Source organism: Taudactylus pleione, unplaced genomic scaffold (genome assembly GCF_031769625.1).
Source record: "Taudactylus pleione unplaced genomic scaffold, aTauple2 ptg000108l, whole genome shotgun sequence".
Taxonomy (NCBI): Eukaryota; Metazoa; Chordata; class Amphibia; order Anura; family Myobatrachidae; genus Taudactylus; species Taudactylus pleione.
The window spans coordinates 3,715,148-3,848,853 of NW_028284510.1; the positions used below are offsets into that span (position 1 = coordinate 3,715,148).

General features: G+C 41.7%; 2 pseudogenes across 1 annotated transcript; both read right to left on the reverse strand.

The window, feature by feature from the left end:
- Positions 1-5,717: 5,717 nt before the first annotated feature.
- Positions 5,718-87,951, reverse strand: LOC148525461 (C3a anaphylatoxin chemotactic receptor-like; annotated as a pseudogene). Its single transcript, XR_015878278.1, has 4 exons — positions 87,875-87,951; positions 65,274-65,345; positions 6,191-6,712; positions 5,718-6,145 (listed from the first exon to the last, which is right to left on the reverse strand). The product of XR_015878278.1 is annotated as a C3a anaphylatoxin chemotactic receptor-like (transcript).
- Positions 87,952-117,422: 29,471 nt separating this feature from the next.
- On the reverse strand, positions 117,423-118,416 carry LOC148525462 (chemerin-like receptor 1; annotated as a pseudogene).
- Positions 118,417-133,706: the final 15,290 nt, after the last annotated feature.

Below are 133,706 nucleotides of genomic sequence, written 5' to 3' on the forward strand. Positions count from 1 at the left end.
CCAATCTTGTTAATCCATTACTGTGCAACGTTTCAGATGCATTGACGAAAGATGTAATAAATGCATCTGGAACGTTGCACAGTAATGGATTAACAAGATTGGATTATCGAGTACCCGAGGAGCGCTGCCTGTATGTGGTTAGATTTTTTTGTCATTGGTTTAGTAACCAAGTATTGGAACCCCCCTTTTAAAATTCTGCGTTTGCCACTGGAGACAATGATGTTAGCAGGGCAACAATTATCAGACATATATTATTAGCAGCGGTGATACTGAACTGGTTTTGAGACTCTTACTCCCCGTCACTAATGTGTGTATACTGTACACCCCATGATTGAAGGCTGTGATCTAGCTGACTGAATACTCTATATGTATGCAAACATTTATTGGACAGAATACGCGATATGTCCATAAGGAAACTATAACTATTACTGTCTTAGACGCTACTGGTAACTATGGTGATAGACTGGAACTGATGCTACAATACTTGGACTTGACAGACACAGTCAGTGTTTGGATTTCCAGGGGGACGGTCACCAAAGTGATAGACCAGATACATGACGCTATGCTAATTGTATTCGGCAAGTACAGCTGACACCTCTATTACCAGATTGACAAGTGGAGGAGAGGAAACACGTGTTTTAGTAGTTTGTTAGGGTTGGCATAGTACAGCAAAGGGTCATGGAACTTGTAGTTGATTGATGTATAGGGGCCAGCTGTGCTAGTGCGGTACCAATAGGTTGGATTGAGTATTTATTGGTCTGTAAATGACCAGAGAGACCATTCTGATTTTATTGCACCTTGATAAAGACCCTAGCAAAGGGTTGAAACTAGAGATGTGCATCGACCCTCGTGTTTTGGTTTTGGACCTGGATCTCACCTGCTTTTTGATCTGGATTGGTTTTGCCAAAACCTCACCTCCGTGCTTTGTTTTTGGTTTTAGATCTGGATTTTTTCATAAAATTTCATAAAAACAGCTAAAATCACATAAAATGGGCCTGATTTTGTTCCTACAGTATTATTAACCTCAATAACATTTATTTCCAATCAATTTTGACCACCTCACAATATTATTTTTTTCACCTAGTTAAGGCCAAAAGGTTGCATCCAGCTAGCTGGCTGACTAAGCTAAGTGACACAGTGGGTGGACCTAACATGTGGAAGTTCAGCTTCCAACACGGAAACAGTGTGTTATACAGTGTGGGTTGGATACACCAATAGTGCACTTACTGTGAAAGCAGTGTCAGCAGTGCGGGGTGCTGGTTGTGTCCTTAATGTGAGAGTGCCAGTGATGTCCTCAATGCGGAAGTGCCATCAGTGTTGGCAGTGTGGTGGTGTTGGCAGAGTGGGGGCTCTGGCAATGTCCTGAGTGTATAGTGCTGGCAGTGTTGGCAGAGCAGGGGTGCCAGCGGTGTCCTCAGTGCAGGAGTGCTGACAGTTTTGGCTGTGCAGGGATGCCCTCGGTGTGGGAGTAGCAGCAGTGCGGTGTTGCTGACGGAGTCCTCAATGTGTGGGGCAGTAGTATGGGGGTGCTGGCAGTGTCCTTATTGCAGGGTGCCAGTGGTGTCGACAAAGCAGGGGTAGCAGTGCTGTCCTCAGTGCATGTGTGCTGACTGTGTTGGCAGTGCATTGGTGCTGGTGCTGTCCTCAGTGTGGAAGTGCCAGCAGTGTTGGCAGTGTGGGGTCACTGATGGTGTTCTTAGTATGTGGGACAGTACTGCGGGGGTGCTGGCAGTGTCCTCAGTGCAGGGTGCCGGTGGTTGTCGGCAAAGCAGGGGTACCAGCGCTGTCCTCAGTGCATGTGTGTTGACAGTGTCAGCAGTGCAGGGGTGCCGGTGGTGTCCTCATTGTGGGAGTGCCGGCAGTGTTGGCAGTGTGGGGTCGCTGACAGTGTCCTCAGTACATGGGGCAGCATTGCAGGGGTACTAGGAGTGTCCATAGTGCAGGGTGCTTGCGGTGTCAGAAGAGCGGGGGTGCCAGCGATGTCCTCAGTGTGGGGGTCATGATGGTGTTGGCAGTGCATGGCTGCTGGTGGTGTCCTCAATGCAAGGTTGAGGGCTGAGAGCTGTGAAAGATGACTCTCTCAGCCAATCAGTGTTAAGCCCACTAGATACAAAACCTTGCAATCCGACAGCGGTATCACAAGGGTTTGCCTCGGGAGAGGGAGCTGGGGCAGGCAGGGGGATCCAAGCTTGGCTAGGATTGCCCCGGATCCCCGAAATTTTAGTGGGTTTGGTTCACTGAGAACCGAACCGACTCATCTCTATTTGAAAAACATTTGTGATTTGGACGTGGGGCTGTATGCTGGGATCACTTACCATGGTGGATGGCCGGCTAAGGACCCCGGACTAACGCTGGTGATTGTAACCCATACATGCTTATAAAGAACTGATCGTTGTTAGCTCTTTTGTTAGATCTGGTAATTGTTGCAATTTCAGCTACGTGGGGATTCCTAGGTCAAGGAATAAATCTGCTTGTTTGAATATTCATGTTTTATATATTAAAACTGTGTATTACACTATACTGTATATATATTTCTTCATTTTTTTATGGCTACGTGATGGTATGCTAATAAGGAGAACTGACCCAGGAATTGTTAGCACATCATTGGATGACTGCTGATCTACTCTAATTCCTAACCAAGAACAAACAAATGTATAAAATTGTGGTATGATATGTCATTTTATTGATTTATGTGGAAGCGCTGGTGAGCTGTGCTCATTGTGTTACTCATTGTATCAGTGGAGGAAAAGATGAACCTCTTGTGACACTTACTGTTCTAGCTGCTGTATTAATGTTTGCGTAAATTAGTCCGACACAAATGTTTTTATTAGACATGCCATATTACATTTGTGTATGTCTGTCCTATTCTGATTCAGATAGAACTTTGCCGGATCTGTCTTTTTTTGAAATAGGGCATTCAGGGTGAGAACTGGGTGGTGACAATGCGATCGCATGTAACTGCCTTGATTATTGGGAGATTATTGAGTAGGTAAGTTTGCTCCTGATGGCTCTCTTGTACCTAGCACAGAGGTGGTGTAAATGCAAACACTAATGATGATGATTGTGCCGGTTTACGTAATTTAAATGAGCAACACAGGTTTCCGCTTGCAGACACATGAACCCCTGCATTTGTCCTATGGATTTTCACATTGGATTAGGTAGTACAGTAAATCTGGGTTGGGTATGGGATCACAGCAGTCAGGATGCCGCCGTTCAGTATACTGAAAGTGTCATCCCGACAGTCAGAATCCTGAAACCGTTAGGTAATTACCCTCACGCTAACCAATACCCCTAACCCTAACCCTCCCTCCCTGGTGTCTGAATCTAACCCCCCCTCTGTGCCTAAATCTAACTTATCATCCCCAAACCCTAAATTTAACCCTCTCCCTAACCCCTGATACTAACATTCGGAATGTCTGTGGTTGGGATTCTTGAGCCGGGATCCTGAAGCTGTCAGCTGTCACCGATATTTTGACCATTGACATACTGCACACCACGATGCTGACTACAGCCAAGTAAATCAGGCTTTCACGGCGGCTGCAGCTACATGAGTCTTCAGATTAGCCCCAATACCTGCTGCATGGAAGCTATGCTGATCTGTGATATTTACACTTGTTTATGGATCCAACATTTTGCATTTACAGTAGTTTAAAAGCTTATAAAATGTATTGTTTATATTTACTAACAATCTCATATACTCTAATTTATAAAATATGCAGGAATAATTTGATTACACAGACAGACTTTAGAAACTGTTTTTTTTTAAAATACATATTTAAAAACATTTTTTATATTGTTTTTAAACTGAACATAATCTAAAAAATTACTATGAGGCTATATAAAACTTTTGCACCCATCGCCAATGTTTGAGGTGTTACTCTACACCAGGCTGTGAGTGACCCAAGCAGTGGGGGTACAGCAGCTAAGGCAGATGTTGAGGGCTCTGCTAATGGGGCTCAGGCGAGGAGTAAACAGATAATTTAACATGTGGTTAAATAATTAAATGAAACAAAATACTAAACCAACTACTTTATTACTCTGACAGAGCATCCAAGCAAACAGGAGGGAGCCCAGGAGGTCAGACCTGGGGAGCCCAAAGCTGTGGAGGAGGCCAGCCCACTGAGGCTCAATATGATGGAAGGAAATAAATATAAAGTCTTGTACTAGCTGAAAAACATGACACTCTAGGAATACGTACAAAGTGTGTGCACCTTCCCAATGGTCACTGTATTTTATGCACATGTTGCCCATTAGCAGCAACATTGTGTTTTAATAAATATCCTGTATGACAGTAGGTGAGGTATAGAGCATACATGCCTACCCTCGCTGGAGGCTCCCAATTTTTTGGGTAACCCCCCGCACCATTGGAAGGGTAGGCATATCTCCTGAATTCTGCCCACATCCTAGTGAAGTGGGCAGAATGGTGAGAATTTCCGAGGTGATCGCGGGTTACTGAGTAGGGAGCAGGGCTTAGTGACGTGATACTCCATGAATTGTGTCATTTAGTCCCGCCCTCTATTTAAATTTAGGCCAATCACAAAAATTTGCTGCAAAGGGGGCAGGGCTTATTTATGTGCCCCGTCAGACCCCGCCCCCATCACAGCCCATCTGCTTCTCCTTCCCAGGTTTCTCCTGGGGAGGACAATCAAAAGGTAGGCAATTATGGTATAGAGTCAGGGACTGATGGTGAGTAAGGGAAGTGTCAATATCTGAGGGATGGTCTATGTGAGTAGAAGTGGGTAAGTGGTACTATGTAGGGCTTTGATTATTGGACAAGTGGCATATCAGTGTATGGGTGGAGTTTTTGGAGTGGAGTCTGTTGGTTAGGGGGAGAGTAGTACAGGTAGCAATACCTACACCTTAGCATGCACTGACAGTGTCTAGGTCTCTGCTGTCCTCACTAGTGCTCCATGTAACAGGGTAGACATTATGGACATTACAGCACTATAGGAAGCAGCTGTATCATACAACAGAACAGATACTGTAGAATACCCACATTACTAACTGAGAACACTGTCATAGCTAAGGTGTGCAATACATGTCTCATCAACAGGGGTGACTACAAGATGGCAAGAGGTGGTGGTGGGAAGGGATGTCTGTGTTCTCTATTGCCCAGGGTGATAATATGTCTAGTTATGTCTCTGATATGAGCTACACAAACTTGTCTACATCAAAGTTACAGTAATTTAAGATATTTTAATAAACTTTTCAAGTACAGAATGATAACAAGTGAAACATGACAATTATAAGTCTGTATACAGTGTACTGTACTTTATGTGAATCCTGACAATTATAATCACGCTGACAAGTAAAGTCTGACAATTATACACTTATATATAGTATACATTACATCATATTAAATATTGAAACATAATAATTATAATCATGCTAACAAGAGAAGTGTAACAGTTATAAGCTTATATATAGGTAAACTTAAATCCTGTAAACTGAAGAAACCTAACAATTATATGATCAGATATCCAGGGTAGAAGCTTCTCATTTGTATTCTCTCTTTATAGTTTAAAGAAGTTTTCACCTTCAGGTCCTGTAACTATAGTTATACATTTCCTCATACATTATATCCTAAATTATTTGCTTAGTTTTATATTTTTTTCTTTATTCATCTTCTGTACAATATAACAAGATATATTTGGGGATTTATTTCCACACTAATTTGTACATGTGAATGTGGAACATAGAAGTGAGATCAATGTCTGTTAAACATCCCTATTGGATACCACTGTATTCAAATTATCTCTTTCTTTTGAAGACTGATTAGAAATCTCATTTAGAGCACGTTCCAGCCTGGATGGTATGGAATGTATTAAACTCACTTTAAAGTCTTGTCCTATGAAGACATAGAGGATTAATGCAACTGTTAAAGTAAGCCAGGCAGACAAAAAATACATATACTGTTTCATCTATATAAAGATATCTGATAGACACTGGTATTAATGGCCAAGTGTAATACGGAAACCAGCAGATAAAGAAACACGTCACAACTGCAGTGATAATCCTGTACGGTCGCTGAGACTTATTTGATCTTCTAACTTTTACAAGTTTAAAACAAATTAGACAATAACACACTAGAATGATAGTGAAAGGGATCACAAACATGGTAACACACCTGATGATTATCATAGTCCTCAAGCGAGTGGAATAACGAAAAATTATTTTTCTTAGCCTACACTCTGAAATATCCAAATATTTGTTGTTAAAAATCACATGAGGAACACTTAAGATCAGACTCAGACTCCAAATTATTACTGAAATGCTGCGGGCACATTTTGGGTTTCTATGAATCTTACACCAAATTGGCCACATTATAGATATACAGCGATCAGTACTCATGGCGGCTAAAAAATTGACACTAGCGCACATGGTTATATACAGTATACCAGTACTGACTTGACATAATTTATAGGCAACATCTCTTCGTAATAGCAAAGTCCAGTCTGCAATTTTCAAAGGGAGAATTACACAGCAGAGGAAATCAGCTATGGCCAGATTGAGGAACCACACAGCACTGACTGTCTTCATCTTGAATCCAGCGATCCAGATAACTAAGCCATTCCCTGGAATTCCCAAAATACAAGTGATGCTGTAGAAAATGATTGATAGTATTTGTCTGATTGTAACCATTTCCATATATTTAGGGCCATAACGGAATGTCAATTCACCACCTGTCCCATTGCCCACACTGGATGTTATCCTGAAAGCAGATTAGAGCACAGAGAGTGATATAATTAGTTAGTACATTCTCAGTTTAATATAAAGTGAAAAAGTACCATGCAAAAAAAAATTCAGAAATCCCTTGTTCCCATCACTTACATGTTAAATATTATTTATCTAACACGCTACATATTAGTGCTCCCAATTTTTAACATTAACATTCTTCAAATTACATGTTGCAGAAATGTGTAAGAAATGAATCATAGAAACTAGATTTTCTCAAACTTTTAAACAGAAAAGGACATTGTAGAATCATAATAAAGAGCAAATTAATCCCATAATGACTAATGATAGGATTGGTTACATTGAATCTACTGTTACTACAATGTAGATCTAACTGAGCTGCTGATACATAGATGTTATATTCTTGGCTGTAACTAGGAATGGGTGCCGCCGCTCAGTGTGCAGGGCTTTGTGGGTGGCACCATCCCTACATCACGGTTTTGCCTCTGGCTAGGAGGGTTCCTTGCAATGGCACAGTGCAGTCAGGTTCATTGATGCATTGCTGTCCACAGCTGCCCTCCTTTGTATTAGGGGTGAGCGGGTTCGGATTTCTGAAATCCGAACCCCCCCGAGCCCCCCCGATCCGAGTCCGATCCGAATCAGGCTCGACTTTTCCCGCCTGACTCGGATCTGAAATCGAGGCAAAACGTCATCATCCCGCCTTCCGAGTCTCGCGGGTTTTGGATCCTATATAAGGTACCCACGTCGGCGCCATTTTCTCACTCGGCTGTGGACAGTGAAGAGGGAGGGTGGGAGTTAGGGCTGTGTAGTGTAGTGTAGTACTGCTGTTGTCCACTACTTCAAAGTCCATAGGGGCTGGCTGTGTTGTGCTGTGCTGCTGTTGTTAATAGGGGCTGTGTCCACTACTTCAAAGTCCATAGGGGCTGGCTGGACTGTGTTGTGCAGTCAGTTCTCCATAGGGGCTGTGTCCACTTCAAAGTCCTGTGCAGTGTCCCAGTCCTAAAGGAGTGCTGCAGTGTTGTCCAGGGGGTGCTCTGTCCATCAGGGGTGCTCCCCCCAAGTGCTAAAAAAATAATATATTTTCTGTGTTTGTGAATTGTGTGCGCAGTAGCCGCACGTGCATCAACAAAGTAGTGCCAAGCGTGCGCCTGTGTCATAAGTAAAGGGCCGGCTGGCTTGACCGTTAAGGGTGCTGTAACCCCCGAAAGTACACTCCAGTCCAAACCAAAAAAAAAATTATTTTCTGTGTTTGTGAATTGTGTGCGCAGTAGCCGCACGTGCATCAACAAAGTAGTGCCAAGCGTGCGCCTGTGTCATAAGTAAAGGGCCGGCTGGCTTGACCGTTAAGGGTGCTGTAACCCCCGAAAGTACACTCCAGTCCAAACCAAAAAAAAAATTATTTTCTGTGTTTGTGAATTGTGTGCGCAGTAGCCGCACGTGCATCAACAAAGTAGTGCCAAGCGTGCGCCTGTGTCATAAGTAAAGGGCCGGCTGGCTTGACCGTTAAGGGTGCTGTAACCCCCGAAAGTACACTCCAGTCCAAACCAAAAAAAAAATTATTTTCTGTGTTTGTGAATTGTGTGCGCAGTAGCCGCACGTGCATCAACAAAGTAGTGCCAAGCGTGCGCCTGTGTCATAAGTAAAGGGCCGGCTGGCTTGACCGTTAAGGGTGCTGTAACCCCCGAAAGTACACTCCAGTCCAAACCAAAAAAAAAATTATTTTCTGTGTTTGTGAATTGTGTGCGCAGTAGCCGCACGTGCATCAACAAAGTAGTGCCAAGCGTGCGCCTGTGTCATAAGTAAAGGGCCGGCTGGCTTGACCGTTAAGGGTGCTGTAACCCCCGAAAATACACTCCAGTCCAAACCAAAAAAAAAATTATTTTCTGTGTTTGTGAATTGTGTGCGCAGTAGCCGCACGTGCATCAACAAAGTAGTGCCAAGCGTGCGCCTGTGTCATAAGTAAAGGGCCGGCTGGCTTGACCGTTAAGGGTGCTGTAACCCCTGAAAGTACACTCCAGTCCAAACCCAAAAAAAAATTATTTTCTGTGTTTGTGAATTGTGTGCGCAGTAGCCGCACGTGCATCAACAAAGTAGTGCCAAGCGTGCGCCTGTGTCATAAGTAAAGGGTTGGCTGGATTGAACGTTAAGGGTGCTGTAACCCCCGAAAGTACACTCCAGTCCAAACCAAAAAAAAAATTATTTTCTGTGTTTGTGAATTGTGTGCGCAGTAGCCGCACGTGCATCAACAAAGTAGTGCCAAGCGTGCGCCTGTGTCATAAGTAAAGGGCCGGCTGGCTTGACCGTTAAGGGTGCTGTAACCCCCGAAAGTACACTCCAGTCCAAACCAAAAAAAAAATTATTTTCTGTGTTTGTGAATTGTGTGCGCAGTAGCCGCACGTGCATCAACAAAGTAGTGCCAAGCGTGCGCCTGTGTCATAAGTAAAGGGCCGGCTGGCTTGACCGTTAAGGGTGCTGTAACCCCCGAAAGTACACTCCAGTCCAAACCAAAAAAAAAATTATTTTCTGTGTTTGTGAATTGTGTGCGCAGTAGCCGCACGTGCATCAACAAAGTAGTGCCAAGCGTGCGCCTGTGTCATAAGTAAAGGGCCGGCTGGCTTGACCGTTAAAGGGTGCTGTAACCCCCGAAAGTACACTCCAGTCCAAACCAAAAAAAAATTATTTTCTGTGTTTGTGAATTGTGTGCGCAGTAGCCGCACGTGCATCAACAAAGTAGTGCCAAGCGTGCACCTGTGTCATAAGTAAAGGGCCGGCTGGCTTGACCGTTAAGGGTGCTGTAACCCCCGAAAGTACACTCCAGTCCAAACCAAAAAAAAAATTATTTTCTGTGTTTGTGAATTGTGTGCACTGTGGCTGCACGTGCATCAACAAAGGAGCAGCGCCAAGCGTGCGCCTGTGTCCCATAAGTAAAGAGCCGGCTGGCTCATTTCTTAAAGGGTGGTGTAACCCACAAAGTGCACTACTCTCCAGCAAAAATAAAATAATATTTTCTGTGTTTGTGTGCGCTTTAGCCGCACGTATATATATCAATATAACATAAATGGAGGACCAAACTTTCTCCGATAAAAATAAAATAGGGAAAGATCAAGAACCACTTCCTCCAAGTGCTGTTGCTGCTGCTGGGAGTTGTTCATCATCCCAGAGAGGAAGTAGGAACATCACTACTTTTACTAAACAATTGACCCTCCAACAGTCCCTAGCGATGAGGATGAAGTACGACAGCAGTCATCCTGAAGCAAAACGTATAACTGAGGCCTTGACTGCTATGTTGGTGTTAGACGTGCGTCCGGTATCCGACATTAGTGCAGTGGGATTTAGACAATTGATGGAGGTAGTGTGTCCTCGGTTCCAAATCCCGTCTAGATTCCACCTGCAGCCTCAAAGCAGCAGCGACAAGCGTGCGTCTGTCTGTTAAAGGGTGGTGACACCCTCAAAGTGTGCTACACAAACAATTAAAATATTGTTCTTTTTTTTTCTGTCTTTGTGAATTGTGTGGGCTGTAGCCGCACCTGCATCCTTAAAGCAGCAGCGACAAGCGTGCGTCTGTCTGTTAAAGGGTGGTGACACCCTCAAAGTGTGCTACACAAACAATTAAAATATTGTTCTTTTTTTTTCGGTCTTTGTGAAATGTGTGGGCTGTAGCCGCACCTGCATCCTTAAAGCAGCAGCGACAAGCGTGCGTCTGTCTGTTAAAGGGTGGTGACACCCTCAAAGTGTTCTACACAAACAATTAAAATATTGTTCTTTTTTTTTCGGTCTTTGTGAAATGTGTGGGCTGTAGCCGCACCTGCATCCTTAAAGCAGCAGCGACAAGCGTGCGTCTGTCTGTTAAAGGGTGGTGTAACTCTCAAAGTGCTCCAAAAAATAAAAAACTATTTTTTTAATGTGTTTGTGACTTGTGTGCGATGTAGCCGCACCTGCATCCTTAAAGCAGCAGCGACAAGCGTGCGTCTGTCTGTTAAAGGGTGGTGACACCCTCAAAGTGTGCTACACAAACAATAAAAATATTCTTCTTTTTTCTGTCTATGTGAATTGTGTGGGCTGTAGCCGCACCTGCATCCTTAAAGCAGCAGCGACAAGCGTGCGTCTGTCTGTTAAAGGGTGGTGACACCCTCAAAGTGTTCTACACAAACAATTAAAATATTGTTCTTTTTTTTTCGGTCTTTGTGAAATGTGTGGGCTGTAGCCGCACCTGCATCCTTAAAGCAGCAGCGACAAGCGTGCGTCTGTCTGTTAAAGGGTGGTGTAACTCTCAAAGTGTTCCAAAAAATAAAAAACTATTTTTTTAATGTGTTTGTGACTTGTGTGCGATGTAGCCACACTTGCATCCTCAAAGCAGCAGCGACTAGCGTGCGTCTGTCTGTTAAAGGGTGGTGACACCCTCAAAGTGTGCTACACAAACAATTAAAATATTGTTCTTTTTTTTTTGGTCTTTGTGAAATGTGTGGGCTGTAGCCGCACCTGCATCCTTAAAGCAGCAGCGACAAGCGTGCGTCTGTCTGTTAAAGGGTGGTGACACCTCAAAGTGTTCTACACAAACAATTAAAATATTCTTCTTCTTTTTTCTGTCTTTGTGAATTGTGTGGGCTGTAGCCGCACTTGCATCCTCAAAGCAGCAGCGACAAGCGTGCGTCTGTCTGTTAAAGGGTGGTGTAACCCTCAAAGTGTGCTCCACAAACAATAAAAATATTCTTTTTTTTTTCTGTCTTTGTGAATTGTGTGGGCTGTAGCCGCACTTGAATCCTCAAAGCAGCAGCGACAAGCGTGCATCTGTCTGTTAAAGGATTACATCGGTGACAGCATCCAAGTAGGCATGTCAGACAGTCCGTACCTGTACTGGCAGGAAAAAGAAGCAATTTGGAGGTCCCTGTACAAACTGGCTCTATTTTACCTGAGTTGCCCCCCCTCCAGTGTGTACTCAGAAAGAGTGTTTAGTGCAGCCGGGAACCTTGTCAGCGAAAGGCGTAGGAGGTTGCTTCCACAAAATGTGGAGAAGATGATGTTCATAAAATGAATTATCAACTCTTCCAGGGAGACCAGCCTCCAGAACGTACAGAGGGACCTGTGGTTCCAGCAGGGACGAATTAATACTCTGTGAGGATGAGGATGTACACACTGAAGAGGGTGAGGAATCGGTGGATGAGGAGGATGAGGATGACATCTTGCCTCTGTAGAGCCAGTTTGTGCAGGGACAGATAAATTGCCAGCTTGTTTTGTGGGGGCCCAAACGAACCAATCATTTCAGCCACAGTTGTGTGGCAGACCCTGGCGCTGAAATGATTGGTTTGTTAAAGTGTGCATGTCCTGTTTATACAACATAAGGGTGGGTGGGAGGGCCCAAGGACAATTCCATCTTGCACCTCTTTTTTTTCTTTGCATTATGTACAGTTTGGGGCCTAGTTTTTCAATGCCATCCTGTCTGCCACTGCAGTTTCACGCCTAGATGGGTCACGTGTTTGTGCCGCCCACTTGTGTCGCTTAGCATAGTCATCCAGCTACCTCGGTGCAACCTTTTGGACATAAAAACACTATTGTGAGGTGTGAGGTATTCAGAATAGACTGGAAATGAGTGGAAATTAAGGTTATTGAGGTTAATAATAGCATAGGAGCAGAAAAACCTACAAATTCTGTGATTTTAGCTGTTTTTATGCTTTTTTTCAAAAAAATACAGATCCAAAACACAAAACCCAGAACCCAAAACACGCAAGGGTGGTTTTGGCAAAACCAATCCAGATCCAAAACACGAAGAAAGATCCAGATCCAAAACCAAAACACAAAACACGAAAAGTGGCCGGTGCACACCCCTACTTTGTATGCCTCCAAACAATCACCCTGCAGACTGTGCAGCTGCTCAGAGTGTCCTCAGGACTCATTGGTCAGTGCTTCACTTTCTAGTGCTGGTGGCCCTGCCCCCTCTGCATGATGTCATCACATTATTACAAGGCAGGCAGTACAGGATGCTCCGGGGTCCTGCTACATCATTGGTCATATTATTACCCAGTTGTATTCTGCAAATCTGTTGGTTACTTCCTAACATTACTTGAAAATCCAGAGTGTTTAAAGGGAAACCGGTAATTGGGTCTGTATAGGTAATGTCAAGGTAAAACCAAAGCCAGACTGTCCTTTTTGCACTTCTGGAAATGCTAAGAGGGCTGATGGCCTGATGGGCCTGTCCAACCACCTGAAGTCCTGGCCACAGCTTCACCTTCAGGTGCTCTGCTCAGCCAGCATACTAAGGCTGGGGGTGCCATGAGGCCAATCCTCCCATTATTTGCAGCATTTCCCCATTCAGTGTGGCCACTCCCTGTGATATTTGGCCGTTTTCCATGTGCACAGACACAAAGAATGCTGCGAGCAATTCTTGGCCCCATTCTGAATCTGATTCAGAGTTGAACACAACTGCAAATCGCACGCAGATCGAGCGATTGCTTGCCATTGTGCATGCATTGCAGTGCCCATGCGCAAAGGCAGCTGTGTAATCGCCCTGCATTCATGCAGACCACAGAGGCCCATTGCAGATTAATTGACAGGCAGTGACCATTTGGGGGTGTTGACAGGGGGTGGTTAGTGAAACGCAGGCGTGCCTGGCTGTAGCCACTACAGTTGCATACGCAGCTCCCTGGCCTGCAGCAGGTCTAATGGCCACCTATGTACTTCAGTGGTACCGATGTTTATGTACAGTAGGTATGCGTAGTCGCACGCAGGTGAGAAGGCAGCAGTGGGGGTCTTTATGCTCAGTTGATATTTGCTAAAATTTGCATATTTTTGCAATTGTGTTGCGTACGGAAACGCAGTTGCGATCACATTAGCGTCCATCTCTGAGTCAGGCCCTCTGTCACTGGGTGAAACATTCAATGTAATGATTATGCAGACAATTCTAAAAATAAAAAAAAAGAATCAATGAAAGTAAGAAATACTTTCTGGATGCATCAGATATAGATTACGGATGCACGCACCTGGCCGATGTGAGAATATGCTAACCAATGCATATGCACAGCAACCGCAGCACAGAATGCAGATGGCCAGCTCTACATAATGCTGCCCACTTCAAATGCTGGGTGGTCTGCAAGACAGTAGAAACATCGGTAACATCAAGAACTATTGAACCATAGTGGCTTCTCTGACCTCGCGCAGGATCTTGGCCGATTCCCATGTGCACCAAGGCATCTGACTGTGTATGCCGCCACACTACCTTAATTATGCATGCCCCTGTAACGGCGTTCAGATACACAGACACACTTGCATTCACCCGTTACCACCCACAACTGCACCCCCCATTACAACCCACAAATGGCACTTGTTGTCAATGAACATCGGAGGGGTCTCCGTGCACATTCCGTGTACCATGCAAACCCTTACCCGGCTGCAGTGACTGGTTCGCGCATGCGCACTGCATCTTATAAGCTTGCGCGGTATAAAAAAAAATCTACCAAGTGCGTGCGTTCTCTCACTTGCATTCCTTACTTAAACAGGCCCAGAGTCCCATATCAGATCTCTTTTAAGGTTCCAAGAACAAAGTCCTGACTCGAGAATGCTCTAAATTCGGAACTCAGATTTAAAAACCGGATCTCAGGTTTTGGATTGTATGTAAAAAGGTCCAAATTACCTGATTTGAACTGTTTTTATCAATCTTAAAGAAATCTAAAAACCAAAACAGTAAATAACCAAAACACTTGAGGGTGGTTTTGCCAAAACCAAAACACAGGTGCCTGCATTGAGGTTTTATTGGGGTATTTAATGCTTCGGTGATGCACTGTGTGACATTAAGGGGTAGCTCTTTTGGCACTGCTTTATTTATGTATAGCACCTGGGATCTGATTTTTATCTCCTTTGAATCATTGTTTTTAGTCAATAGAGGAGATTGTATTATATATTCTGATCATTTTATTTAAATTGACAAAATAATTGTGCAATAGTATAATTCCACAGGGTGCACAGCTTATTACTGCAATTACTGCCCCAAGCAGCTATCACTGGAGTGGGAACACCTATGGGAAGCTCCCTTCTCAGCTATGCTCCTACTTCACAAATATACATTGTACCTATATTAATGTGAGTACTACTAATCATGTCTTGTTCTGTCTACCACCATTATTATTATTATTTCAGGTCTCCTAATATTTTTTAAAGACCTTGCAAATAACACTGTGTGGTCATGTCTGGGAACACCTCATTACTTTATATAGCAAAGTAGTGGATTTTTTATCTCATACTCTGTAATTGAAGTTTTCATATAGTTTAGAACTTAACCTCAGATGTGTCACTTCTAAGTCCATTGAAGCACAATGAATGAATGAGGAGAGAAGGAGGGAGGGGATCAAAGAGGGGAGAGGTGACAGAAGCCAATAAGAAAGGAGAGGGGAGGGGCAAAGAGCTGATCAGAGAGGGGGGTGACAAAAACCAATAAGAAAAGAGAGGAGAGGGTGGTGAAATAAGCCAATAAGAAAGTAGAGGGGAGGGGCAAATAGCCGATCACAGGGTAGAGAGAGAATGGGATCAAAGAGGTGAATATAATCAATCTGACAGTAAAGAGGAGGTGACTGAAACTGGTCACAGAGGGGAGGTAATCTGGGCATCTTGAGGGAGCATGAAATGCAGAAACGGATCTTAGATCTGTTACTTATGTAGGATATAGAGCAAACAAACTGAGATAAAACTAACAGGCGGCCGTCATACTGTGCAGCACCCAATGAATTCCAATACTCTGAATGGGGCCCGGAGCTCATGCTCCCCTGGAACAACCCTCATGACACCCCTGGTCAATATGCCACTGGTCAGAATACCAACAGCGGCATCCCGACAGTCAGAATCCTGGCACCATTTGGTAAGTACCGCAATGCTAACCCCTACCCCTAACTCTCCCTACCCAGTGCATGTACCTAACCTCCCCCCTAGTGTCTAAAACTACTGTAACTTCACCTTCCTTGCATCCTGAACCTAACCCTCTCACCATAGACCCTATCCCTAACCCTTACCCCTAACCCCTGATACTTACCTGCAGAATGCCAGCGGTTGGGATTCTGGGACCAGAATCCCAATACTGTCAGGATTCTTGCACTGATATTTTGACTGTCAGAATGCCGCATGCTGGGAAGCTTTAAAGACAAAATGTATTGATTGATTAAGTATATGTATAATTAATCAATATAAAAATTGCAATGAATCATTCTTATTTGCCAAAAGCAAGTTATTTAATTACTCCAAGAATATATTAGGCATGTCTCTAAATACTATAATGAAATTATTGTTTTCAAATTCAAATGTAATTAAATAGAAATAAAATTTAATTAAATCTTTATTACATTGGAAGATAAACTATATTTTAGGTTTCTGTAAGATTTTTTAGTATAAATATAATTCATCAGGTTTGGTGTTTTATAAAGAGTTTGGTTGTGCCCTTCATTAAAGTTCACAAACTTGGAAACAATTTTGGAATGTCAAACACAGACATGTGGGGGGAATGTATTGCATTTATCGTGCCGCTATAATGCTTCCTGCTTCGCCTCTTTACTTATCATTCACACATTGTCAAGCTTATCTGAGCTGATATCTTATAGCTAGCAATGCCGATAATGACAGGGGTGCATAGCATGCCAATCATTTACCGCCCAGCCCCCCAATAGTACATGGGGAAGCAGTATCAGCACACATAGCGTGCACTGATACCACTTTGGCGGTTCATACATCTCCCCCCTTGTGAATGTTTTTTTGTGTGAGATAAACTCAGAACTTCTTGCATATTTAAAGGTCCGAGTTTGTCTCATAACTCTCCAAAAGTAATAGCCTGCAAAATTGCGAGTTCAAGGCTATTACATTATGCCAGTCCAGGTGAGCTTTCTCCTATGAGAACTTGGACTTTTTAATGTGACTAGCAGTGAAAGGTCAGAGTTATGCAGAAGCCTTTACAGATCAGTAAAAAAAAAGGACAGTAAAAAAAATTCCCCTGTCCGCTGTATTTTCACAATCAGGACTGGCTCAGCAATGCCCAGTTCCAGTTCTTAAAATATAGGGGTCCCCCTACGTATATATTTTTCCCTGTATTATAAGAACCGGTACAGGCTTTACAGAGCCTACACACATATACGTGCATGGATCTCACAGATCTGTGCATGTTTCTGTGTAACTCTGACCTGACGAGGCTACACTCGCTGTCCTGAAGCAGGTGTTTTATTTTATGTGTTTTCACACAGTAATAGTGTGTGAGCAAAACACTTGCACTCTATTACATTGCCTGAGTTCTATGCTCACAATGGCAAAACATCTGGATGCGTGTTTTACCATTGCGAGTTGTGGAGGTGTGAGAAACGCAATCGGTATGATTTACATGTGTCCGGCAGTTGGAATCCTGACACCAACATCCCGGGAGCAGTGGAAATCCCGATTGTTCTCAGGTAAGTATTAGCTAACGTATTCTACACCCTAACCCTAACCCTCCCTTAGGGTTGCCTAACCCTAACCTCCACCCCAGTACTTAACCCTAATTCCCCCTCTAAGTGCCTAAACCTAACCACACCTTCCCCGCTACCTAAACCTAAGTCCCCTGGGGGGGTTCTTAACCCCAACCTCCCCCCGGGGGTACCTAACCCTAACTTCTCGGGGGGGTGGCTAACCCTAAGTCCCCCCGGGAACCCTAAATCTAACCCCCCCATGGCTATCCACGCCCGGTGCCCTGCGTCCCTTCGATCAGGATGCTGGGTATATGTCTAATGACAGGTGTGAGCATATTGACACCTATCTTTAGACCCTTGCTGGGATATGACAGTCGGGAAGCCGGCTCTTGTGATTATGTCCGCTGGCTTCCTGACTACATACCGTGAGAAACATGTGACTTTGCCCGTTCTCACATCCAAGTACATAGGGAGAGTTCTGAAAATGCCAGGGGCATCATTCAGGATGGTCCTAGATCCTGAATAGGATCAATTGAAGCACAAGGTGATTATTTCTAATGTATAGTTGTTTTGATGTGTACAGTGTTTAGTTAGTAGGTTACAATTCATGTTTTGCTAAATAAAAAAATTGAAAATTAATAGAGCCAAAGTTTAACTGATCCAATTGAGATTTATGAATTTATTTCCCCACAATTAAGGCAGATGTGATTTGTCTCTAAAACAATGCAATATACATTTTACTAGAGATGTGTGCCGGACTATTTTTGCTGGATTTGGATTTAGCTGATTCGTCGTCTAGCTTTGGATTTGGATTTGCCAAACTGTCATGACTGGTTATGGATTTGGATTTTTTACAAAAATTTACAAAAAAACCCTAACATAATTTGGACTTTTTTTGTTCCTACAGTATTGGTAACCTCAATAACATCAATTTGCAGTAATTTATAGTCAATTTAGACCACCTCACAGCTCACAATATTGTTATCACAATTATTGGCCAAAGACTGCAGTGAGCTGGCTGGTTACTAACCAACAGAGCATCGGCACAGATACAGCAGTTTAAAGCACATCTATGAAACAAAAGAGGCGTCACTTACCTCCATGGCACTCGGTGTGGCAGGAGTAGCTGCATTGCTCGTTGTAAGCCTGCTTGCCCGAAATGGGGCACGACCTCATCTTGCAAAGCTATGCCCGCTTATGTGTGTCAATCTTGGGGGCGTTACTGCCTCCAATTCTCAGCACACAGTGGCCTTCCTCAGCACTCCTGCAGCTGCTGGGGCAGCCCACATCTCTTCCTGCCTCTCTCCATGTCACAGTGACACCTTGCCACGGGGTTGACCCCAAAATAGCAGAGCAGCACCCACTCAGATGATGTCACCCAGTGCGGCCCGCACCCCCTTAGTGATGCCAGTGCATTGCCACACAGCAGTAGCAGAAATGAAAGGTAGTTCATGATGGAATTGTCCTTGTTTTTTGGGGGCACAAACAAACCAAGCACTTCAGCCAGTGTCATGGCTTGCTGTATAGCTATGGATGGCTTTTTGCTGTTCCTCCTTCCGCTGAAGCATATATAGGGTGGAGTTCCACCTTGTTACCATCTATTTCTTCAGTTGAAGGCAGGGCAGATTAAACTGTTCTTGCAGCTGCTGCAATCTCCTGCATGCTGTTACTGAAAGCCAAAAATGTCCCAAAATTTTATGGACCACAGACAGCATCTCCTATACGCCCCTGTCATCTTTTAAAAAAGCCTGCACCACTAAGTTGATCATGTGAGCAAAACAGGGGATATGTTGAAATTCACCCAGCTGTAACGCTTTCACAATATTTGTGACATCATCAGAAATCACAAATCCTGAGTCCAAGTGGAGTAAGCAATGATTCTATGACATTTTTTAGTATTTCTAAGAGGTGATTATTTCTAATGTATAGTTGTTTTGATGTGTACAGTGTTTAGTTAGTAGGTTACAATTCATGTTTTGCTAAATAAAAAAATTGAAAATTAATAGAGCCAAAGTTTAACTGATCCAATTGAGATTTATGAATTTATTTCCCCACAATTAAGGCAGATGTGATTTGTCTCTAAAACAATGCAATATACATTTTACTAGAGATGTGTGCCGGACTATTTTTGCTGGATTTGGATTTAGCTGATTCGTCGTCTAGCTTTGGATTTGGTTTTGCCAAACTGTCATGACTGGTTATGGATTTGGATTTTTTACAAAAATTTACAAAAAAACCCTAACATAATTTGGACTTTTTTTGTTCCTACAGTATTGGTAACCTCAATAACATCAATTTGCAGTAATTTATAGTCAATTTAGACCACCTCACAGCTCACAACATTGTTTTCACAATTATTGGCCAAAGACTGCAGTGAGCTGGCTGGTTAATAACCAACAGAGCATCGGCACAGATACAGCAGTTTAAAGCACATCTATGAAACAAAAGAGGCGTCACTTACCTCCATGGCACCCGGTGTGGCAGGAGTAGCTTCATTGCTCGTTGTAAGCCTGCTTGCCCGAAATGGGGCGCGATCTCATCTTGCAAAGCTACGCCCGCTTATGTGTGTCAATCTTGGGGGCGTTACTGCCTCCAATTCTCAGCACACAGTGGCCTTCCTCAGCACTCCTGCAGCTGCTGGGGCAGCCCACATCTCTTCCTGCCTCTCTCCATGTCACAGTGACACCATGCCATGGGGTGACACCAAAATAGCAGAGCAGCACCCACTCAGATGATGTCACCCAGTGCGGCCCGCACCCCCTTAGTGATGCCAGTGCATTGCCACACAGCAGTAGCAGAAATGAAAGGTAGTTCATGATGGAATTGTCCTTGTGTTTTTGGGGCACAAACAAACCAAGCACTTCAGCCAGTGTCATGGCTTGCTGTATAGCTATGGATGGCTTTTTGCTGTTCCTCCATCCACTAAAGCATATATAGGGTGGAGTTCCACCTTGTTACCATCTATTTCTTCAGTTGAAGGCAGGGCAGATTAAACTGTTCTAACAGCTGCTGCAATCTCCTGCATGCTGTTACTGAATGCTAAAAATGTCCCAAAATTTTTTGGACAACAGACAGCATCTCCTATACGCCCCTATCATCTTTTAAAAAAGCCTGCACCACTAAGTTGATCATGTGAGCAAAACAGGGGATATGTTGAAATTCACCCAGCTGTAATGCTTTCACAATATTTGTGACATCTTCAGAAATCACAAATCATGAGTCCAAGTGGAGTAAGCAAAGATTCTATGACATTTTTCAGTATTTCTAAGAGGTGATTATTTCTAATGTATAGTTGTTTTGATGTGTACAGTGTTTAGTTAGTAGGTTACAATTCATGTTTTGCTAAATAAAAAAATTGAAAATTAATAGAGCCAAAGTTTAACTGATCCAATTGAGATTTATGAATTTATTTCCCCACAATTAAGGCAGATGTGATTTGTCTCTAAAACAATGCAATATACATTTTACTAGAGATGTGTGCCGGACTATTTTTGCTGGATTTGGATTTAGCTGATTCGTCGTCTAGCTTTGGATTTGGATTTGCCAAACTGTCATGACTGGTTATGGATTTGGATTTTTTACAAAAATTTACAAAAAAACCCTAACATAATTTGGACTTTTTTTGTTCCTACAGTATTGGGAACCTCAATAACATCAATTTGCAGTAATTTATAGTCAATTTAGACCACCTCACAGCTCACAATATTGTTTTCACAATTATTGGCCAAAGACTGCAGTGAGCTGGCTGGTTACTAACCAACAGAGCATCGGCACAGATACAGCAGTTTAAAGCACATCTATGAAACAAAAGAGGGGTCACTTACCTCCATGGCACCCGGTGTGGCAGGAGTAGCTGCATTGCTCGTTGTAAGCCTGCTTGCCCGAAATGGGGCGCGATCTCATCTTGCAAAGCTACGCCCGCTTATGTGTGTCAATCTTGGGGGCGTTACTGCCTCCAATTCTCAGCACATAGTGGCCTTCCTCAGCACTCCTGCAGCTGCTGGGGCTGCCCACATCTCTTCCTACCTCTCTCCATGTCACAGTGACACCATGCCACGGGGTGACCCCAAAATAGCAGAGCAGCACCCACTCAGATGATGTCACCCAGTGCGGCCCGCACCCCCTTAGTGATGCCAGTGCATTGCCACACAGCAGTAGCAGAAATGAAAGGTAGTTCATGATGGAATTGTCCTTGTTTTTTGGGGGCACAAACAAACCAAGCACTTCAGCCAGTGTCATGGCTTGCTGTATAGCTATGGATGGCTTTTTGCTGTTCCTCCATCCACTGAAGCATATATAGGGTGGAGTTCCACCTTGTTACCATCTATTTCTTCAGTTGAAGGCAGGGCAGATTAAACTGTTCTTGCAGCTGCTGCAATCTCCTGCATGCTGTTACTGAATGCCAAAAATGTCCCAAAATTTTTTGGACCACAGACAGCATCTCCTATACGCCCCTATCATCTTTTAAAAAAGCCTGCACCACTAAGTTGATCATGTGAGCAAAACAGGGGATATGTTGAAATTCACCCAGCTGTAATGCTTTCACAATATTTGTGACATCATCAGAAATCACAAATCCTGAGTCCAAGTGGAGTAAGCAATGATTCTATGACATTTTTTAGTATTTCAAAGAGGTGATTATTTCTAATGTATAGTTGTTTTGATGTGTACAGTGTTTAGTTAGTAGGTTACAATTCATGTTTTGCTAAATAAAAAAATTGAAAATGAATAGAGCCAAAGTTTAACTGATCCAATTGAGATTTATGAATTTATTTCCCCACAATTAAGGCAGATGTGATTTGTCTCTAAAACAATGCAATATACATTTTACTAGAGATGTGTGCCGGACTATTTTTGCTGGATTTGGATTTAGCTGATTCGTCGTCTAGCTTTGGATTTGGATTTGCCAAACTGTCATGACTGGTTATGGATTTGGATTTTTTACAAAAATTTACAAAAAAACCCTAACATAATTTGGACTTTTTTTGTTCCTACAGTATTGGTAACCTCAACAACATCAATTTGCAGTAATTTATAGTCAATTTAGACCACCTCATAGCTCACAACATTGTTTTCACAATTATTGGCCAAAGACTGCAGTGAGCTGGCTGGTTACTAACCAACAGAGCATCGGCACAGATACAGCAGTTTAAAGCACATCTATGAAACAAAAGAGGCGTCACTTACCTCCATGGCACCCGGTGTGGCAGGAGTAGCTGCATTGCTCGTTGTAAGCCTGCTTGCCCGAAATGGGGCGCGACCTCATCTTGCAAAGCTACGCCCGCTTATGTGTGTCAATCTTGGGGACGTTACTGCCTCCAATTCTCAGCACACAGTGGCCTTCCTCAGCACTCCTGAAGCTGCTGGGGCAGCCCACATCTCTTCCTGCCTCTCTCCATGTCACAGTGACACCATGCCACGGGGTGACCCCAAAATAGCAGAGCAGCACCCACTCAGATGATGTCACCCAGTGCGGCCCGCACCCCCTTAGTGATGCCAGTGCATTGCCACACAGCAGTAGCAGAAATGAAAGGTAGTTCATGATGGAATTGTCCTTGTGTTTTTGGGGCACAAACAAACCAAGCACTTCAGCCAGTGTCATGGCTTGCTGTATAGCTATGGATGGCTTTTTGCTATTCCTCCATCCACTGAAGCATATATAGGGTGGAGTTCCACCTTGTTACCATCTATTTCTTCAGTTGAAGGCAGGGCAGATTAAACTGTTCTTGCAGCTGCTGCAATCTCCTGCATGCTGTTACTGAATGCCAAAAATGTCCCAAAATTTTTTCGACCACAGACATCATCTCCTATACGCCCCTATCATCTTTTAAAAAAGCCTGCACCACTAAGTTGATCATGTGAGCAAAACAGGGGATACTGTATGTTGAAATTCACCCAGCTGTAATGCTTTCACAATATTTGTGACATCATCAGAAATCACAAATCCTGAATCCAAGTGGAGTAAGCAATGATTCTATGACATTTTTTAGTATTTCTAAGAGGTGATTATTTCTAATGTATAGTTGTTTTGATGTGTACAGTGTTTAGTTAGTAGGTTACAATTCATGTTTTGCTAAATAAAAAAATTGAAAATTAATAGAGCCAAAGTTTAACTGATCCAATTGAGATTTATGAATTTATTTCCCCACAATTAAGGCAGATGTGATTTGTCTCTAAAACAATGCAATATACATTTTACTAGAGATGTGTGCCGGACTATTTTTGCTGGATTTGGATTTAGCTGATTCGTCGTCTAGCTTTGGATTTGGATTTGCCAAACTGTCATGACTGGTTATGGATTTGGATTTTTTACAAAAATTTTCAAAAAAAACCTAACATAATTTGGACTTTTTTTGTTCCTACAGTATTGGTAACCTCAATAACATCAATTTGCAGTAATTTATAGTCAATTTAGACCACCTCACAGCTCACAATATTGTTTTCACAATTATTGGCCAAAGACTGCAGTGAGCTGGCTGGTTACTAACCAACAGAGCATCGGCACAGATACAGCAGTTTAAAGCACATCTATGAAACAAAAGAGGCGTCACTTACCTCCATGGCACCCGGTGTGGCAGGAGTAGCTGCATTGCTCGTTGTAAGCCTGCTTGCCCGAAATGGGGCGCGACCTCATCTTGCAAAGCTACGCCCGCTTATGTGTGTCAATCTTGGGGGCGTTACTGCCTCCAATTCTCAGCACACAGTGGCCTTCCTCAGCACTCCTGCAGCTGCTGGGGCAGCCCACATCTCTTCCTGCCTCTCTCCATGTCACAGTGACACCATGCCATGGGGTGACACCAAAATAGCAGAGCAGCACCCACTCAGATGATGTCACCCAGTGCGGCCCGCACCCCCTTAGTGATGCCAGTGCATTGCCACACAGCAGTAGCTGAAATGAAAGGTAGTTCATGATGGAATTGTCCTTTTTTTGGGGGGGCACAAACAAACCAAGCACTTCAGCCAGTGTCATGGCTTGCTGTATAGCTATGGATGGCTTTTTGCTGTTCCTCCATCCACTGAAGCATATATAGGGTGGAGATCCACCTTTTTACCATCTATTTCTTCAGTTGAAGGCAGGGCAGATTAAACTGTTCTTGCAGCTGCTGCAATCTCCGGCATGCTGTTACTGAATGCCAAAAATGTCCCAAAATTTTTTGGACCACAGACAGCATCTCCTATACGCCCCTATCATCTTTTAAAAAAGCCTGCACCACTAAGTTGATCATGTGAGCAAAACAGGGGATATGTTGAAATTCACCCAGCTGTAATGCTTTCACAATATTTGTGACATCTTCAGAAATCACAAATCCTGAGTACAAGTGGAGTAAGCAATGATTCTATGACATTTCTTAGTATTTCTAAGAGGTGATTATTTCTAATTTATAGTTGTTTTGATGTGTACAGTGTTTAGTTAGTAGGTTACAATTCATGTTTTGCTAAATGAAAAAATTGAAAATTAATAGAGCCAAAGTTTAACTGATCCAATTGAGATTTATGAATTTATTTCCCCACAATTAAGGCAGATGTGATTTGTCTCTAAAACAATGCAATATACATTTTACTAGAGATGTGTGCCGGACTATTTTTGCTGGATTTGGATTTAGCTGATTCGTCGTCTAGCTTTGGATTTGGTTTTGCCAAACTGTCATGACTGGTTATGGATTTGGATTTTTTACAAAAATTTACAAAAAAACCCTAACATAATTTGGACTTTTTTTGTTCCTACAGTATTGGGAACCTCAATAACATCAATTTGCAGTAATTTATAGTCAATTTAGACCACCTCACAGCTCACAATATTGTTTTCACAATTATTGGCCAAAGACTGCAGTGAGCTGGCTGGTTACTAACCAACAGAGCATCGGCACAGATACAGCAGTTTAAAGCACATCTATGAAACAAAAGAGGCGTCACTTACCTCCATGGCACCCGGTGTGGCAGGAGTAGCTGCATTGCTCGTTGTAAGCCTGCTTGCCCGAAATGGGGCGCGACCTCATCTTGCAAAGCTACGCCCGCTTATGTGTGTCAATCTTGGGGGCATTACTGCCTCCAATTCTCAGCACACAGTGGCCTTCCTCAGCACTCCTGCAGCTGCTGGGGCAGCCCACATCTCTTCCTGCCTCTCTCCATGTCACAGTGACACCATGCCATGGGGTGACACCAAAATAGCAGAGCAGCATCCACACAGATGATGTCACCCAGTGCGGCCCGCACCCCCTTAGTGATGCCAGTGCATTGCCACACAGCAGTAGCTGAAATGAAAGGTAGTTCATGATGGAATTGTCCTTTTTTGGGGGGGGCACAAACAAACCAAGCACTTCAGCCAGTGTCATGGCTTGCTGTATAGCTATGGATGGCTTTTTGCTGTTCCTCCATCCACTGAAGCATATATAGGGTGGAGATCCACCTTTTTACCATCTATTTCTTCAGTTGAAGGCAGGGCAGATTAAACTGTTCTTGCAGCTGCTGCAATCTCCTGCATGCTGTTACTGAATGCCAAAAATGTCCCAAAATGTTTTGGACCACAGACAGCATCTCCTATACGCCCCTATCATCTTTTAAAAAAGCCTGCACCACTAAGTTGATCATGTGAGCAAAACATGGGATACTGTATGTTGAAATTCACCCAGCTGTAATGCTTTCACAATATTTGTGACATCATCAGAAATCACAAATCCTGAGTCCAAGTGGAGTAAGCAATGATTCTATGACATTTTTTAGTATTTCTAAGAGGTGATTATTTCTAATGTATAGTTGTTTTGATGTGTACAGTGTTTAGTTAGTAGGTTACAATTCATGTTTTGCTAAATAAAAAAATAGAAAATTAATAGAGCCAAAGTTTAACTGATCCAATTGAGATTTATGAATTTATTTCCCCACAATTAAGGCAGATGTGATTTGTCTCTAAAACAATGCAATATACATTTTACTAGAGATGTGTGCCGGACTATTTTTGCTGGATTTGGATTTAGCTGATTCGTCGTCTAGCTTTGGATTTGGATTTGCCAAACTGTCATGACTGGTTATGGATTTGGATTTTTTACAAAAATTTACAAAAAAACCCTAACATAATTTGGACTTTTTTTGTTCCTACAGTATTGGTAACCTCAATAACATCAATTTGCAGTAATTTATAGTCAATTTAGACCACCTCACAGCTCACAATATTGTTTTCACAATTATTGGCCAAAGACTGCAGTGAGCTGGCTGGTTACTAACCAACAGAGCATCGGCACAGATACAGCAGTTTAAAGCACATCTATAAAACAAAAGAGGCGTCACTTACCTCCATGCCACCCGGTGTTGCAGGAGTAGCTTCATTGCTCGTTGTAAGCCTGCTTGCCCGAAATGGGGTGAGACCTCATCTTGCAAAGCTACGCCCGCTTATGTGTGTCAATCTTGGGGGCGTTACTGCCTCCAATTCTCAGCACACAGTGGCCTTCCTCAGCACTCCTGCAGCTGCTGGGGCAGCCCACATCTCTTCCTGCCTCTCTCCATGTCACAGTGACACCATGCCACGGGGTTGACCCCAAAATAGAAGAGCAGCACCCACTCAGATGATGTCACCCAGTGCGGCCCGCACCCCCTTAGTGATGCCAGTGCATTGCCACACAGCAGTAGCAGAAATGAAAGGTAGTTCATGATGGAATTGTCCTTGTTTTTTGGGGGGGCACAAACAAACCAAGCACTTCAGCCAGTGTCATGGCTTGCTGTATAGCTATGGATGGCTTTTTGCTGTTCCACCATCCGCTGAAGCATATATAGGGTGGAGTTCCACCTTGTTACCATCTATTTCTTCAGTTGAAGGCAGGGCAGATTAAACTGTTCTTGCAACTGCTGCAATCTCCTGCATGCTGTTACTGAATGCCAAAAATGTCCCAAAATTTTTTGGACCACAGACCGCATCTCCTATACGCCCCTGTCATCTTTTAAAAAAGCCTTCACCACTAAGTTGATCATGTGAGCAAAACAGGGGATATGTTGAAATTCACCCAGCTGTAATGCTTTCACAATATTTGTGACATCATCAGAAATTACAAATCCTGAGTACAAGTGGAGTAAGCAATGATTCTATGACATTTCTTAGTATTTCTAAGAGGTGATTATTTCTAATGTATAGTTGTTTTGATGTGTACAGTGTTTAGTTAGTAGGTTACAATTCATGTTTTGCTAAATAAAAAAATTGAAAATTAATAGAGCCAAAGTTTAACTGATCCAATTGAGATTTATGAATTTATTTCCCCACAATTAAGGCAGATGTGATTTGTCTCTAAAACAATGCAATATACATTTTACTAGAGATGTGTGCCGGACTATTTTTGCTGGATTTGGATTTAGCTGATTCGTCGTCTAGCTTTGGATTTGGATTTGCCAAACTGTCATGACTGGTTATGGATTTGGATTTTTTACAAAAATTTACAAAAAAACCCTAACATAATTTCGACTTTTTTTGTTCCTACAGTATTGGTAACCTCAATAACATCAATTTGCAGTAATTTATAGTCAATTTAGACCACCTCACAGTTCACAATATTGTTATCACAATTATTGGCCAAAGACTGCAGTGAGCTGGCTGGTTACTAACCAACAGAGCATCGGCACAGATACAGCAGTTTAAAGCACATCTATGAAACAAAAGAGGCGTCACTTACCTCCATGGCACCCGGTGTGGCAGGAGTAGCTGCATTGCTCGTTGTAATTAGCACAGAGAAGAAGCAGTCAGCGCTCACATGCAAGGGACAGTTATTACCACTAGCTGCTTCTCCGGAAGGTGTCCTAAACTCTCCCAATAGCAGAAAATGCAAGAAAGGAAAAAAGCGCTCTGTGGTAAGGAGATATGTAGATGTAAGGATGTGCAAAGGATTTGGGGTCTGGGTATTGTGAATGGCTAATGGCTATAGTGAATGGAGAATTTGAGTATTATAGTGAATATATGTAAATATATACATACACACACATGTGTATACACATTTATATGTACATATGACTATGACTATATCAAGACAAATATATGATGTCAGGTGGGCAATAACTTGAGGCTGGTAGTTGATGAATAATTCAAAATTTTTGTCCAATAGTTATTGTGAATGATGTTTTAATAATTAATGCAAACAGTCTCTCTGCTTCTGACAGGTGGGCAACAACTGTGGGCTGGATGTTGTAAATTGGAAGGTGATACGATGTAATATAGTCCTTATAGAATGCCATAGAATAGGATCAAATGTCCTTATGTAATTGGTATGTACAACACTGTCAATCTGTCTGGCTATGCAGGTAGACAAATACTGTAGGCTGGGTGTTGGAATACGAACTCTGTTTTATGGTGAAAACTGTATGCTGTGGATACCACCTCCTCTGTAGTCAACGCCACCTCAAAGATAGGAAACGCAGTATCAGGATGTCTTGTGACACTATATTGCAGTTTTTAGGTAAGTTAGACCTACTTACCCTGGGTGGATGTATGCTGGTCTGACTCCTCCTTGCGTCCAGGTGGGCTAGGTGTATGTAATCGAGGGATCCATTTTGGTAGCATACAGATAAGCCAGTATTTATCTAAAACTAATTTATTGAAAAGTAGTTGAACAAATTAACCATACACTGTATGGTATTACAATCTTAAAAAGTCAATAAATGTCAGATAATGTCCCAACGCATTTCATCCCTAATTTGGGACTTCTTCAAGGGCAAAAGGTCTTTGGTGTAACCCTACCTTCTATTTATAGATCAATAATTAAGTAAAAAGTGCCAGAATGCGGTGGTGAGCCGCACTTCCGGGTTCTGTGATCTGCGCATGCGCACATCGCGCATGTCCGCACATAGAGCTACTGCTTCAGTAGTAAGATTGTGTCTCCTAGTGTGTAGATAGGCGGAGTCCTCCCATAACATAACCTGGCCCTGTGGTTACACTATTGCAGATTGTCTGCATTTATGACGGCGGCCATCTTTGGTGTGTTCTAAACAAATGGAGCCTGATCATATTTATCAGTTGCTGTGTCACTGACCGCGATGATTGGTAAACAAGGAGCGGGGGCATAGGGGAAGGAGGGGGGGAAGAGAAGGGAGGATGCCTATATGTATATTTAATACATTAATGGTAAACATAGCAAAAATTGGATCCAAATCTGATTAATAAATAAATAAATGGGATTATGAATAAATGAATGCATTAACAGAGCCCTACTTTGAACAGGGAATACAGGGTGTCCGTAAATAATTCTATCAATTACACACCGATAATTATGGGTTAAATATAATAAAAATATATAGTGATGAAATCAATTCTGTATGTGCTCTTAGCTATCATAAGATTTTATAGTCAGTTTAATGATCAATGAACATATTACATCTAAATAGGTGTACTTGGGGATAAGATAGCATGACTGGGGTTCAATAGGTAGAGATAGATGAGACTAGAAGCCGTCACACAGTTGATATAAATAGCTTAATAAAATCATAGTAATATGGTAATATTGATGATGTATGGGTGTGTGTATCAATTAAGTTGATGATTTGATTAATCATCACTAGAAACCACAGGTTCAATGATACTACACAGGACATTAATACAAAATGTACAATTATCTATGTGTCTTGATCAAGAGATGTATATATGCCGGTGGAACACACATCTGGTTTTATCGGTTTAAGGGTCTATATTTAAACCTTCAGGATGTAATGTTTGCAGATCATAAATCCACCTACTTTCTAATTTGTCTATTTGTGTTATTTTATTCCCTCCCCTCCAGTTGTAGTTCATCCTGTCGATCCCCCAAAATTTGAGACCTTTGGGGTCGCAATTGTGATTGTTCTTAAAGTGTTCAGAGACACTATGATTATCAAAACCCCTTAAAATATTTCTCACATGTTCATAAATACGGACTTTCAAAGTTCTTGTAGTGCGTCCTATGTATTGTAGTCCGCATGGACATTCAAAAAGATATATTAAGTTGTCGCTGTCACATGATAAGGTTCCTCTGATTTTAAATTCCTTATTATTCTGGTGGGATGTTAGCTTGCAAGTGGGTTTTGTGCTCTTGTAACCCAATCTGGTGCAATTGCCACATCTCCCACAGTGGTAAAAACCCTCTTTGATGTTATCCCCTGCTAGGGTGACCTGTCTACCTCCTTTTTCTACCTTAAGATGATTTCGGACTAGTTTGCTCTTAATATCAGTGGCTTTACAAAAGACTACATCTGGTTTAGCTTGTAGAAAGGTTTTAAGGCTGCTGTCCATGCCCAAAATGTGCCAGTGTCTATTAAGTATCTGCTTGACTTTTTGTGATGCCCCGGTATATTGTGTCACAAAATAGACTTTATCTTGCTTGTTTTTGTTTGACAGAACCTTTTTGGAAGGATCGATCAGTTCTTCTCTTGGTGTAGCTTCCAATTGTTTAAAAGCTCCTTCTACTACCTCCATGTTGTATTTTTTCTCCATGAATTTTTGTTTCAGCTCTAAACCCTGTTCTCTATAGTCAGATATGTTGGTACAATTTCTTCGTAGGCGAGTAAACTGCCCCTTTGGAATCCCCTTTATCCAATTCGGATGGTGGTTTCTGTGTGCAAAAATATAGCTATTGACATCCACTTGTTTATAATGTGTCTTAGTATGTAGTTTAGAATCTTGGACAAAAATCTCGAGATCTAGAAATTCCACCTTCGTTCTACTGTAATTGGTGGTAAATTTAATGTTCCTATCGTTGTCATTGATATAATCAAGGAACTGTGTTAGAGATGTTTCATCCCCTCTCCAAATACACAACACATCGTCTATGTACCTCTTCCATAGGACCAAGTTTGCCCCAAGTCCCGCATAGGACCAGATCTTATTGTCCTCCCATTGGCTCATGAAGAGATTTGTTTAACTTGGGGCAAACTTGGTCCCCATAGCTGTCCCTTTCCGCTGCAAGTAAAAATTCCCATCGAACCACATGTAGTTGTGGGTCAAAATAAATTCTATTCCACGTAGTAGGAAGTTACATTGTTCTAGATCCAGGTCTCCATCTTTACGTATATAATGACTAACACTATTGAGTCCCTGTTGATGGTCAATAATCGTGTAGAGTGAGGTCACGTCGCTGGTGACCAACCAGAGATCTCCACCCCACTCTACATTCTTCAACAATTGAAGTACCTCTGTAGTGTCTTTTAAATACGCCCTCTGGCACTGTACATATTCTTGTAAAAAATTGTCAATGTATTGGGATAAGGGAGAAGTGATGGAGTCAATCCCTGAAGTAATAGGTCTACCGGGAGGGGTGGTGGTGTTCTTATGAATCTTGGGAAGATAGTAAAAAAACGGAATTACTGGATTGGGGGTTGCTAAAAAGTTGTGCTCATGTTTATTAATGATGCCAATGGACCTCCCTTCGTCTAATAAGGCTTTAAGTTCGAGTTGAAATCTGTTAGTGGGGTCACTATTTAGTTTCTGATAGGTGTTAATGTCATTCAAGATGTTGTATGACTCCTTTTCATAATCTAGCCTATTTAGGATGACAATTCCACCACCCTTATCTGCAGGTTTGATCACTATTCCCTTATCTCGCTCCAATTCTCTTAATGCCTCCCATTCTCTCTTGGAAATATTGGATCTTTGATGGACCGATTGTGGTGGTAATTTCTTGATGTCCTCCAAGACTGCCTTTTCGAAGGTTTGAATGTAACAACCCTTCATATAACTTGGGTTGAATGTCGACTTGGGTCTTAAGTTAGTGTGCTTGAATTTGTCTGTAATAGCATTGGTCTCTATATATTTGCCTTTGTCTAAAAAATATTTTTTAAGGCATAACTTCCTAGTAAAATTCTTGACATCTAAATAAGTCTTAAACTTATCTAGTTTATTGGTTGGGGCAAATTTAAGTCCTTTGTTAAGTAAAGTGATCTGTGGTGTAGTTAGTTGATGGTCACTTAAATTGAAGATGCCTACTGGATGTTGATTGGAGGACATTCTTGTTCGTCTACTCTGCTTTTTTTGACATCCCCGACAACCTTGTCTGGTAGGTCTAATTTCCTTTTTATTCTGAGCTCCATTCTCTGTTGGTGGTGGCTGGTGTCCAAGTCTAAAAAACTGTCTCCCCATTTTGGTTCTACGGTTGTTGGAATAATTGGTTGTGTGGCAGTCTGTGTGGGCACTAAAATGTCCTGATGGTCAGGTTCTAAATTGGTCTTACTGATGGTGTCCTCGACCAGGTCCTGCCATCCTCATTCAAAAGATTGCCGTGCTAGTTGTGATAAGTGTTCAGATTCTATATCTTCTATAGAGTTAACTGAAAAACTATCATCAGTGGACACGCTATCATCTTCAGATGATTGACTATGTACTGATAAGTCTAGCAAATTGATTGTGTTCTGTTGTATTACAGGAACTGTGTGTAGTCTCTTCATATATTCCTGATATGTAAGATTTAATTTTTTGTATATTGGAGTATTAGCACCAAATGTCCATTTTATATTAGCTAGTTTTTGTTTATCATTAGATTGGTCCCTAACAATTTGTGATGGAATATTAAGTTTGTGTGAGGGGTTATTACCCTTGGTCGTCTTAATCTGAATGGTCTTTTTGTCAGTTTTGCATTTGTTCGTGATCCCAAATTTGTCTCACAATACTTTGGATCGTTTGGTATCTATCACCAGAGATTCTTCCCTATCTAAACGTTTTTTAATCAGGTTTTCTAGAGTGATGTATTCAATCTCCTGTTTAAATGGTTCCAAAATAGCGTCTAATTGTGTAATACGTTCATTAATCTTGATCAATTCTACATTCCTCTCCTGTACAATCAATCCCATCAATTTCAGTGAACAGTCTAACAAAATGTCTTCCCATTGTTTCATAAAGGGTACATTAGTGGTATTGTGTGTTGGTGTTTTATGGATTCGTAAACCCTTTGGTACTAATTGCTCTTTCAAGTACCAATTTAGAGTATGTACATCCCACCATACCTTTGTTTCTTTGGCCAATGTTTTCTCTAATTCTGTAAATGCATCACAAAAAACATGATTAGTGGATTTATGTGGTATACCTGTATTTATGTCACCAAATAAGATGTTGGCCCTATCTAATCTGGATGATCTAGATTCAAAGAGACCCATATATTATGTATTATGTATCCCTTCTGGTGCAGCTGACTTTTGGACAAAACAAATGATAATTAGCACAGAGAAGAAGCAGTCAGCGCTCACATGCAAGTTACAGTTATTACCACTAGCTGCTTCTCCGGAAGGTGTCCTAAACTCTCCCAATAGCAGAAAATACAAGAAAGGAAAAAAGCGCTCTGTGGTAAGGAGATATGTAGATGTAAGGATGTGCAAAGGATTTGGGGTCTGGGTATAGTGAATGGCTAATGGCTATAGTGAATGGAGAATTTGAGTATTATAGTGAATATATGTAAATATATACATACACACACATGTGTATACACATATATATGTACATATGATTATGACTCTATATCAAGACAAATATATGATGTCAGGTGGGCAATAACTTGAGGCTGGTAGTTGATGAATAATTCAAAATTTTTGTCCAATAGTTATTGTGAATGATGTTTTAATATTTAAAGCAATCAGTCTCTCTGCTTCTGACAGGTGGGCAACAACTGTGGGCTGGATGTTGTAAATTGGAAGGTGATACGATGTAATATAGTCCTTATAGAATGCCAGAGAATAGGATCAAATGTCCTTATGTAATTGGTATGTACAACACTGTCAATCTGTCTGGCTATGCAGGTAGACAAAAACTGTAGGCTGGGTGTTGGAATACGAACTCTGTTTTATGGTGAAAACTGTATGCTGTGGATACCACCTCCTCTGTAGTCAACGCCACCTCAAAGATAGGAAATGCAGTATCAGGATGTATTGTGACACTATATTGCAGTTTTTAGGTAAGTTAGACCTACTTACCCTGGGTGGATGTCTGCTGGTCTGACTCCTCCTTGCGTCCAGGTGGGCTAGGTGTATGTAATCGAGGGATCCATTTTGGTAGCATACAGATAAGCCAGTATTTAACTAAAACTAATTTATTGAAATATAGTTGAACAAATTAACCATACACTGTATGGTATTACAATCTTAAAAAGTAAATAAATGTCAGATAATGCCCCAACGCGTTTCATCCCTAATTTGGGACTTCTTCATGGGCAAAAGGTCTTTGGTGTAACCCTACCTTCTATTTATAGATCAATAATTAAGTAAAAAGTGCCAGAATGCGGTGGTGAGCCGCACTTCCGGGTTCTGTGATCTGCGCATGCGCACATCACGCATGTCCGCACATAGAGCTACTGCTTCAGTAGTAAGATTGTGTCTCCTAGTGTGTAGATAGGCAGAGTCCTCCCATAACATAACCTGGCCCTGTGGTTACACTATTGCAGATTGTCTGCATTTATGACGGCGGCCATCTTTGGTGTGTTCTAAACAAATGGAGCCTGATCATATCTATCAGTTGCTGTGTCACTGACCGCGATGATTGGTAAACAAGAAGCGGGGGCGTAGGGGAAGGAGGGGGGGGAAGAGAAGGGAGGATGCCTATATGTATATTTAATACATTAATGGTAAACATAGCAAAAATTGGATCCAAATCTGATTAATAAATAAATAAATGGGATAATGAATAAATGAATGCATTAACAGAGCCCTACTTTGAACAGGGAAAACAGGGTGTCCGTAAATAATTCTATCAATTACACACCGATAATTATGGGTTAAATATAATAAAAATATATAGTGATGAAATCAATTCTGTATGTGCTCGAAGCTATCATAAGATTTTATAGTCAGTTTAATGATCAATGAACATATTACATCTAAATAGGTGTACTTGGGGATATGATAGCATGACTGGGGTTCAATAGGTAGAGATAGATGAGACTAGAAGCCGTCACACAGTTGATATAAATAGCTTAATAAAATCACAGTAATATGGTAATATTGATGATGTATGGGTGTGTGTATCAATTAAGTTGATGATTTGATTAATCATCACTAGAAACCACAGGTTCAATGATACTACACAGGACATTAATACAAAATGTACAATTATCTATGTATCTTGATCAAGAGATGTATATATGCCGGTGGAACACACATCTGGTTTTATCGGTTTAAGGGTCTATATTTAAACCTTCAGGATGTAATGTTTGCAGATCATAAATCCACCTACTTTCTAATTTGTCTATTTGTGTTATTTTATTCCCTCCCCTCCAGTTGTAGTTCATCCTGTCGATCCCCCAAAATTTGAGACCTTTGGGGTCGCAATTGTGATTGTTCTTAAAGTGTTCAGAGACACTATGATTATCAAAACCCCTTAAAATATTTCTCACATGTTCATAAATACGGACTTTCAAAGTTCTTGTAGTGCGTCCTATGTATTGTAGTTCGCATGGACATTCCAAAAGATATATTAAGTTGTCGCTGTCACATGATAAGGTTCCTCTGATTTTAAATTCCTTATTATTCTGGTGGGATGTTAGATTGCAAGTGGGTTTTGTGCTCTTGTAACCCAATCTGGTGCAATTGCCACATCTCCCACAGTGGTAAAAACCCTCTTTGATGTTATCCCCTGCTATGGCTCGTTGTAAGCCTGCTTGCCCGAAATGGGGCGCAACCTCATCTTGCAAAGCTACGCCCGCTTATGTGTGTCAATCTTGGGGGCGTTACTGCCTCCAATTCTCAGCACACAGTGGCCTTCCTCTGCACTCCTGCAGCTGCTGGGGCAGCCCACATCTCTTCCTGCCTCTCTCCATGTCACAGTGACACCATGCCACGGGGTGACCCCAAAATAGCAGAGCAGCACCCACTCAGATGATGTCACCCAGTGCGGCCCGCACCCCCTTAGTGATGCCAGTGCATTGCCACACAGCAGTAGCAGAAATGAAAGGTAGTTCATGATGGAATTGTCCTTGTTTTTTTGGGGCACAAACAAACCAAGCACTTCAGCCAGTGTCATGGTTTGCTGTATAGCTATGGATGGCTTTTTGCTGTTCCTCCATCCGCTGAAGCATATATAGGGTGGAGTTCCACCTTGTTACCTTGTATTTCTTCAGTTGAAGGCAGGGCAGATTAAACTGTTCTTGCAGCTGCTGCAATCTCCTGCATGCTGTTACTGAATGCCAAAAATGTCCCAAAATTTTTTGGACCACAGACAGCATCTCCTATACGCCCCTATCATCTTTTAAAAAAGCCTGCACCACTAAGTTGATCATGTGAGCAAAACAGGGGATATGTTGAAATTCACCCAGCTGTAATGCTTTCACAATATTTGTGACATCATCAGAAATCACAAATCCTGAGTACAAGTGGAGTAAGCAATGATTCTATGACATTTCTTAGTATTTCTAAGAGGTTGTCAGTGGTATGTCTCTTATTGAATCTGGTGATACACAGAGAAACCAGCCTTTGAATGAGCTGGCGTTGTTTGTTAGATACTTCTTCTGCTGGCAATTCACCCACCCAGTGGGCTGTCACAGTCATGTAATCTTTAGTTTGCCCACTACCACTTGTCCACATATCTGTGGTTAAGTGGACAGTTGCTACAATGGCATTTTGTATGCCAATAATTAGTTTTTTTAGTGTCCTGGGAGGAATGGTTTTTCAGGTTTATTTAAACCAAGATGGAATTTGGTACCATGGACACAGGACCTCAATTAACTGTGTAAAACCCACTGCATAAATTGTGCATATTAAACACAGATCTAATACTTTATAAGCCATCATGATGTCAGTGATCTGCTGTGCGACTGGGTGAGAGCTGTCTTACTTGCTATCCCTTGCAAAGGATTGTTTAACAGTCAATTGTTTTGTTAGACTACTACTAGTTGACTTCTTGGTCCACTTCTGGGATGAAGATCAACCCCAGTTGTAGCATCAGCAGACCTAGCATTCAAGGATTCTTCTGAGCAGTCCTGGAGAGGGGTGAAGTCACCTAACAATAACAAATTGGAATCCATACTACCTTTGATCATTACTCAGGATATTGCAGATAAAGGTTTTGGCTGCAGAGACTGCAGGTACTGGGATCTAGTAGAGAAAAGGGAACTAGCTGATGTTGGACTGCTTGTTATTTTTGTTTTAGCACCAGTTTCTCATGTTATCAAATACTTGTCATGAGCTCACTGCAGATAATGTAAGAGCGTAGAGGTTCCTAGATGCTTAACATCCCTACCTCTACTAACTGTGGTTCTATAAAGGCTATAGATGGCTTGACAAATGTTTTTAGGATTTGGGAAAACATAATTCCACACATAAGAGGTGAATTTGTTAGTCCTATGCCCAGACATGACAATGACCTTCTTCTTATCATGACCAATAGCTGCTTCCACTGGTGCCTGACTTATACAAACAATATTCTTATCCTCAACAACGTCATTAGTGCCAACATCAGCTGTACACAAATATCCCCATTTTTTCTTGCAATTTCACATTGGCATGCTCAATTTCTATGTTATCAGCAATTCTTATGCTGTTCATCCACACAAATACAGAAACAACAGAAACTGTGAAAGGCAGCTTCTCTAAAAGGTGAGGCTCACACATTGAACTCATAGACACACTTATGGGTACTTTGACTATAGTGAGAGTTTTTAGAAGTGAGTTTAAAAGTGATGTTGCCCATAGCAACCAATCACATCTAGAAGGTGCAAGTTAAATGTTCAGTAGAATCTGATTGGTTGCTATGCGCAACATCACTTTTAAAACTTACTTCTAAAAGCTCTCACTTTAGTAAATTTACCACTTAGACTGTCCTAAGGGATTTGTGACATTTGTGTTTCTAAAAGCACAGTTGGATCTACTGCCTTAGTGGTGTTAATTTTTTTACACATCTAATGTTCAAGTGAAAAGGTCTTTTATTGTCATGAAAGGCAGAAGATGCCTTTCCGACAGTTGCAGAACCACCACTTAGAAGTAAAGGCCAAGGCCTGACCCCTTCCCTGCCACTTTGTGTGGTGAATGGTATGTTGAAAATTTTCTGTTTTTCTACACTAACTTTTAGAGGTGTTTTTGGCTTTACACCTATATAATCTCAATTTTTTTTATTTCAGATACCCTGATTTTTTAAAACCTCTATGCCCTTGAGTATCAGCTTTAAATGATAGAGAAGGACTAGTATTATCATCATGACTGGTTGCAGCAGCTGTAGTGCTAGCATTTGTTTGATGCTCCTGCTCTGCTCTCAGTTGGTTATCGTGATCCATATTGACGAAAACACTCAAGTTGTACAATAACTACTTACTAGTATTATGTATTTACTAATCACCACTCAAAGTGGAGTCACACTACTTGTGTGTTATGGAAACACAGTGTGGTATGCCCAGCAGAGTCACAGTACTTGTACACACAGTGGGCTATGGCCCAAGGAGTCACAGTGCTTGTATATACAGTGGAGTCTGGCCCTAGGAGTGACAGTGCTTGTATACAAAGTGCAGCATGGCCCAATGAGTCACTGTGCTTGCATACACCATGCAGCCTGGCCCAATGAGTCACTGTGCTTGTATACACAGTGTGGTATGACCAAATGAGTCATAGTGCTTGTGTACACTGTGGGGTATAGCCAACAATGACAGAGTGCTTACTTACAGAGTGGGGTACAGCCAACAGAGTCACAGTACTTGTATACACAGGGGGTACAGCCAACAGAGTTACTGTACTTGTATACACAGTGGGCTACGTCCCAAAGAGTCATAGTGCTTGTATACACAGTGGGCTATCCAGGGAAAGCAACATAAATCTTGGGACAAGGTACACTGATGTCTCTGGGGGTCCCACCTTCTCACCACCACCCCTGATCCCATACATACCTCTCCTGCATGTGAGATATGTGAAGCATGATAATGTTAACTGAAAGATATGCTGACCTTTAAATAAAGTAAAAATAAACTATATCTTACCACACTGTCACTGATGATGCAGGCTGTATTTCTAGTCTGCAGTCTCTTCCATGGTCTTCTTCATGTCAGTGCTGTGGTTGCCCCAGGGGTAGGAGGGATGGTGTCTTTAGCTAGCCATCCTCAGTCCTCCACCCCTTATCACCTTACTCAAATTCAACCTCTCATCACTATCCTCAGCCCAAAAGGTCATCATCACCTTCCTCAGCCTCAGACCCTCATCACCATTCTCAGCCCAAAAGCTACTCATAGCCTTCCTCAGCCTCAGACTCTCATTACCATCCTCAAAACTCAGCACCTTCATCAGACCACCATCACCTTCCTTAGCCACCAACACCCTTCACCTTTCTCCAGACTTAGTTCCATGACTCCTATCACCTTCCCCAGCCCTTAGTTCCATTACTCCTAAGACCATCCCAGCCCTTAGTCACATGACTCCTATCACCTTCGCTAGCCCTTAGTCTCACTCCCATGACTACCATCACCTTCTCCAGCCCTCCTAACCTCCTTCACTTTCTTTAGCCCTCAACCCCTGCCCCTTTCCCCTCTTCACCAAAGCCTATCTGCCAGGCAAGGACAATGTGCGGCAGCATGACCTATGATGTCATGCTGTCGCATTGCTGGAGGTCATGTTCAGCCTGGGCCACATACAGATGTGTCCACATACACCTTTCTGAAAACTGTGTCATGGCTCTCAATTTGGCTTGACATAATTTCTCATATATTGTCGTGCCGAGCTATCTGCAGTGCAGCAAAGGTGCAATTCATACTTTCACCACTGGGTGGCCAGTGTATCATGTAATGTAGCACTTAATAGTGTTCATCCTATGTAGCAAAGATACAGTAGTGGTCTCCTTTGGATTTTAATAGAGGGCAAACAAGGAGTTTTGAGGAGTGTTTATGTTAAGGTGCAATATGCATTTGTATCTAAATCACTGTACTAGCCGCTGAAACACTGTACTAGCACCAAAAAAACTCACTAGGAAACTGTCATCAGTTCCTCAAAAAACTAATTCTGTGCTTCACATCCACCAGTGTTGTGGCGTAGTGGTAAAGTCACTGCACATCACACTTGGCAGTTAGGGTTTGAATCCCAGTGTAAACATTTTTTTTTTGCTCCAAAAATAATTTGATATAATTCAATAATATAATAATATCAATAATATTATTGTAATAACAATAACACTTTTTAGAATAATATCATATTTCATCTAGAGGCTGTGGGGATCTGAGTCAGTGAGGACGGCATGTGTGTGTAGTGATTTCTTAGTGTAGAAATTTCCCCCTGAAAATGTGGCTCGATATTTCATATACAGTACTGGTTCTAGATGTACATTATAATTCAAAAACTGGTCATCAGTAATTTACAGTATGTTAATGTCCTTTTTCAGATTAACCCATTGCTTGTCTCAACACAGAGGGGGTAGCAGGAATTCATTTATAAAGGCTGCACATTTTCCACAGACAACAAATCAAGTTTTCATTAGCCCTCCCCCTGTGTTTTGTTTTGTCACTACTCATTAATGTTGCCCTTTTTGTATTGAGACACTTTTGTACTTTTGTCCCATCCCTTCCTCCCAAAATAGTACTCATTTTCCATGGTTATATTGTACATTATTTGACCAGTAATGTAGCTAGAAGAAGTATACACAGTATGTCAGTAGCACTCTCTCTCATTCTCTCTCTCTCTCATGTGTGCCAACCCTTGTGTTTTGGATTTGGATTTTTTCTTAATATATCATAAAATGGTCATGTTTTTGTTCCTACAGTATTATTAACCTCAATAACATTTATTTCCAGTAATTTCCAATCAATTTTGACCACCTCACAATATTATTTTTTCATCTAGTTAAGGCCAAAAGGTTGCATCCAGCTAGCTGGCTGACTAAGCTAGGTGATACAGTGGACAGCACTAACATGTGGCAGTTCAGTTTCCAATTTCCAACATGGATACAGTGTGTTATACAGTGTGGGTTGTATACACCAATAGTGCACTTACTATGACAGCAGTGTCGGTAGAGCAGGGTTGATGACGGTGTCCTCAGTATATGGAATGGCAGTGCTGTGGTGCTGGCAGTATCCTCAGTGCAGGGTACTGGCATTGCAAGCAGAGCGGGGGTGCTGGCAGGGTCCTCAGTGTAGGGTACTGGAGATGTCGGCAGTGCCAGTGGTGTCTTTAGTGCAGGTTTGCTGGTTGTGTCAGCAGTGCAGCTGATGCTGACTGTGTCCTCAGTACATGGAATGGCAGTGCTGCAGTGCTGGCAGTGTCCTCAGTGAAGGGTACTGGTGATGTCGGCAGTGGTGGGGTGCCAGTGGTATCTTTAGTGCAGGTTTGCTGGCTGTGTCAGCAGTGGGGTTGCTGACGGTGTCCTTAGTATATGGAATGGCAGTGCTTTGATGCTGGCAGTGTCCTCAGTGAAGGGTACTGGCAATGTTGGCAGTGCCAGTGGTGTCTTTAGTGCAGGTTTGCTGGCTGTGTCGGCAGTGCAGGGGTTGCTGATGGTGTCCTCAGTTCATGGAATGGCAGTGCTTCGGTGCTGGCACTGTCCTCAGTGAAGGGTACTGGCGATGTCGGCAGTGCTGGGTTGCCAGTGGTATCTTCAGTGCAGGTTTGCTGGCTGTGTCGGCTTTGCAGGGGTTGCTGACGGTGTCCTCAGTACATGGAATGGCAGTGCTGCATTGCTGGCAGTGTCCTCAGTGTAGGGTACTGGCGATGAAGGCAGTGCCAGTGGTTCTTCGGTGCAGGTTTGCTGGCTGTGTTGGCAGTGCAGGGGTTGCTGATGGTGTCCTCAGTACATGGAATGGCATGGCTGTGGTGCTGGCAGTGTCCTCAGTGAAGGGTACTGGCAATGTCAGCAGTGCTGGGGTGCCAGTGGTATCTTTGGTGCAGGTTTGCTGGCTTTGTCTGCAGTGCAGGGGTTGCTGACGGTGTCCTCAACACATGGAATGGCAGTGCTGTAGTGCTGGCAGTGTCCTCAGTGTTGGGTACTGGTGATGTAGGCAGTGCCAGTGGTGTCTTTAATGCAGGTTTGCTGGCTGTGATGGCAGTGCAGGTGTTGCTGCCAGTGTTCTAAGTACATGGAATGGCAGTGCTGTGGTGCTGGCAGTGTCCTCAGTGAACGGTGCTGGCAATGTCAGCAGAGCAGGGGTGCCAGTGGTGGCCTCAGTGCAGGTTTGCTGACTGAATTTGCAGTGCAGGGGTGTTCTCAATGCATGGTTCTGGTGGTGTTGGCAGAGCAGGGGAGCCAGCACTTTCCTCAGTGCATGTGTGCTGACAGTGTCGGCAGTGCAGGGGTGCTGGTGGTGCCCTCAGTGTGGGAGTGCCAGCAGTGTCGGCAGTGTGGGGGTCATTAACGGTGTCCTCAGTACATGGGGCAGCAGTGCAGGGGTGCCGGCTGTGTCAGCAGCGAGTGTGCAGGCGGTGTCATGCAGCGTGTGATGACGGGCACCATCCTCTCTTGCTTCCTGTGTGCATATTAAATGGGCTTATATGCATTTGCGGCTATATCACTGTACTAGCTGCTGAAACACTTTACTAGCACCAAAAAAACTGTCACTAGGAAATTGTCATCAGTTCCTGAAAAGACAGATTGTGTACTTCGCATTCATCAGTATTGTGGTAAAGTCACTGCACATCACACTTGGCAGTCAGGGTTTGAATCCCAGTGTAAACATTTTTTTTTTTGCTCCAAAAATAAATTTGTATAATTCAATAATATAATAATATCAATAATATAATTGTAATAATAATAACCTTTGTAGAATAATATTGTATTTCATCTAGAGGCTGTGAACACCGTGTACACTATGTGGGGATCTGAGTCAGTGAGGACGGCGCGTGTGTGTGTAGTGATTTCTTAGTGTAGAAATTTCCCCCAAAAAATATGGCTCAATATTTTATATACAGTACTGGTTCTAGATATACATTATAATTCAAAAACTGCCCATCAGTAATTTACAGTGTGTTCAGGTCTTTTTTCAGAATAACCCTGCCCATTGTTTGTCTCAACACAGAGGGGGAGGGAGGAGGAATTCATTTGTAAAGGCTGCACTTTTTACACAGACAACAAATCAAGTTTTCATTAGCCCTCCCCCTGTGTTTTGTTACTACTCATTAATGTTGCCCTTTGTGTCTAAAGACACTTTTGTACTTTCAGTCCCTCCTTTCCTCCCAAAACTGTACTCATTTTCCATGGTTATATTGTACATTCATAGACCAGTAATGTAGCTTTAAGCACAATGTTTTGTTTTCCACTTAGTTATTACAGTAAAGTATACACAGTATGTCAGTTGCTATATATACAGTATATATATATATATATATATATGAGAGAGAGAGAGAGAGAGAGAGAGAGAGAGAGAGAGATATGCGCCCACCGTCATGTTTTGGATCTGTATCTCCCCTAGTTTTGAATCTGAATCTGGGTTTGGATTTTTTTCCTTGGTGTTTTGTGTTTTGGTTTTGGATCTGGATATTTTCTTAAAATATCATAAAAACGGTTAAAATCACAATAGGGGCTTGTTTTTGTTCCTACAGTATTATTAACCTCAATAACATTTATTTACAGTCATTTCCAATCAATTTTGACCACATCACAATATTATATTTTTCGTCTTGTTAAGGCCAAAAGGTTGCATCCAGCTAGCTGGCTGACTAAGCGAAGTGGGCGATACTAACATGTGGCAGTTCATCTTCCAATTTCCAACATGGATACAGTGTGTTATATATACAGTGAGGGTTGGATACACCAATAGTGCACATACTGTGACATCAGTGTTGGCAAAGCAGGGTTGCTGACGGTGTCCTCAGTACATGGAATGGCAGTGCATTGGTGTTGGCAGTGTCCTCAGTGAAGGGTACTGATGATGACAGCAGTGCCAGTGGTGTCTTTAGTTTTGCTGGCTGCATTGGCATTGTAGGGGTGCTGATGGTGTTCTCAGCGTGTGGTTTGACCATGCTGCAGTGCTGACAGTGGGTGTTATTCAGAGCTGAATGCTCTGACCAGAGAGCTCGCTCTGAATCAGGGCCCTCCTCCATGAAAATGGAGCGGCCTCCTGGCCGCTCGCATAGCTGTGGGTGACAACCCACAACATAAGCGAGTGGCCAAAAAGATGGTCGCGATAGTCTTGACCATCACAACCATCGGACTTGTGACGGAGACCCTGCGGTAGTGTCTCCCTGCCACAAGCCCTGGAGTGCCAAAATCACTCCCTGGAGGGCCAAAATCACTCCCACTGACATCACTAGTGATGTCAGTGGGGCCGGCTTCAGATGGTAGGCGTTCCCATGGGAACACCTCCATCTGGCAGGCACACCCCCGGCATGCCCACCAAAGGGGGCGTGCTGTCAATCAACATTGACAGCACGCCCCCTTTGCTGCGAGACCTGGAGCGATGGAGAGCCCGTCACATGCCGGGTCTCGCACATGCGCACGACAAAGCTCCCTCCATCGTGCGCATGTGCAGTGGAGAACATCGACCTGCTTGCGAGCGTACTGCCGCTCGTGAGTGGGTCTGAGTGACCCCCAGTGTCCTCATTGTGGGGTACCAGCGATGTTGGCAGTGCGGGGGTGCCAGCAGTGTCCTCAGTGCAGGTTTGCTGACTATGTTGGCAGTACAGAAGTGTTCTTAATGCAGGGTGCTGGTGATGTCGGCAGAGCGGGGGTGCCAGTAGTGTCCTCAGTGTAGATTTGCTGGCTGTGTCGGCAGTGCGGGAGTTGCTGGTGATGTCCTCAGTACATGGAATGGCAGTGCTGTGGTGCTGGCAGTGTCCTCAGTGAAGGGTACCGGCAATGTCGGCAGTGCAAGGGTGCCAGCAGTGTCCTCAGTGCAGGTTTGCTGACTGTGTTGGCAGTGTAGGGGTGTTCTCAATGCAGGGTGAAGGCAATTTCGGCAGAGCGGGGGTGCCAGTGGTGTCCTCAGTGCATGAGTGCTGACAGTGTCGGCAGTGCAGGGCTGCTGGTGGTGTCCACAGTGTGGGAGTGGCAGCAGTGTCGGCAGTGTGGGGGTCCTTGACTGTGTCCTCAGTACGTGGGGCAGCAGTGCAGGAGTGTCGGCAGTGGAGGTGTCAGCAGCTGGGGATGCTGCCAGTGGGGTGCCGGCAGTGTCGACAGCGGGGGTGCAGGTGGTGTAGGGCAGCGGGGGATGGTGGGTGTCATCTTCTTTTGCTTCCTGTTTGCATATTATATGGGCTTAACGCTGATTGGCCATGACAGAAGGCTCTCTCAGCCAATCAGCATTAAGCCTGCTCAATACAAAACCTCATGACCCCACAACCTCGCGACCCAAGAGTGGGATCATGAGGTTTTGCCTCGGGTTAGGGATCTGGGGCAGGCAGAGAGATCCCAGAACCCTCTATGGGTCAGCGCCCTTGTTCAACCGCACTGATTGAACTTCCCAAGAGTTGGCTCTGATTAGAGGGTCCTTAGCTCCCCAGGGATCCCTGGCCTGGGCTGATTAGCAGTCAGGTTTAATGCTTTGACTGGGGGGCCCAGTGAAAGGGCTCCCCTGGCTGTGGCATTAGCACCCCCACTAGAAAAAGTCTGGTGCTGGTTCTGAATTTTACAGGGGGACCCTACTCATTTTTTTACCCCTGTATTTCCAAAATAAGATCAGTGCCCAGTGCTAGTTGCGCACTGTCTCTATGTCGTTTGTCCCCCATATTTTTGCAACCAGAGGTTGTTCTGACTAGCCCACTGCTTGTTGTACTTAAGTACAGGGGACCCCTATGTCATTTGTCCCCTGTATTTAATTATAACCACCACTGGGTCACTAAAAGCTCAGGGCTCTTTTGTGGAGGGGGTCATGCCATTTTTTATTTATTTGTTTTCACAGGTTTTTTTTTTTTTTTTTTACCACAGCAACACAGAAAGGTCTCTCTGATCCTGTCTATGCTCTGTGTCAATGACCAAGATGCATGTAGCATGGATCTCCTGCAGGGGTGTATCTAGGGAACCAAGCACCCCTGGCAATGTAATGGAATGGCGCCCCCCTACCTCCCCCCCTATGCTGCATTGCCCCCAGTAGTAGTCCCCCCTATACAGTGCCCCCAGTAGTAGACCCCATTAGTAGTCCCCCCTATACAGTGCCCCCAGTAGTAGACACCAGTAGTAGTCATCCCCTGTGTACAGTGCCCCCAGTAGTGGCCAGCCCCCCTAAATTTCCCCCAGTAGTTAGCCACCCCTATGGGGGGTTCCCGCTACTGGGGGGCACCCAGTAGTGGCCACCCCCCATAAATTGCCCCAGTAGTGGCCACCCCTATACAGCGCCCCCCAGTAGCGGGCACCCCACCCATAAAGTGCCCCCAGTAGTGGACAATCCCTATTTCAGTGCCACCCCATAGAGCCAGGCTTACACACACACACACACAAAGATCAAAAAAAAATTTCAACTTACCTGAGTCCCGGCCCGCTCTCCTCCTGCATGGTTAGAGACGTCATGACGTATGACGTCTCTCCCATCACAAGCTGTGGGGGGTGCCAGAACATGGATCTCCAGCTGGCTCCCTTCATTTACGATGCAGCAGCAAATGAGAGTATGTCTGACTCTCATTGGCTGGCTGCTATTTCAAACACACAGCCGCCACAGGCGGCTGTGTGATTGTAAACTGTGTAAGGCAGACCGCTCTCACTGCAGTCTGCCCTACACTTGTGGGGTCGGGGACTTTTCTCTTGGCTGCTGGTGGCACTGCTTGATGTCGCCCCCCTTTTGGTCTGCACCCCTGGCGAGTGCCATCCTTGCTAATGGGTAGATACACCCCTGATCTCCTGGTCCATGCATGCATCTATGTCATTGAAATACATAGCCACACAGAGGGGTCTCACTGATTCCATCCATGCTTCAGTGTCAATAAACAAAGTGTCTCATGAAAATGTGGTTTGTTGTCTGTCTGTGGAAATTGTGCAGCCTTTACAAAATTAATTCCTCCCCACTCCCCTCTGTGTTGAGAAAAGCAAAGGGTTTACCTGGAGAAGGACATAAACATATAGTATATTACTGATTGTCAGTTTTTGAATTCTACTATATATATATTGAATCATAAAAATGTATTTTTGGAGAAAAAAATAGGTTTACACTGAGATTCAAACCCTAATTTCCTGTTGTTATGTGCAGTCACCTTACCACTACGCTATAACACCTACAGGCAAATACTGAAGTCTTTTACCTCTTACAAAGTGAAAATGAACTGAAACTGACAGCTTCTGTTCTAGATCCAGCTAGAAATATAGCAATAGTTTTTTTTTAGTATATGAAATATGGTGCTATATTTCCAAGTGCTATTTTCTATTCTGTAGGACTTTTTTCTGTATATGTAGCCAAAGTATGCAGGAAATTTTGCAAGCCAGTCTGGCACTGCAATGGGAAGCAGCTTACTGTATTGGATCTTCCTCTTCAGCTTTCTACTTAGGCAGCCACAGTATACTTTTCTAAAAATGCCACCTGCTGTCTGAAAAGTGGTACTACACTATATTTCAGCCTCCTTACACATGTCCCGCATTGAATATCTTGGCAGGGCTGGTTATCTGATGCCATGAATGGCAGGCCATGGCTCAATTTTCACAAAGGTGTATGTGGACACATCTGTATGAGCCACTTTGAAGACCCCAGTGCTACTTGGGCCAGACTACAAGGAACCTGGGTGGCAGGTACCAGCGACCATGGTGAGCTGGCTGGAGCTATCTGATGGATAGAGCTTTCTGCCATCTGCTGCCTGCTTTGTGCTTTTTTGGACATTGGTACCCCTATGGATGTCAGGGCCCAGTCTGAGTGTACCCATAGTCCCCCCCTGTCACCGGGCTTGGGGCAGTGGCTAAAGTAATCACAGTGCTTGTATACCAGTGGGGTATGAACAACAAGTTTATTGTACTTATATTCACAGTGGGCTATGGACCAAGGAGTCACAGTGCTTGTATACATAGTGGAGTACAGCCAACAGAGTCACAGAGCTTATATACACAGTGGGGTATGGCCTATGTAGTTACAGTAATTGAATACACAGTAGCTACTGTCAACAGAGTCAAAGTACTTGTATACACAGTGGGGTATGGCCCAAGGAGTCACAGTGCTTGTATATGCAATACATCATTGCCCAAGGAGTCACAGCGCTTGTATAAACAGTGGGGTATGGCCAACAGAGTTACTATACTTGTATGCACAGTGGTATATGTCCCAAGGAGTCACAGTGCTAGTATACACAGTGTGGTATGGCCAAATGAGTCACAATGCTTGTATACACAGTGGGTATGGCCAACAGAGTTACAGTAGTTGTATACACAGTGGGCTATAGCCCAAGGGGACACAGTGCTTGTATATACAGTGGGGTTTGGCCAACAGAATCACAGTAATTGTATGCACAGTGGGCTGCACACAACAGAGTAACAGTACTTGTGTTCACATTGGAGTACAGACCAAGGAGTTACAGTACTTTTATAGACATTGGGGTACAGCCCAAGGAGTCACAGTGTTTGCATACACAGTGGGGTTCGGGCAACAGAGTCACAGTACTTGTATACACAGTGGGCTACTGCAAACAGACTGCATGTAGTGAGGGAAAGGGGAAAAGGGAGAGATCGTCGCACTGGCTGAATAGCAATATGGAAAATGTAGATATAAGAAGAAGATATATATGGATAGAAGAACCGCTGTTCCTTTATTGTCACACCACCAATAGTAAGTTTTCGAGGTCGCAGTGGTGCTCACTAAAGTTGGGGTACAGAGATATCAGTAAATGGACAGAAAGAAAAGAACTCTGCCCCTGATTCAGAGCCGGACGCTCTGACAGAGCGCTCACTCTGAATCAGGGTTGTCCTTCTTGTTTTTCAGAGCTGTGACCACCCACAGCTATAGCGAGCGGCCAGGAAGATGGTCGCGATGGTCAAGACCATCGCAACTATCAGGCTTGCGACAAGACCCTTGTGGTAGGGTCTAGTTGCCTCAAGCCCCAGAGTGCTTTCGACTCTAACTGAGCAGAAAGCACTCCCACTGACATCACTTGTGATGTCAGTGGGGCCAGCCCCAGATGGTAAGCGTTCCCATGGGAACGCCTCCATCTGGGCATCCACGCCCACAGCCTGCCCACCAAAGGGGGCGCGCTGTCACTCAACATAGAAAGCACGCCCCCTTTGGTACGAGACCCGGAGCGGCAGATTGGCCGTCGCTATCCGGGTCACGCACATGCACACGATGGAGCCAGCTCCGTCATGCGCATCTGCACTGGGCCACCATCGACCTGCTTGCGAGCGCATAGTGCTCACGAGCGGGTCTGAATCAGGCCCTCTGTTTGGTGAGCACTCTGAAAAAATTGAATTGGACAATATTAAGAATTAACTTTTAATATGCACATTTTTAAATATTACAGCTGTTCATTTCTGCTGTTGAAGGTCTTACTAATTTAGCATTGGACCCACAATGAGAGAATTATTAAACCTGAGATAAACAGCAGTAAACAGAGCGATAGAAGGAGAAGGTTTTAAGATGTTAACATATATAATATTTAAATGACATTCAATGACCTTCAGTTTGTAATACAAAAAAAGAACATTTAAGCATTTTTGTCAGATTTTTCTGTCTTTGTTTTGATACAAACATAGTAATAAAACTTGCTGTATTTCTATCTTACAGCAGATTTAAAAATATTTGACACTTTCTCAGATTCATGGTAATACATGTAGCTATTATAATCATTGAAACAAATAAGCACACATCTCAGTGATCTCAAAGTTGTCATAAAAGATTGAAAAAAGTCTCACCATTTATATATGGTTACTAAACTGCTAAAGTTTCACATGCATTAGAAAAAGGGGGCAACCAACCTCTTTATTTCAAATTTGTATCAATATAAGAAATGGAGGGATTTATAAACCACCGTCAGTATTCTAGAGCATGAATGCCTCAGTGTCTCATAGGTGAATTAAATCGCTGGATGTTATTTACATATAGTATGATCAACACTAAGTGCAGCATATCAACATAAGTATAACAATCAGTGCAGCACATCAACATACTTATAACAATCAGTGCAGCATATCAACATAGGTATAACAATCAGTGCAGCACATCAACATAGGTATAACAATCAGTGCAGCATATCAACATAGGTATAACAATCAGTGCAGCATATCAACATAGGTACAGTATAACAATCAGTGCAGCACATCAACATAGGCATAACAATCAGTACAGCACATCAACATAGGTATAACAATCAGTGCAGCATATCAACATAGGTATAACAATCAGTACAGCATATCAACATAGGTACAGTATAACAATCAGTGCAGCACATCAACATTGGCATAACAATCAGTACAGCATATCAACATATGTATAACTATCAGTGCAGCATATCAGCATAGGTATAATAATCAGTGCAGCACATCAACATAGGTATAACAATCAGTGCAGCATATCAGCATAGGTATAATAATCAGTGCAGCACATCAACATAGGTATAACAATCAGTGCAGCACATCAACATAGTTATAACAATCAGTGCAGCACATCAACATAGGTATAACAATCAGTGCAGCACATCAACATAGTTATAACAATCAGTGCAGCATATCAACATAGGTATAACACTAAGTGCAGCACATCAACTTAGGTATAACAATGAGTGCAGCACATCATCATAGGTATAACAATCAGTGCTGCACATCAACATAGGTATAACAATCAGTGCAGCATATCAACATAGGTATAACAATCAGTGCAGCATAACAACATTACAATCAGTGCAGCATATCAACATAGGTATAACAATCAGTGAAGCACATCAACATAGGTATAACAATCAGTGCAGCACATCAACATAGGTATAACAATCAGTGCAGCATATCAACATAAGTATAACAATGAGTGCAGCACATCAACATAGGTATAACAATCAGTGCAGCATATCAACATAGGTATAACAATCAGTGCAGCACATCAACATAGGTATAACAATCAGTGAAGCACATCACATAGGTATAACAATCAGTGCAGCATATCAACATAGGTATAACACTAAGTGCAGCACATCAACATAGGTATAACAATCAGTGCAGCATAACAGCATTACAATCAGTGCAGCACATCAACATAGGTATAACAATCAGTGAAGCACATCAACATAGGTATAACAATCAGTGCAGCATATCAACATAGGTATAACAATCAGTGCAGCACATCAACATAGGTATAACAATCAGTGCAGCACATCTTCATAGTTATAACAATGAGTGCAGCACATCAACATAGGTATAACAATCAGTGCAGCATATCAACATAGGTATAACAATCAGTGCAGCACATCAACATAGGTATAACAATCAGTGGAAATCAAAATTATTCAAAGTTATTGATACAAATATTGCAAACAATTGTAATACTTAAATAATTGAGATCTTAGCATGTGTCCAAAATCCTCATCAGACACATGCTGCTGTCCCATCACACCTGAACATACACATTAATGATGTATCAAAATAATCATAATAACAATTAGCATGTTTCAAAATGTTTTAAATGCTAAGTCATATGCGAGCAGCAAAACTGACATCCATATTTATTATAAATAGCGTAATCAACAGAAAGACCCTAATGGGTTCACATAGATAGTGTTGTGTCTAAGAAAAAATTCCGGAGATACAAACTTGAAGTGGAGGTATCTGTGCTGCGCCGCCAAGGGAACCCTTGGTGCTGCTGCTGCCGATGCTGCATTACGTCGATATGGCTTGGTCACGGGGGAATAGTGTGGAATCGAGTCATCAGATGGCCTGTCTAATAAAGGACAGACGCCAATCATCTGCTGTCTGGCCCTGAATGAACATCAACAGCTTCAACAAGGGTCCCGTGGCTGCACAGCACGGGATACCCCCACTTCAAGTTTGTACCTCTGGAATTTTTTCTTAGACACAACACTGTCTATGTGAACCCATTAGTTTCTTTCTGTTGATTACGCTATTTATAATAAATATGGATGTCAGTTTTGCTGCTCGCATATAACTTAACGTGCTTCAAAATGTTTTAAATTCTAACTGTTATTATGAGTATTTTGATACATCATTAATGTGTATGTATGGGAGTGATGGGATAGCAGCGTGTGTCTGATGATCTCTGCGGATGTTGGACACATGCAATTATCTTAATTCTTTGAGTATTACACTTGTTTGCACTATATGTAACAATAACTTTGAGGAACTTTGTTTTACACTGATTGTTATACCTATGTTGATGTGCTGCACTGATTGTTATACCTATGTTGATGTGCTACACTGATTGTAATACCTATGTTGATGTGCTGCACAGATTGTTATACCTATGTTGATGTGCTGCACTTAGCGTTATACCTATGTTGATATGCTGCACTGAATGTTATACCTATGTTGATGTGCTGTACTGATTGTTATACCTATGTTGATGTACTGCACTGATTGTTATACTTATGTTGATGTGCTGTACTGATTGTTATACCTATGTTGATGTGCTGCACTAATTGTTATACCTATGTTGATGTGCTGTACTGATTGTTATACCTATGTTGATGTGCTGTACTGATTGTTATACCTATGTTGATGTGCTGCACTTTGTGTTATACCTATGTTGATGTGCTGCACTGATCGTTATAACTATATTTATGTGCTGTGCTGATTGTTATACCTATGTTGATGTGTTGCACTTAGTGTTATACCTATGTTGATGTGCTGCACTGATTGTTATACATATGTTGATGTGTTGCACTTAGTGTTATACCTATGATGATATGCTGTACTGATTGTTATACCTATGTTGATGTGCTGCACTGATTGTTATACCTATGTTGATGTGCTGCACTGATTGTTATACATATGTAGATGTGCTGCACTGATTGTTATACCTATGTTGATGTGCTGCACAGATTGTTATACCTATGTTGATGTGCTGCACAGATTGTTATACCTATGTTGATGTGCTGCACTAAGTGTTATACCTATGTTGATATGCTGAACTGATTGTTATACCTATGTTGATGTGCTGCACTGATTGCTATACCTATGTTGATGTGCTGCATGATTATTACACCTATGTTGATGTGCTGCACTGATTGTTATACCTATGTTGATGTGCTGCACTGATTGTTATACCTATGTTGATGTGCTGCACTGATTGTTATACCTATGTTGATGTGCTGCACAGATTGTTATACCTATGTTGATGTGCTGCACTGATTGTTATACCTATGTTGATGTGCTGCACAGATTGTTATACCTATGTTGATGTGCTGCACTGATTGTTATACATTTGTTGATATGCAGTACTGATTGTTATACCTATGTTGATGTGCTGCACTGATTGTTATACCTATGTTGATATGCTGCACTTAGTGTTGATCATACTATATGTAAATAAGTTCCAGCAATTTAATCCATCAATGAGACGCTGAGGAATTCATGCTCTAGAATAGTGACGGTGGTTTATAAATCCCTCCATTCCTTATATTGATACAAATTTTACATAAAGTGGTTGGTTGCCCCCTTTTTCTAATGCATGTGAAACTTTCGCAGTTTAGTAACCATATATAAATGGTGACACTTTTTTCAATCTTTTATGACAACTTTGAGATCACTGAGATGTGTGCTTTTTTGTTTCAATGATTATAATAGCTACATGTATTACCATGAATCTGAGAAAGTGTTAAATATTTTTGAAACTAAGATAGAATTACAGCAAGTTTTATTACCATCTTAGTATCAAAAGAAAGGCCCTCATTCAGAGCCGCACGTTACCAACAGTACGCTCGTTGCGTTCCGATGTTGACTAACTGCGCATGCGTCGGTGTTACACTGCGCATGTGCGTACGGCAGATTGCGAGCTTTTTTTCTCTCGTTCCTAAAATAGCATACAGGAAGTGACATGTCAAATGTGATTGACAGAACAGGGCATTTTTGGGTGTTGACGGGGGTGGAGATGGAAAAACGCAGGCGTGGCGAGGCGTTTTTGGGGCGTACATACATTAGCAGATGCGAACGTCAAATGTGTTCGGACCGTCACATACGTCACTGGAACATCCTCTTTCCCTTCAAAATGCTCGCACAGTTTAGGGTCTGGATTACTCGACCACATTTTCGATGGCCTTCTCCTCCGTCCCGGGACTCCATGATGTTGCAGCGATTAATCGCGGGTGGTCACAAAAGCAATTAGTGTTGTATTGAAAACCGGCTTGGTATGTGTTTGGAAAGCAGTTTATTGGGATAGCACAAAACCGTACGCAGGGGGAAATCATACCTGCTAATGTCAGGATTACACAATCAATTTGCGTACATTTTTTGGGGTTTTTTTTGGCCTCAATTTGTTGTTTATGGCCTATTGTGACAATAATGTCATCATGTTTTAATTAGCTCCCCTTTTTTTTATTAATGTGGAATTTGCATCGTTATGTGATTTTTTAAACGTTCCTTCAAGAGGCCTTTTTTTTTAAAAAATGAAATGGTTTTTGGTGTCCTTTTTTGCCTTTAGGGCCAGGATTAAATGTAACCCATTTGTACAATAATGTCACAATACAATGTCAGATTTTTAACATAAATTTATTGTTTAAACACAAACCAATTGGCCTAATATTTTGTTTTGTTTTTTTCTTGCAAAGATACTTTTTATCAAAAATAAATAATCAGTAACTGCTAACATAAACGTACAAAAATAAATTAAAAACATTTCACAAGAAAGGAGAGGGAAGTTTTGACCAGAAAGGAATATGAGCCAAGCACAGAAGGAGTGTGGGAAAAGTCGCCATTGCTGTCACCGTTTTTTCACCCGTTTGGATGTGGAAGGGTGGGCGCTAGACCGGGTCCGGGATGCCATCGGGCTGGCCTGTCCAGAGGCAGATGTTGTGGCCTCTGGACTAGGCACAGGGCTAGGCACATTTGGAGGATTGGCTGATGTTGTGCCAGAGGTGGAGGATCCTGATGTTCCGGCAGGAAGGGAGGTCGGCTCCACAATGTGCTGGCGAATGAGCTGCTCCAGGGCATCGGCGATGCGGATGTTGGCCCTGGTATTTTCCGCCAGGGCCTGACCAATGGTCACATTGGCCGCAGCATTTTGCTCCAGGGCCTCAGCCACCCGTATCAGACTGGCGTCCATCCTCTGCAGAATCTCCGTATGGAAATCCGATTTTAAATTGAGTTCTGTGAGGAGGCCCACTGCCTGCGAGGGGGCACGCCCTGGACTGGCTTCTGCAGGGTCCTCAGCCGGATGTACTGGTTCCTCCCCTGCAGAGCCAGCAGAAATTCTGCGGCCAAGGCTTCCCTCTGGAGCAGACTCATCCGCCTGTGTCTCTGTTGGAAAAATGAGAAAAGAGTCACATTAGAATCTACATATTGGCCCAATAGCATTTCAGAGTTGGTGACATCACAATACTTACCAGGGCCAACATGAGGAGCCGCAAAGTCTAGCATGTCCGTATCCATGTTGGACACGCCAAACACCTCCACAGGCTGCACACACCCCTGTGCCAGCTCTTCTAAATCCGTCAACTCCAATGACACAGGGGTGGGACCCCCACCTGTCCCCCTTGCATGCCTAGCCCTGTCTGCGAGTTTTTGCTTTAGGCGATAATTGAAGTCGCCCCATCTGTGGGGAAAAATGGAAGCCATTATCCTTTGGTTTAAAATGGGCTTTGTTTTTAGGGGGGGCAAGGGTTTACTTACCGCCGTTTGACATCCCGGGCTAGACGGACATAATCACCCACTCTATTGACAGCAATGGCTACCTCTTCCCACATTCTCCACTTCTGGCTTAGACTCATATTCCTGTCTGCCTGTGGCAGGATGTCCACACACTTCTGGATCAAAACCTCCATCCCCTTTCTTGTGAAATGTGGCTGCCTTTTTTTTTTGCCCGCTTTGGCCGGAATACTGGGCCCAGCAGCCTCTTCCATGTCATCCTCCTCACCTATTTGTGTAAATTTACAGAATTCACAAAATCACAACTTGCCTAATCTTATGTTTCAAATTAATCGTTGATAGAAAATGCATGAAAGACTTACCGCCTGACTCTTGGCCATTTTTTCCCTGGTCTGTCGCCATGTCTGAGGTCCAAACAAGAAATACACCAGAATTTGAATGTGTTTTCATGACGTATTTATACATGCGTCCTTATTTTGCGGCCGCATCATTGATTGTGCGGCCCTATGATCCCTCCTTAATTTGTGCGGGAAACAAAACACTATTTATGGCTTGGTGTGTCTCAAGTCGAGGTGGCGTTTTTGGATTGTTGGAGGTTATCTTGGCTGGAGTTTATTGATTGCGTAGAAAGGAGTTGGCGGTTGGAGATTTGTTTGTTTGTTAGATTTGCATTTTTTTTTCCGTTATCTTTGTTGGTTTATATTTTTGGGACCTCGTTTCTTGATTTGGTAACTTTTGTTCAGTTGTTGTTTCATTGTGTTTCGTATATTTTGTAATTTTTGGATCCCTAATTTTTTCTATTTTAGATTTTGTTTATTTTCGACCCCAAAGACCTTTTGATTTTGCATCTTAGATATTTGCTCTTGGTAAGTCCATTTTTTATCTTGTATTAGCGAACTAATTAGCGCATTTTTAGTAGTTACTCTTGTGACTTGTATTAGCGAACTAATTAGCGCATTTTTAGTAGTTACTCTTGTGACTTGTATTAGCAAACTAATTAGCGCATTTTTAGTAGTTACTCTTGTGACTTGTATTAGCGAACTAATTAGCGCATTTTTAGTAGTTACTCTTGTGACTTGTATTAGCGAACTAATTAGCGCATTTTAAACAGCTTAATAATCATTCTAACTTTTTGGTGGTTTATCTTTCACTTTTTGAGCCAACATTTCGAACCGTTTTGATGTACTGTGTTAAATGTCGCTTTGCGGTTTTGCTAAATGGGTGTTTGGCATATTTTAACTTTGGTCTAGCACAAAATTTTTAAACAAAAATGCACAGAGTGAAATGTGTCAAGTAATTTTGGTGTTTATTTTCAGTTTGGACGTATCATGACAATACCCCGGCATGTAAGCAGCAATGGATGGTATCATCAAGCTAAGTTGTTTTAATATAGTTTTGGGGTGGGTCAAAAGCCTTACTTTGAAATCTTTGAATTTCAGGTTGATCTGGGGCGGATTGTTCTGGCCATGCTCCCGGAAGCCGACCAACCTCAATCTCATCCCAGGCGTAGGCATCGTAGGCATGCAAGGCCCCAGATATTTCGAACACGTGTCACCCTTTTTGGAATGCCCGATGATGAGGTTTTAAGACGCTACCGTCTACCTCCCAAAATCATCATAGACACTCTCTCATTAATAGAAAGTGATCTTGAGCAGCAAATTGACAGTCCAACAGCAATACCACCACTGACGCAATTTATGGCGGTGTTACATTTCTGTGCCTCAGGATCGTTTCAAACAACGGTGGGAATAGTGGCGGGCATCTCCCAATCCTCCTTTTCCCGGATCCTGAGGGCAGTGATGGAGGCACTTTTCAAGCACCTCCATCATTTTATTCAAATGCCTTTGGATATGGGTGCCCTTAGTGTGGCCAAGGCCAATTTTTACCAAATAGCTGGCTTCCCACACATCATAGGGGTTGTGGATGGTACTCACATACCACTTCAGCCTCCAGCACGGCTGGAGCCAATATTTAGAAACAGGAAACACTATCACTCCCTGAATGTAATGGTGGTATGTGATGCCTCCCTCCAGATCCTGTCCCTGAATGCTAAATTACCAGGAAGTGCACATGACTCCTTCGTCATCCGGCAATCAGGGATATGGCAGAAATTAAACAACCTACAAGCTGGTGATGTGTGGCTTCTGGGTAAGTGGAGACCTTTAGTACATAACAATGTTAAGCTTGATACACAGTGTTCCTGATGTTGTCTCTTATTTTTCACAGGAGACAGTGGATACCCTTGCATGTCCTGGCTGCTCACTCTGTATTTGGCTCCCACACCAGGCCCACAAAGTGAGTATAATTCCGCACTTACAGCCACCAGGCAAGTGGTGGAGCACTGTATCGGCCTTTTAAAAGGCCGATTCAGATGCCTCCACCGCTCTGGTGGCGAGCTCATGTATTTGCCAGATATGGTGTCGAAAATTGTGGTCCTGTGAGGGATATTTCACATCATCGCCATAAGGAGTGGTGTCCCAATGCAGCCAGAGGATGCCTTACCTGAGGATGGCCCCCCCGAGGTTGGTCGGAGGTCAGTATGTGGGGGGGCCATACGCGATGATGTGGTGGCCAGATTTTTTAGGTAAGTTTGACCAAAACTACAGTGTTTATACCTAATGTGTTTGTGTTTGTTTGCGAACATCTAATTTATTTGTATTTTTTTCACCATCTTCTGTTTGTTCACATAATCTTTGCCACTCCAACGCTCACTACTTCCTGCTACCCTTACCAAACCTGGATCTGGTGATTTTGGGCATATATTCTGGAACCCATATCGCAACGCCATGTTTGTGGAATCATGTTGGCATGGTCCTTCGTCAACCAGTTCTTGATTGTTTTTTTTATTTAAATATTTTATTTGTATGTGTTGTATTTGAGATTATCACTGCTTTTTTTTTTTTGGGAGTGACCACTTTGATTTCTCATTTATGTTGTGAATAAATGTTTGGAGAGTGAAATGGTCTTCCTTTTTTTGGACGTTAACAGCAAGTGTAACCAGGTTAACACACCTTACATTTGACTAAGGGGTAATCCAGTACTGACACCAGTTGATGTAAACTGAAATATGTTTTCGGGTTCCCAACCCACACCAAAAGGAAGCCTGTCCAAACCTTTGGATTTTGAAGATTGGCCTAAGCAGCTTGCACACCAACTAGGAACGTGTAAAATGTCGAAATATCTAATTGACACTACACCCAAAAAGGGAAATGACATTGTTACTGTTATGTGTTTCTTGTGGCTGTTTAACATACAAATACAAAACACAATCTAACTTTTAAAAAAGGGAAATCCTTGCAGGAACAGTCTACTTATGTCAGGGAAAACTATTTTTGTTTTGGAAAAAAAGAATGAGCCAGAACGTATATTAGAACCAAAAAATTTATTTAGAAAACGAAAATAAACAAAAAAAACTACTGGCGAAGGATGCCAGACAGCCGGTCAAGGCCCACAAGAATGCCAATGACATGTTGGCGCATCTGGCCAACACATTCGTCCACCTCTTGTCGACGCCTCTGTTCCTCTGTGGGTGAGAAAAGTGTGTGGATTAATAAAACAATAGGGAATCCACATTAAAAAAACCAAAACACAACGAAATCACTCCTAAACCTAAAAAAAAAAAACCAAAACAAAAAGGGGGTGCTGCCAAAAATACAAGGCCTATGTACAAATTCCCACAGGTGTGATATGTGTATGTTGAAATCAGCAGGAAGAGGTAAAGGCAAACTGCTAAATCACCAAAAGTAAACCAAACAAGCACGCATAAAGGCACGACACATGATTACATACAAACAGTTTGTGGTTCAAAAAAATGTGAAAGAAAAACATACCGGGAGCCAAAACGGGAGCTCCGGAAGTCCCTCCATGTTCTTCCTCGGAGGAGCCTTCATTCCCCAAAGAACGGGGAGGGGTAATGACGGACTCCGGGGAGGGGGTAATTGGAAGAGGGGTGGGTGGAGGAGAGGGGGAAGTGGGACGGAGGGGAAGGAGGCCCGACAGTTCTGGGAGAGGGTCTTGGAAGGCTGGGGAGGAGTGGGGTATAGGGGAAATATTTGGGGTGGAGTGTTGGCTGGGGGTTGGGGATAGTGGCCGGGAACGCCGTCTGGCCGGACGGTGACGGCGTAGTCTTGGCTGTCCTCCTAAAATATGTCAAACAAATTGAGGTTAGTTTCTGGGCAAATCCGGGGCCCAAATAAAAAAAAAAAAACCACCAACAAAAAACATGCAAATAGGAGTAGAATGAAAAAAACAGAAATAGAGGGAAAACATGCACACGCAGATATGAGGACAAATAATAAATAGGACAGATAGGAAAACATGCACACGCAGTTTGCCCCACAAACACAAACATGAAAACCACAATACATAACACTTACTTTCCAGGATCTGCATGCGAAAGCATGCCAGCAAGCGGGGCGTTCGCCGTTGCAGGTCTGACCACCTGCGCTCCAGCTGCCCGATGTTGCGGCGTGAACCGAAGGACCGCAGGCGGGACCGTGCCTCCGCATACGCGGAGCGCTTCTGCCGGTTGGTGATGGGTGGAGGCTGGCTGGTGATACGGCGATCCATCACCTCCGTAAGCACCAGCAGCTCACGCCTGGTGAATGCGGAGGCTCTCATGATGGCAATGGAGTTTTTCATACAAAACATTTTTGATAAAGTGTGCAATAAATTTCTGATTGGCTAATGTATTTTGGAAATTAACAGGAGCAATTTTATTGGTTAGTGTATGAGTCATGTGTTCAACAGGGCCAGAAATCTCTGGAGAGTTATGATAGGCTTGATGCAGTGACATGCGTTTGCAAATTTAAATAAAGAAATGAACCCCGGAAAATATGCGAGGATCCACAGCAATAGAACAATTGTTTAATTGTGGTTCACATGTTTTTTGAACAATAAAAGCGAATGTTCCATCCGTACGTATTCTGCGGGTAAACACAAACACGGACAAGAGTAAAGTTTCTTGCATTGTGTTGAAAAAAAAAAAACAATTAAGCTAATTGATACATTGATTGGCATGATACGATTGAGGGAGGTAGGCAGAATAAAGGAGCAGGTAATCGACATCTGACAAGGCCACTTCCGGTTTCACTTGTGCGTGCGTTCCCTTCAAGCCATTTCGGGGATGTACGCTCGCTATTTCGCACGCTCGTTAGTTAGAGGAGGAGTCGCCTGAGTTTAGGGAGGAATTTTAGATGCGAAAGAAAATACGAGCGAGCCATTGAATTTAAATAATTTTGTATGTACGCCTAACGTACGTGCGCCCGCTTGCGAGTGGGTCTGAATGAGGGCCAAAGACAGAAAAATCTGACAAAAATGCTTAAATGTTGTTTTTTGGATTGCAAACTGAAGGTCATTGAATAATACAAATTAACCAGGTCATTGAATGTCATTTAAATACTTATATATGCTAACATCTTAAAACCTTCTCATTCTATCTCTCTATTAACTGCTGATTATCTCAGGTTTAGTAATTCTCTCATTATGAGTCCAATGCTAAATTAGTAAGACCTTCAACAGAAGAAATGAACAGCTGAGCAACATCACTGTTACAGTGTTGTTTCTAGGGGCAACCTGCTCTTGAATGATCACTCACTCCTCATATATGAACTTAGGCCCAGGTGAGTAGTAGCAGCATCAGAAATAGCAGCTGTTTTTCCCTGACCATCCTTATACTTTCTTTTCTCAATAAGGAGAATATCATGGAGACAAATTGACTTCTAGGGATACTAGCAATTTTATTATGATTTTAATTTTCTATACAACTGTGTGATATTTCACCATTAATATATAGGCAAGGGGAATTTATATCGCCTATATGCACTTTTATGGTTTCTCTATAATATTTAAAATAACCTTTATTTGTGTGAGCAAAATTTTCATTATGATCAACGTCAGATATATAAATATTTGCTTGGTAGCATTATGTATACCATCTCTACCTAGTGTCAGTTGTATGATCACTGACTAGAGTGTATTTATCTACAAGGAATAGTATGCGCATCAACTGCTTAAACTTTATTTTCTTGCTCATTATGACAGAGTAATATTTTAACATTTGCATACTATCAGTTAATTCTTAATATTATCCAATTACATTTTTTCAGAGTGCTCACCAAACAGAGTTGTTTTCTTGCTATCCTTTTACTGATATCTCTACAGCAAATGGAGTCACTGTACTTGTATAAACAGTGGTGTATGGCTAAAGGAGTCACAGTGCTTGTATACATAGTGGGGTATGGCCAAAGGAGTTACAGTGCTTGTATACACATTGGGGTATGGCCCAAGGAGTCATAGCGCTTGTATACACAGTGGGGTATGGCCAACAGAGTTCCAATACTTGTATACACAGTGGGCTATGGCCCAAAGAGACACACTGCTTGTGTATACAGAGGGGTTTTGCCAACAGAATCACAGTAATTGTATACACAGTGAGGAATGCACAACAGAGTAATAGTACATATATACACATTGGAGTACACACCAAGAAGTCACAGTGATTTTATAGACAGTGGGGTACAGGCCAAGGAGTCACTGTGTTTGTATACACAGTGGGGTTTGGCCAACAGAGTCACAGTACTTGTATACACCATAGGGTGTGATCAACAGAGAAACAGTATTTGTATACATAGTGGGGTATGGATGAAGGAGTCACAGTGCTTGTATATGCAGTGGGTATGGCCCAAGAAGTCACAGTAATTGTATACACATTGGGATATGGTCCAAGGATTCACAGTTATTGTATACACAGTGGGCTACTGCAAACAGAGTAACAGTACTTGTATATACAGTGGGCTATGGCCCAATGAATTATGGTGCTTGTATAAACAGTGGGATACTTTTTAAATCTTCAACTTTCTTGAAAGTTGCTTACTTTTTTTTACTTTTTAAACTTTTAAAAAATATATTATTTTAATTTGTATTACATTGGTGCAGATGGGCTTGAGTACAGCACAGCATACATCAGCATGCTATTACACACATCCTGTTGTGAGTCTGGAAAAAGCCACTTTAATAAGCAGGGTATAGCGCAGCATACATCAGTGTGCAGTGTTCCCCTTATACACAGTCACTTTGCTAACACAGCCACTTGTCAGTCTGGATACAACCACTTTAATCAGCAGAGTATAGCACAGGATACATCAGCATGCAGTGTGCTCCCTATACACAGTCACTTTACCAGCGCAGCCACTTGTGAGTTTGGACAGTGTGTATGGCCAACATTGTCACAGTGTTTATATACATAGTGAGTTACAGCCAAAAGTGTCACAGTACTTGTATACACAGAAGGTACAAACAACAGAGTTACTGTTCTTTTATACACAGTGGGCTATGGCCCAAAGAGTCACAGTGCTTGTATACACAGTTGGTTATGGCCTACAGAGTTACAGTAATTGTATACACAGTAGGCTTTGGCCAATAGAGTCACAATACTTGTATACACAGTGGGGTATGGCCAACAGAGTCACAGTTGTAAACAGAGTGGGGTATGGCCAAAAGAGTTACGGTACTTGTATACACAGTGGAATATGGCCTAAGGCATCACAGGGCTTGTATACACAGTGAGGTATGGCCGAAGGAGTAACAATGCTTGTATACACAGTGGGGTATGGCCAACAAAGTCACAGTAATTGTATACACATTGGGCTATGCACAAAAGAGTCACAGGGCTTGTATACACAGTGGAGTATGGCCCAAGCTGGTTACAGTGCTTGTATACACAGTGGGGTTCAGCCAACAGAGTCACAGTACTTGTATACCCTGTAGGGTGCGGCCAACAAAGTAACAGTACTTGTATACACAGTGGGATATGGACCAAGGAGTAACAGTGCATGTTTACATAGTGAGGTATGGCCCAAGTAGTCACAGTAATTGTATACACAGTGAGGTATGGCCCAAGTAGTCACAGTAATTATATACACAGTGGAATAAGGATAACAGAGTCAAAGTACTTGTATACACAGTGGGGTATGGCCCAAGGAGTCACAGTAATTGTATACACAGTGGGGTACAGCACATTTTAAACTTTCAACTTTCTTGAACGTTTTATTTACTTTTTTATTTTTTTTTTGTAAATAATAATAATAATTACTTTTTTTTACATTGGTGCAGATGCGCATGAGTACAGCACAGCATACATCAGCATGGCTTGTACACACAGCCACTTATGAGTCTGTACAAAGTAACTTTAATCAGCAGACTACAGCACAACTTACATTAACATGCAGTTTGCCCCTACACACAGCCACTTTAATAGCACAGCCATTTGTGAGTCTGGACACAACCACATTATTCAGCAGAGGAAAGCACAGCATACATCAGCGTGCAGTGTGCCCCCTATAAACAGTCACTTTACTATCACAGCCAGCCAACCCCTTGTGACTCTGGACACAGCACAACCAGCCAATACAGAATAGTATAGTGCTGCATACAGCTTTGTGCCCCATACACAGTCACTTAACAGCACTGCCAGTCACTTGTCGTGAGTCTGGACACAGCAACTGCACAACCAATACAGCAGAGCAGTGCACAGCATTCAGCAGCGTGCAAGTGAAATGGCACTGAGGGCCTGATTCAGAGCCGGACGCTATTTGCGCTCGCTCATCAAGAAAAAGGGACTGGCTATTTAAATTGACCGTTCCCTCTTTGCTGTCTGTTGATGCCTCTGTGTCAAGAATGAGCGAACAAAACCTGCGGCTGCTATTTTGTTAAAAACGCCCCCTGGCCGCTCGCATCCTATGTCATCTCCGCAATTTATTTGATTAATCGAGTACATCGAAAGGCATCTGAACTGCTCGCAGTGCTTGTGGTTGGATTTTCCTACCACAATCATGCGAACAGTTCAGGCTAAGAAACAACCAAGTGACGTGGTCGATGACGCTGTTTTGTTAATTATGCACACCCTTAAAACGCCCGTTTTGACCGTTTGGCACGCCTGCGTTCGGATCTCCACTCCCCGTTTTAAAGCACCTTCCCCTGTTACCACCCACAAATGCCTCATCCTGTCACTCAAATTAGCAGGCATTCACTATTTTGCGAGCACATGAATTTCGACCGCAATGACTGGTTCGCGCATGCGTATTATGAGCCGTACACATGCGCAGTTGTGCGAGCATCGCTCGGAGCGAACGAGCGGCCGCTTACGAGCAGCTCTGAATCATGGCCCTGAGTCCCGGTTGTTGCGCCTTATATAGAAACCAACTCTCACAAGAATCGAAAGTCGGGAGTATGACGATCGGACTGGAAGTGGGATCTGAGTCAGGCGTGGCTCGGGTGGACTCGGATCCACAGTGTTCGGAGCGGTTGGGATTCCACAGAATCCGAATCGCTCATCTCTAATTTTTACATTTATGTTTCTGTATGTTTATCCTGACTAAATTATTACATTACATATCTGTATGTAAACTGCTAATGTTAATGGATATTGCTATTATCTATTTACATAATTATAAAACAGTACTGTGAAAAATCTTGATTTGCACTTTAATGTAACTGCTGTCCTGCTCATGCTTCTAATCTCACTGGCCCGTGTACAGTTGCGCCCCTGAAAACACTATTGTCTTTGCTATTAGATCCATATAGTGGGAGGGGGCTATCTGCAGGTGCAGTTGATATGAAGTTGGGAGGGGATGGTGCTGAAAATGGAGTAAAATACTTACTGATAGCCATAATCCTGTGTCCCATTATATAAGGTGAGATTTGAATCAGAAATGTTCATGTTGACTTTTCCCCTACAAACATATAAATACATATATAGTAAGAATTATGAACGTTATAAATATGCATCAAACATAAAAAATTACCTTCTATACTGTATATCTATGTGACATGTATTATGATAAAAGGTCTATTTCCCATGTGACTATGCTACATGAAATGCACATCACTGACACCAAAGGTGATCACCTCTTCAGTCTAAGTGAGCTGCCTCGACTCAGGTCTATTTCCAGTTGTACTGTATTGTAAAGACCCCTATAAGTCATTTTCTGTGTATAATTAGAACTAATATACAAATCCAACTTCAGTGACTATTGAAGGCAATGTCTGTATATTCTATGTGAGGTGGCAGCTTTCACTTTGAATAAAGAGCAGATGAGTAAATGTCACACCACATTTTTATTTCATAATACATCAGATAGTACATCTGGTAAGTACACTGTAATGGTTTTCTTTTCACTTAACATACATTGTATATACATAGGCTGGAATTGGTACTCTATTGAAGAGCAATAAAATTCAACGATGTAATGCACTTACTGTAGGATAAAAATTACATGGTAAGTTGAAGTGACACAAAATATAGGATCAAAACTATAAGTACACATGAGAGTGATGTGGTAACACAAGAGATAATTGAAACGTTGTAATAAGACAGAGGAGATTATTAAGATTTAGCAAAATACAGGATAGATAACAGAGGACCAAGCATATATTTAATATATTTTATGTTATAAAACAGCATTTAAATGTATCTAAAATTAATTTTACACTAACACAAATCTAGAGATGTGCAGGTTTTGTTCCAAGAGAACCGACAACAATCGAATTTAGGGGATCCGAGTCCAAGTTTGGAATCACTTTGGGGTACCAAGTCACACCAAATCCCAGTTCAGAAATCCCAGTTCAGATCTTCCTGCATTTCAGAACACGGATTTTAAAACAGAACTCCGGATTTGGATTGCTGCTAACAGGTCACATAATTATAGCTGTTTTTTAGTTTTTTCAGGTCTGTCTCCTTATCCTGCCAATGGCTTCTGTTTTACTTTTAAATATTTTTATTTAGAGAACTGACCCTCTATAGAGACATAACATTCAACTCTTTTATTCTTAGCCACAATACATTTCCTTGCTCCTCTGTCCTGGCCCCTTTACATTTTGACTCCCTTTATCTACTATACAGAGATGTCCTTATACACTGTGGCTCAGGACATGCCAAATAGCCCCTCTCGCTGTGCCAGGCTCTGTATGACTTTGCCACAGTATCTTTTTTTATGAAGATATTTTTATTTTCACTGCTAAAACAACTAGAAGTAATAAAACTGCATTGTTACCATACACTGACCACTGGGGCTTGCAGTACTCTTACATCTGTGTATGACTGGGTCTGAAGCTGTGTAAAAAGGGTTCCTATATGGGCATCCACAGTTGTGACTGCATTCATTCTTGTGGGCTCTATTTACTACAATCCGCATATTGAATGCGGATTGTAGTGTGATATTACCGAGTGAATTTGCATTGCGAATTCAGGCAATATCACAGGTATTTACTATAAATCCCTTGCAGGGACAGAGCTTGTGATAAAGCTCTGTCCCTGTGGATCCCATCCGCACTCTAGTCGCTGTATTTTCTGAAAAAATGCCGCGACTAAGAGCCCGCGCATGTGCCGACCCACTGTCGCTGCTATCCCCTACCGATGCTAAGCCCCGCCCCCCGCAATCGCGGACCCCTGTGACCCCCCACTCCCTTCATTACACTTACCTGCATCCTCCTGGCCTCCAGTGATCTACTCTGGGCTACCCGATCAGGTGATCTCCCATACTGCACTGGGACCCGATCACCTGATGACCAGGCCGCAGTGCACTATGGGAGACCAGCTGACCAGAGAGGAGCCATCACCAGAGACCCGATCACCGGTCCCTGGATTCAGGTAAGTAAAAAAAAAATGTTTCAATTTTTTTTTCTTTTTTTACAGCAATCAGCTTGCGGTCTGTTAGAGCAGAGTTGGAGCCCGGTAACCAGGGGAGACCCTGGATAACGCCACCTCAAGGTGGCATTATCACAGGGCTACCCTCGGTGATTTTACTAATTGTACTCCAATTGCCCTGTAATAACTACAGGTGAAACTAAAATATGTGAAAAGGGTGTGAAAACACCCTTTTTCACTTTATTTTAGTAAAAATAATGTTAATAAATAGAGCCCTGTGTGAGTAATGTCACAGCTTTGTATAGATGGTGCCCTGTGAGCAGCTTTTCACTCTGAGATGCGACTAAGATGCAAAATTTAAAAATACATTTTGGTGCACTTTCATCTTGGATTGTCTCTATCTCAATGTATGTCTTGTGCCATATGGTACAAATATGCTATAGGTATATGAGGGTACACCTGTACAACATAAATATTGTTATTATGTTGTGTTTGGTGACTGCAGCATATTTCAGGGTCTTGGTTATGGAAAACATTTTACATGTACTGTACAGTATGTTGCATTCAGCACTGCACACATGCTTGTACAGTGGTTAGTAACAGTGGTGGCTCCAGGGGTGGGGCTGCAGCACAGTTCAAAATTCAAATAGGGGAGTCACACCAACTGTCAGTGAGTCCCAACCAGAGATGTTTGGCAGCATTTGAAATGGCAGTTGGTGTGGTTCCCCTATTTGAATTTTGGACTGTACTGCAGCCCCACCTTTGGAGCCTCCACTGGTTAGTAATGTTGGCACAGTTTGGCCTTTGGTTTGTTTCCAATCAAGGCTCTATATGTGTGGCATGTTTTTTATTTTTTATAATTCTCTTTTTTATTTTTTTCTCTGTAACACATTTTTACATACTTTGATACATTTCATATTTTTATTTTACAATAATATTTACAATTTTTCCACTAGCTCATACTATCCTACTAATACCTAACTTTCACCTTACTTTCACCATTCTACCATACCACTCACCCTTCCTTTCTATCACTCTTCTTACCCTTTCCTCATTCAATCTTATGGTCTATATTTTTTTCAAACTCATGTCACTTATAGCTTTTTCTTCCTTAACTACTCAGCTGCTGACACAAATACCAACTTGTGGTTTCAAAGAATTTCATAATTCTCCCTCGCATTAAGGTCCCCATTTAGTAACTAGTTTTATCACCAAAATGAGTGATAAATGTCACTGTGTATGATAAATGGTGCTCCAGCCAATCAGCTCACAACAGTAATTTTTCTAACAGTTGATAATTGGGAGCTGATTGGCTGGAGCACAATTTATCATACACAGTGAAATTTATCACACGTTTTTGTGATAAAACTCATTACTAAATGAGGCCTTTTATCTACTAATGTTGTAATATAGGGTCCCCATTTATATAAATATGTCTTTCCTTCCTTTTGTAAATCTGATCGTATTTGTTGTCTTTCAAGGTAAATGAGTTTCAAGAGTCTAGATGTCACTTGTTCTGTTGATGATGTTGTACTCTTCATCCATTTGGATAATATTATTTTCTTGGCCACTGTCACAATAGCTGCTAATACAGGTTCTAAGTTTTAATTATCTGGTCCCAAATACCATTCCTTAAAGTTTGCACACAATAATGCTAATGGATCTGGCTTTAGGTTTAATTTACATTTTATATTCAAAAACACTATTAATTTATTCCAAAACTTTGTTATTTTTGGACAATCCCAGAAGTTGTGTCTAAACAGTGCATTCTGTTCCACACACTTTGGACACTTTCCTGTTTCCTCCTGTGTCATATATTTGCGTTTTTCCGGTGTTATATAAGCTCTATTTATCATTGTTATATGAACTTCCTATAATTGTTGTGTATGAATATCTTAACACTTTATCTATATTTCCATCAACATCTGACATTTGGGTTACCATTTAAAATCTTCTTTCTATTTCTCTAATGTCCTTTTCAATACCTTCACTTTTTTGTTATTTATTATTTCCTAATATATAATTGTTATATATGTTTCTAATTTTGCTCTTGTTAACCTTATCATCATTGCATCTCCATCTTTCATTATATTTTCTAAGCCTCTCTCTGCTTGTATATAATGTCATAGTAGCAAGTATATATATATATATATATATATATATATATATATATATGATTAGTGGGTTGCTATTAAATCATTAAACCAACACTTTAATTTTCTTTTATCTTTATTCCCTTGCTTTTGCTCAGACCAATTCACCAGCCTCTTGTGCTGCATCCATCTATTGCAGCTGGAACTGGAAGTCCCATTATATGTGTGGCATGTTAACGCTTTACTAGTATATGCATCTGTTTTCAAAAGGTACTCTGACTTCCTCCCAAAAAATGTAAAAACATACTGATCTGTAGGTTAAATGGCTTCTGACAAAATACATAATAGTGTACTTTGTGTGTTTACACTAATCTGGCAGGACTGATGTATATTGTTAGTTAGAACAGCAACAAAGCACACCCAAGATGGCTTCCTCACCCTCTACAAATATGTAAAGTGCTTTTAGTCCTATTGGGAGAAAAGTTTCTATATAAATAAGTAGTTTATTTATTAACGTGTACCAACAATCATTTTTTTATTTCTGAATACTATTAATTTTCAGAACATACCGTTGGTTCATTATAACACAATATGCTCAGTTGCTTATGAATTTGACAGTAGTTTCTAAATTTCACAATTGCCAAAAATTTAGCAAATTTTGTTTACTAATAAAAAATACGATAAGCTACTGTACTTATAGGGATATTGTGGCAATTAAAGAATCTTCAACTATCACATTTTAATGATTGTTGATAGTGGGTACAGGTGCCATCACAATATATGCACATATCCAGCCCCATAACATTAACATAATTGGGCATTACATACAGTATATTACAATTGGGATGTCATGGGACAAACACCATATTAATAAAATATGTAATGAAGTATTCAGTTATTGTGTGACACAAAAAGTCTTGCATGACTCATAAGACTTATAATGGCTCATTGCATTTTACACAACATTTTTCTAAGACCTATAACCAAACAATGTCCCATTTTGGACCATATTCTGTATTATCCATAAGTTCATGTTATATTTGGCCACAAACTTCAAAAACTATATATTTACCATATAATTCAAAATACAACTGATACAGATATTAAAAAATATTAGAATTAACTGCTTGTCAGTATTACCTACTAGAAATATATGGGCATTTTAGCAACTGTGCCTCAATTTGTAGAGTTCACTAACTACAGACAAAGAAACAACAGTTATCCAATAGTGGGGCACATGAAAAGCACAAAAAAATGCAAATTCTAAACTCTAGTTCGTATCCATTAAATTTAGAAGTAGACAAGGTTAAAAATGAGAACTATAGAAGATGAATAAAAAAAGAGATATCAGATGTTCAAAAGATAAATGCAATCCATAGCACCAAATTTATTAATTTTGAATTTAATATTTGTCTTTTCAATCAGTAAACTTTTTTCAAAAATGTTAATATTTAGTTTATTTTAAACATTTTACACATTATCCTTATAATTTTAAATCTAATAAATAAATATTATAATTGTGATTTTTATGTTAAAACAATTGGATAGCCAATGTTCTTCATTGTCTGTAGTTGAGAATGTCCTTGTAGCTATCAGTGGTAGAACCCTAAAAATTCTTAAGATTTATAATCAACAGTAAATACTGTATATAATATAATATTTATACAAAAGAAAAATCCATTATGTGAATATACAGAAATGTATAGATATGGATAGTGTATATGTTAACAATTATTTTCCTTTAAGATTTGGCCAGTGAACACAAAACATTCTATTTACATGTATTTTACAAAATGTATTCCATTTTCTTGATACTTATAATTTAATAAATAAATGGATTTAATAGCTCAAAACATTAAATTGGAATTTAAAACTATTGTGTATATAGCATTTGTCAACAACTGATAACTGTAGTTTGTTGTCCAGTTTGAAGCAGTTTGTTTTAGATAATTAGATGGCTGTCATATACAGTAATACAGTATATTTATATAATTTTACAGTAAGAATAGTAATTACTTAATATTCACTTTTAATAGTTTCCTGTTTAATCTTCCTTTATTTATCACTTTTGATTGGCAGTTGTACAACTTCTGTTCCAATTTGTTTGATTGTTTAAATACAAGTAATTTCTATTTTAGTAAATATCAGCTCTTAGAGCACTGCAAAAAGTGAATTGAAAAGAAAAAACATATACAGAGAAATGTGTTTAATTACAATCAGGTATAGACACTAAGTAATTGCTGGCTTATACATTATTAATAATAATAATAATAATAATAATAATAATAATAATAATAATAGTAATAATAGTAGTAATAATAATAACAAGATTTAATAAGATATTACCAGTATTATAAGGCTGTTGAAAGATTATATTCTCTTAATAATTTCAGATTTATTGTGGCTTTAATGTTCATTATCATGCTTTATATCAGCATTCTCTTTCAGGACTCATGCTCTCTATATTATTGATGATAATTACAAAAATAACCAAAAAAACCAGAGAGTGATAGAGAGCAATGTTTACATCACCACAGTATTAACTTCATTTGTTTGTATCAAATAATTAAAAGTGAATACTGTAATAAAATTGGACCAAGTTCTCCTAATTTCAATACGACAATTAAAACAGACATGTCTTTAAAAATCTACTGCAGCATTGCCAAAAAATATTATTGTAATATGATTACTGTTAAAATAAGGTCAAGGTTTAGGTAAATTTTACATAAACAGTAAACTACAAAACAGCTAAGTCATCTATTTAACATTAATTTATATAAAATTGAATTACTTGTAGTTGATTAAGATATTTGATACATTTGAAGTGTTTGTCTTTATTACAAATACAGTATTTGTGCATGTGAAGCTTTTTATTTCATTTGTATGGAGTTCACCTAGATTGAGCTTCTATGCCAACAAATAACTGATGACTTCACAAAAAGAGTTGGTGCAAAATAACTCCCTTTGCAGCTGAAAGGTTACCATGCACCCTCTACAAAGTAAACAATGCCCCTTAAACCTTCCACCTAGTTATCCCACTGAAAATTGCTCTCTATTTTTTACAATACCCTCCCATCAGCTTACAGTACACAATCATTCTTTTCTTCAAAAACATGGGGAGGTTTTTCAGAAAAAAAAATGGTTTGGCATAATCCTGAGTAGGACTGATTGAATATAAAATATAACTTTTATTAATATTTATTAAAAGGACACATATAAATCACTAAAACAAAAAACTCAAAACAAAATAATAAAATATTATATTTATGTAATGAAAGTGCAAAGTGTATATAATATATGTGAAAAATAAATGTATACATAAATGTGTATCAATAAAATTAATATTAATTCACTATGTTCCACTATTGATTATGTGTTAATTCTTTAGTGGTGAGTATATATTCGCTTGAGGGTATATAAATATCCTAATGGTGTCTCTGGATATGATGAATCCCTTGCAGTGGTATTATAGTCAATCAATTACAAGAACTATGATAATCTCAGTCTTAAATACTTGTATCCATTTATTATTATTAGTTTCTTGCAGTTGAAAGTATCAGTGTAAATTGCAACAGATGTTACAAAAGAATATGAGTCATTCATACCACTAACTGAGGTTTTTAGTATTGTATTTATTCCGGAGTGAATAATAATAAATCTTATTATTTATTATACTGATGTTCATATATTAATTTAAAGATCAAGCCTGATATACTACCTTATTCCCATAAATGTTTAAATAAATGAGTTGATAATCATTTCCATATTATAAATACTAAACAGCATACAACTGTTCAAGTTTATAAGTGTAATCTAATAGATACAAACTGAGGCTTGATGTTTATTTCAATACAGCAGTATTAGCTCATACAACATTCCCCTCTTTGCTATCTTACTGAAATGCATATAAGGATCCCACCATAAATCATGGTTTAATCATGGTCTATGCAGTCTTGTATAACAGAACAAGATTAGTGAGTCAGTGATTCATAGGGTCAGGTTGCTATTATCCCTTGTCACTGTAAAAGATGGAACATGGGTAAGCTGATAGGTGCAGTTAATCAATGTATAATGGCTAAATGAGTTAAATAGTAGTTTTGAGTGACATCCACTTTCTCCACTTCCTTACTTTAGCATATGCAGAAATCGATTCATAAATCACGATCTTAGCCAACTTCCCATTCTGTGCAGTAAAATATATGACTGTCGGCTCAGTGACCCTCAATGCCAGACTGCAATTAAGTTACACTTTAGTCACACTCTTAGCTGTCTTGCCATTTTGTGCAGTAACATATACAGTCACTTGCATAAATATTGGGACATTGACAGAATTTTCATATTTTGGCCTCTATTCACCACCACAATGGCTTTGAAATGAAACAAACAAGATGTCCTTTAACTGCAGACTTTCAGTTGAGAAGCAAGATGTCCTTTAACTAATTACTTAAAATTCAGAAGCATGAAGGTGCAGCACTCCCCTCTCAATATATATATATATATATATTGTGACACAGTCAGATAAGGGGTCCCTCTCCAGGGTAAAGGTCACCTTCCTTACACACACACAGCAGCAGGGAAGCAGCACACGAGTCTGGATGCGAGTACAAGCTGGTCGGCGCCAGTCTTTATTGTACAGTGTCAGAAATAACATAAAGAAAACATAAACATAAATCCTAGCCCTGTCGGGGCACTAACTTCACAGGTGGTTCCCTCATTACCAGAACCTGGCAGGGCCTAATGCCCTCACCAGCAACAAAGGCACAGCACAACACTCACAGTTAGGTTTTCAAGTGTCTCTGAGCAAACTCCCTGCCTGCTCTCCCAGGTGAGACACTCAGCCCTAAACACACAAGGCTTATATTGGCCACTCTCAGGTGGGAACCCTAACAAGCCTGTTACCAGGCTGCAAGAACCAAAACCTGGAGTGGCCGTGGGTGGAGCCCTCCCTCTCCTCTCACCCACAACCCCCAGGTCCCAAATCGGCTTTTCCAAAAGCCGAAACTCAAGCCTGCTACACTGCAGACTTTCTCCTGGGGGTTTAAAACACATAAGACAGGAATCTGGGACAAATGTACCTGCCACAGACCACTTTACCAGTGATCCTATCACATATCCCCCCCTTTGTTTCGACCTGTGGGGCGGAACAACTGAAGCCCCCAAACAATGAACGCGTGACAATGCGTCAGCATTGGCCAGCTGGCTTCCTGGCCTGTGTTCCACTGAAAATGTAAAAGTTTGTAACGCCAAGAACCATCTCGTAATTCTCGCATTACTGTCCTTATTTTCGGACATCCACTTCAAAGGGGCATGGTCAGTGATCAATTTGAACTTTCTTCCAACCAAGTAGTACCTGAGAGCCTCTAATGCCCACTTTATGGACAACGCCTCCTTCTCCACTGTGGCATAGTTTCTCTCATGTACATTCAACTTTCTACTTAGATAGAAAATAGGGTGTTCCTCACCCTCCTTGTTCTGTGACAGGACCGCTCCTATACCTACTTCTGATGCATCGGTTTGTACTATGCATTCCCTTTCAAAATTAGGAGTCATCAGGACTGGTTGGGAACACAACGCTACTTTCAACTCCTGAAAAGCTTTCTCTGCCTCAGGACTCCATTCTACCATGACTTTTTGTTTGCCTTTGGTCAGGTCAGTCAGTGGGACTGCCATCGTGGCAAAGTTGGGTATAAACCTCCTGTACTACCCCGTAATTCCCAAGAAGGCTCTCACCTGCTTCTTATTCAGAGGCCGTGGCCAGTTTTTTATGGCATCAAATTTATTGAGCTGAGGCTTTATCAGGCTTCTGCCAATGGTGTATCCCAGATATTTTACTTCCTCCATGCCTAGGCAACACTTTTTTGGGTTGGCTGTCAAACCTGCCTTATAGATGGAGTCCAACAGTGCTTGTACCCTGGGTAAGTGAGACTGCCAATCAGGACTATGAATGACCATGTCATCCAGATAAGCAGCCGCATACCGTCTATGGGGCCTTAGAATCCTGTCCATCATTCTTTGGAAGGTAGCAGGTGCCCCATGTAGCCCGAAGGGCAGCATCCTGTACTGAAACAAGCCCTCTGGCGCTGAAAAAGTTGTCTTTTGTTTGGCGCTCTCGGTTAACGGTACTTGCCAATACCCTTTGGTTAGGTCAAGAGTGGTTAAATACCTTGCCGTCCCTAGTCTCTCAATCAGTACATCCACTCTTGGCATCGGGTAGGCATCGAATTTTGAAACACTGTTCAACTTTCGGAAGTCATTGCAGAAACGCACACTCCTGTCGGGCTTTGGAATCAACACAATGGGACTTGACCATTCACTATGTGATTCTTCAATAACCCCTAACTCTAGCATATTTTTAATTTCTTTCGACACTGAATCTCTTTGTGCTTCTGGTAACCTATAGGGCTTTAGATTAACTTTAACCCCTGGGTTAGTGATTATGTCATGTTTAATGACCGAAGTTTCCCAGGTACGTCAGAGAACAGCACCCTATTTCTGATCAGAAACTCCTTGACCTCTTGTTGTTGAATTGCCGACAGGGTTTTTGCCACTGTCACTTCGGGAACTAAGGGCCCTGGATTTACTGGAGGGGCTCGGACGGCCGACAGTACCGTTCTATCTTTCCAGAGCTTTAACAGATTTATATGGTATATCTGTTCCGGCTTTCTTTTCCCCGGCTGGTAAACTTTGTAATTGACCTGCCCCACTCTTTCTAAGATTTCAAAGGGCCCTTGCCATTTAGCCAAAAGTTTATTTTCCACAGTGGGAACCAACACTAACACTCTGTCCCCAGGAGCAAAGCTGCGTAACCAGGCATTGCGGTTGTATACCCTCTGCTGTGCCTGTTGAGCCTGTTCCATGTGCTCTCTCACTATCGGCACTACCGCAGCAATTCTCTCCTGCATTTGAGACACATACTCAATCACCGTTTTGTAAGGACTAGACTGCCCCTCCCATGTCTCTTTGGCAATGTCTAGTAACCCCCTTGGGTGTCTCCCATACAACAAGTTGAAGGGTGAAAACCCGGTGGAGGACTGGGGAACCTCTCTTATGGCCAACTATAAATACGGCAATAAGTAATCCCAATCCCTACCATCCTTGTCGACCACTTTCCTAAGCATGTGTTTTAGTGTCTTGTTAAACCTCTCGACCAGCCCATCGGTTTGGGGGTGATAAACCGAAGTTCTTAACTGTTCAATTTTGAACAGGCGGCATAACTCTTTCATGACTTTTGACATAAACGGTGTACCCTGGTCAGTTAGTGTCTCCTTTGGTATACCCAGCCTGCTAAACACATGAACTAGCTCTCTGGCAATGGTCTTGGTTGACGTATTGCACAATGGGATCGCTTCTGGGTACCTGGTAGCGTAATCCATTATGACCAGAATATACTGGTGTCCCCTGGCAGACTTCATTAAGGGTCCAACCAAATCCATCGCTATTCTTTCCAACGGCACCTCTATAATAGGCAATGGAACTAGTGGACCATTAAAATGTGGCCTGGGAGAATGATACTGACACTCAGGGCAGGATGCGCAAAAGTCAGACACCTCTTTATGAAGCCCGGGCCAGAAAAACCTCTGCATTATTCGCTCAGTGGTTTTCTCTACCCCTAGATGGCCTGCCGTTATATGACCATGGGCCAGATCCAACACTGTTCTTCTGTAGGCTTTGGGAACTATTAGTTGTTCCACAATATCTTAACCCTTCTTAGTCACCTGATATAACAAATCCTGACACATTGCCATGTGGGGATAGGACAAAGGACTATCAGGGTCTACGGGTTTACCATCAACTACTTTTACATTCTCCCTGGCTTTTACCAAAGTAGGGTCATTCAACTGCTCCATGGCAAAGACCTCTCTTCTGACCTCTAAATCAGGCAGACGATCACCTGGCCCAACAACACTTCCCACCTGAATGGGAGGCACATCAGTTGGCGGGCCACCATCACGCTCTGCATTCTCTAGTTCGCCAATCATAGTAGAAAAAGGGAATAACTCTGACTCAGAAGAAACTCCCTCCTCCACTACATCGACAACCTTCTCAAATGGATTGGGGTTGTTCACCTCTGGAACAAAACGGCTTTCCCACAACTTCCAGAAGTGAGCAAAGTCTCTCCCCAATATTGCATCGTACACCAGACCATGCACCAAACCCACAGAAACTATAGCAGAGCCACATGGTGTCTCAATGTTCACCTCGGCAGTAACATAATATCGAGTATCCCCATGTATGCAGGTCACACCAACAGTTTTCCCCTTACGCCTCAAGGGGTTCACCAGCTCAGCTTTTATAAGTGTCACCAAGCTACCAGAGTCTAACAGTGCCTCTACTCGGTTGCCATCTACAGTGACTACACACATGTGCTTATCAGTCTCAGCCTGCCGGTCAGCCGTACAGGCTGTCTGTGCAAAGTAAAAACCCCTGCGGTAGACATGAGCAGTATCACATTGCATAGGTTCAGTTGTAAGTGAACAATTAGCGGCAATATGGCCGAAGCCACCACATCGGAAACACTGAGTCATATTAATGTCTAGTCGTTTATGGGGCAAGAACCTTCCTGGCCTGGCAGGCCTGTCTCCAGGTTCAACACCCTCAGTCTTAGGTACATTCCACTGCACAGCACCCTTCTCCCCTGGAACAGTCTTACCAGTGTCTGTGGGAGTTCGCCGGTGCACCATCAGGGCTCGGTGGGGCATACTCATCAGCTCCTCAGCCGCCACGTATACCTCTCCACCAGCTCGACCAACTGGTCTGCGGACTTAGGGTCTGCATGGCTCACCCACTTGCGCAGAGTCACAGGTAATGATCGCAGATACCGGTCCATCACGACCCTTTCCACGATCTGTGGTCCCGTCAGCATTCACGGGCTGTAGCCATTTTGAGGACAGATGGACGAGGTCATGCATCTGTGAACATGGAGACTTGTCCCTATGGAACTCCCAGCGGTGGACCCGTTGGGCACAAACAAAGGTGGTGACTCCCAAGTGAGTTAGGATCTCCTGTTTTAGTTTTTTATAGTCCTTGGCATCAGCCAGGTATAAGTCGAAATAGGCCTTTTGTGGCTCCCCAGACAAAAAAGGTGCCACCAGACTTGCCCACTGCTCTTTGGGCCAACTCTCCCTTTCAGCCGTTCTTTCAAATGCGGTGAGATAGGCCTCCACATCATCGCCCTAAGTCATCTTTTGGAGGAAGTGACTGGCTCGTACGGAGTGAGTGGTGGTGGGAGGACCCATATTAACATCTCTGGGCCGGGCGACCAGGTGCTGTACCACCTCTTTTATGGCCTGGTTGTATTCCACTAAGGCCAGGCTGTTTTCTGCTAGGGCCTGGCTGGTTTCTTCGATGGTGACCTGTTGTTGCCTCTTGGCCATCTCCAAGGCCAACAGTTGCACCCTGGTGGATTCCTGCTGAGCCCAGGTAGATTCCTGCTGAAGTTTGTTCATATCCTGCTGAGCTCTGGTAGATTCCTGCTGAGCTGCTGTAGCTTGGAGCAAGGCCTTAATAATGTCCTCCATTTTGTCCTGGGGTGTAGGTTGGAAGCTGAACCTTGCACTCTGAGCATTGGCTGACACCTCCTCTATGGGACTCCAAGGACACAGCGTTATTTCCACACTCACAAATTGGGTGTCTGTCCCTTTAATTTTTAAACGGAAAGTTTTCCTCTTGCTGCAACTTCAGTGTGTGTGGGTGCCCGCATTCTCCACCATATTGTGACACAGTCAGATTAGGGGTCCCTCTCCTGGGTAGAGGTCTCCTTCCTTACACACACACACAGCAGCAGGGAAGCAGCACACCAGTCTGGATGCGAGTTCCAGCTGGTCGGCGCCAGTCTTTATTGTACAGTGTCAGAAATAACATAAAGAAAACATAAACATAAATCCTAGCCCTGTTGGGGCACTAACTTCACAGGTGGTTCCCTCACTACCAGAACCTGGCAGGGCCTAATGCCCTCACCAGCAACAAAGGCACAGCACAACACTCACAGTTAGGTTTTCAAGTGTCTCTGAGCAAACTCCCTGCCTGCTCTCCCAGGTGAGACACTCAGCTCTAAACACACAAGGCTTATATTGGCCACTCTCAGGTGGGAACCCTAACAAGCCTGTTACCAGGCTGGGAGAACCAAAACCTGGAGTGGCCGTGGGTGGAGCCTCCCTCTCCTCTCACCCACAACCCCCAGGTCCCAAACCGGCTTTTCCAAAAGCCTAAACTCAAGCCTGCTACACTGCAGACTTTCTCCTGGGGGTTTAAAACACATAAGATAGGAATCTGGGACAAATGTACCTGCCACAGACCACTTTACCAGTGATCCTATCACAATATATATATATATATATATTTATATATATATATATATATATATATATATATATATATGTGAAATTATTTAAATGTAATATGAATTGGATAAATCTCATGACAGGGCATATCTGTAATAATAAAATATAGTATAGATTCATAGACATGGACCTTATAGTAAATTAATCCATGATAAACACCCTTTATAATTAGGGGAATTTTGAGTGTTTTATGATTACATTTTTTATGGAAATGGGCAAAAATATATACATATATACAAGAGATTGGTTAACTTAATTTAATATTTTCACATATTAATTATTGCATTTTTCACATCAAAATATATGAGTCAACATTACATATTTATATATTTTCTACACATTTTTTTCATTATTATATATTAGTTCACTAATCGATTTTATATTGTCTTATGATTTATTAATTCACATGGTATTTATAATGTAGGTTGTATATAGGTTAATCATAGTCAATTTATTTTTATACACTGTTTTTACTTTTTACACATTATAAGTTTATTTCTAATCAAGTTCATGCACTAATATATTAAAAACATTTAAATGAATTATATATATATATATATATATATATACATACATATTTGATACAATCTTGGGCTAGTTATCCATATATAACAAAATTATAAATATATGGTTAAAATGCCATACATCATTTATATTCATATCAGAATATGATATAAAATATTAATATGCTCAATAAAACAGATATTCTACATAAAAGTACACAATTATGCGAAGAAGCAAAAAGAACAAAGAAAGTCTTACTGGTGCACTCTTAGAACAATTTAAATAGGACAAATGAAAAGGATAAATAATTTTATTGGTAATACTTAACTTTTACTAATAAATTTTAAAAAAGACGCAGAGAGTATGTAAATAAATGCACATCTTAAGTGTCTAAAATCTCAAAGTTAAAAAAACATTTTGGAATACATGTCAATATTCCATACATATGAGAACGGTCTAGGTGAAAATATCGGTACTCAATTCCTAGTACGTATTATTGCTAGGACAATTGAGATACAAAACCCACCTTCTTCAATTGTAACATGTGTGAGCTAAATTATTGCTCTACCAATAATTGGTTTGAACACACAAAAAAAGAAACACAACCACGTCTAAATCTTAATGTACATACATACACCTTGACAGATCGTCAAAAAGTCAAATATGAAGTCAACAAGAAACCACGTGAATCTCTTATCTTTCAAGATAAATCTGACAAGTCAGATAAGAATGCCATCAGATTCATTGGAGATTTTTGCAGTAGTTGGCGGGAAGTAAGGGCTATTTTACAGAAACATTTGCCGATTTTGTTGGTTGATGGAGATCTGGCCAAAGATTTAGGTCAACATATCAACATGAGTTTGCGCAGGGCCCCTAATCTCAGGGACTTTTTAGTCACAAGTCATTTTACACCTATTAAGAATAAACATCCTCACATAATTGGCAGTTATCCGTGTTGGAATTGTAAGATATGTCAACATATAGTTAATGTCCAGACTACTGTTGATAAGTATGGTCAGAAAAGGGATATTAAAGATTTCTTCAATTGTCGAACCACCAATGTAATATACAGGATTACATGTACTTGTCCACAATATTATATCGGGATGACGACAAGGATGCTCAAGATCAGGGCTCTGGAACATCTTGGCAATATACGCAATGCTTCTAGTGATCTTTTGAAAATGAAACAGATCACCACAGTGGCCAGACACTTTCTTAAAAGACATGCAGGGAAAACACAGGATTTTAAAATCTGCGGACTTGAAAAGGTTAAATTGGGGATCAGAGGTGGAGATATCAACAAAACATTAGCCATGAAGGAAAGCGAATTGATTTTCAATTTAGGAACTTTGGAACCCTTTGGACTCAATGAAAACATTAACTACAGTGTTTTTTTGAAAGATTAAATCCTAGCTCCTTTATTCATTTATTTTTCTTTAATTAATTGCATTTGGGAGCTTTTATCTTTCATCCTTTGATATACATTGCAGTATATCACTCTTATCATGTATTAATCATACCTTGTTAGATTTCATATATATTTTTATTATTTGTTATTTTTTCTTTCATCGCATATTACTCATTACCACATATTTTACACTTGGTCATTTTTTCTTTCACTTTTGTATATTTTGTTTTTTAGCACCTTTTATAATATTAGTCTTATAATTTTTCACCTCACATATTACAATCTAATTTTTTCTATATAAAATTATCTTGTTGTATTTATTTACACATTTTCACATTGGATACATGCACACATAAGGATATACGGTCTAGCATGTTCACATATGAGTATATTTTTACATAAATGTTTGATATATGTCTTTAAAGATTTTTGGTAGGTGTTATCACTTCAGTGATTTTTTTATGGTGTGGTTTTGTTTTGTTTTGATATTTCACCATGGGTTTTTTCTGTGTGCAAGACTTAGTGGTATTATGAGCACATTTTTTTTGTGTCACAGTCACAATACTATTTAATTTTTAGTATTGTGGATGGTGTATATATATTTTGTGAGGTGTGTCATATCAGATCACTTTAATTATTTTCATATATTTATTTTTTTATTTTTATTTACTCTTATAATTTATTTTTTATTTCTTTATGTTTACATGTATTTTTTCATTCATATTCTCATAATTATTATTATGCATATTTATTTATATTTATATGAATGCACATGTAAATACATATGTGTTCTTTGTATACACAAGGACACAAATTATTTTTATATCATTAAGTGTAGATATTGAGTTTCACATATTGTAATGTTTTACAATTAATTCATTAGATAGATTTTTTTCTGATACACTATTGTCTTTTTAATTTACTATAAACTTGGCTCTAATTATCAATGTTTTTGATTTCCCTGCTATACCATGTGCTTTCTTTCTTTTCTTTTGTTTATTTATGGTAATGAGGATATGAATCCACACTGTATGTAACTCTGTCAGACTGCTTTCTTTGGTCCTGATGATTCTTTCTGCCGATTGGCTGTGAACCATGCCAATCTCAAACTAGAAGCGTGATTGGATGGACTTGGATAGCTGTCCCTTGTCAAATCCACGCTGTATGTAACTCTGTCAGACTGCTTTCTTTGACCCTGCTGATTCTTTCTGCTGATTGACCGTGAACTGTGCCAATCTCAAGCTATACCATGTGCTTTTCCTTCTTTTTGTTTATTTATGGTAATGAGGACAGCAATCCACGATACACGTAACTTACTTACACTGCTCTCTTTGGCCCTGATGATTCTATCATGCCGATTGGCCGTGAACCATGCCAATCTCAAACTAGAAGCATGATTGGATGGACTTGGATAGATTAAGGGGGAGGGTGAGGAATGTTACCTCATGACGATTAGGTGACCAAGCCGTCAGAGGCGAAACGCACGTCCACCCGACGGGCTCTTTGTGCTATACAGCTCAGCTGATTTATAGGCAGTTGCATCTCCTAACTACGATACCCGGTAAGCTGCATGCACTTTACAGTCCAGCTGATATACCACCGTCAGCAGCACCATTTGTTTATTACATTCCCTCACGAGGTATTTCTTCATTTTTTCTCTATCCCTATAGTGCTCTCTCATTCAAGCCGGGCTGATACTCCTCCTCTGCAATGCATTTATGGTAACAGAGGGGAGATACTGTCAGGAGCGGGGACAGCAGAAGCGCTCTTAACTGTTGTTTCCATGGGGATCTATGTTTACTTCTCTCTCATCCCTTGTTTGATATTTATTTGACAAGGGACAGCAGAAGAGGTATGACATATCTTCCCCCCCCGGCTTTTCTTTAAACTATTCTTTTTGGATAAATTCATTGAGATATTAAAAAGATTCTTATTTATCATCTGTTATTATTAGGGCATTTAGGCCCACAATGATTGAAGATTACATTCTTTAAACTACTGTTTGTGTCTCATTTGTATCAATTATTTATGAATTATTTTTGCACGCACTTAACACTGTAATTAGAGATATGTTTACAAATGATTTTTTAGGTAGTCAATATTTTATGTGTCACTTATAAACATTGATTATGGGTTATTGATCATCACAAGCACGTTGCACTTTAATTCAGGTTGTGTTCATATAAGAATTCCTATATGGAATAACTATTTTTAAGTCACTACTTCAATTAATTACATCTGTTACTGAACCTTACTAATTGTTCTTTTACGTGACTATCATATGAACTACCCTCAGATTATTAACATGCAGATATATTAAATCTGTTGTCCTGAGCATTAATTCAGATTTTCCTATTAGGTACCTTGTTTAAGTGAGCACTATTAGGTGTCAGAGTGTATTCTAATATTCGCATTTATATGATTTAAGCTATTTTCTTTGTCTTATTTGTGTTAATTATTTAACTACAATTATTGTAAACACCTAACACTCTAATCAGAGGTATACTTAATAATCAATGTTTGTGAATAGATTTATTTGTGGCTTACAAGCATCAATCTTGCGACATCAATTATTATAGACACCTTGCACTTTTATTACAGATGTGCCCACTAATGATATCCTATATGGAATGATTAAATTGGGATAACAACTTGAAATTATCCTTCTACTAAGTACCTCGCTTAAGCTAGTATTACGATCTGTCAAGGTGTTTGCATGTACATTAACTTTTACACGCGGCTGTGTTTCTTTTTTTGTGTGTTCAAACCAATTATTGGTAGAGCAATAATTTAACACATACATGTTACAATTGAAGAAGGTGGGTTTTGTATCTCAATTGTCCTAGCAGTAATACGTACTAGGAATTTGGTACCGATATTTCTGCCTAGACCGTTCTCATATGTATGGAATATTGACATGTATTCCAAAATGTTTATTTATTTTTGAGATTTTAGACACTTAAGATGTGCATTTATTTACATACTCTCTGCGTCTTTTTTAAAATTTATTAGTAAAAGTTAAGTATTACCAATAAAATTATTTATCCTTTTCATTTGTCCTATTTAAATTGTTCTAAGAGTGCACCAGTAAGACTTTCTTTGTTCTTTTTGCTTCTTCGCATAATTGTGTATTTGTGATTTCTACAAATTTGTCTGGTAGCACCACCAACCATAGTATAAGTCTTATTACAATTTAATCTTGTTAACACCGGAATGTTGGTTCTTTGATTATTAACACTATTACTATTATTATCATCTTGGAATTGATATATGATCCAACTGGTTGTCGAGTGCGGACCCCACTCAAACCTCTTTTCAGAATTCTACATAAAAGTGTCTATTAATTTACAGTATATGGATATAATTTCTAAATATTATTTTTTCATTATCAAGAACTATTTAATTAATTTAATAGGGCGATCTATTAGAGAATATCTCATTATAACTAATGCATTCCAATTATACAGTCATATTATGAATGATTTTCCTATGCTTACAATTAGAATGAATAGGACGGCATATGCTGAAATAATACAAGGATTACATCATAAGAGAAAAAGTATAATGATTGGCTAATTTGGGTATAAAATCTAGGTGCCTACTGACAATCTGGTTACAGCCTTGATAAAGCTTAAGTGAAACACGCATTGGTGTTTCACTGCTGTATGTTCCAAAAGTTTTATAGAAAAGTTATGTAATAAGCTCTTTATCAAAGGGTTTACTCTGGAGATGTATGTTATGATCCTGATGTAAATTCAGCAATTGCCATTATAAGACAAGTGTATGAGACCATTAACATGATGAACTGAGTGACTATACCGGTGATTTTATGATTAATATATAATGGGAATGGAAAGCCGAATGGAACAGAATGGCAAGTTGGCTAAGATCATGATTTATGAAGGGATCTCTGCATATACTAAAGTAAGGAAATGGAGAAAGTGGATGTCAGACAAAACCACTTTTTACCTCATTTAGCCATTATACATTGATTATCTGCACATACCAGCTTACCCGTGTTCCATCTATAACAGTGACAAGGGTTAATAGCAACATGAACATATGAATCACTGACTCGCTAATCTTGTACTGTTATACAATACGGCATAGACCGTGATTAAAGGTGGGATCCTTATATGCATTTGAGTAAGATAGCAAAGAGGGGGAATGTTGTATGAACTAATACTGCTGTGTTGAAATAAACATCAAGTGTCAGTTTGTATCTATTAGATTACACTCATAAACTTAAACAGTTTTATGTTGTTTAGTATTTAGAATATGGAAATGATTATCAACTCATTGATTTTTACAGTTTAAGTCACACATAAGATGATTATAAACATTTATGGGAATAAGGTAGTATATCAGGCTTGATCTTTAAATTAATATATGAACGTCAAAATAATAAATAATAAGATTCATTATTATCCACTCCAGAATAAATACAATACTAAAAACCTCAGTTAGTGGCATGATTGACTCATATTCTTTTGTAACATCTGTTGCAATTTACACTGATGCTTTCAATCTGCAAGAAACTTTGTAATAAATTGATACAAGTATTTAAGTCTGAGATTATCATAGTTCTTGTAAATGATTGAATATAATACCACTGCAATGGATTCATCATATCCAGAGACATCATTAGGATATTCATATACCCTCAAACTAATATATACCCACCACTAGAGAATTAACACATAATCAATAGTGGAACATAGTGAATTAATATCAATTTTATTGATACACATTTATGTATATATTTATTTTTCACATATATTATATTCACTTTGCACTTTCATCACATAAATATGACATTTTATTATTTTGCGTGTTTTTTGTCTTAGTGAGTTATATGTGTCCTTTTAATAAATATTAATAAAAGTTATATTTTTTATTCAATCAGTCCTAGTGCACTGCCAGATAGATTTTCTTTCTTTCTTTTTTGTGTCTACTTTGCAGAAATAAAAAGCATAGTAACAGGAACAGTGATGTCATAGTAGATTACAATAAATGGCTTTAGTAACAGCTTTTGACCTATATTAGATCATGTTAGGACACTCTATTAAGGAGACAAGGGGATTTTCCATGGCCAGTAATAAAGTGAGGATCAAAGACATTCATCAAGTGACAACTGGTGGATATAAACAAGTATTACTCTCTTTGGCATCTCAATATACAATGCTGTGACTGAATACATTATGCTTGAGTTTGTTACAATGTGCCTTGTTGCATTCATATGAGATGCAACTAACTAGTCTTGCTACATGTTGTATGGATGCTAGTCAGGTGAGGACCATCTGTATTAGAAATACATTCATCACAGTTTACCTATAAGAAATATCTGGCCATTTTGGTAACTGTGGCTCAATATGCAGAGTTAATTTACTTTACTATTACAGACAAAAAAATAAGTGGGGAACTTGGAAAATACAAAAATAAATACAAATTTGTAACTCTAGTCAATATTTGTAAAAAATAAAAACAATTTATTCTCTTTAATCATTTATGCCGGGATAAAAATTTGACCTGAGATGATCAAAAGAGAAATGCAATTAATAGCTCCCCAACTTTATTCATTTTGTATTCATTATGTTTTTATAATCATGAAACTCATGTCATTTTAATCATGTGTGCATTATCCGCATTATTTTAAATACAATAAATAAAGATTATAATTGTGATTTCCATGTCAAAAACAAATGGATAGTAAATGTTTTCCTTTGTCTACATTTGATAGCACCTTCATTATCAGTGATAACACTCTCAAAAAGTTAGAAGATCAATAGTCAATGGAAAGTATATCATATAATATTTACACAGAATAATTCATATAATGTTTACACAGAAGAAAAAACAATTATATGAATATACAGAAATGTACAGATGCAGAAAGTGCAATAAACACAAGTGTATTCATTGACACTTATTTTCCTTCAAGATTTGGCCAGTGATTGCAAAACATTCTATTGTGTTTAGTAGATTTACATATATTTTTAAAAAATGTATTCCATTTTCCTAATACTTATAATTATATTACCTTAATGTATTTAATAGCTCAAAACATTAAATGGGAATTAAAGACTGATGTGCATATAGTATTTTTCAACAAGTGAAACTATACTTTGTTGTCCATTTTGAACCAGTTTTTTTAAATGATGCAGATGGTTGTCATATAATACAGTATATGCATGCTATTTTACACCCTCACTCACTGTAATTAACTTCACATGCATACTAATTTTAAGAATAGTACAAACTTATTTACCTATTGATAGTTTCCTTTATTATATTTCTTCATTTATCACCTTCAATTGGTAATGGACAACTATTGTTCCAAAGCACTGCAAAAAGTGAAGTAAAAAGAAAAATAAAGACAGATAAATATATTAATTACAGATATATGGAGTCACTAAGCTCTTGTTGGCTAATACATTTTCATAAACAGCAGTAGTAGTAGTAGTAGTAATAATAATAATAATAATAATAATAATAATAATAATAATAATAATAATAATAAAAAGAGCATGATTGAATCAGATATTACCAGTTTTATAAGGTTGTTGACAGCATCTGTTCTCTTCAAAATTCCTAATTTATTGTGGCTTTAGTGTTCATTAACCGGCTTTATATCAGCATCATCCTCCAGGACTATATTATTTATGATAATGACTAAATTAGTCAAATAGACCCTAAAGAGGAAGATATACTGTATATGTTTACATAATTCCAGTCTTAAAGTAGTTTGCTTTCAAGTAATAAAAAGTGATAAATTATTTAAATTGGACCAATTTCTCCTAATGTTAAGATGTCAATCAAAATAAGACAGTATTATTATCATTATCATCATTATTGTTATCATCCTTTATTTATATGGCACCACAAGTGTTCTGCAGCACCTTACAAAGTACATAAACAAAACAAAGATGAAACCAGTGATTTACAGTACATTACAGGACAAGGATATGCTGCATTTGCAATTATAACACACTAAACAGCATGATGTCAGCAATCAAGTGTTAGATTTCTTTGTGAGAAGTAAGTAGTAGAAGAAAGGATAAGGAGAAGCACATGAGGGAAAAGGGCCCTGCTCGTGAGACCTTAAAATCTAAAGGTGAGGGGCAGACAAAAGGGTGTGACATAGATGGGGTGTTCAGGGAGGAAAGAGCATGTAGTAGTGGGTTTGGATGTGAGCTGATAGGTTTTAATCAATTATTTGGTCTAGTGAGCCTGTTTGAATATTTGTAGATAGGAGGATAGTCTGATAGTGAGAGGGAGAGAGTTCCAAAGGTGGGGAGCAGCATGGTCAAAATCTTGGAGGTGGGAGGAAGTAATCAGTTGGCAGGAGAGATGGCATGCATTTGTTGAGTGAAGGTGACAGGCTAGAGTGTGAAGGGAGAATAGGTCAGAGATGTATATGGGAGATGATTGGTTGAGGGGTTTGTAGGTGAATGTAAGAACCTTGAACTGGGTTCTGAAGGGGAAGGGGAGGCAGATGTAAAATGTTTGAAGAGGAAGATGAGCCAAGCAGCTGCATTGAGGACAGATTGAAGTGGAGAAAGGTGGAATTCTGGGAAGCCAGATAGGAGGAGGTTACAGTTGTCCATTCTGAAGTTGACCAGTGAGTGGAAGACAATTTTAGTAGCATCAAAGATGAGAAAGGGTTTAATCCTAGAATTTTTTTTGAGATGAAGAAAGTGTGGCTTGAAGGTGAGGGAGGTATCTAGGAGAACTCCAAGACAGCACACTTTGGGGCTAGAGGAGATAGTTGTGCCATCAATTGGTAATGAAATAGGGGGAAGTGAGGTTATTCCCTCCTGGGAATATGATCAGCTCAGTCTTAGACATGTTAAGTTTAAGAAAGAGCTGAAACATCCAGGATGAGATAGCAGAAAGATAGTTGGAGATGCTGGTGAGGAGAGAGGGGGAGAGGTCACTGGAGGAAAGGTATATCTGAGTTTCATCAGCATAGAGATGGCAGAGATGGTGGGGTATGGAAGGTGCGCTCGCCCTGTGGGTGCAATGATGATGGAAGAGTGTTGGAATGTGTATGTGGTTGCTAGTGTGTGTTGTGTGAATAAGTGGGGAGGGGTGGACCAATGGAATGACAGAGGCAGACACAAGGTGGGAGTAAATGGTTTTATTGGAGTAGTCAGAGTGCTTCTCCTATACAAAGTGGGTGTGGTGGTGGTGAGTGAGAGAGGTGGGGGAGAGAGACTGGGTAGGTGGATCCACCCTTTCAGGGGGCTCCTTTCCATGCAGTTCAATAGACCAGCACATTACTCCTGCTGGACAACTATGGTCAACAGTCTTGGGAGTATTGGTGGGTGAGGGGGGGAGAGCAAGAGGGGTATGGTGTTGTGGGTGGTTGTAGTAAACCTGGTGGCATCCCGCATATGCAGGACCTGGTATGCCTGTGATTATGTAGTGCAGCAACCCACTCACTCATATAGCAAAACCTTTCAGCCCACTAACATATCATATTTTCCCACACAGCAGAGCGCAGTCCTACCAACCATCACCATATCGACTAAGGTACCCAGTACTGCAGCACTCTGTCCCTGAGCAGCCGATACACACACAAGATCACCAGAACCCGACCTCTGCCCAACACAAACAACATACTGACACATGGGCATCTTTGACATCCGAGATACTAGATTAGATATGGCCAACCACCTCCTCCATGACCTAGAACATGACCTAGTTTGACCTAGTTTGGCCCACACAGCGCTCTGCTGTGTGGGCCAACTAGTTTGACCTAGTTTGGCCCACACAGTGCTCTGCTGTGTGGGCCAAACTAAATAACAACAGTAACTCATTCTGCCACACATATCTCAAACTAGAAAAGTTGATCACCAGATAATCCAAAATCTGGTTTGACACCCACATACTCCAATGGTATTCTGACATCAACATCATCCCCAAAGGCCTCGTGGTACAAAAAACACCATCCCACAGCCAAGACAATAAACACTTCATGACACAGTAGAATCACATTCTACATAACTGCTCCAAACAACTTATCCACCTCATCATCACCAACCACAAAGAAGATTTAACCAAACTTGAAACACAAATCCAAACCCTAGACAAAGACCTCAATCCATACAAAAGTGAGAAGGGGTTCAGGAACATAGTCACACTCACAAGAAACAAACTACACAAAACAGAGCAAGAAATCATAGACAATAAGAAAAACAAAATCCTACGGGATAAATTTGGACACACACAGCACATCAAACCACACCACCAATGCACAACCAAAAGTCATGAGACTCCCCCACATGCACATATCAAACCCCAGATAAACAAAAATGTGCCGCCAACCCGCCGACACACATCCACACCAGACACCACAAAAACACCAATCTACACCAAACTAGCTCTGACATATCAACAATACATGTCCAAGATCCACAAAACCCAAGAACCAAGATCTAATCCAACCCCACAAACATCAATCCTCATCGACAACCCAGAACCCGACTCCGACATAGAGGTGTCATTTAGCATACATGAGATAGAGGACCCATCAGACACCGAACAATACAAAGACCTAGCTAGACATTCACTGAGGCAAGGGTGGGTTAACACCATAAGGGACACATCCACACAATCATCAGCCCAAGAACCCCCGAAGCAATCCACATCCCCACACCCAACAGTACCCCCCAGCTCCCCTCATGTACAGTCATAAACACAGAAAAACAATGCTCCAGTCAATTTTTAGACCTTGAGGCACACAACTGCACTTGCCTACAACCACAACCACCCAACCACACAAACAGAGCCAAGAGAAAATTAGAAGAATGAGACGAGGATGCAGAGGCGGACATTCTACCAGTTCCAAAACACCAACCAACCCCACAACACACAAAACAAAGGCATCTTCAACCTCAGCTCTTGCACTCTCACGCCCAATGACACCTCCCTCCTCAACAAAGGCCTCAAGTTCGCACCCAACAACAAACTAAACACATTTGAAACCTACCTTTACATCAACAGATTCATGTGGAAACTCACCCTTAAAAAATACTGTCTGTCCAACAAATCCACCGCAGAGCTACCCCCTGACAAGTACAAACACATCACTCAAACCACCTTCCATCTTCTTCCCCAGCCATCTAAAAGGACATGTCATACACACCTCTGAACACTTAGTAAAAGAGGACATGAACAAACTTGACACCCGGACCAAAGAGCACCCCAATTTAATAAAGGGTGAACGCAACACACTCCAAGAACTCAGAAATGACCATAACTTAAATATCAAACCAGCAGACAAGGGAGGAGGGATAGTACTCCTTGACAAGACAGACTACATTGCAGAATCCGCATGTATACTACAAGACAAAAACAAGATGCAATCCTCAACACAGACCCCACACAGAAATTTAATAAGGAACTCAAATGCATACTACTGAACGGACTAGACATAGGTATCCTGAACAAACGCAAATACAATTTCATATACAACACAAACCCCATCCTCCCAGTCTTCTACTACCACCTTAAAATACACAAAGACATTACCAACCCACCAGGCAGACCAATCATCTCTGGCATCAACTCCATATCAAGCAATCTGTCACAATACATTGACCACTACCTCCAACCATATGTTAGACACCAATGCTCACATCTCCAAGACACCACACATGCCCTCAGAATCCTCAACAACATTACATGGGGTGAAGACCACTGGCTGGTTTCTAGTGACGTCACTTCACTATACACCATCATTGACCACAGACAAGGACTCAATAGCATCAAAGAACACCTCAATCAAGATGGCACACTGGACAAAGACCAATTGACTTTCCTCCTACAAGGTATCGAATACATCCTCACACACAACTATTTCTAGTTCAATGGGGACTTCTTCCTGCAGAGGACTGGCACCGCAATGGGGACCAAGTTCGTGCCCAGTTATGCCAACCTGTTCATGAGTAGCTTGGAGGACTCCCACATATGGATGGGGCATGACAGGGCTGATAACTTGGACCCCTGGACTAGATATTTTGACGTCGTCCTCTGCATTTGGAAAGGTCCCCTTGACACACTGCTCGACTTCATCAAATACATCAATAACAATGATAGAAATCTCCTTTTCACCACACAATACAGACAAACCTCAATAACTTCCTCGACCTGGAAATTTTCATTGACAACCAACAGATACACACCAGAACCTATCAGAAAACCGTAGATGTCAATAGCTACATTCTATCTACCAGTGGTCATCACCCCACATGGCTCGACAACATTCTGACAGGACAATTCAAATGGATCAGACGCAACTGCACGAGACTCACGGATTTCAAGGAACAAGCCGGCACCCTTAAACAGCAATTCATTGACAAAGCGTACAAACCGGACAAGTTAGAACTCACCCTCACCCAGACAGGAAAAGACAAAAGACAACCACTACTAGACTACAAACCACGAACACTGGACACACACAACAGCATCCCTTTCATCATGTAATACAACACCCACGCAAACAGCATCAAACACATCTTCAACAAACACTGGCACCTGCTACTACAGGATGAACAACTCACAGACATCCTTCCCACCAGACCAAAAGTCATTACAAAAAAGCACCCAACATACACAGAAAACTGGTACAGAACCACATCCCACCCCCGCAACAAACACAGAGCACCATTGAAAAAACCAAACTCACAGCAGATTTCTTCCATTGTGGAACCTGCATGAACTGCACAACCCTAAAATACTGCAGCACCACCCCCACCACATCATTCACCTCATCACAAACAGGAGAGACCTACAAAATAAAGGAACACATCACATGCAACACTCCCAATGTCATTTATCCGATACAATTCCCCTGTAACCAACAGTACATAGGAAGAACCACAAGACCACTCTAAACAAGGATAGCGGAACACCTCAGAAACATCACCAAAAATCAGACACCCATAGCATACCCATACACTTCCAAGAACACCACCAAAGCAACACCCTAGGCATCCGTTTCACAGGCATCAAACATGTCACAAGACACTGGAGAGGTGGCGACCACATCAAAATACTCAACAAAGAGGAACTCCAGTGGATTTTTACATTAAGTACACTTACACCCAGAGGACTCAATATCGACAATGAGGTCAAATCAGTTATCAGCAAATAGACCCACCCCATGTTACCAACACGCAGACAGACACCACCTACCCCGGCCATGCCACAAACCCCACATCCCTGCCCATGAGGCACACACAGTACTCACCCCACCACACAAACAGAAGCACAAACTCACTGCTTAGGCTGCCCACCCCCCACAACCCCCCCACCATTACATATTACTACCCCACCATGGCATGCACCCTGCCTAAACACCTACACCATACCAGTACACCCACCCCACCATACTTAACACCCCCACATCCACACCACAAACCTGTGTACAGCCTATGTACACGTCCCATCCTCTGCAACCTACACCTCATCCTCCCAGCCTACCTAGGTTCTGTTACACAATGCCTCCCCCTAGGAACCCCCCCAAAACCCCATCCACATATCAGCCCCCCTCACCCTACCAAGAAACCCCCCCCCACACAGACTTTGTATCCCACCACCCACATCCAGCCCGCTTGTATATTAATATCACTTACTGGTCCTTCTACATCAAACCAGCCAACAGCCCAGAAGCCCATACCACAATAACCCCCTCTCTGTGTCACTGAGTATGAGGGACACACACAACATGCAGTCCCACCACACAGCGACATCCCCGACACAACACACCACGTATCCATCGCCACATACCCCAACCATTTCCACAGACTTATGATGTCAGAACTACTCACCACAACACCTAGTTCACCCCCACTCCTCAAATATACACATCACTGTATGTTCACATTACCTATCCCCCCCACACCCACACACTATACCAATCAGTTGCCACACACACCCCTGTCCTTTATGCACCCCAGTAAGCATTACACAGCATGCCCACATGGTTGCCATGACAACCACCACCCTCACCTATAGGAGCCATTGCCTCACACTCCCCACCTCCACTACCCAATCAGATCCACCCCAAAGTTCACACCCACTCTGCCCGGCTCCACAGCGACCACTCACACCATGTGACATTCTACACAGAACGCATGTACACCACGGTTGTCATAAACCCACAACCAAACAGGAACCTCCTTGTCACCCACTCTCCATGCCCCCTGCAGACTATCTCACCATATCCACAAACACACACCCACATAACCCTGACTATGCCCCAGCCACCTGCACCACGTGATGGCCGTGCCGCACACACGGCCTCGGCCCTCCAGCACACAGGCGTAATTACAGTAATCACAGATATCTGTGTAACCACGGCCCTCAATTACAGCAATCACAGACAGCTGTGTAACCACAGCCTCTAATTACAGTAATCACAGACAGCTGTGTAACCACAGCCTCTAATTACAGTAATCACAGACAGCTGTGTAACCACAGCCCCTAATTACAGTAATCAAAGACATCTGTGTAACCCTGGCCCCTAATTACAGCAATCACAGACAGCTGTGTAAACACGGCCCCTTCCACATGTCACAGCCTATCAACAGATCCTCAGCACACATCACCAGAGGCAGCCCAAACCCCCCATGCCTCACCACACAGTGAGTTCAGCAACCTATCCCCACACAGACCCACCCCCCACCTCCCTGTCCACCATTGTCCGCCCACATCACATAACCACCACCAGGCACAGGATTTAAACCCCATACCTGCAACACCATTCTCCTTTTCTCCTTGAAGAAGGCAGAACCCCTGCGAAAATGCATTGGAGACCCCATACGCCCACATTCCAGACCGAAGGCCTACTCCCACCGAAGCTTATCATCCCCACGGAAACCTCCAGTTGGTCTCAGCCATCCCATTTGCATCACCCCCGTACTTGCAGCTGGAAGCGACTCCACCCTAACCATACAGAACACAGATCGCCACACATCAAGCCCGTCCTGGGCAGTCCATCTAACTGCCAGAAGGGTGACCTACACTGCACCCCCGGCTGTCACAGGGGGACCCACCCCAGTGACCCGTCACCAGTGGCAGCTCCCACAAGCAACTCAGCCCCACTGCTGCATTCACAACCACCAGCACCACCCAGTCGCTGACCGCTGCAAAATAGAAGATCCTCTTGAACAACAGCTGCTCATCTTTACCACTGCAGCAGCTTCAATCAGTCAACAAGGAACTGCAGCAATGCAACACCCCTATGGCCTACTGACCTCAGGCCTTACCAACCGTAGGTACAAGACTTCGAGACTTTTCATTCATACATGGAATGCCGCCTGGTGTACTACACCCACCCACCACACCATACCCCTCTCACTCTCCCCCCCTCCCCCCCGAAGACTCCCAAGACTGTCGACCATAGTGTCCAGCAGTGGTAACGTGCCGGTCTATTGAACTGCACGGAAAGGAGCCACCTGATAGGGTCGACCCACCTCCCCAGTCTCTCCCCACCACCTCTCTCACCCACCACCACACCCACCTTGTTGCCCAGGACTATATAGGAGAAGCACTGTGACTACTCCAATAAAACCATTTTCTCCCACCTTGTGTCTGCCTCTGTCATTCCATTGGTCCACCCCTCCCCACTCATTCACACCACACACACTAGCAACCACATACACAGTCAAACACTCCCCCATCATCATTGCACCAACAGGGCGATCGCACCTTCCATATCCCACAGTCTCTATCCAATTTTACGAAGGACCCTGTATGCCTGCGATCAAGAAGTGCAGCACCCCACTCACTCATACAGCACACCTTTCAGCTCACTAACACATATCACATCTGCCCACACAGCAGAGTGCAGTCCTACACAACAATCATCATATCAGCATAGAGATGATATTGAAGGTCAAAAGAGTTGATGAGTTCACCTAAAGAGGGTATATGTAGGATGAATAGGAGAGGTACAAAAACAGAACCTTGGAGAATGCTTACTGTTAGTTTAAGTGGGGGGAGAAGAGCCATGAGAGGAGACAGAAAAGGAATGGTCAGATAGGTAGGAGGACAGCCAGGTGAGGTCAGTGTCACGTAGACTGAGGGAGTGAAGGATTTGCAGGAGGAGAGGGTGGTCCACATTGTCAAAAGCAGCAGAGAGGTCAAGGAGAATGATCAGAGAGTAGTAGCCCTTGGATTTGGCAGCATTGGTGACTTTCATTAGGGCAGTTTCAGTGGAGTAGAAAAATTGAAAGCCAGATTACAATGAGTCAAATAGGGAGTGGGAAGAAAGAAAGGTGGTACTGTGGTTGTAAACAATATGCTCAAGGAGTTTGGAAACAAAAGAGAGGAGAGAAATTGATAGCTGGAGAGTGTGTTAATATCACAGGTAGATTTTTAAGATTGGGGAGATAAGTGCATGCTTGAATGCTGAAAGGACAGTGCCAGATGAGAGGGAGAGATTGAGGAGGTGGGCAATATATGAACAGACAGAAGGAGAGAGGTAGCAGAGGAGGCAGGAAGGGAAAGGGTCAAAACATATGTTTTTAAAAATCCACTGCATAATTGCAGAAAAATATTATCGTAATATGTATACCTTAAAATAAGATTAGGGTTTAGGTCACTCTTAATTGAACAGTAAATTACAAAATAGGTAAGTCACTATGTTAATATTAATATGCATTTTATACAATGGAATAACTTGTAATTGATTAAGATATTTGAAACAATTATTTCTCTTTATATTATATATATAATTTATTGGTCTGTTAGTTTGTGTGTTTGTTTATGCAGTTATGTATTAGGATACCTCTGCATCAATTGGGATGAAACCAAAGCAAGATTTTCCAGTTGGATCCTGGCCAGGTTTTAAAATGTTAGGCCTCTTGTTGGTGGACGCTGGGCAAAACATTCACCTGGAGATCCTGTTCTGATCCTTCTACTTGATGGATTTGGAAGAAAACTTCACAGTGGGGAGGAAACTGGATCCTGGAAGACATACTGTAGGTGGAAGTATCAGTGACCTCCTGTGGGTGACAATTGGTCTGGGATGCCTATTGGAGTGCTTGGGGTCCAGGTCAGACCTGATGGCAGAGTGTGCAATGAACAACTTTGACCAAAGAAGTCTGTTCTGGGCTTTCCACTGGATGGATTTTGATGACAGCACATAATTTGGACAAAAACTTTACATAGGGGTAGCAATTGGTCTAGGATGCTTAATGCAGTGGTTACAGTCCCGGTTGGACCTCATGGCAGAGTGTATGAGGCATGTTCTTTGCCTTCCACTGGATAGATTAGGATGACATCACAGAATTTGGATGAAAATTTCATAGAGTGGTAACACCAGATCCCAGAAGACATACTAGGGGGTTGAAGTCCCATTTGGACTTCCCATTGGTATACACTGGGCAGAATTTTTATCCAAGGAGCCTGTTTTGTTTCCTCCACTACAAGGATTTGGATGAATACTTTACAGAGAGGTGTCAATTGGTCTGGTATGCCTAATGGCATGGTTGGGGTCCTAGTTGGACCTTACAATAGAGTGCACCAGGCATAACTTTGACCCAGGGAGCCTGATCTGGTCCATCCACTGGATGGATCTGTAAGACATCACATAATAAAACTTAATAACTTGAATATTTAAACCCAGGCAATGCTGGTTACTTCAGCTAGTTTATTAAAAAAGTATAATGGTCACTGGTTGGGACAGAATGGGACTTAGTGACTATGGCAGTTAATCCTTAGGGGGCACAGCTAAGGTATTCATGGCTGCTTAAATAAGAAACTTTAGGTAATCTGTGGCTGGGCTTCTCTTACCTGATCCACCACCAAATCTAAGCCAAGAGCCAGACTGCAATTACAGTAAGCACTTTTGATTGGTGCAGGCTGCTGAATAGGGCATTTTCTCCCCCCTCATTAACACATCTCCTCACATCACAGCACCAGGATAATCCACCTCTCTACCTTAGGCAGCACGGACCTGCTTTAAGACCCTAAGGTGAAGTTCTTTGGGTGTGACCTCTCTTAATCAGTTTTCCTGCCCCACTCTCCTGGGATTTTTATAGACAGTAGCACATGACTATCTCATGTGTATCAGATGCTCTTGCCTGAGACCAAGTGAGACCATATGATGCTTTCCACTTTTCTTTTTGCCCAATCCTTACACTCCACCAAAATATCTTCATAGTAGCATTAACTCCCATCAAAACCTGCACAGCAGCCAAGGCTCTACTCATATATCTTCTGTTAAAACATTAAACAAAACACTCCCCAGATGTACCTTCAAATGAATTGAGCTCTGTCAAATTTCACAATTTCTCCACTCACATATTGGGAAATTACACAAATATAATTGCATGGGCTTCCATTAATCAACACATAAAACAGTCTCAATCTCAAGATCAATCTGTGAGTGATTTAACTGTACACTGACTATATTGTCTCTCTCTCCAGGATGTCATGTTTTCCCACCATCATATCATCCTTACCTCCTGCCAATGCCACTTGCCACTGTACCATGATCCAGTTTTTCAGCATCAATATGTTCTTTTAAAAGGTCTTCGCTTGTATTACTGCAACTATTTCATTTTCTGATGGTGCACATCCTGTTGTCCTATCCTCAATATCTAGTGTAAATTTAAAGGACTGGGCCTCATTATTTAATTTCTGTGTATTATTTAAAGCGATCTGGATACTATTTATTTCTATTGTATTCTATAGATGTCACATCTTATTTTAAACCACTAAGTTAATGTACTATTACAGTATCACAGATTTTTAGACAGGTAGCTCACAGCAACAATTACACAATACTGGTGAAAGATTACAGTTTAGAGTTGGTCATTAGAAAGTTCACTGTAAATTACTATAAATATTGTTGATATTATTATTCATGTAGGAACAAAAAAATAATACAAATTACGGTACATGATTTTACCAGTTCTTTACCATTTTATTAATTTTAGATCCAAAAATAATTAAATACAATTTTTTTTCTTGGCAACAAAAATCAAAACACAAAAATGGATTCAGAATCAGAATCAACACGAACATACAGTACCTAGTTTACACATAATTATTAATATATTATTTGTTTCAAAGTGAAGGAGCTTGTTTTGTTTTTACATACAAAGTTGTAAAAGGGAGTGTTTACAGTTACATAGGGTCTATCAGTTGGTGTCACTGCCCCGGTATGTTCAGAAATTCAAGACTGTATCCTGATCTAACTCTCCAATCATCCTGGTGATTACATAATAGATTAAAAACTAACCATCCATACTATTATGGTCAGGTTTATAATAGACTTTTTACATCTAATGATTTCCTACTGCTTTTGTTTTATTAATTTGGGTTAAGTAATACGATATGACTGCACTGCTGTCTGCTTGTAATTGCAGTCCATCTTGGGAGACCTCAGCATGATTGAATTAAGCAGCCGCACTCCCGCTATAGTAGGTATTCCTTTGATGTATGATTCGTCTCTGTAAATGGTGATAAAAATCTCTTTCAACCAAACATAATAGTTGCATAAACTTGCCCAATTGTGCATATGATTGGTGCAAATATAGTCGCAAGTGAATCTGCCCCCTCTATGTCAACATGTATCGCTCCTCCAGGGAGCTTTTTTAAGACAGGAGTAATGTGTAAATGTGCCTCCTTATATTTGGAGTTGATAAGCTTTTAATCTACAGCATGTGTGTGCCTCAATCATCTCCTTAATTATTTCACTTGTGTGTTAGTTTCATTTTATGCAGTTAAAATATCACATAGAGAAGCCTTGGACTTTACCAAAATACAATATTCAAATATGTACCTTTACATTACAATTATGTTTACTATTTTATCCCTCACCTTGTATTTATTAATTTCATTCTATATATAACAAAAAAGAAATGTAACAAAAAATTACAATAATATAAATTTAATTATTAAATAACTAATATATACAGTATACACACAATTTCTATACATCTCAAATATTAATAATAACATATCAAAATAATAATAATAATAATAATAATAATACTTTGGATACTATGTAGATACCACAGTATCAAATGCTTAACTTATCTAGAAGAATGTTACCCATATCTAAAACATATATTAATATATCTTATATAACTAAATAGGTCACCTAGTATTTAAACATATAAGGAAAAAGACAAGACAATGTATCCACTTTACTCCATATCTCTTAAACCTTCCATTAACTCAGTTCATATCCACATCAACAAAAAATTTTGAATTGAAAACACATGCTAATTGTCAAACCCCACATGAAGTGGGTCTAACAATTATCACTAGGGAGATGACCAGAAGATAAGGTTCAGGTTGCTGAGTCCGACATCTCTTGCATACATGGTGACCTAAGTATCCAAATTAAATTAACTATTGATCCTCAGGACCTATGGTACCCAGTATTGCTGTGACCATCATCTACTGATGAACATGGTTCCTAACTCTTACAAAATGGATCAATCAAGGCAAGTAAAATCCAAGGCAATATTTAAAACTCTAGGTTGTATGATAACAGGTTTAAAGATCCAAGATGATTCCCCTAGGCATAGTCGTTTGAATCCATGGCCCCCTCTTTTTGTACCCATAATTCTCTCTACAATGATTAGTTTCAAACCTTTTGGGTCCCCTCCATGGACTTGTGCATAAAGTTTAGAGATGATATGACTCTGCAGTCTTTTCATTATATTGTGTCTATGTTCCCTAAATCTTATTTTTACTGCCCTGGTTGTCCTCTCCACATATTGGAGAGAACAAAGGCATTCTAAACATATACAATAACTTGATTCATAAGTGAGAAATAGTGTAATAGTAAATATCAGTTTATTAGATGTTGATGTAAAATTTAGTACTTTATTTTAAATATGGCTACATATCAAACAAATAGACTTATTGCACTAATAACATCCCAATGATTTTCCAGGTAATCAGGTATTCCCTGTTGTTATCACTTTTATTTCTCTTAGCTCTCTAGGGGCTAGGATATTTTAAGATTCATATTTTTCTTGAAAATTATGTTAGGGTTCTTAGGGCACTTGGATAAGATGGAATCTTGTTTATGGATTTCAAAATTGGACCTTAAAATTATCTTGATATCTCCAGATTTGCTATTATATTTTAAGATGAAATGGATGAATTCACCCTCTTTCACTTTCTCTCTATTCTTATTTGTCTATTTGTTAATAGCAACTGGCTCTACATTCTCTTGTTCAAAATAAGGACCATTCACCATCAACAATTCTGATCTATGCAACATCGAGGAAAAACTTTCTGTCTTTTCCAGTAGAGATTCTGGGTATCCACATTTTCTGAAGTTATTCAACATATCTCCCATTTGAACAAAAAAGTCTCCATCATCATCACAATTATGTATAAGATGAAGGGTTTGGTTCTTAGAAATATTTTGAATCCAAGAGTGATAGTGTACACTTTGATAGTTTAAATAGTTACCTACACTCACTGGTTTCTTATAATTTGAGGACATAACAGTATTATCCTTACCTATATAAAAGGACACATCGAGGAAATCTATGTGCTCTAAATTAAATGCATAAGTGAATTTTAAATTAAAAGTCTTATTATTTAAGTGTTTAACATAGAGGACAAGGTTATCTCTATATGTTCTGCTCCAGATGAATTCTTCCTTGAAGCGGCCCATATAGAGATTTGAGTAGCTATGCACAAACCTGATCCCCATGGCCATCCCCAGTGTCTGTAAATAATAAGTGGATTCTAACAAAAAATAATTGTGCGTACGTATAAATAAAATAGCATTCAAAGCCAAGTCACATCATCCCTTTGAAATTGTTAAATCTTGATCCAGATACTATATAGTTGCTTTTACACCTTTATGAAGAGGAATGCGTGCATATAAAGCTTAGACATCCAGGGTGAGGATCCCCTACCCCGGTGTCCACTTAAATCTAAGATATTTTGATCTATATCAGTAGTATCTCTTACATGTGATTTCAAATTGATGATGTGACTCTGCAAATGTGTATCAACAAAAATGGATAAATTAGACCTAAGTGACAAAGCCCAAATCTACTGGTCTGCCAGGAGGTGAATAAAGTGAATTTTTGGAAAGTGATAAAATTGGGAGTAACAGGGTGTGATGAAAATAAAAAGTATACTTCTTCTTTACTCAAAATCCTTTCAAGTAGTGCATCATCCAACAAGTGTTTAAGTTGCAACTGGAACTGGGGGTGGGGTCACCATCCAAGACAGAGTAATAACCAACATAATTTAATTGTCTATGTGCCTCTTGAATATAATCCCCTCTGTCCTGGATGACAACACCACCCCCTTATCAGCCGGCTTTATCACCACCGATGTATCCTTTCTTAGGTGCTTTAGGGCTTTTCATTCCCATTTGGTAAGATTCTTTTTTCCAGATCCCTTTCCTCTTTTTTCTGGATTGCACAATGGTCTTATTTTCATCACCCTGTTACTCCCATTTTTTATGAAAGGATTTTTTTCCTAAGGTTAGCCTCCTCACTTGTGTTAAAGATGATATGTACCAGATCGGTTACTTTCTTGCAATGTGAAGCATAAATCCAAGTAGGTTTCTCAGCAACCTTTACTGTGGTAGTGATCTACTAGAGACCTTGAAAATAGAAAATGATGCACCATTTAAAACTGACCAGGCTTTACAACATAACAATTTGTCTCATTATTATGTGTTGTCTGAATAGACAGTTCCCTGATGTATCATTCTGAGTTGTCTTTTTAAAGTAAGAATATATTTGATAGTTAAATCATGTAATGTAACATAGTTTTTTGCCAGTCCCAATATTACATTTGGACACTTTCCAAACGGACACTTTCCAAACAGTATCTCATATGAAGACATATTTAGTAAAGGAGCAGAAGTGACTTGGATGCTGTGTAAGACTATGGGCAAATCATCCACCCAATTTAGTTTTGTGTCTTCTGTGACTTTTGGCTACTTATTGTGCATTAGTCCCTGAAGCTTTCAACTGTTTTATTCTCTTGCTCCTGAAACACCTGGCTTGTAAAATATGTTCCATTGTCTGACACTGTTTCTTCTAGTATCCCATATCTGGATACTAATTATTGTACTATTTACATGGGTGCAAAACTAACAGTAAATTGCGAAGGCTGAAAATGCTTTTGCTCATCTTTAAAATACATCACAACATACAAATACATTTTGAAGACTCCTACAGGATGGAAGCTGATAAATCTGTATTGCCTGGAAAAGTCCTTGTGTAGGATGGATGTGTGCTATTGGTGTTGGGACATTTTTACCTTAGTTTTGTCTTAGGCAAGTAAGACATACAGTACTGTAACTTTGATTTCTTACCTGCATAGGAGGAGATGCCTCGAATGCACCAGTACAACTGGTTCATTCTCACCATTCCTTCCTTTCCAATATGAGTGATCCCATGGACTGTCTCTGCCAGGTCAGGTGATAGTGATTTTGGTTCTACTCATCTTCCCTTCTTATTCACTCTTTCCAGATTCCTTCACTATCTGGCGCACATCCCTTTGCCTTCCACAAGGAGATTTCCTGCTATGAACAAGACTGGTACACTTCTCATAATTCCCCATAGGTTTCTGGTGAGCCAATCTTTAATGACACAATATTTTAAAATTCTGGCACCATATTGTCCCTTGATCTAACTTCCTTGGTGACTTGTTTTGCCACTTCATTAGCCAACTCATTTCCCTGTGAAACTGCTGCTTACTAGTGAAAGCTTGGCATTTTATGACAGCTACCAATTGATGGTAACAAATTTCTGAATTTACAAATTGCGCCAAAATCATGTATGACACATAAATGGAGAACATGCATTTTCCGTAGTGCAGTGTATCATTGTTGGGTGATCATAGGTGATCACCAGACAGTAAGTACAGTACTAAGAGGACCCAACATTTGAAATAGAGGACCACCCTCTATCTAAAATAGGTAAAACAGAATTTATGGATGCCAGGTTGAGTGGAGGCCTTCCTCATCTCTGGACTTCATGATTTCTATATAGAACAGGGGGCTTTGCCTGGTGATCACACTAAATTCCATGCAATATTCTCTATTAATGTATATACTGTACTTTGAAAGAGTGAATTCTCCTCCTTCAGACAATGCTACCCCAATCCCCAACTGACACAAGGCAAAATGTGTGTAATATGTCACGTGGTCTGCATCCATAACAGATGAGACTACCAGTGCAAACACTGGTTCCTGTTGTCTATTTGCTTTGTGGATTCTACAATTTTACTTTGAAGGCATTTTGGAAGTATTTGTACTCATTGGAGAACAAGCTTTTTATTAGCCCTGTACTGTCCAATAAACAAACTACTATCACAGGGCACTATCACAACAAGCTGCTCCAAACAGATACACATTCCTATTTCTATTTTAATACAAAGCACAGGTCCCATTACTCTCTCATCCCTCGATTCCATGTCTGATCCTGGTTCAGACACATGGTGGGTCAACAAAAGTTGGGATTCTGCTCCACTTTGTTAGCCTGTGCTTTCTACAGCTTTTCTCACTCATTAACTGCAGGTTACTATTTTGCAATTGCATTTGGTCTCTCTATGATATTACCATTCTGATCTAAATTTGTCTCTTGCAGATGATTTTGAATCATTTTTGAATATGTAATATTGTTAAGTGCTCTAAAGATTTTGTAAAACTACTGTTTGTTATTTGAATCATGAAATACTGGATATTATAATGTCTTGCTTATGTAGTACTTCATGAAATGTTAGACTGTTTATAGCCAGATTACACTGTTTTTAAATGTTAATACTTTAGTTTACTCATCATTATTTAGTAGAATAACATAAGTATCATTGCTGGTATAACTAGAAATGAGCAGGTCCAGTTCCCAAGAACCATAGCAACCCAAACTTCAGGATCTGGGGCGAGAAATGAGTCCGGCTCGGGTTATCCCACCAGACTTGGATCTCAAAATTAGGTAAAATGTAATTCTCAACCTGTTGGATTCTTGTGGGGTTATGGATCTTATTAAGGTACCCACGCTCACCGCCATTTTCATTCTGGCAGTGGAGAGTGAAGAGGAAGCTAGGGAGGGGCTGTGCTGTAGTTGTCCATAGCAGCTGTGCTTTTGCTGTGCATAAGGACTGGCTTTTGTTGTCATAGGGGCTGGCTGCTATTGTCTATAGTGTCTGGCTATTGTCCATAGGGGCTGGCTGCTGTTGTCCACAGGGGCTGACTGGACTGTGCTGTTGCCCATAAGGGCTGTGTTGTTATCTATAAGAGCTATGCTACAGACAGAAGAGGAGGGGGGCTTCAGTGGCTCCTGTGTCACTGCAGTCCATAAAGTGGTGCTGATTTGTTGCCCAGGGGGTGCTCTATCCATCAGGGGGCTCTTCACCCCAGTGTGAAATAAATAAACATTAAAAGTGTTTTTTTTCCTGTGTTTGTGCGCATAAGCCACACTTATCAACAATCTATGTGCACCAAGCGTGCTGCCTGTGTCATTAGTCAAGCGGCTGCTGCCTTATTCAGGAGTGCTCTCCCTCCCCTAGTGCAAAAAAAAATATATTAATAAGTGTTTTTTTTTTCTGTGTGCTTGTGTGCGTTAGCCACACTTATCAGCAATGTAGCTGCACATGGGTGCTGTCTGTGGTATTATCAAGGGGATGCTTCCTTGTTCAGGGGTGATCTCCCCCAAGGGCAAAAATATATATATTAATAAGAGTTTTTTTTTTCTGTGTGCGTGTGTGCATTAGCCACACTTATCGGCAATGTAGCTGCACATGGGTGCTGTCTGTAGTATTATCAATTGGCTGCTTCCTTGTTCAGGGGTGCTCTCCCCCCAATGGAAAAAATATATATACAGGTTGAGTCTCCCATATCCAAAATGAATGGGACCAGGAGTATTTTGGATATCAGAATATTCTGTATTTTGGAATATTTGCTTATCATAATGAAATATCTTGGGAATGGGACCCCAATATACACACAGAATGTATTTATGTGTTATATACACCTTATACACACAGCCTGCAGGTCATTTTATACAATATATTCAATAATTTTGTGGCTCAAGCATAGTTTGTGTACAGAAATTAAATTTATTTATGTGTCATTAACACCCTATACACACAGCCTGAAGGTTATTTTATGCTGTATTTTTAATAATTTGTGCCTTAGACAAAGTTTGTGTACATTGAGCCATCAAAAATCAAAGGTTTCATTATCTCATTCATACAAAATAATTCCGTATTTTGGAATATACTCCGTATTTCAGAATATTTGGATATGGGAGACTCAACCTGTATATTAATAAGTGTTTTTTTTTCTGTGTGCGTGTGTGCGTTAGCCACACTTATCAGCAACATAGCTACACATGGGTGCTGTCTGTGGTATTATCAAGGGGCTACTTCCTTGTTCAGGGGTGCTCTCCCCCAAGGGCAAAAATATATATATATTAATAAGTTGTTTTTTTCTGTGTGTGCGTTAGCCACACTTATCAGCAATGTAGCTGCACATGGGTGCTGTCTGTGGTATTATCAAGGGGCTTCTTCCTTGTTCAGGGGTGCTCTCCCCCAAGGGCAAAAATATATATATATTAATAAGTGTTTTTTATGTGTGTGCTCATTAGCCACACTTATCAACAACATAGCTGCACCAGGGGTGCTGTCTGTGTTGTTAAATAAAGAGGCTGCTGACTCCTTTAGGGGTGCTCTCCCCCCAGTGTAAATAAAATAAAAAAATAAAAAACAACAGTGGTAAGAACCTTAACCATCTAGGAACCTCCTCCCTCTTGCATCACTTGCAACACTAACAACAAAAGTGTTTGCAAAATGTTTACAGTTTTGCTAACAAAATTGTAACAATATGCAGTCCAGTGTTACCTAATGGCACCCTCCTCTCTGTTACATCCAAGCACCTGCAATCTCCAACACCTGCATCATCAACATCCTCAATCTTCATCAGAGGTAGTCCTGCATCCAATTTCTGAAAAAGAATGTCTGAATCATCTCCTATCCATGATTCCTCAGAAGGATCTTTGATTGCTATGCCTGTTACTGATACTGCTGCTGTTGCTGTGAGTGTATCTTCATCCCAGAAGGGGGCCAAGTGGAAGACTACTTGTTGAAAATTGCAGCACCAGCAAATACTGTTGAATTTGCCCTACCATCAGCTAAACCAAGAGGTAGTAACTAGGTGGAATTCTACCCTCTATATCCTTCAGCAGATGTAGGAGTTGCAAAAGGCCATCCAGGGCAACACAACTGCCAATGATATAGGCCGTGGAGCAGGAATGCACTTTAAGCACAGTGGAGAATAATTTCCGTGTTGTGCAAAGTTCTCAAACCCTTTGAACTTGCCACATGAGAAGTTAGTTCAGACACTGCCAGCTTGAGTCAGGTCATTCCGCTCATCAGACTTTTGCAAAAACAGCTGGAGAAAATGAAGGAGGAGCTCACTTTGTCAGGATCCAAGAGTCATCAATCTCTTGAAATCAGATCACTATCTTTTGGTGACCATATTTGATCCTAGGTTTAAGTCATACATTGTGTCTTTTTTTCCGATGGACATAAATCTGAAAATATGCAAAAAGGTGTTGGTGAAAAATTTGTCAGCTCAAGTGGCACGTGACACGGCATCAGCTCCTCCTTCAGTTTCTGAGGCTGCCAGAAAAAAAACTACATTTTACACCCACTGTTGATGGTGATGCAGATCATTCAGCAAAACCTGATGATGACATCTGGTCGGGTCTGAAAGAACTGCCTACAATTACTGACATGTCTACTGTGACTTCCTCTGTGGCGGTCACCATTCAGAGGATGGTTGACAACTATTTTAGGGAAAACATCTAAATAGGCATGTTAGAATGTTTCACTACTGGCTGGAAAAACAGGCAATTTGGAGGCCCTTACACAATCTGGCCTTGCTTTATTTAAGTTTCCCACCCTCCAGTGTGCACTCCAAAAGAGGTTTCAGCGCAGCTTGGAACCTTGGCAGCAATTGGTGTAGGGGGTTACTTCCCCAAAATGTGGAAAAGATGATGTTCATTAAAATGAATTACAAGTTCCACGAGGAAGACCTTTACCAGCAATTCACTCAACAAAATACAGAGGGGCCGGTAATTGCCGCCATTGTCCATTGTGCATTGGCAGCTTGGATAATTTCTGCCAATGTCCACTGCTCATTGGCAATTGTTTTGTGGGGGGCCAAGCAAACCAATAATTTCAGCGACAAGTGGCAGTCCCTGTTACTGAACTGATTGGTTTGTTAAATTGTGCATATCCTATATACTTAAGGGTGGGTTGGAGGGAGCAAGGGCAATTTCATTTTGCACCTCTTTTCTTTGCATTAAGTGCTGTTTGGGGCATTGCTGCCTGATATTTTTAATTTCATAGTTTCTAAAACTGCCATCCTGTCGACCTCTGCAGTGCCACTCTGTGACATGTTGAAAGCTGAACTGACACGTTAGTGCCGTCCACTGCTATTAGCTTAGTCAGCCAGCTAGTTGGATGCAATCTTTTGGCCTAAACTGGATGAAATCAATATTGTGAGGTGGTCAAAACTGACTAAAGATGTCTGGAAATATATGTTATTGAGGTTAATTTTACTGTAGGAACAAAAAAAGGCCCAAATTATATGATTTTAGCTGTTTTTATGATTTTTTAGAAAAAAATCCAGATCCAAAACCAAAACACGCAAGGGTGGCTTTGCCAAAACCAAAATCAGATCCAAAACATGAGGTAGATACAGATCCAAAACCAAAAGAGGGGGGTCCGCGCACATCTCTAGTTTTAACCTGTTTACCAGGTGTAGGGTGGTGCAGATACAAGCTGATAGAGATGAGTGCCATTTTAACAAGTGGATGGATGAGGGTGCTATGGCAGCATAGATGCTTCCATCTCTGAATACAGGCAAAGTCCTATTTATTTCTGAATACACTATGGGCTTGATTCAACAGTGCATTTGCTGATCGCAGATTCCCGATTATCGGGAATCTGCATGTGTGCAGGACCCATTGTGCGAGTGTGCAGAATGAGTCCTGCGGAGTTGCACGCAGACTCTTCTGTCATTTAAGGAGTAGTGTGGGGGCGGAGCCAGATGGTGTACTTGGAAATAGGGGCATGTCCGCCCCATTTTCCAGGAGTCGCAAGGCCAGCGACAGCGTCAATCAATGTAGAGTCCTGGGCTCACAAGCCAGCCAGCCTGAGTAAGCTGGTTGGCAGCACGGCGCCACCCACCATCATGACCATCGACCACTGATGGTCATGATAGTGATCCCAGCCCAGTAGCAAATGCAGGATTTCTTGAGGGGGGTTTCCAAATGCTTGATTTAGAGTGTGGTCAGTTCATGAAGAGTGCATAATTAGCACTTATCCAGCTTTGTATCACACAAAGTGTATTGTGTGTCATAATTCCAGCATCTACATGACCAGCGATCACAATAAGCCATTAAATGCAGTAATATGGCCATCTTACCTGAGCTGAATGTTTTTATTTCAGATATGTGCACCATTCCACAGCATGGGAGCAAGTCCGGGAGTCTGGGGGAGCAGCAGAACCTAGCACTGCCCTTGACATATATGTACATATCGGTCTCGTTATGCACTGGATAGTGATATATTATACAGTATTAATAATTAAGCCTATAGATGGCCTATAGAAGTGCACCCCTAACAGTGCATGTTTTCCAGATCTAGTTGGTACATAAGTGTATTTATTAGTGGCTGACACATGTTAAAAGATCCACAGTTGGTGCTAATTAGTTCAGTTGTGATACTGAGAAGAACATGCAGCACTAGTAAAATTCTATTATATTACTATTTCTATTGTGGTCATAGTGTGGGTTGGGGAGGGGGGTTTACAGGCATCTGGAAATCCCCCTGTGTTTGCCTATGCAGCCTGCATCCTCCATAACAGTGCTGGGATCGCAAATGAAGCAGGGGATGTCATACACCTCCTTCTGTATTTGCATATCAGCAAGGATGTTATTGCAATGCTGCCTGCTGAATCACCCCCTATTATACTAACTGGTGGCAAACTTGCATTCAATTCTGAATCAAGAACATAATGCTAAATGCTAAAACAGCTAATAAAATTATAGATCCAGTAAAAGAAACCTTATGCATCTATAGGCATGGTGTGCAAAGATGAAAGGGTGTCAGGTGTGATTCAGTAATTGAGACCCTGATTGTCTAAGAGGGAGAGTGACTGCATGAAACAATAACTTTCCACTGATCTATGTGGACACAACCATTAGGAGGTACTCAAGATCCATAGAAACTGGGGCATATAAATGCTCTTATTGGCCCTGTCCAATGATGAAATACTTTATTCTTAATAATATGTGACATATTAACCACTTACCTGCCGTGGTTGCATCATTTGTGAGCATGCCAATGCTGTGCATTACCTGACATAGGGCCTGATTCAGACTCGCTCGCTCGCAAGTGCTATGCGCTCGCAAGCAGGTTGATGGTGGCCCAGTGCGCAAGTGCGAGCCCCAGAGCGAGTGCAAAAAGCACTCGCTCCAGTGCTCGTATCCAAAAGGGGCAGCTGTCGATGTTGATTGACAGCTGCCCCATTTGGAAGGCGGGGAATGGGGGTTGCTAAGCAAATGGAGGCATTTCTGCAGGAATGCCTGCCATTTGTGGGCGGCCCTACTGACATCACTAGTGATGTCAGTAGGTGGACTTCCTGCTCTAATAGTGCAGGAAGTCCACTGAGGCTTGCGGCAATGAGACCCTACCACAAGGGTCTGGTCACAAGCCCGATGGTCATGATGGTCTTGAGAATCACGACCATCATCATGGCCGCTCGCATAAACTGTGGGTGGTAAACCACAGCTATGCAAGTGGCCAAGAGGCCGCAACAAAAAAAACCATATGCCCTGATTCAGACCGAGCGATAGCTTTTTGCGACCGGCTCTGAATCAGGCCCATATTCACAAACAATGTGACCTGTCAGAAATGCACAGTGGGTGGCTGCTGGAAGATAATCTTCAAGCAGCCATTAAAAGCATTGGGACCTCTTGGATACTCTGCATCTCAGCACCCTCCCTCAGTGTCTGCCCTGCTCCTGATCACTGCTGATAGATCCCAACATCCTGATTTTTCAGAGAGCAGCTGCAAGGGGAATGCAAATAAACACCACTCAGCCCCCAAGTGCACTCTGGGCTGTAGCAGCTGCTGGAGAAATCAAAGTCAAAATGATCGCCATAGTCTGATAATCGGTAATCCAATATATTGATGATATATATAATAAAAATAGATGTTAATGTTTTTTTTTTAAATAAAATGTTCTGGATATGTTTTATATAGATGTTCTTGACATAATTAAATCATTAAAATGATTTTGGATCTGGATTTGGATGTGCAAAAACACCATCAAGTGTTTTGATGTTGGATCTGGATTTTTTTTTTAAAAGATATATAAAAAGTTTTAAAATCAGCTCAAATCATGTAATTTATGCAATCCAAAATCCAAAGTTTGGATATCAAATTAGAAGTCTGGGTCTGATTCAGACCTGGTCGCGAGCACTGTGCACTCACAACCGGGTTGATGGTGGGCCTGTGCGCATGTGCACAACGGAGTCGATTACATCGTGTGCATGCGCGAGACCCAGATAGCGATGGGCAAACCTTCACTCGGGGTAGCTACGTGAGATCACACATCTCACTGTTTACCTGGTTGTCATGGGCGGCCCCCTGTGACTCCAGACATCACTAGAGGGCGCCGTTGTGCGCCTGACGTCATTGGGTCCGGCGGCGGCAGCGTGCTATCGGGTGAGCTGGTGGTGGGAGTTAACATGGGTGATTATTTAAGGTAAGATGTTTGTCTTGTTTGCCATGCCTGATGATGGTTTGTTATTAAAACTGAAACATTGCTATAGCATCGCCTCTTTTCTGATTATACAAAGTCCCGGAGTGCCACCTTTCATTTGATCCTATATATATATATATATATTGCAGAGCGTCAGTGGAGAAAGTCACACTCTAAGGCTGACTTCCTCCATTTCAAAATTATTCTCTCTTCCTACAGTGCTGCCCTGTCTCTCTCCAAACAAACATATTTCAAGAACCTCATCTCCTAAAAGTCCTCAAACCCCCTGGCGTCTCTTTGCTACTTTCAACTCCCTACTCTGCCCTTCCCCTCCTCGCCTTCCCTCCTCGCCCTCTGCCGTCGACTTTGCCACCTACTTTACATCTAAAATTGACTCCATATGTGAGGACATCATATCCCATCAGACCCTCAGCACTCCTCCCCCTCCTTGCCCTTACCACCCCTCCCCTTCTATCTCACCAACTCTGAAATCCTTCTCCCCTGCTTCTGGAGAGGAAGTCATGGCCCTCATCCGGTTCTCCCCTCCTTCCACCTCCTCTCTTGACCCTATCCCTTCCCTTTCTCCTCTCCCACCTGTCTCCTTCTGCCTGTTCCCATCTGGCTCACCTCCTTAATCTCTCCCTATCATCTGGCACTGTCCCTTCTGCATTCAAACATGCTCTTGTCTCCCTCATTCTTAAAAAATGTACCCTTGATCCTAACATACTTTCCAACTATCGACCCATCTCTCTTCTCCCTTTTGCTTCCAAACTCCATGAGCATATTGTCTACAACCGCCTTACCACCTTTCTTTCCTCCCACTCCCTCCTTGACTCATTTCAATCTGGCTACAGATCTTTCTACTCCACTGAAACTGCCCTCACGAAAGCCACCAATGCTGCCAAGTCCAAGGGCTACTACTCTCTGCTCATTCTCCCTGACCTCTCTGCTGCTTTTGACAATGTGGGCCACCCTCTCCTCCTGCAAATCCTTCACTCCCTCGGTCTATGTGACACGGACCTCACCTGGCGGTCCTTCTACCTATCTGACCATTCCTTCTCTGTATCCTCTCATGGCCCCTCTCACCCCCCCTCTCCACTCCACTGAAACTGCCCTCATGAAAGTCAGCAACGACCTCCTTGCTGCCAAATCCAAGGGCCACTACTCTCTGCTCATTCTCCTTGACCTCTCTGCTGAATTTGACACTGTAGACCACCCTCTCCTCCTGCAAATCCTTTACTCTCTCAGTTTATGTGACACTGCCCTCCCCTGACTTTCCTCCTACCTCTCTGATCGTTCCTTCACTGTGTCCTCTCATGACTCCTCTTCCCTCCACTTCCACTAAAGGTAGGAGTTCCCCAAGGTTCTGTTCTTGGACCTCTCCTTTTCTCCCTATATACATCCTCTTTAGGTGAACTCATTAACTCCTTTGACCTCCAATATCATCTCTATGCAAATGATACTCAAATTTACCTTTCCACCCCTGAGCTCTCCCCCTCGCTCCTTACCCGTATCTCCAACTGTCTCTCTGCTGTCTCTTCATGGATGTCCCAGCGCTTTCTTAAACTTAACATGTCTAAGACTGAGCTGATCATCTTCCCACCCTCTTCCACTACATCACTTTCCACAATTTCATTATCTATTGATGGCACAACTATCTCCTCTAGCCCCAAAGTGCGCTGTCTTGGAGTTATCCTAGACTCCTCCCTCTCCTTTAAACCACACAATCAGCACCTCTCACAGTCCTGCCGTTTTCACCTAAAAAATATCTCCAGGATTAGACCCTTCCTCACCCAGGATGCCACTAAAACCCTCATCCACTCACTGGTCATATCCAGATTGGACTACTTTAACCTTCTCCTAGCTGGCCTCCCAGTCTCTCACCTCTCTCCACTACAATCTGTTCTCAATGTTGCTGCTTGGTTCATCTTCCTGTCCAGTCGTTCTACATCTGCATCCCCTCTCCTTCAAGCCCTACACTGGCTCCCCTTCCCCTTCAGATGCCAATTCAAGGTTCTTACATTTGCCTACAAAGCCCTTGCCAAATCCTCTCCCGCATACATTTCTGACCTTCTCTCCCTTCACACTCCCATCCACCCACTTCGCTCAACTAATGCATGCCACCTCTCTTGGCAACTGATTACTTCCTCCCACTCCCGCATCCGAGATTTTGCCTGTGCTGCTCCCTACCTTTGGAATGCTCTCCCTCTCCCTATCAGACTCTCCACCTCTCTACAAATCTTCAAATGGGCTCTCAAGGCCCACTACTTCATCAAGGCCTTTCAGCTCTCATCCTAACCACCTCATGCTCTTTCCTTCCTATCTTCCCATTCTGTGTCATGCCTGTCTGTCTGCCCCTCCCCTTAGAATGTAAGCTCTCATGAGCAGGGACCTCTTCCCTCATGTGCTTCTCTTTACATTTTCTTCTACTCTCTACTCCCCATTAGGGCACCTTACACCGGACCGCCAACTCCCGGCAGCTTATTGTGAGTGCTTTAATCACTATTTCAGCAATGTATATAAGTTGTGTCTTTGTCCTGCACTATAATGTACTTTAAGTTAATTGTTTCTTGTTCACCTATTAGTTCTATGTACTATGTAAGGCGCTGCGGAACACTTGTGGCACCATATAAATAAAGGATAATAATAATAATAATATATATATATATATATACATGACCCAAACAAGCTGCAGCACTCGGAGACTGGTAAAACTGTGTTACACACACATTTGAAACACCACCAATGTTTCGAAACACACCTGTCCCCTTGTCAAGGTACAAACATGTTTTTTTTTTATATATATATATATATATATATATATATATGTTTTTTTTTTTTCCTGAGGGCACCAGAGTTGATGAACGCATGTCAGGAGAGTGCCAATTCGAGAGGGAGTCTATATATATATATATATATATATATAAAGCAAATCCAGTTTCTTTGTCATACTGCATATCTACAACATTAGGAAACACCATTCTCACATCAGTGTTAGTACTGCTCAGTCTCCCAATATTTTAACAGTTCTCCTTTGCAAGAAAAGTACATGATGCCATTATGGGGAGTTCTATCAAGCAGTGTAAAGAGTGGGCAAGTGGAGATGTTGCCCATAGCAACCAATGAGCTTTAAGGCAGTATTTATCAAGTACATTCTATAAAATAACAATCAGAATTTTATTGGCTGCTATAGGTAACTATTCCACTTGTCCACTTTTTACACTGCTTAATGCATCTCCACTATATCTCAGTGTTAAGTTTTTGTGATGAAGTTATCCCCAGAAGCTACTTGAGATAATTTAGATTAGTGTCAGGGGCGTATCTATAATGGGTGCAGGGTGAGCGGGGCACACCGGCCCCTGGTTCCAGGGGGGCCCTGCACCGCACACCCTGCACCCATAGTTACTTACCTCTCCAGAGTCCCACATCGGCGCGAGGGTCTAGCCCTGTAAAAACAACTGGAAAATGGCCGCCATGTCCATTTACCCTTCATTTACGCATGTGCTGACAGGGAAAATGGCAACCGCTGCCATTTTCCCGGTGACCTGCACATACTCTATAGACTCTGGGAGCACTCTAGTGCCCATAGTCTATATCTTCGGTGCTGACAGAGAGGAAGGGGCCCATGCTAGAGACTGCACACGGGCCCCCTCCTCTCTAGAAACACCCCTGATTAGTATATTCTCCTCCTGGGAAATGTATTTTCTTTCTCTCTTCCCATATTTGCCTTTAATTTAATCTCACATTAGTTTAGTGATAATTTAGTGCTTTATAGGCCCTTTGAGTGTATTATATGTCATATTCAATTCATTTGAGAACTTGTATTATACTTAGTAATGTTACAGTCACTTATCAATTAAATTACTGTATTGAATTGAGATTTGGAAGAAAAGTCTGTGTTGAATCCTTTCGAAAATAATTGGCCTTATTCAGAGTCAGATGTATATGGAAAAAAAGGAGGTAAGAGGGGAAAGGAAAAATTACGCCGCACTAAGCCAACTTGATAATTCCGGAGTAATGAAAATTTTAATATTTCGAATAGATGATCGTGAAAAGGAAATCTATATTCACCTAAATGACAGAGGTGCTCCCTAAGAGTTAATAAACAAGATTTGAGAACAAAAAGAAGAAAAATCTCCTAATTGGGGCACACTATGTCACAAAATATTAGCAAATAATTAAATTTAAAAATTAACTTTTATTAGTAATTGATTAAAATACTAAATATTAGATAGATGACACATCATAAAATTCTGCTACATATACGTAGAGAGATTATTAATGAATTAACTCAAAAATAACCTGTGTGTAGATACTACAATATATCCAGATAATTAATCCTAATACATATTAAAGTGCACTGTGCAGAAAAAATGTGCAAAGAAAAAAGGTGGGGAGGGGGGAAGGAAGGGAAGTTTAGTATTGAGATTTAGAAGATAAATTATGAATAACTTACTGTTATAGACAATACTAATAACATCATCTGTAAAAATTCACAGTGATACAAGAAGTCTCTTTACCACAAATTGCAACTGTCTGTAATAAATTCAACAATGAACCCTAAAGTGACCAGTGCAATTAGAAATAAATACATACAAAATTCAGTGAATTCATAAAATAGAAACAATCTCTATTAGAGACTATTGCAATATTGATCTTGATGCAAGTGTAATTTTGTTATATGTTGTATGTGTTTTTGTATGTTATAATTTGAGTGTCTCTGTTGGGTAAGATATGGTCATTGATTAATACATGACCTATCGTTTTAATTGCTCTCATTAAAAGTTATATTTTAGGGGCAAATATATGTTTCTAGCTGCCCCTGTGTCTACATTGATCAGGAGTGCTCACCAAAAAGAGTTTCTTTTTGTTTACACTACATTCAGAATACAAAAGTTAATTTTTCAATGAGACCCATAATATGCAGAGCATTATATCCTCACATTCTTATGGATAAAAGATACAATAAACACCACTCACATTGTTTTGAAATACAGTAAACACTTGTCCCATTTCCTTGTGGTTAAAAAGGATTTTTGAAAAGTATTAATTCTATGGAGAAAACTTTTTTAAAATTTGAACAAATGAAGCCATACAGAAGGGGGTTGACCCAACTATTGACAGAGGTCAGACTCATTACAACTGGTAGACCAATTTCAAAAACTCCATCTAGATGGTTCTCTCCAGTAATGGATGAAGACAATTTCAGAAGGGAGAATACATGGTAGGGAAACCAGCAAATGGCAAACAAAATCTGAATTGAAAAAAATAATTTTAAGCTTTTGGTATACTTTGAGGAGTGTTTCGTATGATAAATCAAATCAGTAACCACAAGACAGGACAAAATTATCAAGAAAGGCATGACAAAACCTACAAAGAATGAAATTATTACTAACGCCTGATATTGACTTTTACCCATGTCATTAAGTCCACTAAACTCATTATAATCAAAGCTATAGAGGCATTTGGTTTGGTTATGACAATCATATGTATTTTAAAAGATAAAATACAATATGCTGACACTGACAGCAAGGATCCAAATGACAAGGACTTCTACAGAAGCCAAGTGGGGTTTCCTGTGGATAGTATAATGAAAGGGAAACATTATGACTATGCAATAGTCTATACTTAATAAAGTGAGAATGAAGGCACTAAGAAACATATTATGACATAATTAAAACTGTTTAACCTACACATGAAAGGACCAAATGGCCAATAAGTTCCAGAGGCAAAGTAGACAATGTTCAGTGGCAGGAATAGTGAGTAGATGAAGCCAGAAATGAAGAGATTTAGGTACAAAATGGAACGGAAGGTCTTCTCCATCCTGAAGACTTTATTCCAGATGACAAACCCATTTGCTGTTGTTCCCAGTAAGAAAGCCAATGAATAAATTACAGCTGATATAACATTAGTGAAATGAGCAATGTGATTATCTTCCTTCGCAGTTTTGTAACAAAGTTCTCTCGAGATATTATTGACATTAAAACCGATGAGTCAAACGTGGAAATATTCTCCATTTTCTTGGCAGGAGGCAAATAATTGTAAATCACTACAACAATAGAAAGTTATATTGTAATTTTAAATGTGGATAAAAGGGAGGACACATAATAATTAAAATTGGCAGCAATTGGTCCCATGGTTCCACATTAGAAAATTGCTAAAACACATACAGTAGCTGACTAAGGGGGGAATTCAATTAGTCATGGGCTAATTGAAGCAGAAGGGATATTCAATTAAAGTCAAAGGCTTGCAGTTAATGAGGATTTTTTTTTCTGAGCGGGAACTTGCTAAAAAATAAATCCTATTTACAGTAAGTAGCCTGTTTGCATGTGCTGCAACCGTGTTTACCCATAGTATCAGGAACTTATCCTAGATTCTGTGGATAATGCACATTAATTTATAGGGCAAGAGAAATGGGCTCTAATTGAATAGATTCGGGCATTAAAGCCTGTGGCTACCACCCTTTTTCACCTGTTGTAATTGACAGAGCCGGCCCTAGCCAATTTGGTGCCCTAGGCAAAATTTTTACTGGCGCCCCCTAGCATATAATCCCACCAGCAAACGTATTATTTATACGCAGATGCCAAAAATAACACATTGGTTTATAACTTTTTATTGTTAAAGAAACATGTGCTAAAGCACAAATTATAGTCTAAATACACAGGCACCAATCAGCAATAGTATATGTATATATATATATATATAAATATATATATATATATATATATATACACACACACATCCATGAAGGCGGCACTCTCAATGACTTAAAAGCATGACAAGAACCCCGTTGTATAGATCAAACAACGGGGTTCTTGTCATGCTTTTAATAAGCCGTCGAGAGTGCCGCCTTCACGGATGTACATAAGTCCTCACCTGCTTAGGAGAGGTAACACGGAGGGCACCGGATGCAAGTTAATATTGAGCAGCTTGGGAGTGCCGGCTATCTGCAGTTTTATATATATATATATATATATATATATATATGTTCACATACATATATATATGTATATATATATATATATATATATATACAAGCAAACATATATATATATATATATATATATATATATCTATATATATACATATATACACACACGTGTGTATATATATATATATATATATATACACATATATATATATATGTGTATTAGTGTGTGTGTGTATATATATATATATATATATAGCTGTGCTTTATATTATTTGTGTTTAGTTCACTTAGTGAATTGGATCCCACCCTGTGCAGCATTATTTTACAATGGCTGGCTGTGGATTGTGGCTGGGACAAGATGGAGGCCCAAAGGCCCATGGGAGGCCCAAAGGCCCATGGGAGTTGTGGCAGTGGCTGGGCATGCGCAGCATGCCCTCCCGCGGCCATCTTAGCTCCTCCGACCTGTACTGTCAGAATGAGCTTCTGTGCAGAAGCTCATTCTTACTAAGGTGCCAGGCAGATGCGGATGACGGTCACAGGCCCGGCCGCTGCCTGGATATACGCTGCGCTGCCCTTTGGAGAGCTCCGATCGCGGCAACGCGCTGGGGGGGTAGCTGTGCAGGCGGGCTCTCCTGGCTCTGGGTAGGTGCCTTTGTGGGACTGGGAGGGAACAGTTACTAGTGGCTGGTGTCAGCAGGGGGGACTTGGAAGGACTGTGACAAACAGGCAGAAGAGTCGGCCGCACGCAGAGCTCAGCCTCAGCCCTTGATGGAATGCCCCTAGCATGCTGAGTCGCCCCTAGGCATTTGCTTATCATGCCTATGCCTAGGGCCGGCTCTGGTAATGGACCACTGCTAAATGAATTCCTTTGAAAGTGTTAATTTAAAAACTGCCCCTCTCTTTCTTTCGACATTTTATTATTCTGTAATTTTCAAACCACTGTTGATGTGTTGGATTTAGAAGTGGCCTAGACAGTCACAAAACTGCCACAAAATTGCCATAGAGTTATACGGCCATTTAAAAATGAGAAGGCACAAAACAGTAATTACAGTAGGTCGCCAATCATTATGAAAACCACCAAAGTAATTATCTTATGGGGCAATATTATTTAATGATTGTAATAGGGTATCAAATTAATGGTTATATTATTAGACCAATATTGTTTATTAATTATAATAAGTTGCCAATATTAAATGTTTGATAATAGGAGCCAATAAAAATGTATTTAAGAGAGGGTGCAATAATAATTTTTGTCAATATAAATGGTTCTTTCAAATATAATTTTTTTCCCATTAGCATAGGCCTGTGTGGTTAATTAGCTGCTGTTTTCTACACCCAAGTAGTTTATGACTGCCATGGCTTACTGGTTATACTGGGATTAGCCCAGCCTCATAGAGCCTGGTAGTGTTTGTAGGATTATTGAGCACAAGATCATTTACCTGCAGTAGTGATAACCAACTCTAGCTGGGAAAGATGGAGTTGAGTTCAGATTTATTTTATATTTTTTTGGAAGGGGTACACTTCTTTATTTATTTATATTTTAAACAACACACTTTGCACCAGGAATTCAAGTACCCATAAGAGATACACATGACTGGCCTATCTATGGGTTTGTCCTCCTCTAATTGTGTCGTAATTATGTGAACACACCATACTTACCTACTCTCCCAGAAGACCAGGGAGATTCCCACAAATTCAGGTAGTCCCAGTTTATTATCATTATCACTTGTAGCTTTCTCTTCTTTTATCCCCAGCATCTCCTGGCCTCCCTTATCTCTTCCCTGGCCCTTCCCCATGAGTCCATGGCCCTTTTTCAGGTGGACATCTTATGTCATTATTAAAAAAATGGGGTGGGGGGGCACCAATGCTCTCTCTGGCACAGGGCACCAAAAAAATCTATTTACGGCTCTGCTCCCAGAGATACTGTAGTAACCATGGTGTATGCTGAGATGTTTACCACAGTAGGCACAAATGCTGAATGTACAGCTGAGTACACTAAGGACCTTATGCAGAGTCGGTCACGAGTGCTGAGCGCTCGCAACCGACTCGATGTTTTTTCCACAGGGCATGCGAACAACGGAGCTGGCTCTGTGGTGCGCATGTGCGAGCCCCCGCGAGCCCCCGTCGTTAGTGGGCTCGAAGCAAACGGAGCGAGCTGTCGATGTTGTTTGACATCTCGGTCCGTTTGCTGGGAGGGCAGGGGGCGTGCCTACCCACATGGAGGCATTCCCGCTGGAACGCTTGCCGTTTGGGGGTGGCCCCACTGACATCACCAGTGATATCAGTGGGGAGCTTCCTACTCGATCAGAGCAGGAAGCTCCCTGGGGTTTAAGGTTGATGAGACCCTACCCTAGGGTCTCGTCGTAAGCCCCGATGGTCGCGATGGTCTTGACCATCATGACCATCTCCCCAAGCGGTCGTTAGAGCTGCGGGTGTTAACCCACAGCCGAACGACCGATATGGAGGTGGCCGTTCAGGATGCAAGCGGCCGCCCTGTTTCTGAGCGACTGCTTGCATCCTATGACCGCCTCTGAATGAGGCCCTAAGTGTGGGATTTCAGTAGTGTTCCACATGGTACACACATGAGTTGGCACTGTTTTTATAGTGCACAGCATGCACTAGGGTATAGAGGGGTGTTGGCACAGTTGGACAGTGCTTAGCTTTAACAAGATACACTTGTGTGCTGGCACTATGGGGTCATTCAGACCCGGTCGTTAGCGCCGATGCGCTCGGACCGGGTCGATGGCCCCCCACAGAGCATGCACACGCCGGCGCCGTCGTGCGCATGCGTGAGACCCGCTATGACCAACAGCGCCGGTCGTAGAGGGTCCCGATCCAATGGGGGCGAGCTGTTGATGTTGATTGACAGCTCGCCCGTTTGGAAGGCGGGCCGGGGGGGTGGCAGCCCAAACGGGGGCGTCCATTGGAGCGCCTACTGTTTGGGGGCGACCCCACTGACATCACTAGTGATGTCAGTGGAGAGCTTCCGGCTCAGACAGAGCCGAAAGCTCTCCGGAGCTTAAGACAAGGGAGACCCTACCCTAGGGACTCGTCGTAAGCCCCGATGGTCGCGATGGTCTTGACCATCACGACCATCACCTTAGGCGGTCGTAAGGATGTGGGTGTTAACCCACAGCCTTACCACCGCAAAGGAGGACGTCTTGAAAATTCAAGAGGTCCTCCCCTCATTCAGACTGACCACATGCTCTGTGCGACTGGCTCTGAATGAGGTCCAGTGTGTGAACAGCATGTAGCAAGTAATGAGAGGCACAGATGTGTTGGCACAGTAAAAACTGTGGACAGTGCATAGCATGTAATGAAAGACACGTTCCTTATGGCACTGTGGGAATAGCGTGTAGCATGCAATGAGAGGCACAGATGTGTTGGCACATCTCATAGTGTTCAATGAGTGGAACAGATGTGTTGACATTGTGGAAACAGAGCGTAGTGTGCAGTGAGATACACAGAATATATTTTAATAACATTGGAGCCCAAAACAGACAGCAAGTGTAACAGAAGGCCCGATTCCCTACTGATCACAACTGCAGTTACACATGTATTCAGCTGATTGTTGCGATCTGCGCATGCTTATGCATTACAGTGCGTGTGTGTGAGCTAGCCACTGTGATCGGGACTGCGATCGCAGAGACTACACAGACCCATTGCAGAGTGATTCACAGAGAGTATAGTGAGAGTGGTGATGGGAGGTGTGCCAGGGCTTTTAAACACCATTGCAGGGGGGTGTTTAAATTAGCCACTGTGATTCCATTTGCAGCTCGAGCTACAACAGCGTGCGATCAGATTAGCAATTTCTGAGTAAGGTCTGACCTTGTGCAAGTGTGTGCGAGGCTCCGATGTTACTCGATGTTACCGATGCTTTCTTCGACTTGCTAAGTATTACTGATGTGAGTAAGGGAAAGTGGGCATTTTCATGTTTTGATAAGACTGCATTGTGATTGCAGATATTAGCATAACTTCACCATGAGACTGCGTGTGTAATCACAGCGACGATCCTTATTGAATCAGGCCCAGACAGCAGAAAAATACAAACAGGTGGAATTGGCACAAGCAAATTGACACAACCTGAGTATAAGACCCCACCAGACTTCATCAAGGCTTTTTAAAGCACCAGCAAAGAAACTTAATTCCAACTTGGCTCAAGCAGTAATTAGTAGGAATAAGCGCTTTATAAAGTCTATATACAGTACATGTGAGGTTTCTTACTTCCAATTGACTTAGGGGGAAATTTATCAAATCTTGAAGGGTGATAAAGTGGAGAGAGATAAATTACCAACCAATCAGCTTCTAAAGCTGGCCGTACACTAGACCAACTGTCATCCAACCACCCAACTAGTTGGCTGGTTGGAATGAAAGTCTGGCAAGGTATGGCAGTAAATTATAATCAGCAATTAGCTCCTAAATGGCAAAAAAACAGACGAAAACGGTCATACAGACAAGTTGGTTGGTTTTGCCAAAACACTTTGAATTGCTTTGGTTTTGTTTTTGGATTTATTCAAAAAACTGCCAAAAAAAATTAAGGGCTCTATTTACTACAATCCGCATTTGTAATGCAGATTGTAGTGTGATATTATCGACTGAATTCGCATTGCGAATTCAGGCAATATCACAGTGATTTACTACAAATCCCTTGCAGGGACAGAGCTTGCAATAAAGCTCTGTCCCTGCGAATCCCATCCGCACACTAGTTTTTTTCTAAAATACTGTGACAAAGTGCCCGCACATGCGCCGACCGGCCGCCGCTGCTACCCCCCCACCCAGTGCTAAGCCGTGCCCCTGTCGTTCAACCCTGCCCCCCACAATCCCGGACCCCCCCGTGACACCCCCCTCCCTTAATAGCACTTACCTGCAGTCATCGATGCTCCAGTGATGTCTTCCATGCCTCCGTTCAGCTGACATCCCATACTGCACTGGGACCTGATAACCTGATGACCGGGCCCCAGTGCACCATGGGAGACCAGCTGACTGGAGGGAAGTCATCACCGGAGCAACCGATCACCGGTCCATGGAGTCAGGTAAGTATGTTTTTTTTTAGCAGAGATCAGCTTCAGGTCTGTTTAGACCACACAGCTGATCACTGGGACCAGCTCCGGGCTCTGCTCTGCCTTTAAGAGCAGAGCAGGAGTCCGGTAACTGGGGAAGGCCCTGGATAATGCCACCCCCAGGTGGCGTTATTATCACAGGGCTTTCCCCAATATTTTTTTACAATTTATTTTTAGTAACTCTGGGCCTGATTCACACCCAGTCGCAAGCGCTGAGCACTTGCAACCGGGTCGATGGTGGCCCGCAGCGCATGTGCACGACTGAGCCAGCTCCATCATGTACATGCGCGAGACCCGGCTAGCGATGGGCACTCTGTTGCTCCGGGTCTCACACCAAAGGGGGCGAGCTGTCGATGTTGAGTGACAGCTCGCCCCTTTTGGAGGGCAGGCCAGGGGGTGGCTGCCCAAATGGAGGCATTCCCATGAGAACGCCTACCATTTGGGGGCGGACCCACTGACATCACAAGTGATGTCAGTGGAGAGCTTCCGGCTCTGTTAGAGACAAAAGCTCTCTGGGGCTTGCGATGAACAAGACCCTACCACAAGGGTCTCATCACAAGCACGATGGTCGCGATGGTCTTGACCATCGCGACCATGATCATGGCTGCTCGCTATAGCTGTGGGTGGTCACCCACAGCTATGCGAGCGGCCAGGAGGCCGCTCCAAAAATAAAAAAAAAACACCCTGATTCAGAGCGAGTGCTGTTTTAGAGTGTCCGACTCTGAATCAGGGCCACTGGCCCTGATTCAGTGCCGCTCGTACGCGGCCGCTCGTTTGTTATGAGCGATGTTCGCACATCTGTGCATGCGTACGGATTTTAATACGCATGCGCGAACCAGTCATTGCGGCTGAAAATCGTTTGTTCGCTAAATAGCGAATGCCTGCTATTTTGAGTAACAGGAGGAGGCGTATGTGGGTGGTAACAGGGGAAGGTGCTTGAAAACGGGGAGTGGAAATCAGAACGCAGGCGTGCTTAAAGGTCAAAACGGGCGCATTATGGGTGTGCATAATTAATACAGGAGCTTCAATGACCACGTCACTTGGTTGATTTATAGTCAGAACTGCTCGCAATATTGCGGTAGGAAAAACCAACCACAAGAGTAGCAAGCAGTTCATACGCTGTTCGATGTACTCGATTAATCTATTAAAAAGCGGACATGACGTATGGTGCGAGAGCCAGGGGGCGTCTTTTTCAAAATTACGACCTCAAGTTTTGTTCACTCGTTCAGACATAGAGGCGTGAACAGACCACAAAGTGCGAACGGTTCATTTGAATAGCCACCCATTTTTAGTGAACGAGCGAGTGCAAATAGCGTCCGGCTCTGAATCAGGGCCTCTGGTCGGATCACATTTCCCATTACAATTATGGGAAATGCGATCTGCTTACTAAAAGTAAGTGATACTTAGGGGTTGGAGTAGAATTTTACGAATTCTACTCCAATTGCCCTGTTATAACTATAGGTGATACTAAAATAATGTGAAAAGGGTGTGAAAACACCCTTTTGCACTTTATTTTAGTAAAAATAATGTGAATAAATAGAGCCCTAAATCACATAATTTTGGCCTTTTTTATTCCTAGAGTCTTATTAAACTCAATATCATTAATTTCCAGTAATTTCCACTCAATTTTGACCACCTCACCGCTCACAATATTGTTCAGCAATATACTGTAGGCCAAAGGCTAGCTAAACTAAGAAACAGAGCAGCGGCACAGACACACGGCAGTTATTTTGCTTTAAAAATGTTTTGCATATTAGTAATGTGATCAATCAGCCTTTTTATTGAGCGGTTTACAAAAATCTGTGGGTTGGATAAAGTGCAGGTTACAGTGTGGGTTGGATACAGTGCGGGTCACATACAGTGGTTTATACAGTTCAGGTTGCATACAGTGTGGGATACAGTGTGGTTCGGATACAGTGTGGTTCAGATACAGTGTGGGATACAGTGTGGTTCAGATACAGTGTGGTTTGGATACACTGTGGGTTGGATAGAGTGTGGGTCAGATACAGTGCGGGTTGGATACAGTGCGGGTCGCATATAGCACAGGTCACATACAGTCCTGGTCACATACAGTGCAGGATACAGTGTGGGTTGAATACAGTGCAGGTTGCACACAGTCCTGGTAACATACAGTGCAGGATTCTGTGTGGGCTGGACGCAGTGTGGGTCACATACATTGTGGTTTGGATATAATGCAGGTCAGATACATGAAGGGTCGAATACAGCTTGGGTGTGGGTCAGATACTGTATGGGTCTGATACAGCACAGGTTGGATACAGTGCAGGTCAAATACAGTGTTGGTTGGATACAATGCAGTTTGGATACACCAATGGTGCACTTACTGTGACAGAAGGTGCTGGCATTGTCCTCAGTGTATGGGTGCCGGCTGTGGTAGCAGTGCTGGGGTGGCAGGGGTGTCCTTAGTGTGAGAGTGCTGGTGGTGTGGCAGTTCATGGATGCTGCAAGTGTTAACAGTACAGGGGTGTTGGTGCTGTACTGACTGCGGGAGTGCTGACGGTATTGGCAGTGCAGGATATAAGGTATTAGGCGTTAAGCCGAAATGCGTTGAAGAACCAGAACAGCACACAGGAGATTTCACCTTTATACTCCATGCTAGACTGCAAAAGGAACTTCGATAATCTCATCACCTTCAGCACCATGCATTGCCAGGGCATCTGCAATTTAACGCGAGTTAAGGATCATTCCACTTATTCTCACCATTTGAATCATCTTAGCATAACTGTAACAGCCATCAGGGATGTGGAAGTAACCGGAAGTCCAAACACAAGACAGTCGGGACAAAGAAAGAAGAAACCGTTGAAGAACAACTACCCGGCAGGGGAAGGAGTGGAGACCTGATGCTAGCAAGGGAGGTAAGTCTGGAGGTAGAGGGGGTGTGCGACTCCTACATCATCACACCCACTCCCCAGACAGTGATGGTCCACTCCAATGTACAGTGTAGGCAAGCGTCTGTGATTCAGGTGCTCTACCAGCAACTGCATCTGGAGACAGGACATCAAGTCATTGAGCAATTCCTGCTAGTTAGTGATTGCCGTATTCCTTTCTCCGGGAAGAATCCCTCGGGGCATCTGTGATCACAGGTTTTAAGAGACATACATTTTTTTTATTTCTGTGTATTTCTTAATTCATATCTGCCATGCATATGGACAGATTTCTAAGGATTCTGTCAAGTGACGGACATTCAGTTTCATCCACCTCATGAGTGAACCCTGCTGGGCTTATCCCAGCACAGGATCTTCTACTGCTGACATTTTTCCTGAGACAGTGGTCCAGGGGCATTTCTAGAGAGGAGGGGGCCCGTGTGCAGCCTCCAACATGGGCCCCCTCCTCTGTCTGGCGGCTAGCAGCGCACTGAGCTGTGCGCAGCCAGCGCCAGAGTTATAGGCTCTGGGCACTAGAGTGCGCCCAGAGTCTATAGAGAATGCGCTGGTCACCGGGAAAATGGCAGCGGCAGCCATTTTCCCTGTACTGCGCATGTGCAAACAATGGGAAAATGGCCACGGTGGGCATTTTCCAGTCGTTTTTGCAGAGCCGGACCCGTGCGCTGACGTGGGACTCCGGAGAGGTAAGTAATACTATGGGTGCAGGGTGTGCAGTGTGGGGCCCCTCTGGGGTCCGTGTACCCTGCACAACCTGCACCCATTATAGATACGCCCCTGCGGTGGTCTCATCTTTATTATTTTATACTTATTGTGTATTACTTACTGTTTTTTAAATAAAGATTACATCAAGTGCATAACTGATTAGAGGTGTTTATCAGAGCATTACAAGGAAAATTTGTACACCATCAAAGTAAGAGACATACATTCTTTGAGGTGCAGCGCTGTGGTATATACAATTGCTATGACTACAACTGAAGTAGGAAATAGGACAACTACATACATTCGGGGGATACTTAGTAATTGAGGTAAACCCCAGCAAACAGGTGTTTTCTGAGAATTTACCACAAATGCACTTTGATAAATGGTCCCCTATGTGATTATCCAAATGTTTCCAAACATAAATAAAACATTCATATACCACTTCTATATGCCTTATAAAATGTTTTTTTTGCATATATATATATATATTTCTAGATATAGAAAAATATTTCTGAGCACAATTTTTCAACTTTTGTCATTCTGCTATTAAATATATGATGACTGTAATCCAGGTCTCCTCCCTTCAATGATTGTTAGATATGTACAGCAGAGACAATGATGTTACCAGGGCAACAATTATCAGACGTATATTATTAGCAGCAGTGATCTTTAAATGGTTTTGAGCCACTTACTCCCATTACTAATGTGGATATACTGTACACCCCGTGATTGGAGGCTGTGATCTAGCTGACTGAATACTCTATATGTATGCAAACAATTTAGTGGACAGAATATGCAAGGAAACTATAACTATTACTGTCTTAGATGCTCCTGGTAACTATGGTGATAGAGTCTAAGTGATGCTACAATACTTGGACTTGACAGGCACAGTCAGTGTTTGGAATTCCAGGGAAACGGTCACCAAAGTGATAGACCAGATACATGACGCTATGCTAATTGTATTCGGCAACTACAGCTGACATCTCTATTTCCATAGTGACGAGTGGAGGAAAGGAAATGTGTTTTAGAAGTTTGTTATTGTTGGCCTAGCACAGCAAAGGGTCAGGGAACGTGTAGTTGATTGATGTATAGGGGCCAGCTGTGCTAGTGCCGTACCGATAGGTTGGACTGAGTATTTATTGGTCTGTAAATGACCAGAGAGACCATTCTGATTTTATTGCACCTTGATGAAGACCCTAGCAAAGGGTTGAAACTAGAGTTGTGCGCCAAGATGTGCACTGACTCTCATGTTTTGGTTTTGGATCTGGATCTCACCTGGTTTTGGGTCTGGTTTGGTTTTGTCAAAACCTTACCTCCGTGTTTTGTTTTTTGGTTTTGGATCTGGATATTTTCTTAAAATATCATAAAAACAGCTAAAATCACATACAATGGGCATGATTTTGTTCTTACAGTATTATTAACCTCAATAACATTTATTTCCAGTCATTTTCAATCAATTTTGACCACCTCACAAATTTTTTTTTTCATCTAGTTAGGACCAAAAGGTTGCATCCAGCTAACTGGCTGACTAAGCTAAGCAACACAGTGGGCAACATTAACATGTGGCAGTTCAGCTTCCAAGATCCAACATGGATACAGTGTGTTATACAGTGTGGGTTGGATACACCAATAGTACACTTATTGTGTCAGCAGTGTCGGCAGTACAGCGTGCTGGCGGTGTCCTCAATGCCGAAGTGCCATCAGTGTTGTTAGTGTGGTGGTGGTGGTGGTGGCAAAGTGGGGGCCCTGGCAGTGTCCTGAGTGCATAGTGCTGGCAGTGTTGGGAAAGCAGGGGTGCCAGCAGTGTCCTTAGTGAAGGAGTGCTGACGGTGTTGGCTGTAAAGGGATGCCCTTGCTGTGGGAGTAGCAGCAGTGTGGGGTTGCTGATGGAGTCCTCAATACATTGGGCAGTAGTGTGGGGGTGCTGGCAAAGCAAGGGTGCCAGTGGTGTCTTCAGTGCATGTGTGCTGACAGTGTCGGCAGTGCAGGGCTGCCGGTGGTGTCCTCAGTATGGGAGTGCCAGCAGTGTGGGGTTGCTGACAGTGTCCTCAGTACATGGGGCAGCAGTGCATAGATGTTGGCAGTGTCCTCAGTGCAGGGTTCTGGCAATGTCGGCAGAGCGGGGGTACCAGCAGTGTCCTCAGTGTGGGGGTCCTGATGGTGTAAGCAGTGCATGGCTGCTGTTGGCGTCCTCAATGCAGGGTGCCAGCAGTGTCAGTATCAGGGGTGTCGGCTGCTGGGGATGCTGCCAGTGGGGGTCGGCAGCAGGGGATGCCAGTGGTGTCAGCAGAGCAGGGGGTGCCAGCAGTGTCAGGCAGCGGGGGATGGGCGAGCGTCATCTTCTTTTTCTTCCTGTGCCCATATTCAATGTGCTTAACGCTGATTGGCTGAGAGCTGTGACAGACAGCTCTCTCAGCCAATCAGCGTTAAGCCCGCTCAATACAAAACCTCGCAATCTGACAGCGGGATCACAATGTTTTTGCCTCGGGAGAAGGGGCAAGCAGGGAGACCCAAGCTTGGCTTGGATCGCCCCGGATCCCCAAAACTTGGGTGGGTTTGGTTCCCTGAGAACCGAACCCATTCATCTCCAGTTGAAATAAGTTGGTGATTTGGATGTGGGGCTGTATGCTGGGATCATTTACAGTGGTGGATGGAAACTGGCCATCTGCAGACCCTGGACTAACGCTGGTGATTGTAACCCATACATGCTTATAAAGAACTGATCATTGTTATCTGAAATTGCAACAATTACCAGATCTAACAAAAGAGCTATGTGGAGATTCCTATGTCAAGGAATAAATCTGCTTGTTTGAATAAGCATGTTTTATATATTAAAACTGTGTTACACTATATATATTTCCTCTATTGTTTATGGCTACATGATGGTATGCTATTAAGGAGAACTGACCCAGGAATTAGTAGCACGTCGTTGTGGTTAGATATGTAATTTTATTGATTTATGTGGAAGCGCTGGTGAGCTGTGCTTATTGTGTTACTCATTATTTCAGTGGAGGAAAGGAGAGACCTCTTGTGACACTTACTGTTCTAGCTGCTGTATTTACTTTTGCGCACCATAGTCCTTCACAATTGTTATTATTAGACATGTCATATTACATTTGTGTATATCTGTCCTGTTCTGATTCAGACAGAACTTGTCCGGATCTGTCTTTATTTGAAATAGGGCATTCAGGGTGAGAACTGGGTGGTGACAACACGATCACATGTAACTGCTTTGATTAGAGGGAGTTTATTGTGTAGGAAATAGGGAATCTTGCTCCTGATGGCTCTCTTGTACCTAGCACAGAGCTGGTGTAATTGCAAATACTAATGATGATGATTGCGCCGGTTTACTTAATTTCAATGAGCGACACAGGTTTCCGCTTGCAGACACATGAACCCCTGCATTAGTCTAATGGATTTTTTCATTAGCATAAGGTAGTACACTAATGTGTACACTAGTGTTTATCTTTACTAACAGCAGCATATACTCTAATTTATAAAATATGCAGGCTTAATTGGATTACACAGGCAGACTTTAAAATGTTTTTATTTTTTTAAATACATCTTTAAAAATGTTTTATATATTGTTTTTAAACTGTATATAAACTAAAAAATTACTATGAGGCTTTTTAAAACTTTTGCCCACATGACCAATGTTTGAGGTGTTACTCTGCACCAGGCTGTGAGTGACCCAATCAGCAGATGTACTGCAGCTAAGGCAGATGTTGGGGGCTCTGCTAATGGGGCTCAGGCTCAGAGAGGGGGTTTCTCATTTCCACAAAACATAATATAACATTTGGTTAAATAATGAAATGAAACAAAATACTAATCCATCTACTTTGTTACTCTGGCAGAGCATCCAAGCAACCAGGAGGGAGCCCAGTAGGTCAGACCTGTGGAGCACAAAGCTGTGGAGGAGGCCAGCCCACTGAAGCTCAACATGATGGAAGGAGATAAATATAACATCTTGTACTATCTGAAAAACATGACACACTAGGAATATGTACAAAGTGTGTGCACCTTCCCAATGGTCACTGTATTCCCATTATACACATGTTGCCCATTAGCAGCAACATTGTGTTTTAATAAATATCCTGCATGCCAGTAGGTGAGGTATAGAGCATACATGCATACCCTCCCGGTTTTCGTGGGACACTCTAGATTTTTTGGGTAACCCCCCGCACCCCGGCATATCTCCCACATTCTGCCCACTTCCTTGTAAAATGGGCAGAATGGGGAGAATTTCCGTGGCAATCATGGGTCCCCAAGTAGGGGGTGGGGCTTAATGACGCGATTATCCATGAATCGTGTCATTTAGCCCCACCCGATATTTTCATTTAGGCCAATCGCGGAAATTTGCCATGAATGGGACAGGGCTTAATGACGTCTGCTTGTCCTCCCCAGACTTCTCCCGGGGAGCACAATCAAAAGGTAGGCAACTATGGTATAGAGTCAGGGACTGATGGTGAGTAAGGGAAGTGTCAATATCTGAGGGATGGTCTCTGTGAGTAGAAGTGAGTAACTGGTACTATGTACAGCTTTGATTATTGGACAAGGTGCATATCAGTGTATGGGTGGAGTATTTGGAGAGGAGTCTGGTGGATGGGAGGAGAGTAGTACAGGTAGCAATACCTACACCTTAGCATGCACTGACAGTGTCTGGGTCTCTGCTGTCTGCACTTGCTCCATGTAACAGGGAAGACATTATGGACATTACATGACTATAGGAAGCAGCTGTATCATACAACAGAACAGATAGATTACCCACATTACTATCTGAGGGCCTGATTCAGAGGCACTCACAAAAACCGAGCGCTCGCTCTGAATCAGGGCGGCCACTTTTATTTGTCCAGCCTCCTGGCCGCTCGCTAAGCTGTGGGTGACCACCCACAGCTTTCGCGGGTGGCCAGGTGATGGTCGCGATAGTCGCTACCATCGGGCTTACGACGAGAAGCCCCAGTGAACTTCCTGCTCTAATAGAGCCTAATAGAGCAGGAAGTTCACTACTGACATCACGTGTGATGTCAGTAGGGCCGCCCCCAAATGGCAGACGTTCCTTTGGGAACGCCTCCATTTGGCCAGCCACGCCCCCCACCTACAAAACGGGGCGAGCTGACGATCAACATCGATAGCAGCCCTGTTTGTAGCGAGCCCTGGAGCGAGAGAATTTCTCTCTCGCTACAGGGCTTGTGCACGCGCACAGCCCGGCCATCGACCCGCTTGCGAGCGCAATGCGCTCAAGAGCGAGTCTGAATCAGGCCCTGAGAACATAGTCATTGCTAAGGTGTGTAGTACTTGTCTCACCACCAGGAGTGACTACAAGATGGCAAGAGGTGGTGCTGGGAGGTGATGTCTGTGTTCTCTATTGCCCAGGGTGATAATATGTATAGTTATGTCTCTGATATGAGCTACAAAAACTTGACTACATCAAAGTTACAGTAATTTAAGATATTTTAATTAACTTTTCAAGTACAGAATGATAACAAGTGAAACATGACAATTATAAGTCTGTATTCAGTGTGCTGTACTTTATATGAATCCTGACAATTATATTCATGCTGACAAGTAAAGTCTGTCAATAATACATTTATATATAGTAAACATTACATTATATTAATTAATGAAACATAATATTTATAATCATGCTAACAAGAGAAGTGTAACAATTATAAGCTTATATATAGTCTAACTTAAATCCTGTAAACTGAAGAAAC